Source organism: Dipodomys merriami, unplaced genomic scaffold (genome assembly GCF_024711535.1).
Source record: "Dipodomys merriami isolate MVZ:Mamm:240054 unplaced genomic scaffold, mDipMer1.0.p SCAF_3, whole genome shotgun sequence".
NCBI classification, from domain to species: domain Eukaryota; kingdom Metazoa; phylum Chordata; class Mammalia; order Rodentia; family Heteromyidae; genus Dipodomys; species Dipodomys merriami.
In genome coordinates, this window is record NW_027204492.1 from 15,446,699 (window position 1) to 15,590,877 (window position 144,179).

General features: G+C 42.0%; 2 protein-coding genes across 4 annotated transcripts in view; both read right to left on the reverse strand.

The window, feature by feature from the left end:
- Positions 1 to 16,783: 16,783 nt before the first annotated feature.
- On the reverse strand, positions 16,784 to 80,971 carry Phf6 (PHD finger protein 6). Of its 3 annotated transcripts, none has more exons than XM_070039706.1 (11): positions 80,743 to 80,971; positions 76,150 to 76,333; positions 75,795 to 75,896; positions 47,981 to 48,114; positions 47,680 to 47,723; positions 35,792 to 35,958; positions 35,498 to 35,641; positions 32,578 to 32,682; positions 27,658 to 27,791; positions 20,312 to 20,441; positions 16,784 to 19,967 (listed from the first exon to the last, which is right to left on the reverse strand). In XM_070039706.1, the coding sequence occupies exons 2-10, from the start codon at positions 76,285 to 76,287 to the stop codon at positions 20,312 to 20,314; spliced, it is 1,098 nt and encodes a 365-aa protein (XP_069895807.1). In that variant the 5' UTR covers positions 76,288 to 76,333; positions 80,743 to 80,971; the 3' UTR covers positions 16,784 to 19,967. The 3 variants fall into 3 exon arrangements, with proteins under 3 accessions (XP_069895807.1, XP_069895809.1, XP_069895808.1); XM_070039708.1 differs by having other exon boundaries at positions 16,784 to 19,457; positions 80,743 to 80,904; XM_070039707.1 differs by lacking the exon at positions 80,743 to 80,971 and adding an exon at positions 80,587 to 80,732.
- A 51,433-nt stretch (positions 80,972 to 132,404) lies between these two features.
- Positions 132,405 to 144,179, reverse strand: part of Ccdc160 (coiled-coil domain containing 160) — a 14,227-nt gene continuing 2,452 nt past the window's right edge. Inside the window, exon 3 of the mRNA XM_070038928.1 lies at positions 132,405 to 133,831. Within this exon, the coding sequence (XP_069895029.1) occupies positions 132,836 to 133,831 (996 nt within the window). The 3' untranslated portion in view covers positions 132,405 to 132,835. The remainder of the gene's footprint in view (positions 133,832 to 144,179) is intronic.

The following is a 144,179-nucleotide window of genomic DNA, read 5'->3' on the forward strand; positions in this document are numbered from 1 at the left end:
TGAAGGCTAGGGATAATGGGTGGAGGGTGTCCATACATTATTTCAAAAGGAGTAAAGCCAAGTCGATAGGGTGAATTTCTTACTCTAAACAGGGCAAAAGGAAGGAGCGATACCCAGTCTGCGCCAGTCTCCAAGGCCAATTTAGTTAAGGTCTCTTTTAGAGTCCGATTCATTCTTTCTACCTGCCCTGAACTCTGGGGTCTATAAGCACAGTGCAATTTCCAATCTGTCCCCAGTGCTGTGGCTATTCCCTGACTTAATTTGAGACGAAGGCTGGTCCATTGTCCGACCCGATGGTGGATGGGAAGCCACACCTGGGTAGGATTTCTTCCAGGATCTTCTTTTTTTTTTTTTGGGGGGGGGGGGGGTTCCGGTAGTGGGGCCTGAACTCTGGGCCTGGGCGCTGTCCCTCAGCATTTCAGCTCAAGGCTAGCGCTCTACCATTTGAGCCACAGCGCCACTTCTGGCTTTTTTCTTCTTGTTTATGTGGTGCTGAGGAATCGAACCCAGGGCCTCAGGCATGCAAGGCAAGTGCTCTACCACTGAGCCACCTTCCCAGCCCTCTTCCAGGATCTTCTTAGCCAGGACATTGGCAGTCTCATGCTTTGTTGGGTAGGCTTCAACCCATCCTGAAAAGGTGTCTACAAACTAGCAAATATTTATATCCAAATTTTCCAGTTTTAATTTCTGTGAAGTCTACTTCCCAATACACACCTGGCCTATCTCCACGGAGGTGAGCTCCTTTTGTAACCAGTTGATTGGGGGCATATTGGTGAGCTGACAGGCTTTACAATTTTTTTTTTGGGTCTGGTCGTGGGGCCTGAACTCTGGGGCCTGGATGCTGTCCCTCAGTTCTTCAGCTCAAGGCTAGTGCTCTACCACTTGAGCCACAGCACCACTTCCGGCTTTTTTCTTTTTGCTGATGTGGTACTGAGGAATCGAACCCAGGGCCTCAGGCATGCAAGGCAAGCGCTCTACCACTGAGCCACCTTCCCAGCCCAGGCTTTACAATTTTTAACAATGTCCTCAATGAGTTTATTTCCTTGCCTAATTTTTACTTCTGAGTGTCAGAGCAAGTCTTGCATTCTTCGGGTTCCCATGTGAGAGACCCAATGGATTCTCTTAAGAATCCCCTTGCCCAATCTTTGTGGCAAGATAAGTTTCCCCTCACCAGTTTTCCACCAGTCTTTGTTTCCTTCTCTGTCCGGGGGTTTATAGGCCATGGGAATTTTCTTTATCCACTCTATGTCTTCTTGGGAGTACTGAGGCTCAGGAGGCAAAGCTCGTGGCCCTGGGTCTACTAGAGTCAGTACTTCTGCTCTGGGCTGGAGGGCCGCCTCCTTAGCTGCCTGATCAGCCAAGTTATTTCCTTTGGTTATTGAATCAGTTCCCTTTTGATGGCCAGGGCAGTGCATAATGGCAATATTTGCTGGTTCCCATATGGCCCGGATGAGGCTTAAAATTTCTTGTTTGTTTTTAATACCCTTTCCCTCAACTGTCAGCAGCCCCCTCTCTTGGTAAATGGCTCCACGGACATGCATAGTGGCAAAAGCATACTGACTTTCCGTGTACATGTTTAGTCTCTTCCCTTTCCCCATCCATAGGGATTTTGTTAGTGCCACTAGTTCTGCTCTTTGTGCAGATGTTCCCTGGGGGAGTGCTTCTGCCCACACTATCTCAGTGTCCGTGGTGACTGCTGTGCCCCCGTACCTTTTTCCATCTCGAATGAAACTGCTGCCATCTGTGAACCAGGTATGCTTGGCATGCGATAGTGGCAAGTCCAAGTCTGGCCTCTTTTCCTTGGACTGGTCTCTCTTTTCACGCTCAATTTCATGTTCTCTGTCCTTCCTTTTCTGTCTTTGCTCCTCTCTCTCTCTCTTATTGTAAACCTTTTCCGCCGTGGCTACTAGATCCCTAATAGACTTTTCAGCAAGTCTGTCTAGAGCCTGCAACTTTCACTTTATGTCTGGTGCAGCTTGATTTCTATAGGCAAACATAATCATCTGAGCCGACTCCTGGGTTTCAAGATCATACGGGGTATATTGACTAAAAGCTTCCATGAGCCGCTCAAGATATGCTGCCGGACTTTTACTTCCTCCCTGTCTAACATCACAAACTTTGGCCATATTAGTAGGTTGGCCAGCCTCCACCTTGAGACCTGCCAACAGAGCCTGGCGGTAGACGAGGAGTCGCTCCCTACCTTCAACTGTATTGTAGTCCCATGTTGGTCGGATCTCAGGAACATAGGCAGCGATCAGGGTAGGATCCGTGATGGGTGCTCCTGTGGGGCCAGGGATATGTTTCTGGGCCGCCTCTTGGATATGGTCTCTCTCTTCGGTGGTAAAAAAGGACCTGCAAAAGCTGACTACAATCATCCCAAGTGGGCTGCTGAGTAAAGAGAATAGTTTCAAGCAAACGAATTAAATCCTGGGGTTTCTCAGAAAAGGGAGCATTTTGGGTGCGCCAATTGTATAGATCACTGGTAGAAAATGGCCAATATTGGAGTTGCTGTTGACCATCCGCATCCACAGGACCTACAGCGCATAAGGGAAAAACAGCTGCATTACAAGGGGGGTTGATCCAACGGCGGCGTCCAGTGACTGGCCCCTCAGAAACTTTAAGGGCAGGTGCCGAGGTTTCTATAGCTCCCTCCTCCTCTTGATCATTCTCAGGCTCTGCAGTAGGAACCTGGGCAGGGGAGTATGGGGGAGGAAACATTTCTTCTTCCAAGTTATCTCCCTGAAAAACCGGGGGGTACCTTTTCTTTTATTCTTTCTTAGTTTCTTTTTGTAAGTCTAGGGGGCTAGATGGAGTGGTGCCCATGGTTTCCAGTCCTGTCAGTCGTACAGTCCAAAAAACAATAAACAAACAGTACAAACAAAACACACAGGGCTGACAGTTACGAAATGGAGATCTCCCGGATTGGTCCGCTGACTCCTGTCATGGTGGGGTTCCACACCGACCCCCGCCCCACAGCAGAAGGAGCAGACCCACAGTGGGCGAGTTGGGCCTCGGTTAGGAGGCCCTCTTGGTCAGTTCCGGCCCAACACCGAACCGACCCCCGCCCAACAATTCACTCGGCGGGGTTTCAAGGGCCCCAGCCCCACATGGCAGGGTTACCCCCGCCGTGCAAGCACATCCGCTTCAACAACCCTTTACGAATCGGAGTGGCCGTCCTCACAAAGGAAAACGAAAGTAAAACAGACAAATGGCAGGATAAGACAAACTAACAAAGACAGCACTGTTTTACCTTTGGAGTCTGAGGTCTCGGGGGTCTTTGGGGAGATCCCGGATGAGCCCCCACTAATATGTTAAGCCTAGGTCGCAGGACCCCCACCAAGAAGACCACCAAGAGTCAGACTTTACAGCTGTTTTAAGGTTTTATTTAAATGGGCTGCAGCTCGGGCCTTGTCCTATACTCCGACACAGTGGAGCCCAGGAGGAGAGCCCCGAGCTAAGGATTTGCAGGTCTTATAAAGGCACACAACCAGGTGGTTTAGCACCACGTGTTGCTCTGCTCTGAAACAAGCAACAAATGGTCACTGCCTCAAGTACTTTAACCTTTCACAATGTGTTTGCTGGTCTTGCATTCCATCCCTAGCACTGCTAAAGAAAAAAATAAATAGGTACGATAGATATGCTATATATTTTATTTAATTTTATTCTTTTGTCTGTCATGGAGCTTGAACTCTGGGCCTGAATGCTGCCCCTCAGCTCTTCAGCTTTAGCACTCTACCAATTGAGCCACTGCGCCACTTCAGATTTTCTGAGTGACTTATTGGAAATAAGCGTCTCACGGACTTTTCTGACTGGGCTGGCTTTGAACCATGATCCTCAGATCTCAGCCTCCTGAGTAACTAGGATTAAAGGCGTGAGCCACTGGTGCTGGCTTTGTTTTATTTTTGTGTTGTTTGTGGGGCTTGAACTCTGGGCCTGGGCACTGTCCCTGAGCTTTTCTTTTCTTTTCTTTTCTTTTCTTTGGGGGGTCCGGTCGTGGGGCCTGAACTCTGGGCCTGGGCACTGCCCCTCAGCTCTTCAGCTCAAGGCTAGCACTCTACCACTTGAGCCACAGTGCCACTTCCAGCTTTTTTCTTTTTGCTTATGTGGTGCTGAGGAATCAAACCCAGGGCCTCAGGCATGCAAGGCAAGCAGTCTACCACTGAGCCACCTTCCCAGCCCCATGTCCCTGAGCTTTTCAGCTCAAGGCTAGTGCTCTATCACTGTAGCCACAGTGCCACTTCCAGGTTTCTGTGGTTTATTCTAGATCAGAGTCTCTCTCGGACTTTCCTGTCCGGGCTGGCTTTTAACTGTGATCCTCAGATCTCAGCCTCCTGAGTAGCTAAGGATTACAAGCGTGAGCCACCGGTGCCTGGCTGCTACATATATTTTTAATGAAATAAAGAGTACACTTTATTATTTTAGGCACATAATATAGGGAAATCTGTCAAGTCAAAGAAAGAAAGTCAAAGAAAGGTAGTTTTAAAGTGTTACTGTAATGAAATTGGATCTTTTCAAGTAGAGCAGTGACCAATTTATGTTCATATAAAAGGGCAATAAAGCAACTATTAACAAATCAATTAAAAAAAATTTTGTTTGGTACCGGTACTGGGGATTAACACTCAGGGTCTCACACTCTTGCTCAGCATCGAACTTTTTGTTTGGGCTAGTCATGAGTTGAGATCCTCTGAATCTCTCAGCCTTTTGAGTAGCTAGGATTACAGGGGTGAGCCACCAGAGCCTAGCCAAAGATGTTGTTACTCTGTATAAAATCCCTATGTGGTTTGACAGGGACTTATAGTACACAGTGTGAAGGACAGATTTGAACACCTAAGAATTTATCTGGGCCTTCTCTGTTTATAACAAGGTTTACCGCCCCCCCCCAGATTATCACAGACTAGATAGCTACAGGTAAGTCCATTCAGTCACACTATTCACAAATAGGGTATTCCTTTCCCTTTCATTCAGATACTTTCAGTTATCTTCTTTGTTTGTTTTTTGTGGTGGCACCAGGACTCAGACTTGGGGCCTCAGCCTTACCTAGCTTTCTTGCTCATGGCTGGCATTCCACTGAGCCATACCTCATCTAGCTTTATTGCTGGTTAATTGGAGATAGTCTCTTGGATTTGTCTGCCTGGGCTAGCTTTGAACCTCAGTCCTCAGATTTCAGCCTCCTGAGGAGCTAGGATTACAACGGTGAGCTTCCACCTGCACCCAGCACTTTCAGTTATTATAATAAATGAGCCATAAACACTCAGCCATTCAGTGGGTGGCTCTACTTTCCTTTCATAATTGCCTATTGGTCTTTGCTATAAATTAGATAGAGCTTCTGCTGTCCAGTATAGTAGGCACTAAGCATGGATGACTATTTAAATCTAAGTTTAAATTGATTTAAGTTCAATTTTAAACTCTGGCTCTTCAATTCACCTTGCCACATTTCAGAGGTTCAACAGCTACTTGGAGCTTAGTGGTTCTTCATTGGATGGTGCAAACAGAGAAGATCTCCATTGCTATATAAAGTTCTGGCACTTCTGGAAGGAATGGCAGGACGGTCTCAGAACAGCAGTAGAGGACTGTACTAGAAACCAGCTTCTCAGTGTAAACTGCTATTGGTGCCAAGTAAATGGACAGTCTATTTCAGTGCACCTGTCCAGAGCTAGGATTTCCAGGAATATCTTAGTACAGAAGCAGATGGCTTCAAGAAAGTAGACTCCTGGAAGGCACTTGTGGTGCACTCCTGTAATCCTAGCTACTCAGGAGGCTAAGATCTGAGGATCACGGTTCAAAGCCAGCCCAGGCAGGAAAGTCTGCAAGACTCTTATCTCCAATAAACCACCAGAAAACCAGAAGTGGCGCTGTGGCTCCAGTGGTAGAGTGCTTGCCTTGAGCTGAAGAGCTCAGGGACAGCGCCCAGGTCCAGGGTTCAAGTCCCACAACTCACACACAAAAAAAGTAGACTCCTGCTATAAGTGGGAAATACAATAGAATGGAGTAAAATTGACAGAAGGAATCCAATTATGGTGAGAATTTTATGGAAATTTGTGTGTGTGTGTGTGCTAGTCCTGGGGCTTGAACTCAGGGCTTGGGCATTGTCCCTGAGTTTCATTTGCTCAAGGCTTGCTCTATCACTTGAGCCATAGCACCACTTCTGGCTTTTTCTGTGTATGTGGTACTGAGGAATTGAACCCAGGGCTTCAAGCGTGCCAGGCAAGCACTCTACCACTAAGCCACATTCCCAGACCAGGAAGTTGTTTTTTTGGGGGGGTGGGGGGTCCAGTTGTGGGGCCTGAACTCTGGGCCTGGGAGCTGTCTGTCCCTCAGCTCTTCAGCTCAAGGCTAGCACTCTACCACTTGAGCCACAGCGACACTTCCGGCTTTTTTCTTTTTGCTTATGTGGTGCTGAGGAATCGAACCCAGGGCCTCAGGCATGCAAGGCAAGCGCTCTACCACTGAGCCACTTTCCCAGACCCTGGAAGTTGTTTTTTAAGTTCTGTTTTCTGACAAGCACAGACAGACAGGCTCCTTACTTTCTTTTCTTTTTTTTATTTTTGGTCTACTTCCAACCTTCAGTTTACCCATATTTGTGTATGTGTGATGCTGGGGATGAATCCAGGACCTCACACATGCTACACAAATGCTCTACCACTGAGCTACAACCTCCAGTCCCTCAAAAATCATTGTTTTGACTACATTGTCTCCAAAAATAACCATGACCAATGGACCTTTAACCTAAACTTTGAAACAAAAACCATGTTATTTCAGTCGTCTGATTTGTGGACTGGTTACTCTTAAAGAAAACTTCTAAGAGAGGAATCAGAGGAGGATAGGGAAGGGAAGATAGCTGAACAGTAATATGGCCTCAAGGAAAATTTTGTCTGGGCCTAATCCATCAGGAGAAAAAAAAACTGAGTAGCTGTGCCAGGGGTTTTTTATGGTACAATCTCTGCCTACCCATCAATAGAGGGAGCATAGTTTCCTGGTTACATCAGGGAAGGGTGAATGACCAGAGAAAGTCACAGGGACAAGCTGTACTTGAAGCAAATGTGGAACATAACACTAGCTGGTTAATTACAGACCTGAGCAGGGTGCCAGCAGCATCTACTACACCCAGGTCCATAGGCTGCATGATAGAGCTCCCACTGTACATGTGTTATGTGATTATACTTGGAGGTGCCTTCCTAATATAAGAAGCTAGGTTAAAGGAATACTACCAACAAGAATGGAGGGATAGGAATGTGGCTTAGTGGTAGAGTGCTCGCCTAGCACACATGAAACCATGGGTTTGATTCCTCTGTACTACATACACAGAAAAAGCCAGAAGTGGTGCTGTGGCTCAAATGATAGAGCTCAAGCCTTGAGCAAATGAAACTCAGGGACAGTGCCCAGGCCCTGAGTTCAAGCCCCAGGACTGGCAAAAAAAAAAAAAAAAAGGAATGGATACAACGCTAATAATAACTGTGCTATATACTTAAGATTATGCTTCATTCCCACCATTTGTTAGACATTTTACAAGCCATGAATTAGAGACAGTTATGTAGCTCAGTGCAGAGCACATGCTTGGTTTACTCTAGACACTGGGTTCAGTCTCCAGCATCTCCCCCAAAAAGCAGTTGATTAGTCAACGTATGACTTTGTTGACTAATCAATTTGTGTGTGTGTGTGTGTCTGTGTGTGTGTATGTGCTGGTCCTAGGGCTTGAACTCAGGGCCTTACACCCACACTTGACTTTTCTACTCGAGGCTGGAACTCTACTACTCTAGCCACAGATGCACTTCTGACTTTTTGGTGGTTAATGGGAGGTAAAATTCTTTTTTTTTTTCCTGGCTGGTCTGGCTTCGAACCAGGATCCTAAGATCTCAGCTCTCAGCATTTTGAGTACTCAGGATTACAGGTGTGAACCACCAGTACCCATCTTCAATTTACTTATGTTTTATGCTGGTCCTGGGGTTTAAACTCAGGGCCTGGGATCTGTACCTAAGCTTTTTTGCTCAAGGTTAGTGCTCTACCACTTGGGCCATAGTTCCACTTTTGGATTTTTGGTGATTAATTGGAGATAAGAATCTCACAGACTTTCCTGCCAGGGCTGGCTATGAACCACAATCCTCATATCTCAGCCTCCTGAGTAGCTAGGATACAGGTATGAGCCACTGGTGCCCAGCTTCAATTTACTTAAGTAACTAAATTTCCTAATTATTTGTTTAGCTGAACACACATACATTTTTTTACAACTACATGATGAAGAAATATTTTTGCTTGCCCTCTGTGTGTGAACTTATTTTGTTTGGTGCTCAGGATCAAACTCAGCACTTTATACATGCTAAGCATTCTGCCAGAGTTACATCCCCAGCTGTGTGTGGGCTTTTAAAAATGAAAGAATCTGGGTGGGAAGGTGGCTCAGTGGTAGAGCGCTTGCCTTGCATGCATGAGGCTCTGGGTTTGATTCCTCAGCACCACATAAACAAAAGGGAAAAAAAAGCCAGAAGTGGCGCTGTGGCTCAAGTGGTAGAGTGCTAGCCTTGAGCTGAAGAGCTGAGGGACAGCGCCCAGGCCCAGAGTTCAGGTCCCATGACTGGACCCCCCCCCAAAAAAAAAATTCTGGAGACGTGGGCTCTGATGGCTCACACCTGTAATCCTAGCTACTCAGGAGGCTGAGATCTGAGGATCTCAGTTCAAAGCCTGCCTGGGCAGGAAAGTCTGTGAGACCCTTATCTCCAATTAACCACTAGAAAACTGGAAGTGGCACTGTGGCTCAAGTGATAAAGCACTCGCCTTGAACTGAAGAGCTGAGGGACAGCGCCCAGGCCCAGAGTTCAAGCCCCATGAAGTCAACAAAAACAAACAAAAAACAACTTTCTGGGGCTGGGAAGGTGGCTCAGTGGTAGAGCGCTTGCCTTGCATGCATGAGACCCTGGGTTCGATTCCTCAGCACCACATAAGCAAAAAGAAAAAAGCCGGAAGTGGCGCTGTGGCTCAAGTGGTAGAATGCTAGCCTTGAGCTGAAGAGCTGAAGGACAGCGCCCAGGCCCAGAGTTCAGGTTCCATGACTGGACCCAAAAAAACCCAAAAAACAACTTTCTGCAGCAATAAAACAATAGGCTTTATGAAATATGCACAAAGCTCTTTGGCTTAAAAATTTCTTGTGGACAGAAAGGAACCTTACTTCATTGTTGGTGGGAATGTAAACTTGTTCAACCACTTTGGAAAGCAGTATGGAGGTTCCTCAAAAGACTTCACATAGAACTCCCCTATGACCCAGCAATCCCACTTTTGGGCATTTACCCAAATGCTTACAAACAAGACCACACTAAACCTATCAGCACAACTATGTTTATTGCAGCATTATTTACCATAGCTAAGATATGGAACCAACCCAGATGCCCCTCAGTAGATGAATGGATCAAGAAAATGTGGTATATATACACAATGGAATTCTATGCCTCCATCAGAAAGAATGACATTGCCCCATTTGTTAGGAAATGGAAAAACTTGGAAAAAATTATATTAAGTGAAGTAAGCCAGGCCCAAAGAAACATAGGTCCCATGGTTTCCCTTATTTGTAATATCTAGTAGATGTATGAGTCAAGTGGAAAAGGTCAGATAATGTGATGTCAGGAAAATGAACCCTTAGATATGTATTTTAATGTTTTTTTTTCTTTTATGCGTGTGTTTCTAACGCATTTATAAGATTATCTCTTTGTTGCTTTGTATGTCCCTCCCCCACAGTATAAGCCCTGCTTTCACTATATTTGATGTCAGTATAACTTGTGGAGGAGATGGGGAAAAACCAGTTGTTTAAGGATACAGGTGGACCTGTTGCAACAATGAGAAGTACAAGTTGTCATGTCCAAAATGAGCTTTACAACGTCGGTGCGGGGGTGGGGGGGAGAAGGGGGGGAAGGAGAAGGATTGGGATTGGGATTGGGGGGGGGGAGGCTGGGAAGGGATGTGAAGGGTAAACAAAGGAGGAGGCTGCAATGCTTGGTAAGAAATGTACACATTATCCTGCCCATGTAATTGTAACTCCTCTGTACAGTATGTTCACAAATAAAATTAAATTAAAAAAATTTTCTGTTCTAGAATATGATGAATGGGATGATTTTTAAAAGACCTCATTAATAAACCGCAGCTATTTGTGAAATAATAAATATTAGCAGATTAAATGGGTCAAGAAATTTCTGTTCTACAAATTTATCTTAAGGAAATAATCAGACAGGAGAACGCTATATAGAGAAGAATAGTCACTTCACCATTAATTTTTAGACATTATGCATGCAACTCATGAGGAAAAAAGTGCTGAACTAGGAGATTGTTTAAGGAAGTACAGTAGATTGAGGAACAAACAATAAAAATCAAAGAATGTAGAGATGTAAAGTGTGAACTGAGCTTCCTCGACAATTAGATGAGGAGAAAAATGGGGTAAACACTAGTGTTAGGAACACAGACAGGTACAGGGACAATATTGGTCTAGGAGTGAAGAATTTTTTTTTTTTTTGGTCATGGGGCCTGAATTCTGGGCCTGGGCGCTGTCCCTCAGCTTTTCAGCTCTAGGCTGGTGCTCTTCCACTGGAGCCACGGCGCCACTTCCAGCTTTTTGTACTTATGTGGTGATAAGGAATCAAACCCATGGCCTCATGCAGCAAGGCAAGCACTCTACCACTGAGCCACCTTCCCAATCCTGGGACTCATGTTTGAGGGGCTAGTAGGTTGAGGTAGGATTGTCCCAAAGAAAAGTTAACCATCCAGGGTTTCAGTGACTAAAGGATATCCACGTGGAATACAAATGATAGCTTGCAACATGGTGACTGGTGAGAAAACAGTACGGCAAGGACCAGAACACCAATATTATGGTGTGATTCAGTGTTCTCCAGTGGTCCACATGAGAAGCTTGGTCCCAAGGTAGCACTTTGGGAGGTGTTGATTTTTTTTTTTTGCAGTCCTGGGGCTTGAACTCAGGGCCTGAACTTCTTTTTGCTGGAAGCTACCACTCTACCCCTTGAGCCACAGCGCCACTCCCAGCTTTTTCTGTTTATGTGGTGCTGAGGAATCGAACCCAGGGCCTCATGCATGCTAGGCAGGCACTCTACCACTAAGCCACCTTCCCAGCCCCAGTTTAGGATTTAATGGAACCTTTAAGAGGTAAATTTTGCAAGGGTGCCCCTGTAGAAGATTGTCAGACCTGGTCTCTGCTTTGCTTCTTGGCCAATGAGGAGAGTGGTTTTCATCTGCCATGCACCCTTGTCATCATCATTATGTGCTATCTCATTAGAGGCCCAAAATAATGCACCACTTGAGCTTGGGGTGGAACCCACAACTGTTACTCAACACTTTTCCCTTAGCTTTTTACTCCCCAGTCATGGGGATTGAGCTCAGGGCCTGGACACTGTCCCTATGCTCTTTGTGCTCAAGGCTAATGCTCTATCACTTGATCCACAACACCACTTCCAGCCTTTTCTGAGTAGTTTATTGGAGTTGAAGAGTCTCACCACAGCCTTTCTTGCTTGTGTTAGCTTTGAACTGTGACCCTCAGATCTCAGACTCCTGAGTAGCTAGGATTATAAGTGTGAGCCACTAGTGTCCAGCTTCCCTTAGTTTATAAGCTAAGTACCTTCTTTTTGTTTTACAGTGACAAAAGCCTGACTGATAGAGCAGGAAACCATTTGGCTAAGGGTACAGACAACAGTCCGAAGAGGAATGGTCTTGATGGGATAAAAATTAAGAGTTTCCAGAAGGGCTCCAAAGAAAAAAAAATAGATGTGACTGTTTCAAGCACTGTGTTGATCTTTCTAGGAAGTGGCCCATATACTGTTGGCTGCTTTTCCACGTTTCAGGGAATGGAGTGAGCCCAGTAATTAAAGCATTCCAGAGACTACAGAAAAGGCTGCTCAAACCTCTCTCTTTCTCTTACCCTGTCTCCTTCAAGGTAGAAAGAACAGCTGTTGAAGCCTTCTTCATAAGCAACATGTTTTCATAAATGCACTCTCCCAGCATCCTAAGCGGGCTGGCAAGCTGCCCAAAGCCATTGGGGCACATGGGCTAGGTTGAAATGCTTAAGAACAATTCTGAGATGTCCAAAAAGGATATTGTATTTGAGGATAATGCCAAAATTCCAGCTCTTTGATCTGTATACTTTCTGAAGCTGCTTATCTTTTGTGCTTGCTCTCTAATCAGGAACACATGAGGCAAGGGTCCAAAGAATCATTGCTTCCTGGTAACACTAAATCAATACTAAATATAGAATGTAAGCCTATTGGGCTTAAGGATCAGGGATGTTGGAAAATAAGCCTTTGTGTTAAATTGTCTAGCTAACCTCAGAGAGGAAAATGACAGCAGCTGTCCTGTTCATTGCAGTTCCAAGTAAGAAAAACACTGTCTAACGAATTCATTCCATTTTGTTGCCCTTTCATAAGAAACTTATTTACCAAACCTAGGAAGAAAGAGTGGAAAGAACTGCGACCAAAGGCTTGGTTTACGGTAAAACATTACAAGCTTAGTTTTGTAATGCTATAATCTGACTTAACTCTTTTCTTCAAATAGTTGCCCTAGTACTATAAATACTAATTGGCAAGATGTGATTTTGAGTATTAGGGGAAAAACACTTTTCATGTGACACATTTCATCCTAGACTACATTCATTTTATTGTTTATTTAGAAACTTTCACAGTGACTGACCAGCATAATTGGGTATGTGTTATTTTTATCAATAATTTATTTTCAGATGTTCAAACAACTGTTGTTTTAAATTGTTAAATGAAAAAAAATCATTTTCAAAGCAATGAGCCAAAAACATCAAGTCAATTTTTCTGGCTAGATTTAGACTTCATTCATGCAAAGCAAAAACAAGTAGTTGACATGCAAAGAAAGTAATTGGATGCTGGTGGCTCATGCTTGTAATCTTAGCTACTCGGGAGGCTGAGAGTTGAGGATCACAGTTCAAAGCCAGCCTGGGCAAGAAAATTTATGAGACTCATCTCCAATTTTCAAAAACTGGAAGTGGAGCTGTCGTTCAAAGTAGTAGAGTACTAGCCTTGAGCAAAAGAGCTTAGGGATAGCACCCAGGTCCTGAGTTCAAGCCCCAGGACCGATTAAAACAAATAAAGACACCATACCTCCTCTTTTTACTAAAAAACAATCTTTTGAAAAGTGGAGAAGTAGGCAAACTTAATCCTACAAATGCACTGTTAAATTGATACAAGGTCACTCAGAACATGAGAATATATGTGTGACTACATGGAATACTATTAATTTTTAAAAATTTAGGCTAAACTTCACTCTATGAACATATATAACTCATAATTCTTGGTCTACTCATAAAGTCACACAACCATCAACCACTAATTCCTGACATTTCATCACCCTCCCAGAAAAAAACTCTAGGCCAGGCAGAGTAGCTAACACCTGTAATCCCAGAAGAGATCTGGAGGATTGCAGTTTGAGGCCAACCCAGGCAAAAGTTAACAAGACCTCATGTCAATAAAACAAGTTAGAGCCGGGCGCTGGTGGCTCACGCCTGTAATCCTAGCTACTCAGGAGGCTGAGATCTGAGGATCGCGGTTCAAAGCCAGCCCGGGCAGGAGAGACCGTGAGACTCCTATCTCCAATAAACCACCAGAAAACCGGAAGTGGCGCTGTAGCTCAAGTGGTAGAGCGCTCGCCTTGAGCTGAAGAGCTGAGGGACAGAGCTCAGGCCCAGAGTTCAAGCCCCACGACCGACAAAAAAAATAAAATAAAATAAAATAAAATAAAACAAGTTAGGTGTGGTGAGGCAGGCTTGTCATCTTAGCTGTGTGGGAGTGAGAGGAAGTTCCCAATGGCAAACACACCTGAGACCCTATCTGAAAAAAATAAAGCAAAAAGGGCCAGAAGTATGGTATACACTGTATAGTAGTCCCCAGCAGTACAGCCAAAACAAAGATCCTCTATACCTGTTCATAGTCATTCATTGCCCCATTCCTGTAGCCCCTGGCAACCTCTAATTGGCTTTCCATCTCTCTGGCTGTGTCATTGGAAACTCCATATAATTGGAAACATATAATTTGTGGCCTTGTGTCTGGTTACTTAGCGTAGTATTTTCAAGGTTCATCCACACTGTAGCATGTTATCAGGAATTCGTTCTTTTTTTAAAATGTTTTTTATTGTAAAAATAGTGTACGGAGGGATTACAGTTACATGAGTAAGGTAATGAATACTTTTCCTATGGAGCGTTGTTACCTCCTCCTTTAGCCCCTACCATCCCTTCCCTCCCCACCTCCCCAACTATGAGTACAACTCACTCATATTTAAAATCACTTAACCCTCTGTACAAATCATTTTACCGAAAAACTCAAAGCCCACAGCTGTACATCCAACATCCATATTTTCAGCTCCAGGTATTTCTATCTCAACACTCTTGATACTCACTTCGCTATCTAGTCTTTCTTTTCACTTCAAAAATTACCTCCTGAAACACTATTTGCTTTTATGTGTGCCTCTTGATTATTCATAGTAGACCTACTTAACTTAGCTGCCTTGAGTTTTCCTATCTCCCCCAGCAGCATCATAAAAGACACATTTACACACAGACACAGAGGTACAAATGCATGATTTGCAAGTTTGGGAATCTACTGTCTTTGTTATGTATATTTTCGTGTCAATCCTCGGGCTTGAACTCAGGGCCTGGGCACTGTCTCTAAGCTTTTTTTTTTCCCCCTCAAGATAAGTGCTCTACCTTGCTCCACTTCTGGGTTTTTGGTAGTTAATTGGAGATAAGAGTCTCATAGAGGGGGTGGGAAGGTGGCTCAGTGGTAGAGCGCTTGCCTTGCATGCATGTAGCCCTGAGTTCAATTCCTCAGCACCACATAAGCAGAAAAAGCTGGAAGTGGCGCTGTGGCTCAAAGTGGTAGAGCGCTAGCCTTGAGCTGAAGAGCTGAAGGACAGTGACCAGGCCCAAAGTCCAGGCCCCACGACCTGACCCCCCCCCCAAAAAAAAAGAGTCTCATAGAATTTTCTGCCAGGGCTGGTTTGAACTGAAGTCCTCATATCTCAGTGTTCTGAGTAGCTAGGATTATAGGTATATGCCACCAGCACCTGGCTTCCATCTGCTGTCTTTTGAAAGGGACCCAAGACTGACCACATGTCAGTAACCTTAACAGCAATTGGTACTTCATTATACTTTTTACATTCCAATTAAAAATTAATACAAAATTATGCCTTATATCCTTAATGTCTGGCCACCTTATTATCTAAACAAAGGCAAGATTATATAATATTTGCCAACAATTGAGGACTGTAACATAGGTGGTTTTATTATTTTCTTGTAAAAATATGGACTGACCATTTGCTGGCCATAGAATTTTCTTTTGAAATTATGCAATTTTTGGTTTGTAATGACCTCAACAATTGCTAGGAAATGCAGTCAGAACCAATAAATAAGTGGTCCATAGTTTTGATTAGCTAAAGAAAAGCATATAACTTCCAATCATTGTATTTTCCCATTACAGCAATTAAAAATGAGACTTAAGGGTCTGGGAAGGTGGCTCAGTGGTAGAGTGCTTGCCTTGCATGCATGAGGCCCTGGGTTCGATTCCTCAGCACCTCATAAGCAGGGAAAAAAAGCCGGAAGTGGCGTTGTGGCTCAAGTGGTAGAGTGCTAGCCTTGAGCTGAAGAGCTGAGGGACAGCGCCCAGGCCCAGAGTTCAGGCCCATGACCGGACCCCAAAAAAAAAAAGAAACTTAATAGTGAATGTTAAATACATATACATTTTCAGTAAAACACACTATTCTATGATTCAGCAATAATCTGAATCTGATACTTGGGGGGAATGCAGTAAGAATGCAGACTAGGAATTGTATGTGGAATGGCAGATTTCCACTAATTAAAACATCGATTTCTGCCCTAGATATGAGCAACCTCATATAGGAGCATAGTACCAGCAGGAAGCTGTTCATGAACTGAGAGAAAACTTAAATGGCAAGGGTACAATCCTTTATAAGATAAATTGTATTAGGAGTTTGGGGGTATTTATTTTCAAAATCACATTCTAATAATCTGAACCATGGTATAATACCAATTATTTTATTTTTATGATTATTATAAAGGTGATATGTAGAGGGGTTCCAATTACATAAGTCAGGTAATGAGTTCATTTCTTTTTGAACAATGTTGCCCCTTTCCTCGCTTTTTCCCAGGCCATAATGTCTTAAAAAGACTGTCTTAAAGACTGTCTTAAAAAGACTGTCCCCGGGTGCCGGTCGCTCACGCATGCAATCCTACCTACTCAGGAGGCTGAGATCTGAGGATCGTTGTTCAAAGCTAGCCAGGGCAGGAAAGTCCATGAGACTTTTATCTCCAATAAACCACTCAGAAAATTGGAAGTGGCGCTGTGGCTCAAATGGTAGAGCACTAGCTTTGAGCTGAAGGGCTCAGGGACAGAGCCCAGGCCCAGAGTTCAAACCCCACAACTGACCAAAAAAAAGAAAAGAAAAGAGATTGTCACTTCTCCCCATAAAAATACCTTGTATTATGAAACTTTGAATGAAATTCAAAACCAAGTATTTTTTCCCTCCCATATTCACCTTCCCACACTGGTTTTTGAGATAGGTGAATTTTGTTGTTATTGTTTTGGTGATGCTAGGCCAGCAGCTACCACTGAAGTATATCCCCAGCTCTTTCCCCAGATTTGTTGAATGACAAGTTATCAAACAATTTAGGCATTTTACCTTGATGTACAGCAAGACTAAACATAACACAATGTTGTTGTGGTTTTCAAAACTTCATCATAAGCTTTCACACAAAAAAGACATACAAATATGAAATTCATAACTGATTTATTGAATGAATAGTATATGCAAGAATACCAATAAAAGGAACTAATACTACAAACTACAATTTGAAAATAAAGCCAATATAACAGGAACAAAATATACATAACATGAGAGGAATGTTTGATTTTTGACCCATGACGCATTCCACATCTTTACAATTAAATGTCTGTTCAAACAAAACTATACCTTGGTCTAACCTTAGTGCTTTTTAAAAAAGCAACAACATGCCAGAACACTTTTACTTTTGCTTTGAGATATTTGAGATTCACACATTTGTTCAAGTACATAGATTCGGATTCAATAGTAGATCTACAGCACTGTTATTCTGTTCATATCTCGAGTAGCATGTACCTCTGAGCAAGTACAATTTGAAATTTCTAAAACTGCTGATCCTTGCAAGAGAATTTAAGTTGTGGGTTTTAATAAATTGAGATGAAAGTAAAATTCACCCCCCTCCCGTCTTCCCCCCAGGAACAAAGAGCTCTTATTAAAGTATAGAAACTTAAGTCTATCCTTCTGCTCTAAAGAACATTTATTACTAACATTTTCTGGTAAGGCAATAAATGCTCCAGAATCATCTTCAATATACGCTTGCAAAGGTTACACTGTTTAATACTCGTAACAACAACAACAACAAAAGTGAAAACAAAAAAAGGGGAGAAAGAAAGAAAAGGAAATAAAGAAGAAAAGACACTTCGAAATTTCAGGCTAAAATATGCATAAAAGACAGTAATGGCAGTATTTTTGGAAAACAATGTAAATGTCATATACTTATCAAATAATGTCATGCTTATTAAAACTACAGTTAAGGACTTAAGAGATGTACAGTAAATACACTGCTGAGGTCCATTTATCTAAATATTAATACCACAATGTAATTACTACCCAGAAGATGATGATGCTACTTGGGAACACAAGTACTGTACAATTTTTACATTGTAAGGCACTTTTACTCAGCATGTGATGAAAACATAGGTAGAGAATCAAAATATTGGAGGCTTACAGCCCAAGGTGATATTTCATGTGACTTCAATTTACATTTCAATTTTGAATGGAGGATTTCGCCTATCACACCACAGTGAGAAAAAACAGGTAGTCAGCCACCTATCTAGCCAACCAAAAGGTAAAGTGCTATTCTGGTTGGTAGTAGCAGAGAAAGGGCTGAAGAAACCCATACCAAGTTCTATATCTTACTACGCAACAAACCCATCAACTGACAGCTACAATAGTTGAAGTCCTTTACATAATTATTGACTGGCCACAATTACCCCTGGCACCTTCCTTTATTTTTCCTAAAAAAATTCATTACAGTAGTTGTCTAAAAATGAAGGATACCTATTTCTCCATGGGTAAGTTGTATGGCACACAATGTAAAAAATTGATCTAGACACAGTGATTTCAAGATCTTTAAAAATAATAGTTTTCAAGCTGTTATAAGGAAATAAAGTACAGATCCTTTGGGAAAAGTCACATAGCTTGGTAAACAAACATTTAGATCTGTCCTTGTACTTCAAGTCATGACAAATTTTGAAAATGAATCACACACAAATGGTGGCATATTAAAAGCAAAGGGAGAAACATACATAGCAGTCCACTACTAAAGCTAGTTTCCTTCTAAAAATAACAATAAAAGAGTTAAAAGAGAGCAAGCATTGAGTCCCTTGATTGAAGTAAATGTGTGAACACACACTTGACAAATTGGATGCTAAGGGACAAGCAGTTACAAAATTCATTCAGCACAGTGTAATTTCCCACCTGTATACAGTTTAAAAAATGCTGTTCTGTCCGCTCATTGTACAGTCACTTCAATATGTTATTCCTTACTTGCAAATTTGCTCTATTGTGGTAGGTGAACTAATAACTCCGTAATCAGAATCCCTACCCTTCGCCTTGAGGTGCTATGGTACTATCAGGCAGACCACAAATAAAGTTGTTTTTGTTTTCGTTTTTTTTGGTTTTTCCATAAAGAAACATATAAATGTGCTTCAGCAGATAAGTGGAAGAAAATATCACTAGCTAAAAAATGCCAGTGTCCAAAATCCTTTTGAAAAAAGCTGGGTTCTTAGGCTTTTATAAACAATCCTGATCATTAGTTAATGACAAAATACCAAACCCCACTAAGAAGAAGAGTGGGGCCCCAGAAGCCTAGAAAACATACAACCAAAGCAATGACTGAAAAACATGGAAAACATGAAATCAAGTTTCTAAAATAGTGGTCACAACATTCAAAATAATTCCTGTTTTATGCAAGACTGTTTTTCACTCCTACAGCCCCCGAGCCCTCCTTACATACTCTGGGTCAAGACGTGAAGTGTTCCACGGACAGGGCACTTGGGAGGAACCCGTTTCAAACGTGGGGTCTTTAAAAGTCCTTAGCAAGTGGTAACCCCTTAAATCTCAAAGAGGTTTTAGTTTGCGGTTGGTTTGCCAAATGTTACTTTGAACCTGGAAAAGGATTCGATCATTTTGCCAGAAGCTCTTGGTGTGAGTTGGAAAGAGAAGAGGTGGTACTGTCAAAGAGAATTTTGGCATAAGCACTGGAGAGCATCAGAGCTTTAAATCACCAGTTGCTTGCATCCACGGTGGTCAGTGAGCCCAACTTTAACAGGAGCCAAAGAAAAGCTGGAGCACACTTCTTGGAAGTGACTTGAGAGCATGTGCTGTCAAAGCCAAGAGAAAAGAAGGTTCTCTTCATTTCTAGCCTCCATTACTGGAGTGTGAAAAAAAAATCTCCACAAAGAATCATGGGTTACCACCAGTGGCATGGCTGCATTGTAAAGTAAAATTTGCTTACGTTTTCCCTTGAGCATGAATCCACTAAACCAACTTAAACACTCTAAACAGTAGAACTTCGTTCAGTCCAGAAATAGAGCTTAGTTCATTTCAATGTCTGCTTTAACTGATGACACTCTACACAGGGTTAATAGTGTTTTCAACTGCTTCCCAGAAACTGCAAGCTACAGCTACGTAACATCAACATGTCAAACTCAGCCATCTAGTGAAGGCTTATATAGAACAAACAAGATGCTTTCAGGCAGTTCAATGAAGGATCTAAGAGTTGGGCAGTAAAAAGTTACAAACCCTTTTGGATTTTAGAAAACAGTGGAAAAAAAGAATAGTAGTTATGGATGTCTTATTCATTCCCAGTTTTCTAACTCTGTCCCATGAACCTGTTTAAAAGATGATAAAAACATGTAAAATAGGATGTTTGATGGGAACACAATCAACATAATGTTATTGAGGAGAATATCTTACTGATTTGGCATTAGAACTACATTTACTGATAAAGTGGATAGCTTTATTTTTTTATGGTTACAAAATTGGCTAGTAAAGAAAGAAAAAAAAAACAACAAAGAACTAGGCAAGTCTAAACAATCCTCAGCATTCCAGTAACATGCTCTTAGCTAAACAGAATAGATTTTTTAAAAAATGTACTGCATTTCATTACTTTGCTATGTATTTATCAGTGTGTTTTGTATCCTGATAACAGATGTGGTATAATGAACTTTCATACCTAGTTTCCATTAAGTTGCTGCTGCATTAGTTGTTGCTGCTCAATTTCTACTTTTCCCCGGCTTTTACTCTCTCGTTCCTCATCTTCTTCATCTCTCTCATCATTTCCACTATGATTTTTACAATATAGTCTACAATGATGAAAGACAAAAATCTCAAAATCCTTTGTCACTGTTGATGAGAATACATTTATGCAATCATTAGTGGAAGAGCTTGGTGCCCATGTAAAACAGGAGTTTTTCATTCACAATTTTAAACACCCCCAATTCACTACCAGGCCATTTGTATCTAAAAGATAATAGAAGTTGATTTGAAACAAAACCTCCTGTTTATTTAGGGCAACAGTTATAAAGCAATCCCTTCTTTTTCCCAGAGATTAAAAGCAATTTTTTGTCAGTCATGAGGCTTGAACTTGGGGCCTGGGCACCGTCCCTGACCTCTTTTGCTCAAGGCTAGTGCTCTACCACTTTAAGCCACAGTGCCACTTCCGGTTTTCTGGTGTTTAATTAGAGATACAAGTCCCCTGGACTTTTCTGCCCAGGCTGGCTTTGAACTGCGATTCTCAGATCTCAGCCTCCTGAGTAGCAAGGATTACAAATGTGAGCCACAGGCACTTGGCTTAAAACAAATTTTGAGCCAATGAAAAAACAGTAAGTTTCAGATATATAGATGTAATATATAAATTTCTAGAAATCCATATACAAAATTTACAATTATATTTCAACAAATATATTCTATGTACATTGCTATTTTCTGCTCATATTGCAGGAAACAAGGTCTCCTCAAACGTTTCAAATTACTTTTGGTCATGAGTGCCTTAACCTTTGCTAGAATATCTCCATAAATCATACAAAAATTCCCCACATTATATATTTGGCTGTCTCTTAAACTAGTATGGTCCTTTCAGCTGTGTGTGTGCTTGCGTGCGTGCGTGCGTGCGTGCGTGCGTGCGTGCGTGCGTGCGTGTGTGTGTGTGTGTGTGTGTGTGGTGTGGTTGTGCTGATCCTGGGGCTTAAACATAGTTGATAGGCACCATCCTTGAGCTTTTTTGCTCAAGGCTAGCCCCCTTATCACAGCTCCACTTCCAGCTATTTGGTAGTTAATTGGACATTGAGTCTCATGGGCTTTCTTGCCTGGGCTAGCTTTGAACCGTAATCTTCAGATCTCAGCCTCCTGAGTAGCTAGAATTACAGATGTGAACATCTGCATCCTGATTGGTTGAGATGGGATCAGCTGGTTTGTCACCTGCACCACCCTGTGGATGTGTCTAGAACTGCTTCATTTGGGTCTCTTCTATCCCATAGTTCATACAAGCTGGGAATAATAAAGCCTAAAGGTGTGGTTAGCTTCAACTTCAATTTTGGCTGTTCAGTCCAGACACTGTAGATGATCCTGCATACTTTAAGAGGCATGCCATTTCACTGTTCCACTATCAGTGATGCTATGCTTGCTAGCAGTCCTACTTCACAATTGTAATGGTAGATGTGCCCCACTTTAAAACCAACAAGTCATCTCCAGAATGAGTCTTCAACATCATGTTGTTCCCATCACCTTTTCAGTATATATATACTCTGTATATTTGAAACTAAGTTTTTTTTTTTTGTGGCACGGGTTTTTTTGTGGTTTATGTTAATATTTGTTTGGGGTACAGTACTGGAGCTTGAACTCAGGGCCTCATGCTCTCATTTGGCTTTTTCACTCATGGTTGGTGCTCTACCACTTGAGCCACACCTCTAACTGCAGCTTTTTGCTGGTTAACTGGAAATAAGAAATTCCCAGATTTGTTTTCCTGGGCTTGCTCTGAACCATAATCCTCAGAGCTCAGACTCCTCAGTAGCCAGGATTATGAGCATAAGCCACCCACACAGAAGGGACTTTTATGCTGCCATAAAGGTTATGGTAGTCAGCACATCTCAGTGTCCTGAATAGCTAGGATTATAGAGTACTTGCTTTGAACTCAGGGCCTCAACTTGTTAAATACATTCTATGAAATTTGAGCCATGCCTTCAGCCCTTTATTATAGTTTTTAATAAAAATGATATGTGATTTTGCATAATCAGCAATAGGCAGGCTGATCTGAGCCCAATTTTAGGTCAATTACAGACTATATGACAGGAAAAGTGCTTTAAAAAATCTCCAAGTATGTACTCTTGTGGTCACTAATGGATAAATGATTATATAGGAATATATGTGTCACTGATCATCTAAGCTACATCTAACATTTTAATAAACTAAAAGGGCAAGTGTGGTGTGAAGTATAGTAACAACTGACTTCTATCTGTGCTCATGAGTTTTCTTTCCACTCTTAAACTATTTTCAATAACTGTCAAAGAGTTATGGAGGACTTGTGCCTTCACATGCTATCCACTGAAAACTTCCTTTCTTTTTAGTTTTTTTTCCCACTGCCTCCTCCTCCTCCTCCCCCCCTCCCCGTGTGTGTGTGTGTGTGTGTATGTGTGTGTGTCTGTGTGTGTGTATGTGTGTGTGTGTGTGTGTGTGTGTGTGCTGTCCCTGAGCTTTTGTGCTCAAGGCTTGCACTCTACCACTTGAGCCACAGCTCCATTTCTGGCTTGTTTGTTTTGGGTAATTAATGGGAGATTAGAGGCTCACAGAATTTCCTGCTCTGCTGTGAGGAGCCAAGATAATAGGTGAGAACCAACAGTGACCGGCTGTTTCTTTTCCAATTATCAAATGAGATTCCTATACTACCTATGAAGCATATTCCCTAAAACATAACGTGAATATAAACTAAACCTTTGAATCAATTTATAGAAAGTATAGGAGAAAGGGTAAAGACAAGTGGAATACCATCATAAAGTAGTAAACAGACACATCTACAGTTTGGGACTTCCAGAGGACAATTCATCAGGGTTTTTCACATTGAGAGAAAAGGTGAGATTGAGGAAGAGATGACTTCATATTAAAACAGAATTAAATAAAAAAATGCAGTGCATGGACTTTGTATATATACAAATTGGAACAAATTAAGTCTAAAAAGACACTTGTGACTGGGTGTACTGGTACATACCTGTAATCCCAGGTGCTTGGGAGGTAGAGATAAGAGGATTTCAGTTTGAGGCCAGCCCAAACAATAAATTAGTGAGGTACCATCCCAACCAATAATGCATACTTATCATTGCAACTATGAAGGAAATGTAAATAGGACTGTAGTCCAGGCTAGTGTAGGCATAAATAAAACCATATTTGAAAAATAACGGGGGGGGGGGGGGCTGGGAAGGTGGCTCAGTGGTAGAGCGCTTGCCTTGCATGCCAGAGGCCCTGGGTTCAATTCCTCAGCACCACATAAGAAAAAAACCGGAAGTGGCGCTGTGGCTCAAGTGGTAGAGCACTAGCCTTGAGCTGAAGAGCTGAGGGACAGTGCCCAGGCCCAGAGTTCAAGACCCACGTCCAAAAAAAAAAAAAAAAAGAAAAATAACGGGGGCTAGGAAGGTGGCTCAGTGGTAGAGCGTTTGCCTTGCATGCATGAGGCCCTGGGTTCGATTCCTCAGCACCACATAAGCAAATAAAAAAAAAGCCGGAAGTGGAGTTGTGGCTCAAAGTGGTAGAGCGCTAGCCTTGAGCTGAAGAGCTGAGGGACAGTGCCCAGGCCCAGAGATCAGGCCGCATGACTGGAACCCCCCCAAAAAAAAAGAAAAAGAAAAAGAATGGAAGCAAAAACAATGGCTCAAGTGATAGATCACCTATCTAGCAAGTGTGAAGCCCTGAGTTCAAACCACAGTATGGCCAAAAAAAGACAATTGTGGAAATGTGAAAATATGGATTATATGTGATGGTTCTGAAAAACAATTGTTAATTAATTAATTTTCTAGGTCATGGGCTTGAACTCTGGGCCTGTGCACTGTCTCTCAGCTCTTGAGCTCAAGGCTAGCGCTCTACCACTTGCGCCATAGCGCCACTTCCAGTTTTCTGCTGGTTTATTGGGGATTAGAGTCTCAGACTTTCCTGCCCAGGTTGGCTTTGAACTGTGATCTCCAGATCTCAGCCTCCTGAGCAGCTAAGATTAGAGGCATGAGCCATTGGCACCCAGCACAGTTATTTTATAACATATGATTATGAGGTAGTAATTACATTAGAAATTCCAGTGTTTTGAGATACATACTGAAGTATGTAGGGAATCTAAAGGCAAGAGATTTGAGCTAGATCTTGGGGAAAATACCAATAAATGAAACAACTGTGGCAATAATTTGGTAACTGCTAATGGGCAAATTTGTCATACTATTATATTTTTATATAAATTTTACAATCTTTTTGATAGAAAGTCTCCTCTAAAAGGACAAGATTTTTTTTCTTGTCAAGACAGATTTTTATCATTTTGTGTGCTAGTATACAGAGGCTTGAACTCAGGGCCTCATGTTCTTGCTTAGCTTTTTTTTTTCTTTTTCTTTTTTGTTGGTGGTGGGGCTTGTACTCTGGACCTGGGAGCTGTCCCTTAGCTCTTGAGCACCACTTCCAGTTTTCTAGTGGTTAATTGGAGAAAAGAGTCTCACAGACTTACCTCACTGGGCTGGCTTTGAACTGCAATCCTCAGATCTCAGCCTCCTGAGTAGCTAGGATTACAGGTGTAAGCCACCAGCACATGGCTAGCTTTTGTATTTATTTTTCAGGGGTTTTGTGTATGTGTGTGTAGTTCTGAGGCTTTAACTCAAGGCCCTGAGCTTTCACTTGGCTTTTTCACTGAAGGATGGGGCTCAATCACTTGAACCTACCTCCACTTCCAGATTTATTTTGTGGGGGTCCTGGGACTTGGACTCCCAGAGTTTTTATGCTCTACCACTTGGGCCACAGCTCCACTTCCTGCTTTTTATTGGCTAACCAGAGATAAGAGTCTCACAGACTTTTCTGCTGAGGCTGGCTGGACTCAAATCACCATCTTATCTCAGCTTCCTGAGTGTCTAAGGATTACAGGTATGACTCACTGGTGATTGGCCAAATTTTCATCTTTTATGGGATTATTATTCATTTGTGGATTATTTTCCATAGTCCTTTATGAGTTTTTCATGAGTCTAGGCACAAAATCATAGCCGTCAACTGGTTAAATTATACCTCCACTGTCACCGAGCATCTTTATGATGGGAGGCTGTTTTTTTGAACATTCATATTAAATAATTTAAAATATAATACACAAGACAGAATAAACATAAATAAAAATCATTATATCTTCCCTCACCTCTTTTTTTTTTTTTTTTGCCAGTCCTGGGGCTTGACCTCAGGGCCTGGGCACTGTCCATGAGCTTCTTTTGCTCAAGGCTAGTACTCTACCACTTGAGCCACAATGCCACTTCTGGCCTTTTCAATGTATATAGTATTGAGGAATTGAACCCAGGGCTTCATGCATACTAGGCAAGCAATCTACCACTAAAGCCATATTCCCAGCCCTTTGATTATTTTTTTTGTGACAGGGCCTTCTTATATAGCCCCAGAAGGATTCAAACTCAAAATCCTCCTGTTTCCACTTCCTGAATGTTTGGATTACAAGTATGGGCACCAGGCCCAGCTACCCTTGCCTTTTACATTATATATATGGTCAAGACCCAGAAAGGGGTGCTAAGGAATGAAAACCATATTGGGGAGATAGGGACGCCATTTAATTCAGCTCTATCCCAAACTACTTGCATGTAGATGCTCATTTGAATTCAGTATTCCAAAATCCACATTACAAATTTAACAAACAAATTTCAGCCATGTGCCAGTACCTCCCACCTATATTCCTAGCTATTAAGGAGGCTGAGATCTGAGAAGTGAGGTTGAAAGCTGGCCCAGGCAGGAAAGTCCATGAGACTATCTCCAATTAACCTGCAAAACGCCAGACTGAGGTTATGACTCAAGTGGTAGAATGCCGGCTGTAAGCAAGCAAAGCATAAGGCCATCAATTCAATCAAGTGCCAGTACACACACACACACACACACACACACACACACACACACACACACACACACACACACACACACACACACACACACACACACACACACACACACACACACACACACACACACACACACACACACACACACTTCAATGCAAAAAATAAAAACGATTCAACTTAATCCAACTCATCATAGATCCTAGTAAAAATGTTTTTGCTTAGAGATAACCACTAAAACATGGTTTTCTAACAGCTAAAAAGTAAAAATAACCTAAATAAGGAACCAATAAAATGACTATATATAACTCTGTGTGTGTGTGTGTGTGTGTGTGTGTGTATTACAGAACACTGTGCAATCATCAAAACAAATGTAAACTATTTAATGTCACAAAAAAAATGTTTCATGCTGGGCGCTGGTGGCTCATGTTTATAATCCTAGCTACTCAGAAGGCTGAGATTTGAGCCAGAAGTGGAGTTGTGGCTAAAGTAGTACAGCACTACCCTTGAGCAAAAGAGCTCTGAGACAATGCCCAGGCCCTAAATTCAAGCCCCAGGACCAGCCCAAAAAGAAAGAAAGAAGATAAATAAATATACAAAAGTTCAGGGATTCTTACCAAATTAATTTTCATGAACTTAAAGAAATGGAACCATTACACTACTAGCTCATTAAAAGCACAGTACCTAGAAATCCTAATCTCTGGTCCTTTTTCTTTCCCTCCCTCTCCTTGTCTATCCATCCCTTTGGTTGTGCTGATAATTGAACTCAGGGCCTACTAGCTATAATCCTAGCTACTCAGGAAGTTCAGTACCACTGAGTTTCACCCCAAACTCTTGTCATTCTATGCAGACAATCTTTTCGCTTCTATCTTTATAACTAAATACTATTCTAACACAGAGTGAGCAGTAATGTTGGAGGAATGAATGGTAACCCAGAGGTACATAGTCAGGAGAAAATCCTTATAGAATACCTTCAGAAATGAATTATACTACTTGTGGGTAGATGGGAGGGAAAAATTAGGAGAGAACAAGGGAAGGGTTGACATGCAAAAAGAAATGTATTCTTTATCTGACTTATGTTGCTGCAACCCCTCTATACATCCCTTTTATAACATTATTTTTTTTTTGGTCAGACATGCGGCCTGAACTCTGGGCCTGGGTGCTGTCCCTCAGCTCTTCAGCTCAAGACTAACGCTCTACCACTGGAGCCACAGCACCACTTCTGGCTTTTTCTGCTTATGTGGTGCTAAGGAATCGAACCCAGGGTCTCATGCACGCAAGACAAGCGCTCTACCCCTGTGCCACCTTCTCAGCCCACAATAAAAAATATTAAAAAGAGAATACCTTCAGTATTCATGACTATATACCAACTAATAGAGATTGAGCAAAGTCATGATATATATTTAAGGGAAGTTATTTACTGGTATGTTCAGCCAAATGGATAATTCTTGGGTTTTCTTACTTGTAAATGCCTCGTGACATATTTTCAATGTATTTAGCTTTGTCTTGTACTCCACAGTGGTAATGGTAGGTTTTAACACAGGCTTTTATTTCGCATCCAATAGTAGCACCAGGCTGACTGCAAAGTGTACATTTCTGTTTAAAAGAAAGAGAAAACAATCATAAGCAGTATTTACAAGTTTAGGCAATTTTATGTACTTCAGTAATAAACTCAGTCAAACATCCCAGTTTAAAAACAGCAGCCATTTTCTTTTGAAAAAGTATGGCAATGAACCTACTATTATATATCACCTAATTAAAACTGTACTAACCATGAAAGACCTGATATCTCAATATATAGATAAGATACTCCTTGTTAATGCCAACCACAAAAACTACATTGCATTTCAGAGATTTTATTTTTATTTTTTTGGCAGCCATGGGGCTTGAACTCAGAGCCTGGGTGCTGTCCCTAAGCTCTTTCACTCAAGGCTAGCACCCTACCACTTTGAGCCACAGCACCACTCTTGTTTTTCTGGTGGTTAATTGGAGGTTAAGAGTCTCACAGACTTTCCTGCCAGGCTGGCTTTGAACTGTGACCCTCAGATCTCAGCTTCCTGTGTAACTAGGATTACAGGCATGAGCCCTCAACCACCAGCCCCCAGCTGATTTGATGTCATTTCCTCCCAGAGCTCATTTCCTCTGATTGAGGAAAAGAATGAGAAAATAGGAAAGCAATCTTCTCAGAAGAGGGAAAATTAGGCAAAAGGGCAGAGCCAAACCTGTTCCACAATTTTCAGTTTGGCCTAAATCATCCTCACCTAAAGAATGTTCTGAGAGGGTTGGGAAGGTGGTAGAGTGGTTGCCTAGCATGCATGAAGCCCTGGGTTTGATTCCTCAGTGCACATAAACAGAAAAAGCTGAAAGTGGTGCTGTGACTCAAGTGGTAGAGTGCCAGCTTGAACAAGAAAGCTCAGGAACAGTTCCCAGGCCCTGAGTTCAAGCCCCAGGACTGGCCAAAAAAAAAAAGAAAGAAAGAATGTTCTGAGAAGCTAGGTATCAGCAGCTTAGGCCTGTAATCCTAGCCATTCAGGAGACTAAGATCTGAGGATCAAGGTTCAAAGCCAGCCAGGGCAAGGAAGTCTGTAAGACTCTTATCACCAATTAACCACCAAAAAAGACAGAAGTGGAGCTGTGGCTCAAGGGGTAGAGTGTTAGCTTTGAGCAAAAAAGAAAAAAACCCTCAGGGATAACAATCAAACCGTAAGTTCAAGCCCCAGGACAGACACCAAAAAAATATTCTGAGATAAAAAGTGACTGCTGCCAGGCGCTGGTGGCTCACGCCTGTAATCCTAGCTACTCAGGAGGCTAAGATCTGAGGATCGTGGTTCAAAGCCAGCCTGGACAGGAAAGACCATGAGACTCCTATCTCCAATAAACCACCAGAAAATTGGAAGTGGTGCTGTGGCTCAAGTGGTAGAGCGCTCGCCTTGAGCTGAAGAGCTGAGGGACAGAGCCCAGGCCCAAAGTTCAAGCCCCATGACCGACAAAAAAAATGTGACTGCTCAAAATGTAAGATTTTAATGCCCAGTAAGTTCACAAAACAATGAGTTAAGCAGATTTTTTTTTATTATAGAATCTCTTATAGCCTTTCCTCTAGGAAGGGGTGCATAATAAAGAATTTTCAATTTTATTGAGCTCTAGATGTTCTTTTATTTTGGAGTGGTGTGCAGTCTATTGGTGGGCCACTTTTTTTTTGTAGGTTGTGGGGGCTGAACTCTGGGCCTGGGCACTGTCCCTCAGCTCTTCAGCTCAAGGCTAGCACCCTACCACTTGAGCCACAGCGCTACTTCCAGCTTTTTTTTCCTTATGTGGTGCTAAAGAATTGAATCCAGGGCCTCATGTATGTTGAGGCAAGCACTCTACCACTGAGTCAACTTCCCAGCCCTGGTGGACTACTTTTAACATACAGAGAGGGACATGTTAAGTTAGCAGTTACCTAACTTTCAACGAAGAGGAACAGTAAGTTGACCAAGAGAACTGTTTTCCCTCTCACTATTTGAATTTTTTTAAAAATATGATATGACATTGTTACATGATGAGATAAAATGATTTCCCTGTTTTAGTCTAGAAGTTCTGTTCTTGAATGTATATGCTAATATTGGGGCTTGAACTCTGAGCCTTGTACTCTCCCTTAGCCTTTTTTTGCTGAAGGCTAGCATGCAATCATTTGAGCCACAGCTCTAGTTCCTGCTTGTGGATGATTAATTGGAGTTTCATGGATTCTTCTGTTTGGGGTAGCTTTGAACCTCAATCCTCAGATCTCAGTGTCCTGAGCAGCTAGGATTACAGGTCTGAGTCATCAGTATCAGGCTAGGTTCTCTTTTTTTTTTTTTTTTTTTTAGCACTTTCATTTTCAAAGTAAGTAAAGTATCAAACTAAATTAGATCTAAATGGAACCAATGACAATTTTAACATCTTCAAATAGGAAGTTTCACAAACAAAGGGTCAGTCATTGCTGGTACAGTCAGACAATAATCCTAAGTGTCTGAAATCATGACATGAAAGATGGAAGGGAACTTTAGAGTGGGAGGATCAGACTCACAGTCTGAATGCAAACATCAGACTTAGGGACCTCTCTAATAAGACTAAGTACAAGTACAGTCCTTCCAGTGAGCTATTCTTATCTCCCCCAAAATTAAAACTGAAACAAATCAAACTTTTGCTTGTAATTCCCACTTTAAATGGAAATAGGGAGGATAGAGAAGTGAAGTGGTATTACCAAAAATGCAAAAAAAAGTAGAGCCTTCAAAAAACATCCACACACATACAAAAACACAAAACAAAGACACAGAGGAGGGCACTGTTGGCTCAGGCCTGTAATCCTAGCTAATCAAGAGGCTGAGTTCTGAGGATCAGGGTTCAAAGCCAGGCCAGACTCATATCTACAATTAATCACTAAAAAGGTGGAAGGAAAGGCTCTAGCTCAAGTTGTAGAATACTACCATTGAGCAAAAGAAACTCAGGGACAGCACCCAGGCCCTGAGTTCAAGAGTCAGGACTGGTATACACACACACGTACACACAGACAAGGAAGAGGGGCTGCCCTATACTACTTAAAGGATATAGAACCAAATGTAACATGAGATTCTCTTTTGGAATCCAATTCACATAAATCTACTTTATAGAGCAGTTTTGAGATAATTGGGGAAATGAATATGAACTGGAGGTGGGAGCTATATGGTACTAAGAAATTAACTGTTATAGCTAAATTGTAATGACATTACTATTGGGTAAGAAATTATTCAATTAAGAAATGCATACTGGCCAGGTGCTGGTGGCTCATGCCTGTAATCCTAGCTATTCAGGAGGCTGAGAGCTGAGCATCTCGGTTCAATGTCAGCCAGAGCTTAAAGTCCTTGAGACTCTTACCCACAATTGGCTAGTTGGAGATTAACCACAAGAAAACTGGAAGTGGAGTTGTGGCTCAAAGTGGTATAGTGGTAGCCTTGAGCAGAAGAGCTCAGGGACAGTGAGCGCCCAGGCCCTTAGTTAAACCTCACCATCAGAAAAAAAGCAAAAACAAAAACAAAAAACTTCGAGCAACAAGAATCCAAGGCATAAGTGAAGTGAGCCAAAACTTCTTGATATCTGATGAATCAAAGTGATAGATACACATGTTACTGATCTTTTTAATTTTGATATGTCCGAACATTTTCATAATAAAAATTGTAAATTCTTCCTAGAGATAAGTGCTGTCTTAAAGACTGCAATCCATTTTCATAAAGCTTAAAGGAGTAACTGATCAATATTGATGCCAATATTTCTCAAAACTACTTATTAATAATTCAGCAAATTTAAAAACATGAGACTAAAGTCTAGGCACAGTGGCTCACATCATACGTAGGCAAAAAGCCAGCCCAGGAAAAAATGTTACTGAGATTCTATATCAACAAACAAGTTTGGCCTGTGGTACATACCTGTAATTCCAGCATGGTAAGGAGGAGTATAGTTAGGAAGGTGTAGTTAGGAGAATCAAGGTCCCAGGCTGAACCCAGACAAAAAAGTAAAACTCTGTCCAGACAATTAATAAAGCAAACTAGGCTGGGGGCCTTGCTCAAGTTCTAGAACACTAGCAAGCACAAGGCTCTTAACTTTAATACTGCCAAATAAATAAGCATAAATAATTTAAAACCTGAAAATGAAGTAAATTTTATAAGGGAAAATTTAAGGATATGATAAAAAAAACATTATAACAGACATAAACATTTATATTGACTTCAAATAGAAGACCTTAAAAATTTACAGAGCACTGGTGGCTCATGCCTGTAATCCTAGCTACTCAGAAAGCTGACATCTGAGGATTGCAATTGAAAGCCAGCTCAGAGAAAAAGTTCATGAGACTTTGATATCCAATTAAGTACCAAAAAAGCTGGAAGTGGGGCTGTGGCTCAAGTGCTAGCCTTGAGCAAATAAAGCTCAGAGATAGCACCTGGGCCCTGAGTTCAAGTGCCACAGCCAGCACACGCATGAAAAGTTTTCCTTTTATTGAAAAAGAATTAACAACATTGGAGAGGTTCTCAAGTGTAATTAGGTTCATGAAATTTTTTACTAAACAAGCTTATGTATTTAAACTTAATAAGGTTTGTCACAGTTGTAATCTCATTTATTTCATTAAAGTGCTCACAAATATCCTGAACTATAAACCTTCCCCATATAATTCTCTTAAGAAATGAAGTTACAGAGAATGAGGAGTGAGCTTTAGTATCACCAGCAGCCTTTATTACATTATAAATAAGTAATATAATAGTAGTAATAACATATGGACTACTTCATATTAAATTTCTTGATGGCTGGACAAATTTGACATACGTTCTAGATTTAAAACAGAGACTCAAGAAGAGTAATGTGCTACAACACAAATATTAAAAAAATCACAGACCATTCTTTTTCCTCGCTTTATCTCCTGGAGTACTGTTTTAATATCAAAGTCTCCAAATTCTGCTCTTGAGGTGGTGGTCAGCTGCACAGTGCCAGAGGAGAACAACTAGAAGAAAAATACAGGAACATTATCATTCATAGTCCTTAGGAGAGAGAGATGAAATCATATATCAAATGTGTTATATTACTTTAATTTCCACAGGAAAGGCTGACCTTTTTTCCCTCAATAATCAAGTACCAACACAAATATTTTAATATATGTATCTGATTACAATATGATTCATAATAAGGACATTGAAAAAACTCTAAGATCGACAGTAGTATCTGTTAAAATATCCTGTTTTATACAATGAAGGTTTCAACACCATCATACTGAGTGACTCAACTGTTTTACATTCCCACAAATTTATTAAATCTACTACTTTTTTGTCAGTCCTGGATAGCATTCTACCACTTAAGCTACAGTGCCACTCCCAACTTTTTCTGAGTAGTTTTTTTGGAAATAAGAGTCTCATGGGCTTTCCTGCCCAGGCTGGCTTTGAACCACAATCCTCAGATCTTAGCCTCCGGTGTAGCTAGGCCTCTAATCTTAGCATCCCGCTAAAATCACTTTTTTTTGTCCATCCTAGGAACTTGAACTCAGGGCCTGTGCACCGTCCTTCCGTGAGCTCTTTTGCTCAAGGCTAGCACTCTACTACTTTGAGCTACAGCACCACTTCCAGTTTTCTGATGGTTAATTACAGATAAGTCTCAAAGCCTTTCCTTTTCTCAGAAGGCTGAGATCTGAGGATCACGGTTCAAAACCAGCCCAGGCAGGAAAGACCATGAGACTCCTACCTCCAATAAACCACCAGAAAACTGGAAGTGGTGCTGTAGCTCAAGTGGTAGAGTGCTCGCCTTGAGCTGAAGAGATGAGGGGCAGCATCCAAGCCCAGAGTTCAGGCCCCATGGCTGACAAAAAAAAAAAGGGCTGGGAAGGCGGCTCAGTGGTAGAGTGCTTGCCTTGCATGCATGAGGCCCTGGGTTCGATTCCTCAGCACCACATAAGAAAAAAGAAAAAATCCCAAAGTGGTGCTGTGGCTCAAGTGGTAGAGCACTAGTCTTGAGCTGAAGAGCTGAGGGACAGTGCCCAGGCCCAGAGTTCAGGCCCCACAACCGGACCCCCCCAAAAAAAAAGAAAAAGAAAAAATCCCAGGTAAATTTGTTATGTAATCTAGTCAAGGCCTTTTTATAGGGCTGGGCGCTGGTGGCTCACACCTATAATACTAGTTACTCAGGAATCTGAGATCTGGGTTCAAAGCCAGTCCAAAGAAGAAAGTTCACTTATCTCCAATTAGCCTACCAAAAAGACAAAAGTGGGAGCTGTGGCTCAAATAGCAGACAGCCTTGAGCAAAAAAAGGTAAGGGACATGCCTAAGCCCTGAGTTCAAGCCCCAGGCCACACACACACACACACACACACACACACACACACACACACACACACACACACACACACACACACACACACACACACACACACACACACACACACACTCTCTCTCTCTCTCTCTCTCTCTCTCTCTCTCTCTCTCTCATAAAAATATAAAAATACTATAATTTTGAAAACCTAGCACAAATGGGATGATTAATTTAATATAATTTAAATTTAAGTTAAAAAACATTTGTGCATTCTGAAAATCAGGCCTGGATCTACAGAAACAAAAATAAAAAACATATCTATATCTTATTTTTTTTTTTTTTTTGGGTCTGGTCATAGGGCCTGAACTCTGGGCCTGGGTGCTGTCCCTCAGCTCTTCAGCTCAAGGCTAGCACTCTACCACTTGAGCCACAGCACCACTTCCGGCTTTTTTCTTTTTGCTTATGTGGTGCTGAGGAATCGAACCCAGGGCCTCATGCATGCAAGGCAAGCACTCTACCACTGAGCCACCTTCCCAGCCCTATATCTTATTTTTGTATTACAGGAATTTAGGAGGATATTAGGGAAGCTAGGCTCATAAATAAATAACTGTAATACAGTGCTCTAATTACAGCAATAGTAATTGATTTATTAGGGTATAAGTATACTAGAGGTCTTAAAATATCTTCTTTGTATGTGCAGGTCCTAGGGCTTGAACTCAGGGCCTGGGTGCTATTCTTCAGGTAGTACTGTGGCTCAAGTAGTAGAGTGCTAGCCTTGAGCTGAAGAGCTCAGGGACAGCGCCCAGGCCCAGAGTTCAAGCCCCACAACTATCCAAAATTTTAAAAAAAAACAACTATATTTTTTGTGTGTGCATGTCATAGGGTTTTAATTCAGGGCCTGGGTGCTATTCTTCAGCTTTTTTTTCTCTCTACCACTTTCACCACATCTCTCCTTCTAACTTTTTTTGGTGCTTAATTAGAGATAAAGTCTCTTGAACTTCCTGCCTAGGGTGGCTTGGAACCACCATCCTCAGATCTCAGCCTCCTGAGTAGCTAGGATTACAGGCGTGAGCCACCAGTGCCTGGCTCTTAAAACATCTTTATAGACACTTATGAAGATAAAATTTTTGTAGTTGTAAATTAACTAGAATTACAGTTATACTATCCAATACAAACTATATGATGTGGAATGTATCATAATGTTAATTATTATAATATAGTACTTATATCAATATACTGTATATTGTGTTATAATAAATTATGGTCCTATTATAATAATTATTATTATAAGCTAATTAAAGATCCTTTGCAATATGGTAACTGTAATTAGTATTACTTGAAAACCTACAAAACTATAAATGCTGTCCTTTGAACGTCTCTAGTTTATTAAGATTTGAGACTCTAGAATATTGCTATTCATGAGTAAAGCATTAATGCTGAAGGAGAGCTACTGTACTTGATTACTAGCTGAATGGTTTTCAGAAACAGGCTTAAAAGCACATGAAAAGAACCATACTTACCATGCACTTATAATGTGCAGCTGCCTTCTTGGCATTAAATATATGCAATTTTCCTCTGGCTTCATTTTCTTCCTCCCCTACATGACAAAAGCCACATTTAGGCCTAGTGTCACTAGGACTGCTTCTGTGGGGAGACCTGTCTCTCTGTAAATGCCAAAGAGAAAAAAAATGCTTAAATTGTTGAGTACTTCAAACTTTTTAACATCTCAAACGGTAAGCCTTACCTATAGACACAGTTTAAATGAAATATTCACATTTCAACAAAAAGTAAAAATCCACCCGCCTTCTACTTACATAGGAGCTACTTTCCATTTCGTCTGTTCCATGGGAAGATGTGGACCTGGTATCTTCTGACACGCCTTTAAAATTAGTTTTTCTTGGTCTTCCTTTACGACTTTTCTTTTTACTTTTTGGGGATGAAGGCTCCAGTTCATGTTCATTAAAACTTTCATCTAAATCAGCTGTTTAAAAAAATGAATAAAAGCTTTATAGAGACCAATCTTAAAATAAGATCATGGTTCCTTAGGACAGAGGTTTTCCTTAGAACAAAATTGTCCATACAAGGGAGGAGGCAAACCAGGTGCTGGTGGCTCACACCTGTAACCCTAGCTGTTCCTGTTCAGAAGGCTGAGATCTAAGGATCACAGTTCAAAGTCAGCCCATGCAGGAAAGTCTGTGAGACTCTTATCTCCAATAAACTACCAGAAAACCGAAGTGGCACTGTGGCTCAAGTGGTAGAGCGCTCACCTTGAGCTGAAGAGCTGAGGGACAGCGCCCAGGCCCAGAGTTCAAGCCCCAGGACTGGCATGCAGGCATGCTGCACACACACACACATACATACATACATACACACACACACACACACATATTTCAATATCATTAGGAAAAGAAAATGTTTATACCCTTTGGGTAACAGAGGGAGTCAAAACGATCAAAGTATATTATGTGCATTTGTCACAATGAAAGCCACTACTTTGTACAATTAATCTCTGCTAAGAAAAAAATAAAATTAATATCCTAGTGAAAATGAATATTCTAGGTAGTGATTTCAGTTATAAGACTTGATTCCTAAGTAGCTGAAAATGCCCATGAAAACATAAATATAAAGCTAATCACAAGGACTTGTGCTTACATTTTCCATGGCTGCAACCTATTACTTTTATCTCCCCAAGTCAAAATTATAAAAATGTTGTAACACTTAAAAATTGCCTTTTCTAATTATAAAAGATCTAGCTGCATAAAAGCAAAAATCCTCCTTCTGCCTCCTACTTGCACCTGCTGTGCAGTCCCAGCTGGCCTGCGGCCAGCCTCATCTTCATCACACCGCCTCAGCTGCCCTCCCTATGAAGTAACCACTGCTAACTGCTTCTTGTCAGCATCACAGATTCAATGCTGTAGTTTGAGTCTTGGATTTGCCACATACACAACAGCCTTAGATCTGAGACCTACCTCAGGAGGTCCTTGAGTAAATGACTTGAGTTAGAGCAGATCAAGTACTTAGAACAGTATTTGCTTATAAAACATTCACGGGGGCTGGGGGTTGAGGGGTGGGGGGATAAATATGGAGGTGGGAGGGAAGGGATGGTAGGGGAAAAACAAAGAAGGAGACAATAATGCTTGATAGGAAATGTACTCATTACCTTGCACTCTTACTCAATATAATGCTTGAAAAAAAAGAAAGAACAATAAACAAGGGAAAAATAATGTGAGTGCAAATACAAAAAAAAACATTCTCCACAAACATCAACAATTGCTTTCTCTAGGCAAGTTTGTGTGTGTGCGTGCGTGCATGCGTGTGCATGCATGCATGTGTGTGTGTGTGTGTGTGTGTGTGTGTGTATCCATCCTGGGTCTTGAACTCAAGGCCTACAAACTGTCCCTTAGCATTTTTGTTCAAGGCTAGTGCTTACCACTTGAGTCACAGCTCCACTTTTGGGTTTTCCTAGGTGCCATCACTGCACTTTTTCTTTTTTATTATTATTAATTTATGAGGGATTACAATTATGTGAGTCAGGTAATGAGTACATTTCCTTTTGTACAGTGTCTTCTGTTCCCTCATTCTCTCCCACTCCCTCCCTCCCATCTCCACCCACGAGTTGTATAGTTCATGCTCGTCAGTGTCCAGTGAGCTCCAGTACTACACCTTTTCACCCTTTCTCCCTCCACCCACCTGAAGATATACATGTGAATACACCCTATATACAGTAAAGAAGACAGAATCATCAAAAACTAAAAACTAAAGAGGTCTCTTATTTTCATATCTTGGAGTTTATTTCAGTATGCGTATTATTTTATATAACTATGAAGAGACACTTAGGCATTGTGCCTTTGTGTTTCTCTCCTAAGAGTATCCTCTTTTGGTCTCACTGTGTGTGAGTATGTAGAATCCTGTATAATTTATCATATCCCAGTGTATTTTATGTCTAAATCAGACAAAACATGTGCCATTTGTCTCTCTGAGCTTGGCTTACCTTACCCAGATTTATTTTAGTTCCATCCATTTCCCTGCAAATGACATTATTTTATTCTTTCTAATTGTCCCCACACTTTTTCAAGGTTAGCACTCTACCACTTGAGCCATAGCTCCACTTCTAGGGTTTTCGTGACTAATCAGAGGTAAGTATCTCCTGCTCAGGCTGGCTTTGAACTAAGATCCTTGGATCTCAGCCTCCTCCTTCTGGTATTTTGCTGGTCAACTGGAGAAAATAATTTCATTAAGGTCCTTCTCATGTGGCTTCAAACCACAATGCTTAGATCTCAGCCTTCTGGGATGCTAGGATTACAAGCATAAGCCACCAGTGCCCAGCATAAAGATATTTAAGGATTTGGTGTGTATATAACAAATGGGATTCTAAGCATACAGTTCATCATGATGCCTTTTCTAATGCATGAAACCTTCCAAGTCCATTTTTACAAATACTTTCTTCTGTGTGAGAGTTCATCCTAATCCACTACATCTAACTAGGCCCTTTAATACAAATGTAAGTTTTTCTCATTGTTTTTAATGTTACAAATGTTGTAATGAACTTTCTCCATTTAGCTTTGCTAACTAATACGTTATTTTAACAGCTTTCCTGTTTAAATGTCTGTGTGTGTGCACGCGCGCGCACACGCACATACACGCGTGCATACAACAGGTGTGTTTTAGAAATACAGGAAGAGCCAACATTTGAGCTTTTGGGGTTTACTATACCAGATTGCTATGCAGTTTTTGTTGATGTTTTGTTTTTTGTCAGTCATGGTGCCTGGCGCTGGGGCTGGACGCTGTCCCTGAGCTCTTCAGCTGAAGGTTAGTGCTCTACCACCTGAGCCACAGAGCCACTTCCAGCCTTTTCTGCTTATGTGGTGTGCTAAGGAATCGAACCCAGGGCCTCATGCATGCAAGGCAAGCACTGTACCACTGAGCCACCTTCCCAGCCACTGCTATGCAGTTTTTATGCAGTATTTGAGACTTATCTGACTCTCAGAACAACCTCATAAAGTGGTATTAATCATCTTCCCAATCCCCAGCCCTATTTTAAAGATAAGGAAATTCAGGAAAATTAAGTAATTTGGGCCAAGGACAGGAAGCTACAGAGTAGGGCAAATTTTTATCAATGAGTAACTACAAGTATGCTTTTAAAATGGGAATACTCACTGTCACAGAATTGCATATGCCCTTGGAAGTTAGAGAATACAGTTATACATATGTTTACATTTACACTGAACTGCTCTGGACCTATACATAAGAAATTGATAGCAATGTTCGCTTTCAGTAAAGGAATTTGGAAATTGAGATACAACGGTGAGAGTGGAAGAAAAGCCTACTTAAGGTGAATGTAGGTTTTACTGGTGGTCTTTACTGTTTCAGTACAGTTGCAATTTCTAAAAATATAAGTAGGGGACAAAACAAGGTCCCATTCCTGGTCTTTTAAAAACACAACACTCACCAGGCACTGGTGGCTCACGCCTGCAATCCTAGAGACTCTGGAGGCTAAGATCTGAAGATCACTGCTCAAAGCCAGCCCGGGCAGGAAAGTTCACAAGATTCTCATCTCTAATAAATTACTAAAAACACCAGAAATGAAGCTGTGGCTCAAGTGGTAAAGCACTAGCCTTGAGTAAAAGAAACTCAGGGACAGTATCCGGCCCTTGAGTTCAAGCTCCAGGACTGGCAAAAAAAAAAAAAAAAAAGGAAAAACCTCTCAGATGTTTTTTTCAGTTTCACTTTGTCTCTGATTTGGTCACAATGGGGCAAGAAGAGCCACTAACTCACCTCCAAGTACTACAAAGTCGTTTCTGTTCCTTAAATGACTATTTTTTTTGTCTGTTATGGGGCTTGAACTCTGGGCCTGGGCACTGTCACTGAGTTCTTCAGCTAAAGGATAATGCTCTACCAGTTGAGCCATAGTGCTACTTCTGTCCTTTTATGTTTATGTGGTGCTGAGGAATCGAACCCAGGGCCTCATGCATGCAAGGCAAGCACTCTACCGCTGAGCCACCTTCCCAGCCCCTTAAATAACTTCTTAACCAATGTTCCCCTCTGCTTTCATTGTCCTGGCATACTCTCTTTTTCTGCCCTCCTCAGAAGGTGTCACAACATTAACAGTGTAAAACAGAAAGGACCACCAAGATAAAACATGTAACTGCCATTTAACTGGACAAAAAACAAAATTTCCTCATCTATCAAATGGAACTGAAAGCAATTCCTTCCTTGTAAGTCTGCTTTAACCAATGGCTGGGGAGGCAGGTATGACAGCTTATACCTGTAATGAGAGTACTTAAGAGGCAGCGAGACAGGAAGATCACAACTTTGAGGCCAGCCTAAGCTACACAGGGAGTTCAAATGTCATCCTGGGCAACACAGCGAGAATCTTTCTCAATAAAACCAAATCAAAATGAATTAAACAAAAAACACAAACACTGGGGCACCGGTGCCTCCTGCCAAAATCCTAGCTACTCAGGATGCTAAGATCCTGGTTTGAAGCCAGCCAGGGAAGGAAAGACTATGAGACTCTTATTTCCAATTAACCACCAAAAAGCCAGAAGTGGAACTGCAGCTTAATTGGTAGAAGACCAGACTTGAACAAGAAAGCTAAGAAACAGAGCCCAGGTCCTGAGTTTGAACCCCAGGAGCAGCACGCATGTGTGTGCACGCGCGCACGCACGCGCACACACACACACACACACACACACACACACACACACACACACACACACACACACACACACACACACACACACACACACACACACACACACACACACACACACACACACACCACAAATGACTTTGGAAAAAGGATTTGTAGACTATAGAGTTCTATTCATTTGTTTGTTATTACTCACACACACACACACACACACACACACACACACACACACACACACACACACACACACACACCACAAATGACTTTGGAAAAAGGATTTGTAGACTATAGAGTTCTATTCATTTGTTTGTTATTACTCATCATGTAACAGGTAGAATGTAACCTCTTGCCAAATAGGATTCTTTTATAAATTCTCACAGGTGCCCACACCAAGCAGGTACTCAATATATGTTTGCTGGAATTAGAACAAAAGAGGTAAGGCTTTAAAAGCTGGGGCAAGCATCAACTGTGCATTTTTATAATGGATGCCAAAGGAAAAGAAGCAATTATTTGACCTGCCCTCTGTCATGCAACAATCATGTGCACTTGTTCTGTATGTTCTTTGTGGCTAGTGAATTCAGCTATCTGATTCTTCAGGAAAAGTATCAAGTAAAGGATGTATTTTATGCATATGCATTAGACATCTACATATGCAAATGTGTGGCAGGCATCCAAAATTCATTATTCTTAATTAAGTGTGCTAAAATATGTCTGAGAAATATGCACTTCAAAATAATTCAGATGGGGGATGATGAAATAAGATTGGCTATGAGCAAAAGATTGCTGTCTGGCTGATGGGTACATGGGGACTCATTATGTTGTTCTTCGTTGTGTACATTTGAATTTTCTTATAATGAAACTTTATCAAGCACTCTAAATTAAAGATGAGCATATAGAGTATCCAAATAGTATTGTATACATAGATGGTCAATAAATCTGGTGAATTTTAAAAGTTTTTTTAAGCCACATAGTGGTGGCTCATGCCTGTAATCCTAGCTACTAGGCAAGCTGAGACTTGGGGAAGATCATGATTTAAGGGCACCATGGGCAAACACTCCAGAGAGCTTCACAACCAATAGCTGAGCTTAGTGGTGTCATATATGCTTGTCATCCCAGGTATATGGGAGGATTGTAGTTTTAGGCTGACCTGATTGAAAAACTGGGTATGAAAGAACACTCTGGGGGCTGGGAAGGTGGCTCAGTGGTAGAGTGCTTGCCTTGCATGCATGAAGCCCTGGGTTCAATTCCTCAGCACCACACAAGCAGAAAAAGCTGGAAGTAGCTCTGTGGCTCAAGTGGTAGAGCGCTCGCCTTGAGCTGAAGAGCTGAGGGACAGCGCCCAGGCCCAGAGTTCAGGCCCCACAACCGACCAAAAAAAAAAAAAAAAGAGAAAGAACACACTGGTCATACCCATTATCGCAGGAAGCAAAAATATAGATTAGATAGATAGATAGATAGATAGATAGATAGAGAGAGAGAGAGAGAGAGAGAGAGAGAGAGAGAGGATTTCAGTCCAGGAAGGAAGTAAAAACTTATTTCAACAATAATTGGCTAGAAGAGCAGCTCAAGTGATACAGTGGTTCCCAAGCAAGTGCAAAGGCCTGAGTTCAAATCCCAGTTGCCAAAAAAAAAGAACAACCAGTAAAAGGTGGCTGGAGGTAGGGCTTAATGATACAGGGCCTGTCTAGCAAGCCTAAGGTCTTGAGTTCAAATCCTGCCAAAATAGAGTATGAAATCAGTTCTATATGAAACAAATATGAATGTTACCAAAATGTTTCAATTGTATTTTGAGAAATATAACTTGAATTACATTGTCTTCCAAGGAAGAACACATGAAAAGATGAGTAATAAAAAGAAGGTAGAGGAGCTGGGAATGTGGCTCAGTGGTAGAGTGCTTGCCTAGCATGCATGAAAGCCCAGGTTCAATTCCTCAGTACTATATAAACAGAAAAGGCTGGAAGTGGTGCTGTGGCTCAAGTGGTAGAGTGGTAGCCTTGAACAAAAAGAAGCTCAGGGACAGTGCCCAGGCCCTGAGTTCAGGCCCCAGAACTGGCCAAAAAAGAAGGAAGGTAGAATTTTAAAAGAATAACAATGGGGGCTGGGAAGGTGGCTCAGTGGTAGAGCACTTGCCTTGCATGCCAGAGGCCCTTGGTTCGATTCCTCAGCACCACATAAGCAAAAAAGAAAAAAGCCAGAGGTGGCACTGTGGCTCAAGTGGTAGAACGCTAGCCTTGAGCTGAAGAGCTGAGGGACAATGCACGGGCCCAGAGTTCAGGCCCACGACCGTACCCAAAAAAAAAATAAATAAATAAAATAATTAAAAAAAAAAGAATAACAATGGTATGCAATATCATGTTGATTGAACACTTACTATAATGCCAGGAATATTACTAAGAGCTACTCAAGTATTATTTAATCTTTGCAATAATCTAAAGTCCCCACACCCTGGTTATGGGGATGTGTGCAGGTTCTGAGGCTTGAATTCAGGGGCCAGGCATTATCCATGAGATTCTTTTGCTCAAAGCTAGAACTCTACCACTTAAGCCACAGCACCACTTCTGGCTTTTTCTGAGTAGTTTATTGGAGATGAGAGTCTCACAGACTTTCCTGCCCAGGCTAGCTTTGAACCACAATCCTTAGATCTCAGCCTCCTTACTAGCTAGGATTACAGGCATAAGCCACTGGTGTCTCACTCCAGCCATATTTTCTTTAATCGCCACTTCACAGATGTAATATCTAAGGTTATTATCTGGGAGCCTTAGATGACATAAATCAGATGAAATAGAGCTGAGATTCAAATTAAGATCTGATTTCATAGCCCATATTCTTAACCTGTACAGCCAATAAGCCCATTTAACACTACTAAGCTTAAAGGTTTATAAATAAATAAACACATGTATACACATACATCTATTTCTGTTTGTTTGTTGTTGTTGTTTGGAGGTAGGGTCTTGCTATGTAGCCCAGACTGGCTTAAATTCATGATCCTCCTGCCTTCACCTCGTCCATGCTGGAATTACAGCTATGTACCACAGAACTTAGCAACACTTTTTACTTGTTTTTGTTGCCAGTCCTGGAGCTTGAACTCAGGGCCTGGGCACTGTTCCTGAGCTTCTTTTGCTCAAGGCTAGCACTCTACCACCTGGGCCACAGTGCTACTTCTGGCTTTTTCTGTATATCTGGTACTGAGGAATCAAACCCAGGGCTTGATGCATGCTAGGCAAGCACTCTACCACTAAGACATATTCTCAACTCTCCGTTTTTTGTTTTTTTTTTTACTTTCAATTAACACATAGGAATTGAACACATTTATGGTATACATTGTGAAATTACTGTATATGCATATACTATATAGTATTCAGATCAGGCTAAACTTAAGACTTTAACATCACACTAAATTTTTCTAAATTTCCATTTAATAAAAGCACTTAAGAGCTAGGCACTGGTGGCTCATATCTACAAACCTAGCTACTGAAGAGGCTGAAATCTGAGGATGTTGGTTTGTATCTAGCCTGGAAGAAAATTCTGCAAGACTCATCTCAAATTAACTTGCAAAAAAGGACTGGTAGAGTACTATCCATGAGTGAAAAAGCCAAGTGAGAGCTCAAGGCCCCAAGTTCAGGCCCCAGTACTGTCAGATGTGTTTGTGTGTGCACACACGCACAAGCACACGCACACACACGCACACAAAACCCAAACAATTACTCAATATGGAAAAGCTACGCACCGTATAATTCCAACTATTCTGGAAAAGACAACTGCACGAAGACAGCAAAACATGTCAGTGGTTTCTGGGGATTGGGGCCAGAAGGGGTGAGTAGGTGGAGCAAAGGGAACTTTCTTTCTTGCCAGTCTCAGGGCTTGAACTCAGGGCCTGAATGTTGTCCCTGAGCTCTATCAACTCAAGGCTATGGCTCTAACACTAGAGCTATATATATCTCTACGTTCAGCTTTTTTGGTGATTAATTGGAGATAACCGTGTCAAGGTCTTTCCAGCCTGAGTGGCTTCAAACTGTGATCCTCAGATCTCAGCCTTCTGAGTAGCTAGGATTATAGGTGTGAACAAACAGTACCAGCATAATACAATGATTCTTTTAATACTTCAAAATAGTTCACATTATATAAGGCTAACATGACAGACTGGACTGAATTATAGAGCACTTATCGTATATATTAAGTAAAGAAGTGTTAGGGCACAGATGGTAAGCGATTGTGAAATTACTGCAGGCATTATTTTCTTTGCTCTAGAAACTAATGAAGTACAATGCTCAAAGACAGTCCCTGGAATTCAATTCTATAACCACCATCACAAATCATGATCATAAAGGGAACACGTTTTCCATCAGAACAATTGCAAGTTGTTTCTGACAAAGTACTCAATATAAGTTTAAGCAAGGTCAATATGATAAAAGGCAAAATCCAATAAATATAAATTCTGATAGCCAGGCATCGGTGGCTCACACCTGTAATCCTAGGTACTCAGGAGGCTGAGATCTGAGGATCGGAGTTCAAAGCCAGCCTGGGCAGGAAACTCCAAGAGATTCTTATCTCCAATAAACCACTCAGAAAACTGGAAGTGGAGCTGTGGCTCCAGTGGTAGAGCGCTAGCGGTGAGCTGAAAAGCTGCGGGATAGCGCCCAGGCCCAGAGTTCAAGCTCCATGAATACCACCACCACCAACAAAAATCCATATACTTTTTTTTGCTTTGTCAGTCATAGGGCTTGAACTCAGGGCTGGGCAATGTCCCTGAACTCTTTTTGCTCTACCACTTTGAGCCACAGCACCACTACTGGTTTTTTGAGTGGTTAATTGGAGATAATCCTGAGCCTCCTGTGCCTGGTCCTGATTTTCTTTCTTTCTTTCTTTCTTTCTTTCTTTCTTTCTTTCTTTCTTTCTTTCTTTCTCTCTCTCTCTCTCTCTCTCTCTCTCTCTCTCTCTCTCTCTCTCTCTCTCTCTCTCTCTTTCTTTCTTTCTTTCTTTCTTTCGGTCGGTTGTGGGGCTTGAACTCTGGGCTTGGGCGCTGTCCTCGTGCCCTTCAGCTCAAGGTGAGTACTCTACTGCTTGAGCCACAGTACCACTTCCGGTTTTGTAGTGGTTTACTGGAGATAAGAGTCTCATGGACTTTCCTGCCTGGGCTGGCTTTGAACCTCGATCCTCAGATCTCAGCCTCCTGAGTAGCTAGGATTACAGGCATGAGCCACTGGCACCCAGCTCCTGATTTTCTTTTAACATATAAACTTAATACTTCAAATTTTAGAATATGACATAAAAAACATTCTATACCAACGAAACAAGAGGCCCCAACACTCTACACAAATATAAACTGAAGGAGAAACATTTGGTGACAATGTAGGGAGAAGAGAACCATGATACAATATATGCAAGTCATTGTACACATGTATGACAATTTCAGAATGAAACCTATTACTTTGAAAAATAAAGCAGAAATACAAGAATGTGCTGAACTCTAAACTCAAATTAATTTGAATCTCAAAGTTAAAGTTGTAGCAATACCACCAATTACATTCAAATTTGTCTCGAAAAGCATGTAAACAGGCCTATTATGTTTCACAAAGCAAAAATGTTATCAAAATGACTCTGTATACTTTATATAGTCTGCAATGACTTTTGTCTGCCACTAGATGGTACTATCATCATCAGAAATATAAAAGATAAAATGGGAGCCAGCTATATCAATATGTACTAATCACCCTTAAACATTTCAAATATCTTATTTCAGTATGTTAATAATACACCTCGAGTCTTTCTTTCTTTGCCAGTCCTGGGATTTAAAATCAGGGCCTGAGCAACTCTCCTTGAGCTTCTTTTGCTCAAGGCTAGTACTTTACCACTAGAGCCACAGTGCCACTTCTGGCTTTTTCTGTTCATGTGGTACATTTGAACCCAGGGCTTCATGCATGCTAGGCAAGCACTCTACCACTAACCCACATTCCCAGCCCCAGTTCACAAGTCTTGATCCTTAGTTACTAACATATGTGGCCACTATATTATCTTAAGAATGATTGGGGGGGGGGAGGCTGGGAAGGGATGGGAAGGGGAAACAAAGGAGGAGGCTACAATGCTTGATAAGAAATGCACTCATTATCTTGCCCATGTAATTGTAACCCCTCTGTACAGTATTTTCACAATAAAAAAAAATTAAAAAAAGAATGTTTTGTAGCCAGATGCCGGTGGCTCACGCTTATATCCTAGCTACTCAGAGGCTGAGATCTAAGGATCCGAGTTCAAAGCCAGCCAGGACAGAAAAGTACATGAGACGCTTATCTCCAATTAACTAAACTCCAATTGAGAAAAAGAAGCTCAGGGACAGCACCCAGGCCCTGAGTCCAAGCCCCAGGACTACCCCCCCCCCCCCCCCCGCAAACAAAGGAAAAGAAAACTATGAAGATTTTTCAGTGTACTTTATCACCTCAAAAGTTCTAATTATTGAGCTGGGCATCAGTGGCTCATGCCTGTAATCCTAGCTACTCAAGAGTCTGAGGTCTAAGTATCTCATTTCAAAGCCAGTCTAGGCAGAAAATTCCATGAGACTCTTACCTAATTAACCAGAAAAAAGCCTGAGGTGGACGTATGAAAATACTAAGTGAAACTGAGTGATCTTAAGTTCAAATTCCAGAATTGGGACACCCCCCCCCCACAAAACCAATAGATAAGGGTACTAAAATGTGACTAAAAATTTCAAAGAAAGTTGGATGATCACAAAATCCACTAGTATTCCTAAGTTCATACTGTCTGTAATATTTTTGGAATCAAGGATTCAAATTATCACCCTCACAGAAAGATGTGGTCCCTAGCGTCATTTCTTTCGAAAGTGAAATAAATTTTCAACTATATAATTTATTAAGATCTTGGGGATTATTCTTCTTTCAAAATTTAGATCTTTACTACAGACCTTAGTTTATACCAAGACTTTTCCTAATTCTTCTAAATATATTTGATATTGAGATCTTAAGGTAAAAATTCACATAGAATTATTACTCATTTTATTTAAATTCCTTTTTGAAAGTGGGGAGTGGCTGAATGACGTACCTTCAGAGTTATGTGCGGTTTTCTTGTGTTTTCGACAATAAACCCTTAAAAAATGAAGACAGAAATTATCAATATGTAAATAAATTCAATTTTCAAAGTAACAAATGAGTATTACACTTTATCCCATTTACAAGGGAGTACTTTAAAAAAAAAAAAAAGCTTATCATGGACCTCCCTATAGCCTTTCTGTGAGCATTAAATTCCTTATCCAAAACCCCCTTTATGATGCGACCATGGAATGCTTTGAAACTTGTAAAAGTAATGATTGCTCAAATGTTGTAAAGACATGTTCAATAATTACATGTAAATTCCTTGTGAAGGTTTCTCTCGGATCTGAGCTTTGTCATGCAATGCGCAGTGGTAGTGGTACGTCCTATGACAAGTTTTCACATCACAACCAATTGTCGCTCCAGGACAGTGGCACAAAGAACACATCTACAGAAAAATGACAAAATGATGTTAGTTTGTGGGTTTTCTAAGGCTGTGATTAACAAGTTTAGAGGCATATCTATCAATTTGTCCAGAAAAAAAACAACAAACTGATTATTGAAAAACTTTGTAATTACCAGTTATTTTTCTTGCTTTCTCTCCCAGGAATTATTTCAATAAATATTTGGGTAAAAATTTTTATGACCAGGTTATACAGTGACAAAATAAATGGAACATTATAAATAATATTTCTATTTTTCTTTTGTCTGTTATTATGGCTAAGAGAAAGTTTGAAATACAGCAAATCAGACATGTGAGCTAACATTATAAAAGAGACAAAACCTTCACTTTTTTTGCAATCCAGATCTACATGGATATGTGTAACTGGGGAATATACCTCACATAAGTGTGGGGGGGGCTGGGAAGGTGGCTCAGTGGTAGAGCGCTTGCCTTGCATGCATGAGGCCTTGGGTTCAATTCCTCAGCACTACATAAGCAGAAAGAAAAAAGCCGGAAGTGGCACTGTGGCTCAAGTGGTAGAGCGCTAGCCTTGAGCTGAAGAGCTGAGGGACAGCGCCCAGGCCCAAAGTTCAGGCCCCATGACCAGATCCCCCCCCCCCAAAAAAAGTGTGTGTGTGTATGTGCGCGCACACACACACACACACACATGCGCACCCACATGTGCATGCAGACGTATAGGTCCCGAGGCTTGAACTCAGGGCCTGGATGCTGCCCCTGAGCTCTTTTGCTCAAGGCTAGCACTTTAACACTTGAACCACAACTCTACTTCTGGCTTTTTTGGTGGTTAATTGGAGAGATAAGAGTCTCAAAGACTGCCAGGGCTTGGGTCTGGGAATATGGCCTAGTGGTAGAGTGCTTGCTTAGCATGCATGAAACCTTGGGTTCAATTCCCCAGTACCATATAAACAAAAAGAGCTAGAAGTGGCCCTGTGAATCAAGTGGTAGAGTGCTAGCCTTGAGCAAAAGAAGGTCAGGGACAGTGCCCAGGCCCTGAGTTCAAGCCCCAGGACTGACAAAACAAAAACAAAAACACGACTGACTGGGCTGGCTTTGAACCATAGTTTTCAGATCTTAACCTCCTGAAATAGCTAGAACTATAGGCATGAGCCACCAATGCCCGGCTAAGTGATTTGTTTTCTTACAATTTCCAGGTGTTGGTGGCTCATAACTATAGTCCTAGCTACTCAGGAGTCTTGAGATCTGAAGATGGCAAATTGAAGCCAGCCTGGGCAAGAAAGACCATGAGACGCTTATCTCCAATGACCCAACAGAATTAAAACTGTGGCCAAGTGGCAGAATACTAGTCTTGAGCAAAAATATTAAGGGACAGTGCCCAGACCCTGAATTAAAGCCCCAGGATCAGCACAAGAAAAAAAAATCAATGAGAATCTTTAGGGAAAACCTTCATACACTATAAGAGAAGCTGAGAAAAATCAATTCAAAGTGAAAGAAGTAAGGAGGATAAAAGAATTAACTAGTTTTTAAATGTCTCGAGCTCTGAGAATATTTTGTGATTTCCAGTTGATTATACTGAGAAAATATGCTCATCTATTTCAATTTAATGTTACTTAACTCTTAACATTATGAATTTAGGAAAACAGATAAAAGAACAGATTTTTTTCAGCAGCTTTTAATAAACTTTACCATCTGAATTTATCAGACAATTCCTACTGATGAACTAATGTTCTATATTTAGAAAAAAATTCTTTTAAAAAAAGTTCGTAACAATAATTGTTAATGGTTTTGCTTCAAACAGCACATTGTACCTATCTCTGAAGCTATACATGTCATACCAGAATGAATGCATAGTAAAGTAAAACTTAAAAATTGTTCATTTGGGGGCTGGGAAGGTGGCTCAGTGTTAGAGTGCTTGCCTTGCATGCATGAGGCCCTGGGTTCGATTCCTCAGCATCACATAAGCAGACAAAAGCCAGAAGTGGTGCTGTGGCTCAAGTGGTAGAGTGTTAGCCTTGAGCTGAAGAGCTAAGGGACAGCACCCAGGCCCAGAGTTCAAGCCCCATGACTAGCAAAAAAAAAATTGTTTGTGTGTTTCCTGGTTGCTAGATACCTCTTCTAAACTCTAGTGCATGCCTATAATCCCAGTAGTCAAGAGACTAAATTTTCTATGTAATTTTATAAACACAGAGCAGCCTGGTGTGGGCTAAACAGTGAGATGCTATCTCAAAGACAACACAAACCAAAACAAAAACTAACCAAACCAAAACCCTCAACACTTACCCATCTAATTTTAGTGTACCAACAGGCTAACATAAATTGCCTTGGTATACCAACAGACTAGTTAAAATTTCTTACTTTAAGCAAAGCAGTCTAACTCATGCCAGCTATCATTAACAAATACACATACATCAAAAACAAATAAATAGAACAGATGCCAGTGGCGCTAGCCTATAATCTTAGCTTCTCAAGAGGCTGAGAGAGGATCAATGTTTAAAGCCAGTTGAGACAAAAAAGTCAGTGAGAATCTTCTCTCCAAATAACTATCAAAAAATCCTTGGCCAGATACCGGTGGCTCACGCCTGTAATCCTAGCTACAAAGGAGGCCGAGATCTGAGGATTGTGGTTCAAAGACAGCCCTAGCAGGAAAGTCTGTGAGACTCTTGTCTCCCATAAAACCATCAGAAAAACAGAAGTGTTACTGTGGCTCAAGTGGTAGAGTGCTAGCCTTCAGCTGAAGACCTGAGGGACAGCGCCCAGACCCAGAGTCAAGCTCCAGGACTGACAACAAACAAACAAACAACAAACTCCTGAGGGCTATGACATAGCTCAGTGGCAAATCACTTGTCTAGCAAGTGCAATGTCCTGGGATAGACTCCCACTACCAACAAAGAAAAGACAAAAATAAAGCCTGAAGTGAAGCTGTGGCTCAAGTGGTAGAGTGCTAGCCTTGAGCAAAAAAGTTCAGAGACAGGCCTGAGGTTAAGTCTGAGACCCATCACACAAAAAAAATACTCTCAATACAGGTATTTCCCAGAAAACAAGAGGGCCAGGACCCATTATTAATCATTGAGAAATATCCTGCTTCCTCAAATAAATATAAAAAATTCAAAGTATTGCTGTAAAAGAGAAACATTGTGCCAAATTATCAAGCATAGGGAGCTTTCAGATGGCTTGTAACTTCTAGAGGAAGTAGAGCAATTAGCCTGTAGCTCAATTATGAACTTGTATAGTTTTACTTCAGTCACATTTAGTCTTAGGAAATGTACTTACTGTAAAAATTTTGCAAAACACAAAAGAGCACAAAGAAAAAATTAAAATCATTCATATTCCCAAGCAGACACCTTGAAGTGTTGCAATGATTATATGAAAGCATTTTTCTCTTTTTTGTATTCTTTTTTTCTATTTTGTAGTACTAAGGATGGAACCCAAGACCTCAAATGTGCCAGTGCCAAGCAAGTTTTCTACCCTAGACCCATGAAAATATTTTTCTATGTAATAGAAAATACTGTTTTGCAACCTAGGGTATTTTCGGGGTTGGGGACAGAACTGGATGGAGTTTTCTGGACTTTTAGGCCTGGACTGTGATCCGCTAATCTCTGACTCTCAAGTAGCTGGGATTAGCTGGGTGCAGGTGGTTCACACCTGTAAACCTAGCTACTCAAGGGTCTGGGATCTGAGGATCATGGTTCAAAAAACCCAAAGTGGTGCTGTGGCTCAAGTGGTAGAGTGCTAGCCTTGAGCACAAAGAGGCTCAGGAACATCGCCCAGGCCCTGAGTAAAAAAGTAGCTAGGATTATAGGCTTGAACACTTCTCCCAGATTACCTTTTTGTTTTTTCAGCTGTGGGGCATTACCTATTTCATTAACAATTTTGTTAATGAAACTTTATCTAAAATAGGATTGGATCGATAGGTTCAGTGAGATAGGCACTCTCAGATACTATTAGAAACTGGTACACACTGGAAAGCAATTAGCATATGTGTGTACTTATGTACATACATATTTTTTCACTGTCCCTTAGCTTTTGCACTCAAGGCTGGCACTCTACTGCTTAAACCACAGCTCCAATTCTGGCTTTTTGCTGAATAATTGGACATAAGTCTCATGGACTGCCTGGGCTAGCTTGTACCACAATTCTCAGATCTCAGCCTCCTGAGTAGCTAAGGATTACAGGCATGAATCACCAATCCTGGAAACTTGCTTTTTTTTTTTTTTTTTTTGAATCAGAGAGCTTTTTCAAAGTTCATATCCTCTGGTCCAGTAATTTTACTTCCATAATAAATGTAGTCTAAATATAAGCCCTACCGGGCGCCAGTAGCTCACGCCTGAAATCTTAGCTACTCAGGAGGCTGATATCAGAGGATCATGGTTCAAAGCCAGGCCAGGCAGGAAAGTCCATGAGACCCTTATCTCCAATTAACCACCAGAAAACCAGAAGTGGCGCGGTGGCTCAAGTGGTAAAGAGCTAGCCTTGAGCTGAAGAGCTGAGGGACAGTGCCCAGCCCAGAGTTCAAGACCCACAATGGACCAAAAAAAAAGAAAGAAAAAAAAATATATAACCAGGCTGTGCCTAATTATTGCCAATTAACTACCAAAAAACCTGGAAGTAGAGATGTGTCTAAAGTGGTAGAGTGCTAGCCTTGAGCACAAAGAAGCTCAGGGAAGCTGGGTGCCCATTGCTCAACCTGTAATCCTAGCTACTCAGTAGGGTGAGATCTGAGAATCGAGGTTTGAAGCCAGCCTGGGCAGAAAAGTCCCTGTGAGACTCTTTTTTAATTTAATTTTGTTGTAAAGGTGCTGTACAGAGGAGTTACAGTTACATAAGTAAGGTAATGAGTATATTTCTTGTTGAACATTGGTACCCACTCATTCATTTTCCTCGCACTATCCTTCCACCCCTCACTACTCCCCACCACCCAAATTTGTAAAGTTCATTTCCAACATAGTGTCTTTTGGGTATCACTGTTGTATTGGTTCACTCTTTGTCCTTGTTTCACCATTTTGTTATGCCCCTTCCCTTCCCCATTTGTGGTTAACCTTGTTATCGTCAATATACTGTATCAAGTTCTTTCTTATTATTTATTTTTTCTTTTTTCCCTTTAGTTTATCCAGGGTAGTCACTGTTTTTGATTCTGGTACCCTGCATCCTGTGAGACTCTTACCTCCAATTAACCACTAAAAACCAGAAATGGTGCTGTAGCTCAAAGTGGTAGAGCACTAGCCTTGAGCAAAAAGCTCAGAGAGAGTGCCCAGACCCTGAATTCAAGACCCACAACTGACAAAAAAAATAGTTCAGGGACAGTGCCTAGGCCCTGAGAACAGTCCCCAGGACAGGCAAACACACACACACACACACACACACACACACACACACACACACACACACACGCACACACACACACACACGCGCGCACACACACACACACACTATAATGAGGCTCAAACAACTGATTTACATTTATTGCAGGTTTAGAGAAGCCTAGAATGTAAAATAACACATGGAAAACAGTAGAAAAATATTTCATGGGGCTGGGATGGTGGCTCAGTGGTAGAGCGCTTGCCTTGCATGCCTGAGGCCCTGGGTTCGATTCCCCAGCACCACATAAGCAAAAAGAAAAAAAGCCAGAATTGGCGCCGTGGCTCAAGTGGTAGAGCGCTAGCCTTGAGCTGAAAAGCTGAGGGACAGTGCCCAGGCCCAGAGTTCGGGTCCCATGACCGGACCCAAAAAAAAATATATTTCATTATAGTATGGTCATATGAAACAGTATTCTATAGCCACTCTTGTCAAAGAAAAAAAATACTCTGCTTTTTTTTGATAAGAGGATCTTCCTTTGGAATCTTTCTGCCTCAGCCTCCTTAGTGCTGTTATAGGCATGTATAACCATGCCAGGCTGTTAAGAAAATTTAATGGCATAGAACAAGTTTTTATTTATAATGTTAAGTGGAAAAATAGGATAGGATACAAAACTATGTAGACTAAGCTCCTAAATTTTGTGTATTACATATATTTTTTGAAAAAAAGGTGGGAGTGATAGAGCAAAATGCTGATGGCTATCTCTGGATGATTGGTTTTCCTAATTTCCTGCATTTTCTGATTTTTCTACAACAGGCAAAAGTATTTTGTTATGCAAACAGTTATTTTTAAATGTATCAGGAATACTCTAGCAAACGCATTCAGTACCTGCCTTACAGTCTGGTGAGAAGGAGATGGAAACTGAAAGTTCCAAATATGTCAAAATGGTTTTGGGCCTAGTTATAAATGTAGATGCACCCGAGGTAAGTAAATGGTTCAAGCTACTATGGTACAACAAATTCATTTTATAAATAACCAGTTAAGTACTGTAGCTATGATGATTCTTTAACATGAACAAAAGCTGGCTTTACTTAATGTCAGCTTTATTCAAGGAAGAAAGAGGAAGATCTACCAATAAAAAATATTTTCATTTTTGGAAAATTATTCCCAAGATTAATATATTATTTGTGGTGGTGATTTTATGAAACAGGGTGTTACTATGTAGTCCTGACTGATGTAAACCTCACAATCCTCCTGACTCAACCTTCTGAATGCTGGGATTATAGGCATATACCACCATGACAGGCAGGAGAAAGAATTTTGCTGAATTAGAATTTATAGGACCTATCTTATGCAGCATTCATATATAAGCAAGTTTCTGGCAATGTGTTAACAAAATAGCAACAATTAACCACAAGATTAAGCTAGCTACTCAGGAGGCTGAGATCTAGGATTGAGGTTCAAACCCAGCCAGGGCAGCACAGTCCATAAGACTTTTTTTTTGGGGGGGGGTCCGGTCATGGGGCCTGAACTCTGGGCCTGGGCGCTGTCCCTCAGCTCTTCAGCTCAAGGCTAGCGCTCTACCACTTGAGCTACAGAGCCACTTCCGGCTTCCTTCCCAGCCCTGTACATAAGACTTTTATCTCCAAAAAAACTACAAAAAAAATGGACAGAAGTAGAGCTGTTGGCTCAAGTGTTAGAGCACTACCTTTGGACAAAGGAAACTCAGGAACAGCACCACCCTTACTTTAAGCCCCAGGAGTAGCAATACATATATACACACATACATATATACATAAATATATATAATATATAATACACTAAAATAAAAATTACATTTGCTTGCTTACCATAAATACAAAAGAGGGAAACAACTGTTATGTTCAACTCTTCTATGTTATATTCCAACATCTGAAATAATCTTTCTCTGAACTAATTTTACGTCCTAACATGGCTAATCATTTTTATAAAAAATGACTTATTTTTATTGCAAATCCTTCCAGATTGAATCATTTTTTTGTGATGCTGGATGTTGAATTTAGGACATTTTGCACATTAGGCAAATGCTCACCAGTGAGAACTAAATTACTTTGTTTTTTGGGGCTTTGTGCTTTTTTTTTTAACTAAATGCTTTGAAGACTAACATTGTGCATTACAAAGAAATGCTGAATAAATCTGCTGACTAAAAGCTTATTCTGTTATTGAAAATTTGAATATCTTACAGCTTATTTTTCTCATTTATGTTTATAAAAATTGCAGGGTTTACATAATTATCTCCAGGTACTTCTAAAAATATTTCTAAGTCAGGCACAGTGTACATCCTTATAATTGCAACACTGGGGAGGCTGAAGCAGAAAGATCACATATTTGAGGCCAGCTTGGGCTACATAGTAAGACCTTGTGTGAAAGAAACAAGTAAGCAAACAAAAAATGAAAAAATCTCCTTATGAAATGTCTGATATAGTACAAAAGTGGGCAGAACAATCCAGTTGAATAAGTGCTGGCAAGAATGTTTGGATGGAAAAAATGAACTTGCTTTAAAACAAGCTTGAAAATTAAAAAAAAGAAAAAGTAAGCCAAGTGCTGGTAGCTCATACATATAATCCTAGCTACTCAGGAGGCTGAGGTCTGAGGTTTGTGGTTTGAAGCCAGCCCAGGTATGAAAGTCTCTGAGATTTATAGCCGCAATTAACTACCAAAAAAGCTAGAAGTAGAACATTAGCCTTGAGCAAAAAAGCTTAGGGGAGGGGCTGGGAAGGTGGCTCAGTGGTAGAGTGCTTGCCTTGCATGCTCGAGGCCCTGGGTTCGATTCCTCAGCACCACATAAGCAAAAAGAAAAAAAAAGCTGGAAGTGGCACTGTGGCTCAAGTGGTAGAGCGCTAGCCTTGAGCTGAAGAGCTGAGGGACAGAGCCCAGGCCCAGAGTTCAGGCCGCACAACTGGACCCAAAAAAAAAAAAGCTTAGGGGACAGCACCCTAGCCCTGAATACAAGCCCTAGGACCAGCGTGTGCGCGCACACACACACACACACACACACACACACACACACACACACACACACACACACACACAAGTTCAGAAACCAGACAAGTGGCTATTATAGCTTTTCAAACTGTTATGGAAAATAGAAATAAAACAGAGATCATCTCTTGAAAACAGAATGAGAAATGAGATCCTTGCAAGCACGACCATCATTACAACCATCACCACAGCAAGGTATCAGTTGACAAGACCCAAATAAAGATATAAAAATTTGATCTTCAACTGAATAGTGCCTACTCATACTAAAATGACTAAGTTGCCATTTATCATCATGCTAACATTGTACCCCTGGCTACTTCAAATATGGGAAAACGAAAGTTAACCTGACAGGTTTTAGGGGTGTGTGTGTGTGTGACAGATTTTAGGGGTGTGTGTGTGTGTGACAGGTTTTAGGAGTGTGTGTGTGTGTGTGTGTGTGTGTGTGTGTGTGTGTGTGTGTGTGTGTGTGTGTGTGTGTGTGTGTGTGTGTGTGTGTGTGTGTGTGTGTGTGTGTGTCCTCAGGGCCTGGGGAACTGTCCTTCAGCTTCTTTTGTTCAAGGATAGCACTCTAGCACTTGAGCCACAGCACCACTTCCGGCTTTTTTTTTTTTCAGTTTATTGGAGATAAGAGTCTCATGAACTTTCCAGCCTGGGCTGGCTTCCAGTAGCTAGGATTACAGGCAAGAGCCACAGGCGCCCAGCTAACCTGACAGTTTTTAAAGACCAATGGTGTATCGCTTTCCCTGCCCCCAAGGCCTGCCCCACCTATAAATATGCTGTTCAAAGCTAATTTCCTTCCCTCAACATAGGTAAAAATGTTAACTCTCAGCTTATTCCACTTATAACCTAATTTCCTATTCTTTTTTTTAATGAGACTGATTTAATTAAGGTATACTCACAGGGTTGGATATTGCACAACTTTTAAAATAGACCTCTTTTAATAAACTGACTTGTTGAAAGCCCTTTGTACAATTACTTAAATACAAAACAATTTTAATACATTAAAAATAGACCTTTGGGGAAAAAAATGACATTTTTGAGTAATGACAATAGTAAAATGCTGAAGGTAATAAAGTAAAATGCAGGGCTTCAATTTATGGACAGTCTTAATTTTATATTGCTGTTTTAAAGACAAAAAATGCTAATGATTTTTCTTTTAGCTCTCCTATTCAGTTTGCTTCTAGTAGACGGGTGAACTTCAGTCAGCAATCATAGCTCCAAAGTGGGGAGACTGGAAAAAAGAGGTCCTGTCCTATTGCATGACAACTCTTCGATACTATTCTAACTTAGGTTACCTAGTCCCTCCCTATAATCAGTCTCAAGCTGACCCAAGGAACTAAGTCACACATGAGAGAAGACATGAGGGACTCAAAGACTAAGACTTACCGAAAATACATTAAAAACAAATAGACAGGGCTGGGAAGGTGGCTCAGTGGTAGAGTGCTTGCCTTGCATGCATGAGGCCCTGGGTTCCATTCCTCAGCACCACATAAGCAAAAAGAAAAAAGCCGGAAGTGGTGCTGTGGCTCAAGTGGTGGAGCGCTAGCTTTGAGCTGAAGAGCTGAGGGACAGCGCCCAGGCCCAGAGTTCAGGCCCCACAACTGGACCCCCTCCCCCCCAAAAAAAAGAAAAAAAAGCCGGAAGTGGTACTGTGGCTCAAGCGGTAGAGTGCTAGCCTTGAGCTGAAGAGCTGAGGGACAGTGCCCAGGCCCAGAGTTCAGGCCCCTCAACCGGACCCAAAAGAAAAAACAAAAACAAATAGACATTAGGGCTGGGAATGTGACTTAGTGGTAGAGTACTTGCCTAGCATGCATGAAGCCCTGAGTACCACATAAACAGAAAAGGCTGGAAGTAGTGCTGTGCCTCAAGTGGTAGAGTGCTAGCTTTGAGCAAAAAGAAGGTCAGGGACAGTGCCCAGGCCCTGAGTTCAAGCCCCAGGACTGGCAAAAAAAAAAGAGGGCTGGGAAGGTGGCTCAGTGGTAGAGTGCTTGCTTTGCATGGATGAGGCCCTGGGTTCAATTCCTCAGCACCACATAAGCAGAAAAAGCTGGAAGTGGCATTGTGGCTCAAGTGGTAGAGCACTAGCCTTGAGCTGAAGAGCTGAGGGACAGCGCCCAGGCCCAGAGTTCAGACCTCACAACTAACAAAAAAAAAAGAAAAGAAAAGAAAGAAAGAGACATTGGATCACTTCTTAGCCTCTTGGTTATTAATATTGACAAGTATGAAGAAACAGACATTGGGACATAACTACTTTTCAATCAACTGACTCAAACCAAGATTGAAATTCAGTCTACAAAAAGTCTTAAAGCAGCCGGGCGCTGGTGGCTCACACCTGTAATCCTAGCTACTCAGGAGGTTAAGATCTGAGGATCGCCGTTCAAAGCCAGCCCAGGTAGGAAAGACTGTGAGACTCCTATCTCCAATAAACCATCAGAAAACCGGAAGTGGTGCTGTAGCTCAAGTGGTAGAGCGCTGGCCTTGAGCTGAAGAGCTGAGGGACAGCACTCTGGCCCAGAGTTCAAGCCCCACGACCGACAAAAAAAAAAAGTCTTAAAGCACTGGTGATGTGCCTATAACCCTAGCTACACAGGATGTTTAGATCCAGAGGCTCCTGTTTTGAAGGCAGTCCAGGTAGAAAACTCAATGAGACTCTCTCTCAAATAACCTTCAAAAAGCAGGGCTGTAGTCTTGGCACAAATAGTAGAATGCCAGCTAAACAAGGAAGTTGAGCAATAAAGGACCTGAGTTCAAATCTTGGTAGTACTAAAGTGGGGGGGGGGAGGTCTAAGGAGGTTGGTGGCTCAGGCCTGTAATGCTAACTACTCAGGAGGCTGAGATCTGAGGATCTCGGTTCAAAGCCAGCCCAGGCAGGAAAGTCCATGAGACCCTTGTCTCCAATGAACCACCAGAAAGCCGGAAGTGGTGTTGTAGCTCAAAGTGGTAGAGCACTAGCCTTAAGCACAAAAGCTCAGCCTGAGTTCAAGCCCCATGACCACCACCAACAACAAAAAATCTTAAGGAATAAAAGGAAAAATATCACTTTAGTAGGTGTATGTAAAACAAAAATTATGTTAGGCAGTAAGAGAAAGCTTTGGGAGGAAAGCTGGAATATGGCGGCTACATAGAATGGTTCCTCCTGAAAACCAAGGAGAAAGAGCTATCACTTAGTTCTGTCTACCCTAACTATAATACATGTACAGGTACTGCAAACAGCAATAACTAGCAGGGTACAGGGAGAAATTCTCTCAGCCAAGTATTGCAGTTAGCTACTCTGGAGGTACCTGCTGCAAGAAAAAAAAAATCTATGTGTCAGGCGGAAAGTCTATGAGATACTTATCTCCAATTAACCACCAAAAAGCCAGAAATGGAGCTATGGCTTAAGTAGCAAAGCACTAGCCTAGAGTGCAAATACTCAAGGGCAGCACCCAGGCCCTGAGTTCAAGCCTTATGACTGACCAAAAAAAATTCAGGTGGACCTGTTGCAACAATGAGAAGTACAAAATGTCATGTCAAAACCAGCTTTACAATGTCGGTGTGGGAGGGAGGGGGGTATGTTTGGGTGGGGGGGAGGGGGATGGCTGGGAAGGGAGATGAAGGGTAAACAAAGGAGGAGGCTGCAATGCTTGGTAAGAAATGTATGCATTATCCTGCCCATGTAATTGTAACCCCTCTGTACAGTATGTTCTCAAATAAAATAAAATAAAATTTTAAATTTAAAAATTAAAAAAAAAATTCACCTGCATGCCCTAATTGGAGTTTTTTTTTTAAATTTCCATTTATATGAATACCTCCACAATATATGGACATTTAGTTACACAGATGATAATAAACAAACCTAATTTGGTTTGGTTTGGTTTTTGAGATAGTATCTCACTATGTAATCCAGTGTGGCCTCCAACTAAAGATCCTCCTGCATCACCATTCCAAGGAACATTTAACTCTTTTATTCCCCACACACCCTGAGACAGCTGTCCTGTAGATCCAGCTACCCTAGCACTTGTTTAGTAAATACAATATAATTGGAATCCAGCCATGCTTCATTTCTCTGATTACAACTGAAATCACATGGCTGGCAAAGCCTTCAAATTTGTTATCATGTCATTTATAAAAATAGTTTCTATGGTGGAAGATATCTGTAATCACAACACAAGAGGTGAAGGCAGGAAGAGCACAAGTTCAAGAATTGCTGGAGCGGGGAAGTGGTGCTGTAGCTCAAGTGGTAGAGCGCTAGCCTTGAGCTGAAGAGCTGAGGGACAGCTCCCAGGCCCAGAGTTCAAGCTCCATGACCGACCAAAAAAAAAAAAAGAATTGCTGGGGCGGGCTGGAAAGGTGGCTCAGTGGTAGAGTTCTTGCCTTGCATTCATGAGGCCCTAGGTTCGATTCCTCAGCACCACATAAGCAGAAAAACCACAAGTGGCATTGTGGCTCAAGTGGTAGAGTGCTAGCCTTGAGCTGAAGAGCTGAGGGACAGCGCCCAGGCAAAAAGTTCAGGCCCCACAACTGAACCAAAAAAAAAAAAGTGCTGGGGCTACATAGCAAGATCCTGTTTCATAAAAAAAAAAAAGTTTGCCTCCAATAAAAACTACACTGAGTTACCACCTTACCCCAGTCAGAATGGCCCACATCCAAAGTCAGTCAACAAAAAATGCTGGAGGGAATGCAGAGAAAGAGGAACTCTGCTTCCTTGCTGGTGGGAATGTATACTAATTCAACCACTTTGGAAACAGTCTGGAGGTACCTCAGAAAGCTCAATATAGACCTCCCCTATGACTTGACTCAGCGATACCACTCCTAGGCATCTACCCTGAGCAACAGGAACCACTATACAAAGACACATGCACCTCTATGTTTATTGCAACATTGTTCACAATAGCCAAGATTTGGAAACAACCCAGATGCCCCACTACTGATGAGTGGATCCAAAAATTGTGGTATCTATATACAATGGAATATTATGCAGCCATAGAAAGGACAAAATAATGGCATTTGCAGGAAAATGGATGAAACTAGAGCAGATTATTTTGAGCGAAGTAAGGCATGAACAAAGAGACAAATGGCACATGGTCTCCCTGATATGTGGATGCTAAAGCCAAAATGCAAGAAGATATGGCAAAGTAATAGGACTCAAGAAACAAAGGACAGTCACCCATTTTGTCATATCATTGCTAAATGACTCCATGTTCTTAACCATATATATGGTAGATACATGCACACAACAGAGGGAAGCCAGGAGGAGGAACAGAATAAGTGGGAACAGCCCACACTAAGCAAAAGGAAAGAAATGTAAACATCACCTGATGTGGAAAAAATGACTTGTATTGTCAAAGCTCATAGAATTCACAAACTGTATAGACCAGCATGGTGACCAGGTTTGCCTTGTGAGGGTTGGAATGTGTTTGTGACTTTAACTAAGAATCACTATTCCACAATACTGTGAAATATGTGAAATTTATGTAACCACCTAATCTCAGTTAAAGAAAAAAAGTGAGAAGAAACAAAAAAGTTTGCCTCCCAGTGTCCTAAGGCTATGGTCTATAGTCAAAGGCATTTGTCAAGTCACTAAGGAATCTTTTCTCAAGATACCTGTCTGCAAATTACCACCTTTTAGGTACTACTGCTCTGAGGACTTAGAAGCACCAATAGCCACCTGGCATCTGCCCCTGGGTCTGCAGAGGCAGTGTGGCACTGTGGCTATTCACTCAGCCTTTAGTCAAGCACTTGATTTTCCTTAAAACTTTTCCTTCCTCCTTGACTTTCATACCATCATTCTTCTGGTGGAACACATTTCAAATGTCACCTTTTTTGTACTTAGACTAGAGCCTGAATTTAGGGCTTTGGCTCTATCCCTGACTAGTTGTTTTTTGTTGTTGTTGTTTGTTTGTTTGAAACTGAAGGCTAGCTCTACTACTCAAGCCACAGTTCCACCTCTGGCTCTTTGGTGGTTAACAGGAGATAAGAGTCTCATGAAATTTCCTGCCTAGGCTGACTTTGAAGCACTATACCCAGATCTCAGCCTCCTGAGTAGCTAGGATTACAGGTGGCGGCCACCAGTGCCCAACTCAAATACGACTTTCTATGGAGCCTTCTGTCTTCTCAGGTGAATCAGCTGCAGGCTTCTTTCCCGGCTCTCCTATGCCATTCTTTACTTCTAACTCTAAGCTGTATTACTCATGTTCATATCCAAAGTATCTAACACTGTGCCTTGCAAAAAGTAAGACAGATTTAGGTAGATGAATTTACGAATACAATGTATAAAGAAACAAAAACACAGGGCTGGGAAGGTGGCTCAGTGGTAGAGTGCTTGCCTTGCATGCATGAGGCCCTGGGTTCCATTCCTCAGCACCACATAAGCAAAAAGAAAAAAGCCAGAAGTGGCGCTGTGGCTCAAGTAGTAGAGCGCTAGCCTTGAGCTGAAGAGCTGAGGGACAGCGCCCAGGCCCAGAGTTCAGGCCCCACGACCGGATTCAAAAAAAAAAAAAGAAACAAAAACATAAACTGGGCGCTGGTGGCTCATACCTATAATCTTAGCTACTCAGGAGACTAAGATCTGAGGATCATGGTTCAAAGGCAGCATGGGCAAGAAAGTCTGTGAGATTCTTTTTTATTTTTTTATTTTATTGTAAAGATACTGTATAGAGGTGTTACAGTTACATGAGTAAGGTAATGAGTACATTTCCTATCGAGCATTGTTACCCCCTCCTTTGTTTTTCCCAGTACTCTCTCTTCCCTCTCCTACATCCCAACTCCTCCATCCCCCCCCAAGTTGTAAAGTTTGCTTTTTACATAGTGTCTTACACGTCTCTTTGTTACAATGAGTCAAATTATATCCTTATTTCAGCATTTTGTTATTTCCCTTCCCCTCCCCAAACTAAAAAAATGTATATACAAGATACAGTACACCAGAATCAAATACAGTGACAACAGTGGCTATACCATAGTGGGAAGAACATACAAAAGAAACAAAAAAAATCACATAGTAGATTAAAAACAACAGCAAGAAAGAAAAAACCTCTTGTGTCCCTATCTTGGGGTTCTTTTCGCTTAGCATCATCTTATACTCATATGTACATAGCTTTTGACCTTTTCTGCTTGTCTGATAAGATTATCCTAGACATATACTAGTTATTGCAAATAAGGGGAACCATGGGACCTCTACTTCTTTAGGTCTGGGTTACTCTTATCTCCAATAATCTACTCAGAAAACCGGAAGTAGCATTGTGGCTCAAAGAGGTAGAGTGATAGCTTGGGAAAGATCTTAGGACAGTGCCCAAAACAACAACAACAATAACAACAACAAAAAAGAAACAAAACACTACAGTATTGGAGGAGTGAAGGGTGAAAACATGAAAACTCTCATTTCTCAGGCATACAAAGCCTTTCACCATCAGATTTTTCTATCTATATTTCTCTCCTCCCTTCTCAAACTGCTAAAGGTGCTAGCAATACTGAAACAATGATCAATCAAAACAGGAATTGTTTTTGTGTTGGACCTGGGCACTGTCCCTGAGCTTTTTTGCTCAAGGCTAGTGCTCTACCACTTGAGCCACAGTTCCAGTTCTGGCTTTTAGGTGGTTAATTGGAGATTAAAATTTCATGGACGTTCCCGCTTGAGCTGACTTTGAATTGCAATCATCAGATCTCAGTCTTCTGAGAGCTAGGAATAAAGGTGTGAGCCACCAGTGCTTGGCTAAAACAAGGATTTTATGCTATCCCATGACTTCTCTGGTCAGCCTATACCTAGCCTATTATTAAGGGTTCACACATAATCTAATGGAAGCTCTTTCCTTCTTAAACTTCAACCAGCAATAAGAGCCCACTTAGTGGATAGTGCCCACTAAGTGTTTTCCACATATTACCCCCCTCATACTCCTATGCTGGGCAAAGAGACTTCACTATCTCAAAGTCAATAGTACAGTATGGAAGGAAAGCTTGCACATATGCACCAAATGCATTAAATTCTGGTTGTACAGTATGACAGAGGCAAAGCTTGACTTTTGACCTCCAAAACAAAAAGAACTGACTGAGCTAGGATGATGGTTGGTGCCTGTAATCCTAGCTACTTAGGAGGTAGAGATCAGGAGGATTGTATTTCAAGGCAAGCTCAGGCAAGAAGCTCATAAGACTCTATCCAATAAATTAAAAAAACTGGGTACAAGGGTGTGCCTCTGTTCAAGCTGACCTAGTCAAAAAGCAAAAGTCTATTTAAAAATAACAAAAGTAAAAAATGCAAGGAAGGAGGACATGGCTCAAATGGTGCTTGCCTAGCAAGCACAAGGTCCTGAGTTCAAATCCCAGAACTGCCAATAGTAACAGAAAGAAAATCCAGATGGAACTTTTGTGAAACAGCTAAGAAAGGGTACCACAAACAGGTGAGCATCAGCACATGCACAGTAGTGGGACAAGAACAGATAGTATGCCTGGAGCTGCTGGCTCACACCTCTAATTCTTGCTACTCAAGGAGGTAGCACTGTGGCTCAAGCGATGGAGTGCTCAACCTTCAGCTGAAGAGCACAGGGACAACGCCCAGGCCCAGAGTTCAAGCCCCAGGACTGCCAAAAAAACATTGCTGGTACTCAAGAGGCTGAGATCTAAGGATCAAGTGGTTCAAAGCCAGCCTGGACAGGAAAGTCCATGAGACTCATCTCCAATTAACCACCAGAAAACCAGAAGTGAAGCTGTGGTTCAAAGTGATAGAATTCTAGTCTTGAGCAAAAGAACTCAGGAATAGTGCCCTGAGTTCAAGCCCCAAGACCAACAATAACAACAACAGAAATAAAAAATACAGTGTCTATAAGAAATTTCGTTTAATTATTAGAGAAAAATAGGTTAGAATGAAGAAGGAAAGACAAGTGATGGGGGATAATATGGAAATGGAGGTAACACAATGAAATGTGACATTTATGTAAAATGTGTATGAAATTTTCACAACAGAAATACTCTGCAGAATACTAATAAAAACAAATTCTCTGTAAATACAAAGCCAGAGAGAGATCAGTCTGATTTTTATCCAGATCACCTCTTTTTCCTGTAAATGACATAATTTTATTCTCTCTGATGGCTAGATACATTTTCATTGTTAAGATTTCATCTTACAACTACAAGTTGTATAAGCTTTATTATTACTGGTTTTTGACCTTAATAAAATGGAATTATGTGTTACCACCAGGGTGTTTTTAACTGTGACTATCGTATTAAAAAAAAAATCTCAACATCAAGAAGCACACGAAGTCCTCAAATTTCCATCCTGCCCATTTTTGTAAAACTACAGTCATCTTGGACCTTTTAAAACACACACACACACATACACATACACATACACACACACACACACACACATTTTAAACTTAAAGAAGCTGTGATAGTAGAATGGTTAGTGTTTAGTTTATACTGTGCTATGTTTTTTATTACAACAGTCTTTCTTTTCCACTTACCTTTGAGAATAAAGGGAAACAAATCTTCAAATGCAATGTGTTTGTGTAGCATGTTGTCTACCATGTTTTGTAAATACTGGAGAAACTTTAAGCAATTTGACAGAGATTGAATGTAACTTTGCTTACAAAAATTGCTATTAAGCTCCTGCCTAAGGTGTTCTAATTTTCTGTGAGCACACTAAAAGTGAAAAATAAATGTAAGTAAAATGTAAAAAAAAAAAAAATGATTACAGGGCTCGGAAGGTGGCTCAGAGGTGCTTGCCTTGCATGCATGAGGCCCTGGGTTCGATTCCTCAGCACCATGTAAGCAGAAAAAGCCAGAAGTGGTGCTGTGGCTCAAATGGTAGAGTGCTAGCCTTAAGCTGAATAGCTAAGGGACAGCGCCCAGGCCCAGAGTTCAGGCCCCATGACCAACAAAAAAGAAAAAAAAAGATTCCATCTTATTTTAGTCAGAATGTCCAGCATCACTAGTACAAACAATAACAAATGCTGGCAACGGCATGGGGAAGAAGTAATCCTAATATACTACTGGTGGGAATGTAAATTATAGTACAACCATTATGGGAAAAAGGTATGGAGATTCCTCAGAAAACTAGAAATAGCCAGGTGCCAGTGGTTCATGCCTGTAATCCTAGCTACTCAGGAGGCTGAGCTGTGAGGATTGCGGTTCAAAACCAGCCCAGGCAGGAAAGTCTGTGAGACTCTTATCTCCAATTAACCACTAGAAAATCAAAAGTGGTGTTGTAGCTCAACTGATAAAGCACTAGTCTTGAGCTGAAGAGCTGAGGGACAGTGCCCAGGCCCAGAGTTCAAGCCCCACAACCGAAAAAAAAAAAAAAGAAAAAGAAAAAGAAAAGAAAACTAGAAATAGAACTTTCTTATGATTCAGGATACCACTCCTGGGCATTTATCCAAAAGACTGCAAGACAGGATATAATAAAACCACCTATATTCCCAGGTTTATTGCAGTTATATTCACAAGTTATAGAAATAGCCTAGATGCCCCACAAAGTACAAATGGATCTACAAAATTATCTTTTTAACAAATGGTGTGGGAACAACCTGAAATCTCCATTAAAAATGACAAGCCAGGCACTGGTGGCTCAAGCCTGCAATCCTAGCTACCCAGGAGGCTGAGATCTAAGGATTATGGTTCAAAGCCAGCCCAGGAAGGAAAGTCCTTGTGAGACTCTTATCTCCAATTAACTACTCAATGGCTCAAGTGATAGAGAACTAGCCTTGAGCACACAGAGGCTCAGGGACAGTGCCCAGGCCCTGAGTTCAAGCCCCACAACTGACAAAAAAGACAAAAATGTATTCTTGATGAATTGTCTTATATGTAGGTTGATGGCACACTCAAAATCTGTATTATAAAATCTCAAAGTGAGATATACTATTCCTTTTTTTTAATTTTTTGTAGTACTGGGGTTTGAACTCTAACACCTTACAATTGTTAGACTGTGATTCTACCACTTGAGCCATGCTTCCAACTTGGCTTTTTGTGAGTTATTGTTCCTTTCTTTTTTTAACCACTGCTGGTACTAGGGTTTAAACTCAGGGCAGTGTCTCTTAGCTTTTTCTCATGGCTGTGCTTTACCACTTGGGCCACACCTACAATTCCAGTTTCTTGGTGGTTAATTGGTTTCTTTTTCTTTTTTAATTTTTTATTGTAAAGATACTATACAGAGGGTTACAGTTACATGAGCAAGGTAATGAGTACCCTTCCTATTGAGCAGTTACCCCCTCCATTGTTTTCCCCCTACCATCCCTTGGAGATACCATTCTTATGGACTTTCCTGCCTAGGCTGGCTTCAAACAACAATTCAGCCTTCTCAATAGCTAGCATTTTAGGCAGGATCCACTGGTACTCAGTCAGATACAATTGTTTCTCTGGCATTCCAAACACTCTTTTGGTACTGAACAAGAAAATTATACACAGAATCAGTATCTTATTTTCAGAGGCTACGAAGTATCTTAGGGGTGGAAACAATCAGAACAATGTTACACACAGGATATGCACAGGGTTTTTGCCCTAAAATATAAGATAATGGCATTTAAAATTTTTTTTGTTATTATAAATGCGATGTACAGAGGGGGCTTTAAGATAATGCTATTAATAGAACAGGTTAACTAATAGGAGTTTGAATATGTCCTAAACTTAGCACTATTTCTAAGTTTATTAGAATATTACTAAGCTCTAATCATTGTATTTCTTTTCAATATGATTCCTAATTGGTAGCTTACAAAACAGTCTAATACAATCCTGTGATAGGAGTTCTGGCCTTGGATACAAATCCCAGCTCAATCACTTATTACAGGACCACAGTCACTAGAGCACCACAGTTAGGTTACTTAACTTCTGTGAGCCTCAGTTTCCTTAGAATGAGCCTGGTGCCAGTGGTTCATGCCTGTAATTCTAGCTATTCAAGAGTGTGAGATCTGAGAATCTCTGCTCAAAACCAGTGAGTGCAAGAAAGTCTGTGAGACTCTTACCTCCAATAAACCACCAGAAAACCAGATATGGAGCTATAGCACAAGTGGTAGAGTGCTAGCCTTGAACAAAAGGAGCTCAGGCACAGTGCCCCAGGGGGCCTTGAGTTCAAGCCCCAGGACAGACACACACACACACACACACACACACACACACACACACACACACACACATGCTTTCCTATCTCATAAGATTGTGAGGATTAAATATGATCACATATTTAAAATACACTGCTGTATCCTTAAGTACATATTGTGTTCAATAAATGTTAGCTATTTTTATTCTAGAAAAAGAAGGAAATATTCAAAGAATTTCATGACATGTTTGAAAAAGGGAAAGAGTCATGTAAGTCATCAAGTATATGAAGGATTTATTTTCTTTTTTATTGGTAGGGGTTTGAATTCAGGGCCTGGAGCAGTCCCTGCACTTTTTTGCTCAAGCCTAGCACTCTACCACTTTGGGCCATAGTGCCACTCTCAGTTTTCTGGTGGCTAATTAATGATGAGTCTCATAACTTTCCTGCCCAGGCTGGCTTTGAACTGTGTTCCTCAGATCTCAGCCTCCTGAGCAGCTAGGATTACAGGCATGAGCTGCCAGTGCTTGGCTTGATGTTTTTTTTGCCAGTCCTGGGCTTGAAATCAGGGTATGGGCACTGTCCCTGAGCTTCTTCTTTTTTTTTGGCGGGGGGGGGGGTGTCTGGTCATGGGGCTTGAACTCTGGGCCTGGGCGCTGTCCCTCAGCTCTTCAGCTCAAGGCTAGCGCACAGCGCCACAGCGCCAAACTGGCTTTTTTCTTTTTGCTTATGTGGTGCTGAGGAATCGAACCCAGGGCCTCATGCATGCAAGGCAAGTGCCCTACCACTGAGCCACCTTCCCAGCCCCCCTGGGCTTCTTTTGCTCAAGGCTAGCACTCTATCATTTGAGCCACAGCTCAGAAAAGCCACTTCCAGCTTTTTCTGTTTATGTGGTACTGAAGAATCAAACCCAGGGCTTCATGTGTGGTAGGCAAGGACTCTACCACTAACCCACGTTCCCAGTCCAGATTTTTTTTTTAATTCTTCCTTTGTGGAAGAAAACAGACATAGAATAAATAGTTTAAATTGAAATATGCTGGAGTTATTCAGAAATATGAATTTCTCAATTCTGAAGGTTATATATCACTGTCTTGTTTCCTGGCATATTTAAGAACACACCCAAGTGTTGATGGCACACTCATGAGACTGAGATGTGAAGTTTGAAGCCAGCTCTGATAAACAGAATTTTTTTTTTGTCAGTCGTGGGGCTTGAACTTTGGGCCTGGGCGCTGTCCCTCAGCTCTTCAGCTCAAGGCTAGCGCTCTACCACTTGAGCCACAGCGCCACTTCCGGTTTTCTGGTGGTTTATTGGAGATAGGAGTCTCATAGTCTTTCCTGCCCGGGCTGGCTTTGAACCTTGATCCTCAGATCTCAGCCTCTTGAGTAGCTAGGATTGCAGGCGTGAGCCACCAGTGCCAGCCAAACAGAAATTCTTATCTCCAATTAACCAGTAAAAAGCCAAAAGTAGAGGTGTGGCTCAAGCAGTAGAGTCTCAGCCATTAGTGGAAAAAAAAAAGGCCCATGAAGAGTGCATGGCTGAGTTCAAGCACCAGTACCTTCACAAAAAAAGAAAAAAAAGCAAACAAAAATATTGCCTTGAATGACTTGGAAGTAGTCTTGCCTAGGGCTAAGTAAGGTGAACTAAATGACCCCCTGAATTCTTTCTGTTCTTGCAATCAGGGACATAATCTAACATAGGTACCAATTAGCTAGCCAATGCAATCTTTTCAGTGATCTCACCACATAGCTTCATAAAATGCTGAAACAAGGACACAGGATGACCCATTGCAACGAAGATACCTACTGGAAAGTATATTGGAAATGAACATTACAACTTTGGGTGGCGAGGGGGGAAGGGGGAATAGGAGTGTGGGACTTGGGGGATGGAAGGGATAGTGGGACAGCAACAAGGAAGGGAAGGGGTAACAATGATCGACAAGTAACAAACTCATTGCCTTACTCATGTAACTGTAACCATTCCGTACATCATCTTAACAATAAAAGAAAAAAAAGGTAACTGTCTTGGAAAATACTGCTCAAATGTCTTAGACAAATTCACAAAAGCAATGGTAATTGATAAAGTTGCTTGGGAATCTAGTATCTAAGCATCTGGAGAATTCTTATTCAAGAATAGGCAGTACAGATGTGTTATTTCTATATGGCTCCAATAGGAACTGGAAATCATTGTGAGTAAAGGGTATTATCTAAACTTAAAAAAACAGGGCATCGGGGCTGGGAAGGTGGCTCAGTGGTAGAGCACTTGCCTTGCATGCCAGAGGCCCTGGGTTCGATTCCTCAGCACCACATAAGCAAAAAGAAAAAAGCCTGAAGTGGCGCTGTGGCTCAAGTGGTAGAGCGCTAGCCTTGAGCTGAAGAGCTGAGGGACAGCGCCCAGGCCCAGAGTTCAGGCCCCATGACTGGACCCAAAAAAAACCAAACAAACAAAAAACAGGGCATCAAAGGACAAAATGTGTTATATTTTGTCAAATTTCTCCTAGTCTATCTTGGTGGTTATACAGTCTTCTTTTGATTCTTGAAGCTCACATGGGAACCTTGGGAAACTTGTATATGGCTAAAAGAACATAGGAACCTCACATCTGCATCTCCTGCCCTAATTACTGCTCCCATCCTCTGGAGACTCTGACCGAATAGGTCACCTATATATGTTTTCATCTCAAGCCTCAGCCTCTTTTCTGTGGGGCAAAAGTGAGCACCTTTGGAGCCAATAGCAAGACAGTGCTGAAATTACTCAGGAGCCAGTGCTCCCACTTGTGATTATTTTCAATGGGTATTTATGACCTACTTTTCACCTAGAAATGCAGATGAACAGAAGCCAGGGCAAACAGGCTCACAGGATAAAATGCATTCAAAAGGCAATTACAACTGGGCACTGGTGGCTTATGCCTGTAATCCTACTGAGTCAGGAGTCTGAGATGTGAGGATCACGGTTCAAAGCCAGCCCAGACAGGAAAGTCTGTGAGACTACTATCTCCAACTAACCACCAGAAAAACAGAAGTGGCGCTGTGGCTCAAAGTGGTAGAGCAATAGCCTTGAACAAAAGAATCTCAGGACAGTGCCCAGGCCCTGAGTTCAAGTTGCATGGTTGACAAAAACGAAAAACAAAACAGAACACAAAAGGGGGGGGACAATTACAGCAGGGTCCTAATGGCTCACACCTATAATCCTAGCTACTCAGGGCGCTGGGATCTGAGGATTGTGGTTCAGAGCCAGCCTAGGCCCAAAAAGTGTATAAGTCTCTTATCTCTAGCAAAAAGCAGGAAATGGGGCTGGGGTAGAGTGGTAAAGTGCTAGTCTTGAGCATAAAAATAAAGCTCAGGGCCTTGCGTTCAATCCCCAGGACAAGCACAAAAAAAAGAGGCAATTCATCAAGCTACATAAAACTTTGAATTTTTTTCTCCCTTCCATTTGATTTATGGCCCTTTTATTGCTTAGACAAATCTATATCAGGACAAGTAAATGAAAATCTAGAATTTTGGTTACCTGGAAACATACTTCTTTTAAAAACCAATATAATAAGAAGAACCAAAGTGAAAAGTAAAAGGACTCCAAAAAGGTTATTTCAAAGTAGAACATATAAATGTCGCTCTCTTATTCCTGATAGAAGTTATTTAAATTCTGACATTTGAAGATAGAGCAAAGGAAGCAAAATTATATGCCCTGGCTTAATAACACTCTTATGATTGCTCTTCCTCAATTCTGGATGGCCACAGTAGCAAATGGCTCCTGAAATAAGCAATGACTATTTTTTTAAGTGATGCTAGGGATGGAACACACTGAGCCACACCACGCCCCAAAGAAATTCTTTACATCTTTTACAGTACTTTTTAATAGTGCAGCATCACTGTTAGGTAAGTAGTATTATAGCATTATCTATTGACAGTTGGTGAAAAGACAAGTAAGTTCATGATTTCTCTAAGGTTATATAATGTGTCTATAGCAGTTATAAAAAGATAGGCCTGAAGCTGGGTGCTGGTGGTTCACAACTGTAATCCTAGTTACTCAGAAGGTTGAGATCTGAGGACTAAGGTTCAAAGCTAGCCTAGGCAGGAAAGTCCATGAGACTCTTATCTCCACTAAACTACCAAAAAAGCCAAAAATTGCCAATAAGAGTGGCCACCACTGTGAATTCAAACAACAAAAGTTGGCAGAGATGAGAGAAAAAAGGAACCCTACTGCCGGAATGAAAACTAGTACAACCACTCTGGAAAGTAGTCTGGAGGTTCCTCAAAAAACTAAATGTAGACCTTCCTTACAACCCAGCCATAGCACTCCTAAGCATCTGCCCTGAACATCATGAGCCAGGATATGATAAAGACATCCATGTTCATTGCTGTGCTATTCACAATAGCCAAGACATGGAAACAGTCCAGATCCCCTACAATAGATAAGTGGATCCAAAAAATGTAGTACCTATACCCAATGGAATTTTACACAGCAATTAGAAAGAATAAAATAATGTCATTTGCAGGGAACAAATCATGTTAAATGAGGTAAGTCAAGCCCAGAGAGAAAAACAGGACATGTTCTTTCTGATATACAGAAGTTAGATTGAAAAGGCATTAGGATATGGTAAATTATACAGGATTCTAGATACTTACACACAGTGAGACCAAAAGAAGATACTCAGGAGAGAAACATAAAGGCACAATGCCTCTTTGTTTTTATATAAAATAATATACGGGCTGAGAATGTGGCTTAGTGGTAGCGTGCTTGCCTAGCATGCATGAAGCTCTGGGTTCAATTCCTCAGTACTAAATAAAAGAAAAAGCCAGAAGTGGCACTGTGGTTCAAGTGGTAGAGTGCTAGCCTGGAGAAAAAGAAGCTCAGGGACAGTGCCCAGGCCCTAAGTTCAAGGCCCATGATTAGCAAAAAATAAAAAATAAAATAAATAATATAATATACAGGCTGTGGATGTGGCTTAGTGGTAGAGTGCTTGCCTAGCATGCATGAAGCCCTGGGTTCCATTCCTCAGTACCACATAAACAGAAAAGGCTGGAAATGGTGCTGTGGCTCAAGTGATAGGGTGCTAGCCTTGAGCAAAAATAAGGTCAGGGATAGTGTCCAGACCCTGAGTTCAAAAAATTAAAAAATAACAAAAATAATACACATACTGAAACAAACTCCAAGATATGGAAACAAAAGACTTTTTCTTTCTTTTTTTAAAGTTTTTAGCTTTTTGATGATTCTGGTATATTCACACGTATATCTTCAGCAGGGTTGCAGGGAGGACTCAGAACTCGAGGGAAAAAGGGTGAAAAACTGCAGCAGTGGAACTCACTGGACATTGATAAGAGTAAAGTATACAACTTGTGGGTGGAGATGGTAGGGAGGGACTGGGAGAAAGTGAGGGAACAGACAACATCGTATGAAAGGAAATGTACTTATTGCCTGACTCACATAATTGTAATCCTCTGTACATCCTCTATAACAATAAAGTAAATTAATTTTTTTTAATCCAGAAGTGGAGCTGTAACTCAAGGGTTGAGGGCCAGCCTTGGGCATAAGAAGCTCAGAACAGCACCTAGGCCCTGAGTTCAAGCTTCAAAACTGGACCAAAAAAGAAAAAGGTAAAGTGCCACGCCTAGCATTTGTGCAGTCTTGGGTTCAATTCCTAGCACCAAAAATAAATTAATACTACCGTAGTATGCTTTGCATTAGTGTTCAGTGATATGCATATTTTTTTAACTATACACAATCACTACAGTGGAAACTACCCTTTTTCAAATGCTAACCATGTAGACTACCATGTTCACTCCTATATATTCTCTATTTTAATTCTGGCAACAATTTTTTAAGGTAAGTTATAATATCCCTTTTACAGAAAAGGGAAACAGGGCTAGAGAAGTAAATACGTTGTTCAGGGTCAGCTAAGAAGTGACAGAACTGGGAATTTGTGTTTTTTTAAAAGAGTTTTCTAGGTGAGTGTAGTAGCTCATACATGTAATCTAGGCACTTGGAAGGCAGAGACTGGGAGACATAATGGTGAAGGCCAGTCAAGGCAAAAAGTTAGCAAAATACTCCTCTCAACAAAAAAAGCTTGGTGTGAGCTAGCACTAGTGGCTCATGCATGTAATCCTAGGTACTCAGGGAAGCTGATGATTATGGTTTGAAGCTAGCTGGGCAGGAAAGTCTATGAGCCTCTCATCTCCAATTAACTACCAAAAGCTGGAAGTTGTGGATCAAGTTGTAGAGTGCTATCCTGGAGCAAAGAAAAAGCTCAGAGACAAGGTCCAGGCAGGGAATTAAAGCCCTAGGCCTGGTGCATGCGCACACGCACGCATGCGTGTGCACACACACATGCACACATGCACACACATGTGCACACACACAGAGTTTAGTATGGTGGTTCATATGTGTAAACCCAGCTTTCCCATAAGTATGAGGAGGACCCATTGTCTGAGGCTAGCTCCAGGCAAAAATTCAAGAACCCCATCCCAAAATTAAAGGGTATGGATTAAGTGGTAGAGCACCTTCTAAGCAAGTATGAGACCCTTGAGTTCAAACTTTACTACCAGCAAAAAAAAAAAAATCTTACTGTTACTATCTAAAGGATGGGAATAGGATGATAAAATATTTTCACAGTTAAGGTGTAATTAGAACCAAAATGGTTATATGAAAGAGTCATATAAAGCTGTTCATAAAACTATTTCAAATAATGAAACACCTGATACTGAAGTTACTGTAGGTAGCTTTATGGATATTATTTAAATAAAGGGCTCAGACAAGAAAAATAACTACATGAAAATGAACCTTTCAATTAATTCAATGATATTCCAAAACAAACATCACAAATAATAATTGAGATGACACTCCATTTCCAATTTAGGAATATAATATCCTGCCAATGTGGTCACTGGTCATGAAGGTAACAAGTTACATGATCACCACAGGTTGTCCAAAGTCCTGCGTGCTATACTATATAGCTGAACCACAGAAAATACTTTGCTCAGAAATTATGACCATTTTCCTGTTGACATGATCCTGTTACCTTCCTTTGTAATAACCATAATAACTTTAGTAAAGGTGGAAGAGAAAAACATGCCACAATTATTTTTAAAAACACATGTGAAGAATAAATGGTATATGCAAATTAAACAAACAGCTTGTTTTGTAAGTAATCATGGCCTCTATAAAGATTTTCATTCCTTTTCAAAAGAAAAATATTTGAATAATATAAATATTGATTTATTCCTTTTTGTTGAGTGGTAAATAAATTAAACCCAGCTTTGCATTTAACAGGCTAGGGAACATTTTTCTAAAAACTTCCCATTTAAAATTCTACTCAGTGAATAATGCAATACAGTCTAAAATAAGCAATTTCCTCTTTAATGAGTTTAAAATAATTTTTATACTCAAGAGGCAGAAATACCAACTTACCAGCTTTGTGCCTCTTTTAATTTCCTTTTGGACATCTTCAATAGAAAATCCACCAAGACTTTCATTATCAGAATGTGATGATACCAAAGCAGATGAAAAGAGCTATAAATTACATGGAAAAAAATAAGGTTCATACACATATAGATAAATAGATATAAAGTAGTTCTAGTAAAACCACAAGTAAGATGTTAAATTTAACAAGAAATGTTCTACTAAATGCAGCACAGCATTAGTGACAAATCACTTCTTCAAACCTTCACTGAGTGGCTTTGTTGTATTGAGAAATACTCATGCGCTAGGAAGTTGCTCTCTTGGGAATGGCTTGACGGTTTGGAGTGGCTGCCCATCTACTTACCATGCACTTGTGGTGTGCTGCCACCTTCTGGTTTTCAGATATTAGTAACTGTCCACATTCCTTGTCTCTATTTGACTTACAAAAGCCACATTTGCGCTGTCTCGTAGGCCCCTTTTTCTGTTCAATTGAGCTTGACATGATTTTTAAATTGCTGTTAGAATGCCACTTTAAGCCTCAAGAAATGCTACAGAGAAGAAGAATGGCGACAAACAGTTAATTACGTTTTAAAATCAATTTGTACAGAGTACCATAAGTAGTTGGATGTTTGACCTAGGATTTAATATGTACACTTAAAAATGGCTACTACGTAAATTAATATTAAAACCCAACATTATTTCAATTATACACACATACAGAGACAGACAGACAGAAAGACAGACAGACACCAAAGGAGAAAAAGAACACTAAATGAAGTGTACAGTAATTGAGAAAAATCAAACTGCTTTCAAACTGGGGAACATGTGAAATAATTGTTTTTTGTTGATTAAAAAAATGTACAATGAGCTGGGCACTGATGGCTTATGTCTGTAGTCCTAGCTATTCAGGAGGCTGAGATCTCACAACTGTGATTCAAAGCTAGCCCAGGTAAGAAAAATCCATGAGATATAAAAATGCTAGAAGTGGAGTTGTGGTTCCAGTGGCAAAGCACTAGTCTTAAGCAAAAGAAAAAATAAACTCAACAACAGGGTGCAGGCCCTGAGTTCAAGCCCCAAGAGTGGCACCAAAATAAATAAGTAAATAAATTGTAAAACATAGCCAAGCACTGCTGTGCACTCTATTATCATAGTACTTATGAGGCTGACGCAGGAGGAATGAGAGTTTGAGAACAGCCTAGGAAAAACAAAGAAAAGTACGATGTATAATACTAAGTCATCATCTGCTGGTATAAGTTATGAAAAACATTTTAAGTACAGTGAGGTACATATCAAGGAGATGCAGAATTTTATGTCTAAGAATAGAGCAAACACTACTACGAAAGCTACAAAATATCCAGAGGTAACAGAATTCTGTAACTGCTCAATTTCTTTAAGTTCACATATTGCTGAAAATATTTTTTTAATTAATAGAAATAAAATGAATATAATAAACCATGGCTTTGGAGAACTTACTTTTAACATCTGAATTATTTTCAAATTTTAAAAAATTGATGTAAATGATTCCAAATAAACTGATTTTTTTCTATTCTATTCCTGAAAAAAATTAGCTTCTGACAAATGCAAGCTTAGGACCCAATTACATAAAAGGTATATACTATATGATTGAGATTTATTTCATGCCTACTTATTAATTAAAGCCAGGGATAGTCTAACTGCAGTTGACTTCCATATGTCAATTAGTGACACTGCTTAGTGGAAGGAATTTTTTTCTGAACGAGCTTACATTTGATCAAATGATCATTATAGGTAGCACAGACAAAAGAAAAGGGAAAGAAAAGGAATAACACAGAAGTTTTCAGATTTAAGCATTTTTACAATAAAAATGTAGTTTAAAAAATGAAGCTTTCAGATTTAGATAATTTTCAACATAGATTCTCAAGAAAGAGACTGTGAACTCATTCCAGGTCTAAGTAATTCAGCACACAGTATGCTATAAGCCACATTACAATCAATAAAATCTCAAACTTCTATGGTAAAATAAATTTATTAAATTATTTCATTTTTCTGCATATTTAAACATTTGTATAACCCTGCTGAAAAACCATTGACTCTTTTGACAGTACACTGTGGCTTTCTGAGATGTATCCGTTCACCTATAAGAATAGGAACAGCAAAGTAAGCTCGTGTCTACAAACCATTCAGTGCTATTCGACATAAAAATTTAGATAACTCATGAAAATTTAACATGAAGTCATCAAGAAAATGTCTTCTCATTAATTTATGTCATCTAGTATTTTCTTTTTTTCAACAGAAGGCCAAAGGCCCTGACAAGTAAGTGTGCCTTGATGAATTTAACGAAGTCTTAAGGCTATTCACAATTTTAAATACCTCAGTCCTCCAAGTGGTATCAGATACTGGATTCACAGCACTAACTATAAACTATGAAACTGATTGAAAACAGACAGCAAATACTTTTAGGATTAAAGAGAAAAAGATATAACAGAGAAACAAAAGAAACAAAAGGGGAAGTGTGTTTGCATTTGCCCAGGCAAATATGTGTTCAGTTGCTTTATCCAGAATAGAACTGCCCAAATTTTTAGAACTATGCAAAACAGCAAGATTCACAAATAGCATCAAAATCTGCTATTTGACTGTTATATTAGTGTTCATTACTATCATGAATGAAGAACAGACACTCTGAAGTCACCATAATGTATTCAGCATTTCTCCCGGCCATTCTGGCCAGCAAAAAGGAAGGCACCCATTGTAAATCTAATCTGCATAGATATCTTTAATATGCAATTTCTATGCAATCCTAGCACTGACTATAATACTGCCCTAAGGCAAGTAAAATTTTAAGAGTACAAATTTAGGTTTTACTGTAAAATTTAATCCTGAAATGAAATTCCCCCCAAATTCTATCCCTGTTGAATTCTGCCTCATTCAATTAGTAAACAGGTAAATTTCATCCTAAATTTGAGAATCTGCTTTTCTAGATATGAAAAACACCAAAATTTAAAAGAGAAAAAAAATCTTCCCCTTATACTGTATTCAGAAATAGTCTCATGGATTCCCCTGTAATGAGTTTAAATATAATTTGTAAAGTGAACAGAGCCACACAAAAAAAAGTACAAGAAACCAATTTAAAAAGTTTCCCCAATATGTAATGACTAAATGGATTTTTCCACTAAAATTCAAATAATGCATCTGTGCATATCTTAATAATTTTCTACAGCCTCCTTCCTTATAAAACATGAAGTGGAGAACATCATGGAAACAATGACTCTTAGCAAAAATGTCTATCACAGAAATTCAGATTTTTATCTCATGCTGTCACATTTGTGGTCTGTATTAAGTAAAATCAGGGCATTCCGAAGAACATTACTAAGGGGCTGGTAAATGATTCTGAGCTATATGGTATTTTAATTTCAGTGTACAAAGGCTTTTTAGGGCAAGTGAAGATCAAAGTTTGATGTTCTCACCCAACAATGAAACCTTTCCCTTAAAAGAATCCTAACGTTATGGACACAGTTATAAAGCAGAAATAAAGAGGCAGCAATAATGGCATGGAAAGCCTAATGGAAACGTCTGACAGAATACAAAAAAAGGCAGATTAGGCAGGTTGAAGCAATCAATACGTTTTTGATTTTTCCAAGATGCTTGGGAGGCACCAAGGTAGAAATGGCTTGAAACATCCAGGAGAGCATTCACGACCCAAGTTGAGGGCTTATTCAATGGCTGCTATCTGAAAGAACATTTTCACAGAAAACAAAACAAAACAAAAACAAAAACTGCAGTTCCGGAAGATTAAAACATTCCCTACGCCAGCCAGAGTGTAATCTGCACATCCTGATCCATCAACGCGATCGCTCAGAAGGAAAAGTTACAGGAGAAAGAAACGAGTAAGAGGTGTACCGGAAGGGCACCTGAATTTGGTTGCACGATATTGTTACATGTTTCGTACTGCTTTTCTTTCTTCTTTTTTTTTTTTTTTGCGGTTATTCAAAAGGAAACTAAAGGAATTTTCCAGTTCTTTCAAACCCAAGGGTAGAGAAAGAATTTGAGCTGTATGAATATGATCTGGTATTACGTAGGGATCAGATGAAAAGGGGGAAAAAAAAGGTTCTCGGGAACCCAAGAGATTGTTTAACTTCCACTTGGAATATTGAAACGAGTGCAAATTGCAGAATACCGTGAATGCTCGCCTATATAATAAAGGATGGTTACACCTAGCATAGCCGATCTTCTCCGTTATTTTAGCCCCCCCCCCCCCCCCCGCTCGGGGCACAATTCGATCCCCAAATCTCTGTCTAATTCAGGCGCTAGATAAAACTCGAGAGAAACTCTCTTCCTCTAAAACACTTCAGCAGCTCCCTTTCCGTGTTCAAGTCGGGGTCCCCTCATCGTCCTTTAACCACGCTCTCCCCAAGGTGGGCAAACCTCATCCTAACACTTTCCCTGCACCCCCCCTCCCCCAGGAGATCGTCCTCGCCTTTATCCAAGAGTTTCATCCCTCATTTCCCCACCCCGGGAGTTTTTTTTCTTTTTTTTCTTTCTTTTTTTTTTTTTTCTTTTTCCCCCCTCATTCCGTCAAGGCTAAAACCCTCATTGCCATGCTAACAATTCTTCTTCTCCCACTTTCCAAAGCGGGAGTTACCGTCCTTCCCAAAATGTGTTCGAAGCCAACAGTCAAAAGACTTGAAAAAAAAAAATCCCAGCTTTTTTTTTTTCCCCCTCCTCAAAGGTTGGACCCTCCACCCCTGAAGTCCAGGCATAAGCCTAGCCTCTCCTCGGGTACCCCCAAAACACTTTCTCAGCAGCCTCGGTGCCAAGTGCCTACCATGAGCGGCGCTTCTGGGGTTCCTGACAATAAAGCAAGACCACCAACAGTCGCCCCTTAACAACAGGCAGGGGCGGCGGCCTGGCCACCGCCATCCTCCTTGTCTTCTCCCGCCTGGCAGAGAATGGGGGGCCTCTGGGCTCCCTGAGTACTCACCACTAGGGCCCCGAGGCGGATGGCAAGAGAGAAGCGCCAATGAGGGGAAAGAGAAAGAAGTCGGTCTCTGTTCTCCAGCACTGCCTGAGAGCGGGGCTCTGTCGCCGGAGGTTGTTTCCTTTCATTCGAGGAGAGACAGGCTCGCCGAGCGCCCTTACGTCGCCTCCCCCTCCCCTGTGCACGCACACGACCCACATAGCGTTGATACGTCCTGAGCGTGCTGCGGACTTTGGTTGGCTGCAGAGACGGGGAGGTTGAAGCGGCGAGGACACGGCGCATGTGCATAGGCCATTCCCTGTACGGATCGGGTAACAGACCCCGCCTCCTGCTCGCGCGCCTACCTTCTATTCTCCGCTCCGCCGCTCCGCCGAATGTTTGGGGCAGCATCTAAGGGACGCCAGAGAAAGACATCGCAAATTGCCCTATGGGTTGGAAGGAGAAGGAGCAGAGCTAGCGACTAGAAACCGTTGGATGCGGGTTCTGGGTAGCCCCTTTTCAACAGTTTTTCAAATAAATAGGCCGGAGATCCCTTGCACTTGCTCACCCAGGCCCTTTCACATCCATTATTTCATTGTAGTCTCGTGGTATCCCTTTGAGGTCCTCTATTCGCCTTGTTTTACTGTCCGCAAAGACAGAAGCTCACAGTGCCCTGAGCATACCTGAATTTCAGTCCTTGGTTAAATCATTTTAACCTCTTTACTTTAACCCTTTTTTGTCATTAAAATAGGAATATAATCATATATCCCGGGTTTATCGTGAAGAATGAGAGACTGCAAAGAAAGCGTGTACTACTACCGTCCCTGACGTACAACACACACTTTATAAATCCTGGGATTGGCATAATCAGAAAATATAAGTGATTTTCTTTACAACACACAGGTAAACCAAAAGCCTAAATCTGAGCTTTTCTCTTGCATATAGCTGAGCCTGGCTGCTTGAATTTGTATCTCTGCTTCCTCACTACTAGCTGAATGACCTTGATCACATTACATTACCTTTCTGTCCCTTAGATTCATCTTGTCCAAAATGGAGAACATAATGGTATACAAGTCAAAAGGTTGTTGTGAAAAATTGGTTGATATATAAATTTCAGACAATGATGTCTGGGCACATACAATGCCCTATTGTAAGGAACAACTTTTGTTATTTATTTCTGGCCCCCACAAACTACAAGCCAGTCATTTTTAAAAAAAGAAGAAGAAAAGGCTTTTGAACCTTTAAATATATTCTTTAAAGGGGGGGAGGATCTTCTTGTCATTTCTTTTGTAGTGGAGGTGTATTTCTACTTTTAATTTCTCCATTCTTGTGTGAATCGTGTACATTTTCTCTATAATGTCCACCTTAAATTGTAATCTACAAGAAAACACTGATTGTAGTATAGTGTCAACCCCATTCAAATAGGTATCCCCTAAAAGCAGACAAATCAGTCACTAGTTAGTTGAAAGAAACCCTTAGCTCTTGTACCAAGGCTATATACTTTAAAAGGGAGTGGCTACAGATTTTTGGTAGAAGATCCAGAATATGGGTTCCAAACATTCATGGTATATGTAAAAAAAGAAAAAAAAAGCAGGTCCACCAACATCATGTTTTATCAGCTTTACAAGCTTATAGGATGAAAAAGATGACTAAATAAGTGAAAAATGTAATGTACACTATCTTGTCAGGTTACCTACATCTGTCTCTCTCTTATTCAGCCTTTCTTGAATTCATTTAAAAATGTTGATTCAATGGGACTGGGAAGGTGGCTCAGTGGTAGAGCGCTTGGCTTGCATGCATGAGGCCCTGGGTTCGATTCCTCAGCACCACATAAGCAAAAAGAAAAAAGCCGGAAGTGGCACTGTGGCTCAAGTGGTAGAGCGCTAGCCTTGAGCTGAAGAGCTGAGGGACAGCGCCCAGGCTCAGAGTTCAGGCCCCACAACCGGACCCAAAAAACAAAAACAAAAAAAAAATGTTGATTCAAGGCTACAATGCTTGATAAGAAATGTACTCATTATTTTGCCCATGTAATTGTAACCCCTCTGTACAGGATTTTCACAATAAAAAAATGTTGATTCAATAGTCATTTGCAAAACTATTGTTTCATACACAAAGGAGACACAGATCAATACAATTCATACTCTACTCTTATGTTCAAGGTTTAAAACAACAGACAAACAAGCAAACAAATGCAGTATGTTGTGATAAATACAATATGTTGTGATAAGTGCGACATGTTGTGATAAAGGTGGGTTTGCTGGGCACAGTGGTTATCACCTTTAATCCTAGCTACTCAAGAGGCTGAAATCTGACAATTGTGGTTTGAAGCCAGCCTAGGCAAGAAAGTCCATGAGACTTTTTTTTTCCCAATTAACCAGCAAAAATCTGGAAGTAGAACTGTGTCTCAAGCAGTAGAACAAACTTGAACAAAAAAAAAAACTAAAAAATGTGAGCACCTACGCCCCTAGTTCAAGCCCCAGTACTACTAGCACAGACACACATACACTTTGTGTGTGTGATACAAAGATTTTCTGCCTATTATGGACAAAGCACTAGGCTAAAGCACAGCACTGTAATGAATAAGATACAACTGTTGCCTTCAACTATTTCCAGTGTAGCAAGAAAATGGCAAATAGAATACAAATTGATACAATGTCTTAATTGGTAAAAAGAAACTACAGAGAAAGTTCAAGCTAGCAAGAGATAGGTGACTTCAGTTTCTTTCAAGCCCAGATCTCTGGGAGCCAGTTTCAATTAGCATGACTGACAGATACAGACTGTTATTTCAAAGGCTACAGAAAAGAGTCAGATGGTGATAGCTTGCTCTTAATGCCCGTGAGTATAACTTGGGATCTATTAATCCCTTATTGATTCTCAAGTGCACTCCCCCCAATAAGCTTCTAGTCTTTTTCCTTAGGCTCTAGATCTTGCTTTTTGTACTTATTCTCAGGAAAGGTCTTAACTTCATATTTATTTAGAAAAACACCAGTGGTTCATGTCTGTAATCTTAGCTACCCATGAAGCTGAGATCTGAGGGTCACAGTTTTTTGGGGTTTTTTTGTTTATTTTGGGTCCGGTCATGGGGCCTGAACTCTGGGCCTGGGCACTGTCCATCAGCTCTTCAGCTCAAGGCTAGCACTCTACCACTTGAGCCACAGCACTACTTCCGGCTTTTTTCTTTTTGCTTATGTGGTGCTGAGGAGTTGAACCCAGGGCCTCAGGCATGCAAGGCAAGAGCTCTACCACTGAGCCACCTTCCCAGCCCCCAGAGGGTCACAGTTTGAAGCCAACCCATGCAGGAAAGTTTGTGGCACTCTTATCTCCAATTAACTACCAAAAATGCCAGAAAGTGGCGCTGTAGTTCAAGTGGTTGAGTGCCTTGAGCACAAAAGCTTAGGGAAAGTACCTAGGCCCTGAGTTCAAGCTCCAGGCCAGGCATGAGAAAAGAAGAGAAAAGAAAAGGGCAGTCTGAGTTAAGTTGGATCTTGGACACCTAACCTCTGCTTCCTTCAAAACTTGGAGACCTAGCCATCTCTCTTTTCATCTACTTTCTAAAACTAAAATTGTTCATTCAATCACATCTCTTGGGCTAGGAAGGTGGCTCAGTGGTAGAGTGCTTGCCTTGCATGCATGAGACCCTGAATTCAATTCCTCAATACCACATTAAGCAGAAAAAGCTGGAAGTAGTGCTGTGGCTCAAGTGGTAGAGTTCTAGCTTTGAGCTGAAGAGCTCAGGGGCAGTGTCCAGGCCCAGAGTTCAGGCCCCATAGCTGACAAAAATAAATATCACATTTCTTTGCTTGCACTCTGGAAGAACTGACTACCTACTTAATCTCCATTATAGCAGCATCAATTGCCCTACTCTCATTTGCCTTCACACATGTAAGACTCATCTAGTTTCAGTGCCAGACAGTACCCTTTGCCTAAAATTGGTCTCCAGTCATTCATTCAGCAGTAATTTACAGACATCTTTTCTTTTTTATTTTTTCTTTTTTATTTCAGGCCCCAATGTGGGGCCTGAACTCTGGGTCTGGGCGCTGTCCTTCAGCACTTCAGCTCAAGGCTACCACTCTACCACTTAAGCCACAGTGCCACTTCCAGCTTTTTTTCTTTTTGCTTATGTGGTGCTGAGGAATCGAACCCAGGGCCTCATGCATGCAAGGCAAGCACTCTACCACTGAGCCACCTTCCCAGCCCTTTTTTTTTCTGGTTTTGTTTTTGGGTCTGGTCGTGGTGCCTGAACTCTGGGCCTGGACGGTGTCCCTCAGCTCTTCAGCTCAAGGCTAGCACTCTACCACTTGAACCACAGTGCCACTTCCGGCTTTTTTCTTTTTGCTTATGTGGTGCTGAGGAATCGAACCTAAGGCTTCATGCACGCAAGGCAAGTGCTCTACCACTGAGCCACCTTCCCAGCCCCTACAAACATCTTTTCTACTCCTCTGTACAGTATGTTCACAAATAAAATTAAATTAAATAAAAAAAAACATCTTTTCTATGCCAAAATACACCAGACACTGGAGACTGGCAAACAAACATAACACATTTCCTTTTCAGTGCATCAAGTGGAAGCATAATATGGTTGATCACACCTGTAATTCTAGTACTTGGGAGGCAAGAAGGAGGAGGATCAAGATTTCAAGGCCAGAGCTGGGAAGGTGGCTCAGTGGTAGAGTGCTTCTTAGCATGCATGAGGCCCTGAGTTCAATTCCGCAGCACTACATAAGTAGAAAAAGCCAGAAGTGGTGCTGTGGCTCAAGTGGTAGAGTGCTAGCCTTGAGCTCAAGGGACAGCACCCAGGCCCAGAGTTCAGGCCCCATGACAGAAGAAGAAGAAGGAGGAGGAGGAGGAGGAGGAGGAGGAGGAGGAGGAGGAGGAGGAGGAGGAGGAGGAGGAGGAGGAGGAGGAGGAGGAGGAGGAGGAGGAAGAGGAGGAGGAGGAGGAGGAGGAGGAGGAGGAGGAGGAGGAGGAGGAAGAGGAGGAGGAGGAGGAGAAGAAGAAGAAGAAGAAGAAGAAGAAGAAGAAGAAGAAGAAGAAGAAGAAGAAGAAGAAGAAGAAGAAGAAGAAGAAGAAGAAGAAGAAGAAGAAGAAGACAACAATGACTTCAAGGCCAGCCTAAACTAGAGCATGAGATCTGATCCCAAAAAAGAAAAGTTATATACCTTAAATATATCCTTTTTTCTTTCTTTTTAAGATTTGATTTATTTATGTATTTATTTTGTTATGGGGCTTGAACTCAGAACCTAGATACTGATCCTGAGCTTTTTTACTCAAGGCTGGTGCTCTAGCACTTTGAGCCACAGCCCCACTTCTGGGTTTTTTCAGATAGCTAATTGGAGATAAGAGTCACCGACTGGGGCTGGGAAAGTGGCCTAGTGGTAGAGTGCCTGCCCCTAGCATGCATGAAGCCCTGGGTTCAATTCCTCAGTACCACATAAACAGAAAAAGCCAGAAATGGTGCTGTGGCTCAAGTGGTAGAGTGCTAGCCTTGAGCAAATGAAACTCAGGGACAGTGCACAGGCCCTGAGTTCAAGCCCTAGCACTGGCAAAAAAAAAAATGTCACAGGCTTTCCTGCTTGGGCCACTTTGAATCACAATCTTTAGATCTCAGCCTCCTTAGTAGCTTGGATTACAGGCTTGAGCCTCCAATACCCAGCTAAATATATACATTTTTCACTTGCAATTAAATCTAAATATTGCTGGAGGACAATAATCAAAAACAGAGAAAAGGGCTTATTTCTTGCCTCCAAGGAATCTTTTTTAACTGAATGAGGAAGAAAATCATATAAAGAAATTTTCACTGCAATAGATCACCTATTACATACCTGCTATTACATAGCAGCTATATCACCTGAATTACATACCTGCTAGGATCATTGCATTCTGTGCAGCACAGTCACAAAATACATTACAAAAAGGCACTTTTTGGTTTGGACCTTAAAAGACAGCTGAGAGTACAGAAAATCTGTATTGTTTTTTTAATGACATTAGTAACAATGTGATCAAAATCCTCTTGTGTTTTTTTAAATTATATTCAGTGACTTCTCTCCATCTTTATTCTACATTTACATTTTTATTTATTTATTTTTATTTATTTATTTAGTCAGTCATGGAGTTTGAACTCTGGTCCTGGATGCTGTCCCTTAGCTCTTCAGCTCAAGGCTAGTGCCACTTCTGGTTTTCTGGGAGTTAATTGGAGATAAGAGTCTCATGGACTTTCCTGCCCAGACTGGCTTTGAATGGCAATACTCAGATCTCAGCCTCCAGAGTAGCTAGGATTACAGGTGTGAGCCACTAGTGCCTGGCTTAAGATCCATCTTCCTAAACTTCCCAGATATTGTGCTGTAGGTTTGTTGAGGTTTGTTGAGTTTTGTTGGGGAATTAGTATGATCTCTTGACTTTTAAAAAATTGAAATATTTTTAATTTTTAAAAAAATATTGTTATTATAAAAATGATATACAGAGGGGTTTTAATTATAAAGTCAGGTAAAGAGCACATTTCTTCTTTTTTTTGTCGGTCATGGAGCTTGAACTCTGGGCTTGGGTGCTGTCCTTGTGCTCTTCAGCTCAAGATGAGTGCTCTACAGCTTGAACCACAGCACCACTTCTGGTTTTCTAGTGGTTTATTGGAGATGAGTCTCATGGACTTTCCTACCCGGGCTGGCTTTCAACTGCGATCCTCAGATCTCAGCCTCCTGAGTAGCTAGGATTACAAGCTTGAGCCACTGGCACCCAGCAAGGGCACATTTCTTTTTGGACACTGTCACCCCTTCCCCCATTCTAATCACTTGAATTTTACTACCCTGAAAAGAAATAGTTACTACAACTGCTCTGTCTACATCCAGTCTATCCTTGACCATAAATTACCAAGTCCTGTACAAGCAAATTCAACTTCTTTGTCAACTAAGAAAAACTCCTTTGCCTATTTTCAGTGTCTTCCACTAGGATACCAGCAGCATTTCTTCTCCTGTGTAAATCAATGGCTGATTTCACCTATGAGCCTGTTGTTTGTAATCAACACTAAGGTATTGCTTATTCATTCTCCAGATACATATTGATCACTAACCAAAGGTTAGATAAGAATAGACATGGATGGGCTGCGAAGGTGGCTCAGTCGTAGAGCGCTTGCTTTGCATGCATGAGGCCCTGGGTTCAATTCCTCAGCACCACATAAGCAAAAAGAAAAAGAAAAAAAAAAGAATAGACATGGTTTACATTGGTGGGGGAGACAGACTTAAGTAATCACTTAAACAAATGTAAAATTACAACTCTGGCAAGTACAAAAAGAAGTGACAATTAAGTAGTACTTTAAAGCAGAATTTTTCTTTTTTCTTTTTTTTTTGGGGGGGGGGGTCCAGTCGTGGGGCCTGAACTCTGGGCCTGGGCGCTGTCCCTCAGCTCTTCAGTTCAAGGCTAGCGCTCTACCACTTGAGCCACAGCGCCACTTCTGGCTTTTTTTCTTTTTGCTTATGTGGGCTGGGGAATCGAACCCAGGGTCTTAGGCATGCAAGGCAAGCGCTCTACCACTGAGCCACCTTCCCAGCCCAGAGCAGAATTTTTAAGTAGAACTCAAATCTATTTTTTCTGTCTCTGTGTGTGTGTGTGTGTGTGTGTGTGTGTGTGTGTGTGTGTGTTACTGCAGATGGAACCCAAGACCTTGCACATGGTAAACAAGCCGTTACCTTTTTTTTTTTTTGACTGCTGTGTGGCTTGCACTTAGGGGCTTGGAGCTGTCCCTCAGCTGTTTTGTTCAAGGCTAGCATTATACCTCTTTGAGCCACAGCGCCACTTCTGGTTTTTAGGTGGTTAATTGGAGATTAGAGTCTTGTGGCCTTTCTGCCTGGGCTGGCTTTGAACTGTGATCCTCAGATCTCAGCCTCCTGAGTAGGTAGGATTACAGGCATGAGCCACCCATGGCCAGCCAGTTTTTGTCATTTTCAAACTTTTGCTAAATGTACTGGTAAGGCTTTGTAACATTCTTAACTCTGCTCACTTGTGCAGTTAGTTACCTAATGAGCAGTTGGTTTATAGTGGATCTGGTGGCTGATTATCTCACTTATTTGGCAACTTGAGGATTGTAGAGTATGGACACTCCTCAGGAAATTAGCAACTGTCTATAGAGAATGGTTTGGAGATGTATGGATATCCTTAAAATAGGATTTCTTGGCCAGGCACTAGTGGCTTATATTCATAATCCTAGCCACTCAAGAGGCTGAGATCTGAAAATAAAAGTTCAAAGCCAGCTTGGGCAAGAAAGTTTGTGAGGGGCTGGGAAGGTGGCTCAGTGGTAGAGTGCTTGCCTTGCATGCATGAGGCCCTGGGTTCGATTCCTCAGCACCACATAAGCAAAAAGAAAAAAGCCGGAAGTGGCACTGTGGCTCAAGTGGTAGAGCGCTAGCCTTGAGCTGAAGAGCTGAGGGACAGCGCCCAGGCCCAGGGTTCAGGCCCCACGACTGGACCCAACAAAAAAAAAAAAAAGAAAGTTTGTGAGACTCTTATCTCCAATTAACCACCAAAAAAGCCATCAATAGCACTTTGGCTCAGGTGGTAGAGCACTATCCCTGAACAAAAATGGTTAAGGACAGTGTTCAAGCTCTGAGTTCAAGCCCAAGGATGGTGTGTTGAATGTGGGATAAAAGCACAGAAGGTGGGTTAAGGATGTATCTTAGTGGTAAACTGCTTGCCCAGCATGCATGAAGGCATGGGTTCGATTCTGAAGTACCACATAAACAACAACAACAAAAAAAGCCAGAAGTGGTGCTTTGGCTCAAGTGGTAGAGTGCTAGCCTTGAGCAAAAGAATCTCAGTGACAGTGCCCACATCCTGAGTTCAAGGCCCAGGACTGGCAAGAAATAATCCACATTAAAATCCACCATGTCTTGCTTGTCAAATGGTAAGAGTTAACTCTGGACACAATTTAACTGGCTTCCACTAAATACTTCGTGTATGTTATCTTGTTAGATCCTGACCACAGCCCTGAGGGAGAGCTCTGGAATGTGGCTAGGCCCATTTTACAGAGGAAGAAATTGTTGAGCAATTCAATCATTTCCCGAAGTTTACACCACTGAGAAAAGGAAAAACCATGTTACAAGCCTACAAAATTAGTCATTCCCAAATGCTGGAGGGGATGTGGAAAAAGAGGAACCCTATTACACTGCTGGTGGGAATGTACACTTATACAAACACTTTGGAAAGCAGTCTTGGGGGGTCCTCAGAAAGCTAAACATTGACCTCCTTTATGATCCAGTCATACCACTTCTAGGCATCTATCCTGAACAACAGGAACCAAGATACAAGGACACATGCACCTCCATGTTTATTGCAGCACTGTTCACAATAGCCAGAATATGGAAACAACCCAGATGCCCCACTATAGATGAATGGATCCAAAAATTAGAAAGGGCAAAATAATGGCATTTGCAGGGAGGTCTCCCTAATAAGTGGATGTTAAATCTGATATGACAAAATTAACAAGACTTAAGAAACAAAGGACTTCCACTCATCTGGTCAAATCAGTATTAAATAACCCCATGCTGCTGATCACATATATGGTATATATGTGTACACCAGAGGGAAACCAGGAGGATGACACAGAACTAGAGGGAATCAGGGAAAAACATACAACAGCAGGACCCATCAGCTGCACTGGACATTGATCAAAATGAACGAAGCAACTCAATGGCAGCGATGGGAGGGAGGGAACAAGTGGGAGAGAGGGAAGAGCTGATGCTATGCAATACAAAAGAAATGTACATATCACCCAATGTGGAAGAAATAACTGTATTGTCAAAGCTCATAGAACTCATAAACTTTATAGACCATGATAGACAATTTGCCCCATGAAAGTTAGAATGTCTGTGACTTTAACTAAGCATCACTATCCCACAATACTGTGAAATTTGGGGAATTATGTAACCACTTAATCACAATAAAGAATTTGCAAAAAAAAAAAAATTAGTCATTCCCCCCTATGGAATCCCTAGCTCGAACCCAGTGTTGTACTGCCTCTTATTTATGTGTTTAATATCTATCATCAGAGATTGGCAGACCATAATGCTCAGCAGCTTGCCCATAGTAGGCACTCAATAAATATTTGATGAAGTAAGATAATAGGAGATGAATTAAGATCACAGGGAATGAGGAAAAGAATGGAATGAATTTGGGGAAAAGTGGAAGTTGAATGGTATGAGGTCATCTCAGGAATTTGTGAATAATAGAGCAGCCCAAGTCCACTTCACAGAACCAATCTAACAACAACAACAACAATAATACAATTTTGTATTTAAGGTGCTCCTCAGTTAAGACTGTGACGTACAGGACAGAAAAGTTGTAAACCACTGTTCTGCAAGAATAAACATGGAAAAAAGTGGGGAGAGTGTAGTTGTGGAGGTGGGAGGGGAAAAACAAAGGAGGTAACAATGCTTGATAGGAAATGTACTCATTACCTTGCTCATGTAACTGTAACCCCTCTGTACAGTATTTTTACAATAAAAATATATTTTAAAAAGGGAAAAAATATATTATAACTTGGACAAGGTGCCAGTAGCTCACATTTGTAATCCTACCTATTCAAGAGGCTGAAATCTGAAAGTAGAGCTGTGGCTCAAATGGTAGCATAACAACCTGGAGTGAAAAAGCTAAGGGACATGAATTTAAGAGGCTGAGATGTGAAGTTCCTGACTTGAAGTCAACCTGGATAGGAACATCTGTAAGACGGTTATCTCCAATTAACTACCCAAAAATCTGGAAGGATAGCTATGGCTCAAGTGGTAGAGCACCAGCCTTGAGTGAAAAAGCCAAGAGAGCCAGGCACAATTGGCTCACGCCTGTAATCCTAGCTACTCAGGAGGCTGAGATCTGAGCATTTTGGTTAGAAGCCAGTCCAGGCAAGAAAATTTGTGAGACTCTTACCTCCAATTAACCACCCAAAAAATCTAGCAAGGGAGCTGTGTCAAGTAGTAAAGTGCTAGCCTTGAGCAAAAAGCAGCTCCGGGACAGTGCCCACGCCTTGAGTTCAAGCCCCAAGACCAGCACAGAAAGAAAAGAAAAGAAAAAATTCAAGTGACAGTGGGAGGCCCTGATTTAAACCCCACTATCAACAAATAATAATCATAATCATACTTTGAGCATTTTTTTAATTATATTGGAGTGCTCAAGAGACTATTCAAGGGGCTGGGAAGGTGGCTCAGTGGTAAAGTGCCTGCCTTGCATGCATGATGCCCTGGGTTCGATTCCTCAGCACCACATAAGCAGAAAAGAAAAAAGCCAGAAGTGGAGCTGTGGCTCAAGTGGTAGAGCACTAGCCTTGAGCTGAAGAGCTGAGGGACAGAGCCCAGGCCCAGAGTTCAGGCCCCACGACTGGACCCCCCCCCCAAAAAAAAAATATATATATCTGTCAGCTGGGCACCAGTAGCTCATACCTGTAATCCTAGCTACTTAGGAGGCTGAGATCTGAGGATCGCGGTTCAGAGCCAGCCTGGGCAGGAAAGTCTGTGAGACTCTTATCCCCAATAAACCACTAGAAAACCAGAAGTGGTGTTGTGGCTCAAGCGGTAGAGCGCTCACTCACCTTGAGCTGAAGAGCACAGGGAAAGCACCCAAGCCCAGAGTTCAAGCCCCACGACCAACCAAAAAAAAAAAAAATCTCTGCCATTCACTTTCAGTTTTTGGCCCTATTTTTGTTATTGGTTAAATGGCATGATCAAGTGGAGATATACTTGATTATTATAATAAGAAGAACAGCATGCTTGGATAAGATCTGTAGGGAACTAATAGTCATAATGAGATATAATCTAGGCTGTGAGGCAAAGAACTCAATGACCTGGACACAAATGCAGGTTTCAAGTTAATGTCTCATTTGTAAATTGAAAATGATGGGGCTAACTTTTCAAGGATTTTTATGAGGATTTTGTGAGATGATCCAGATAAACCCTAGACATCAGTTTTGACCCACAGAACTCAATAAATATTAGTTCCAAGACTAAGGGTGGGCACTAGTGGCTCACGCCTATAATCCTAGCTACTCAGGAGGCTGAGATCTAAGGATCATGGTTCAAAGCCAGCCCAGGCAGGGAAGTCTGTGAAGACTCTTATGTCCAATAAACCACCAGAAAACCAGAAGTGGTGCTGTGGCTCAAGTGGTAGAGCACTAACCTTGAGCTGAAGAGCTGAGGGACAGCACACAGGCTCAGAGTTCAAGCCCCACGACTGACCCCCAAAAAATTACAAAAGTCAACAGTTTTTTCAGCGATATGGACTTGTATGTTATCAGTATCTAAGGATCTCCACTTTTTTTTTTTCTGAGAAGCCAACTACAATGAGAACGGTCCTATGCTTTCCTCTTTGTGTGCTAGTCCCGCAGCTTGAACTCAGAGTCTGGGCGCTGACCCTGAGCTCTTTTTTTTATTATTATTATTTATTTTATTTTATTTTTTATTGTGAAAATACTGTACAGAAGGGTTACAATTACATGGGCAAGATAATGAGTACATTTCTTATCAAACATTGTAGCTTCCTCCTTTGTTTCCCCTTCCCATCCCTTCCCATCTCCCCCCATCCCCCTTCCCCCCCTGCTCTTGCTTTTTTAAAAATATTTTTATTGTTATTATAAAAGTGATTTACAGAGGAATTGCAGTTATTTATTGCTTTTTCTTAACCCTCTCCCCGTACCATATTATGATGAAGTTCTATGTCTACACCAATTCTCTTCCACAAGACTGAACTTTTAAAAAAAAGACCACATCTTAATCTTTTAAATATCTATAGCACCTAGTACAGAGTTGCCCAATAAATGTTTGATGAATATTTTCAAATGTATGTTTGATGCTCAATACTTTTGGAAGACTTTTTCCTGTCTAGGATTCCTGCCTGTTCTCTAGGCCCTAGATACTGTATTTCCTTGTTGCACTTATAATCGTGATTTGCAACTTAGCACTTAATTATATACTGCATGCTATATATTATTCTCTAATTGCTTTGTATGTTAATTCACCACTTATTTCCCTTTTCTTCAGGCACTAAGAGAAGAAATGACTATACATCCAAAGTGGATAATCCAGCTGGAAGCCATACCCAGCTCTCAGTTCATTCTGTACAGCATTCTCTGGGCATTGGGAATGCAACTCTTAATCACCTGAAATGAAGACCAGTGAAAAGCAGCATGATTTCTCATGAGGGACTTCAACAGTACAATCATACAACAAGCTTTCAAAAGGTATTTGTTGGCCTGGGAATGTGGCTTAGTGATAGACTGCTTGCATGGCATACATGAAGCCCTAGGTTCCATTCCTCAGTACCACATAAACAGGAAAAGCTGGACGTCATGCTGTGGCTCAACTGGTAGAGTGGCTAGTCTTGAGCAAAAAAACTCAGGACAATGCCCAGGCCCTGAGTTCAAGGACCAGGACTGGCAAAAATAAAAAAGAGAAGTATTTGTTGAGGAAACAGAAACAAGAGGGCTTTTTTTTCCTTTGTTGCTGTTTTTTTCTTTTCTTTTTGTCTTCTATATGTCTTTGGTAGGGTAAAGGGAGCACAAAAATGGAGGGACAAAGGATCACCAAATGCAGCAGTGGTACTCACTAGTCACTATGTTGAAAGGAACTATATAACTTGTGTGTAGAGGTGGGAGGGGAAAACAGAGAGAGTAAGGGAATGAGTGACATTGTTCAAAAGAAATGTATTCATTACCTGACTCATGTGACAGTAACCCCTCTGTACATCACCTTTATAATAATACAAAGAAAATTGTATTTATTTATTTTGTATTTATTTATTTTTTGTTGGCTATGGGCCTGAACTCTGGGCCTGGACACTGTCCCTCAGTTCTTCAGCTTAAAGCTTGCACACTACCACTTGAGCCATAGCACCACTTCGGAGTTTTTCTGCTTATGTGGTACTGAGAAATTGAACCCAGGGCCTCATGCACACAAGGCAAGCACTCTACCACTGAGCCACCTTCCCAGACCCCCCAAAAAAATGTTTAAAGAAGCAACTAAAAAACCTCTCAATAAAAAAGCATGATATTATATATTATATTCTTCAGAAGACCTAGCAGAGAGTTTTGGAATTAAAAAAAAAAAAAACACGAATGTTCAATAGAAAATGTTGGCCACTAATTTAGCCTAGGCATTCCACATTAAAAACAAACTAGCCAGGGTTGGGAAGGTGGCTCAGTGGCAGAGCGCTTGCCTTGCATGCATGAGGTCCTGGGTTCAATTCCTCAGCACCACATAAGCAAAAAGACAGAAGTGGCGCTGTAGCTCAAGTAGTAGAGCGCTACCCTTGAGCTGAAGAGCTGAGGGACAGTGTCCAGGCCCAGAGTTCAGGCCCCACTACCAGACCCCCCCCAAAAAAAAGCCAGCATGAAAATCTGAGAGATTCTTATCTCCAATTAATCACCAGAAAACTGGAAGTGGTGCTGTGGCTCTAGTGGTAGAGTGCTAGCCTTGAGCTGAAGAGCTAAAGGACAGTGTTCCAGCCCAGAGTTCAAGATCCAGGACCAACAAAAAACAAACAAACAAACCTGTGGTGTGTATCATTCCCTCAAAGCACTGTGAAACTGAATGATGTTACATTTCTTGATTCACACTTTGTCACTAGAATTTCTCATGAGTAAACAAAAGGGAAATTGTGATAGGAGATATGTTATTCTCTAACAGTGTAGACCTGGTGTCCAAGAACCCATTCCCTATAGTATGTAAAATGATGTATCACATCACTCTTGGCCAGGCACTTGTGGCTCATGTCTGCAATCCTAGCTACTCAAGAGGCAGAGATCTGAGCCAGGAAAGACTGTAAGACTCTTACTTCCAATAAACTACCCCCCACACACAAAAAAAGTGGGAATGGAGCTGTGGCTAAAGTAGTAGAGTGCTAGCCTTAAGCAAAAGAAGCTCAGGACAGGGCCCAGGCCCCTGAGTTCGAGCCCCAGGACCAGCACACAAAAAAATCATTCTCCCACCCTTTCCCATACTTTAATTTGAAAAGTTTCAAATCATCTTGATTTCTATGAAGATCATAATAAATCTACAGAAAACATAAAACCAAAAAGACTGTTGATACATTGCCTAAATCAAAACTAAAGTTTGCTCATCTGTTTTCATGTTTAGCAGACAGTGAAAATGCAAATTTTGGAAGTAAGACAGCATGAGAACTCAAAATGTCATCAAAAGGGGGCAGTTTGATTAAACAATTTATTTACCAAAACTAACCTAACTGAAATGCAGTCGGGTTTTTGTTTGTTTGTTTATGTTTTGTTTTTTTTGTCAGTTGTGGGGCTTGAACTCTGGGCCTGGGCAATGTCCCTCAGCATTTCAGCTCAAGGTAAGCACTCTACCACTTGAGCCACAGCACCACTTCCAGTTTTTCTGGTGGTTTGTTGGAGATAAGAGTCTCATGGACTTTCCTGCCTGGGCTGGCTTTGAACTGCGATCCTCAGATCTCAGCCTCCTGAGTAGCTAGGATTACAGGCATAAGCCATCAGAGCCTGGCTTGAAATGCAGTTTGATTTCACAATTTCAAGTTACTTCTGTAACTTCTGTAACTTCTGTTACTTCTATTGACTTAAGATGACACTCAACATGCTTTATAATCTTTAACAGTGATGGACATTCCAGATATAGGTAAAACTATTTGATGAATTTATCAGTACAAAGGGTTTGATTGATTGGCAAATAACTGATTTACCAAAACTAGCCTAAAGATATCAGGTATCATTTCTGGAACTATTATAGTCCTACTTAGAAAATCATTGCCTATAGCTACATCTTGATATATCTCCCCTTTGTTTGCCTTTAGCAGTTTCAGTATTAGGTTTTACCTTAAGGTCTTTAATCCACTTTCAGTAAACTTTTATTTTTTTGAGACATCTGCCTTTGTGCCAGAATCATGATGCTTTGATTACTGTGGGTCTGTAGTATAATTTGAAATCAGGAATGGTAATACTTCCAGCATTGCTCTTTATGTTCATGATTGCTTTGGCTCATTAGGGTCTTTTGTGCTTCCATATGAAATTTATAATTTTTTTTTCTAATTCTATGAAGCATGTCATTAGAATTTTAATTGGAAGCCTGGCATCGGTGGCTCACACCTGTAATCCTAGCTACTCAGAAGGCTGATCTGAGGATCCTGTTTCAAAACCAGCCTAGGAAGGAAAGTCTGTGAGACTCATCTCCAATTAACCACCAAAAAAAACAGAAGTGGTGCTGTGGCTCAAGTGACAGAGTATTAGCCTTGAGCTGAAATGCTCAAGGACAGAACCCAGGCCCAGAGCTCAAGCCCTACAAGTGATAAAAATAAAAAGAATTTTGGCCGGGTGTTGGTGGCTCTCGCTTATAATCTGAGCTACTCAGGAGGCTGAGATCTGAGGATCACCGTTCAAAGCCAGCTTGGGCAGGAAAGTATGTGAGACTATTATATCAAAAAACCAATCGAAAATGGGAAGTGGTGCTATGGCTCAAGTGGAAGAGTGCTCACCTTGAGCTGAAGAGTGCAGGGATAGTGTCCAAGCCCAAAGTTCAAGCCCCATGATCAACAACAACAGCAACAACAAAAAGAATTTTGATTGAGGGGCTGGGAAGGTGGCTCAGTGGTAGAGCACTTGCCTTGCATGCATGAGGCCCTGGGTTCAATTCCTCAGCACCACATAAGCAAAAAAGAAAAAAGCCAGAAGTGGCGCTGTGGCTCAAGTGGTAGAGCACTAGCCTTGAGCTGAAGAGCTGAGGGACAGTGTCCAGGCCCAGAATTCAGGCCCCACGACCGGACCCTCCCCCCCCAAAAAAGAATTTTGATTGAGATTACTGTTTATCTCTAGATTTTGTATATTTAGCAATATTAATTTATTATTATTTATTAATTTGTATTAGTTACTATATTTATTTTATTCCAACCCATGAACATGACAGGTGTTTTTGCTTTTTCATGTTTTCTTTCATTTTTTTCAGTATTTTATAGTTTTCAGTGTAGAAGTATTTCTTTCACCCCCTTAGTTAGGTTTATACATGTGATTTTATTCTGATTTTTTTTTGGGGGGGGGGAGGTTTATCAGTCGTGGGGCCTGAACTCTAGGTCTGGGCGCTGTCCCTCAGCTCTTCAGCTCAATGCTAGCGCTCTACCACTTGAGCCACAGTGCTACTTCTGGCTTTTTCTGCTTATGTGATGCTGAGGAATCAAACTCAGGGCCTCATGTATGCAAGGCAAGCACTTTACCACTGAGCCACCTTCCCAGACAAAAGCAGTAGGAACAAGTGGCTTGCGAATTAATGAGATGCTTGTTTTATTTATTTGTTTATTTATTTTGCTTTTTTTTTTTTTTTTGGTCGGTCGTGGTTCTTGAACTCTGGGAATGGGCACTGTCAAACTCTTCAGCTCAAGGCTAGCACTCTACCACTTGAGCCACAGTGCCATTTCTGGCTTTTTCTTTTTATGTGGTGCTGAGGAATGGAACCCAGGGCCTCATGCATGCGAGGCAAGCACTCTTCCACTGAGCAACCTTCCCAGCCCCTCTGTTTTGTTTTGTGTATGTGTGTGTCTGTGTCTGTGTCTGTGTGCTGTTAGGACTCAAACTCTTGCTTAGTTTTTTTTTTCTTAAGGCTGGTGCACTACTATTTGAACCATGTCTCTGCTTTGGATTTTAGCTGGCTAATTGGAGATAAAAATCTCTTGGATTTGTTTGCCTGGCCTTTATACAAACCATAATCCTCAGATCTCAGCCTCCACAGTAGCTAATTTTACAGGCATGAGCCACTAGGTACCTGGCTTCAGTAGTTTCTTAAGAACCTTGTTTAAGTACACTATGTGATGCAATTTCTCAGAGTTATATAGTTATATTTTCCTTATGGATTTCTGCTTACTTTTATTATAATGATATGACTACTATAAATGATCTGAATATTTTGAATTTTTTTTTTGTCAGTCATGGGGCTTGAACTCAAGGCAGGGCACTTTCCCTAATCTTTTCTGCTTAAGGCTAGCACTGTACCACTTTGTGTCACAGCTCTACTTTTGGTTTTCTGGACTTTCCTGCCTGGGCTGGCTTTGAACCATGATCCTCATGTCTCAGCCTCCTGAATAGCTAGGATTACCAGTGTGAGTTACCAGTGCTCAGCAACTCTAAAAAAATTTTTTTTTGTCAGTCATGGGGCTTGAACTCTGGGCCTGGGTGCTGTCCCTGTACTCTTCAGCTCAAGGCGAGCGCTCTACCACTTGAGCCATAGTGCCACTTCCAGTTTTTGAGTGGTTTATTGGAGATAAGAATCTCACGGATTTTTCTGCTTGGGCTGGCTTTGAACTGTGATCCTCAGATCTCAGCCTCCTGAGTAGCAAGGATTACAGGTGTGAGCCACCAGCAACAGTCCACTCTAAAATTTTTAAAGGATTTATTCATCAAGTGGTAGAGTACTATTTGCACTGTACTTTCAAATTTGTCTATTTCCTCTTTAATTACATAAATGTTTGCTTCATATTGGTAATAGCTATCCATATCCTTAGATTTTTGTTGTATTTCCTTAATTGATTTCTTTATTATCATGAAATATCCTCTATCTTAGTCTATTTTTTGCCAGTCCTGGGGCTTGAACTCAGGGCCTGGGAACTGTCCCTGAGTTTCTTTTGCTCAAGGGTAGCACTTTACCACTTGAGCCACAATACCACTTATGTTTTTTTCTGTTTATGTGATACTAAGGAATCAAACCCAGGGTTTCATCCATGGTAGGCAAGCAGTCTACCACTAAGCCATATTCTCAGCCCCTTTAGTCATATTTTTATCTGATATTACTACAGCTTAATTGCCTTTCTTGAGGTATTAGCAGGATATATGTTTCTTCATTCTTTTCTTTTGACCTTATATTTGAGAAAGAGCTTTTCTAAGCTGTATGTAGTTGCGTTTTAATTTTATGGTGACATTTTTTTATTGTGAAGTTGGTATATTTACTCAATACTCTTTTCAAAACAGCTTTATTGAGATCTAATTCATATACCTCACAGTTTGCTTGCTGAAAGTGTACAACCCAATGGCTTTTATGATTCACAACTATGAATACACATCTATCATCTCTGCTTCCTTCAGTCTTAGATTCATTTCAGATAAGCCTTCCCACTGTTTTGTAAAGATGGCCAAAGGAATCTCAAGGTTTATATCCTGCTGCTTAACAACTCCAATGTAAAAGCCCTGCCTGCATCACATGCATTTTGCCAACATTTCATAGCTAGTGCTTGGGGCAGGAAAGTCAGTGAGACAGACTTTCTTTCCTTCTTTCTTTCTTTCTTTCTTTCTTTCTTTCTTTCTTTCTTTCTTTCTTTCTTTCTTTCTTTCTTTCTTTCTTTCTTCCTTTCTTTCTTTCTTTCTTTCTTTCTTTCTTTCTTTCTTTCTTTCTTTCTTTCTTTCTTTCTTTCTTTCTTTCTTTCTTTCTTTCTGTCTGTCTGTCTTTCTGTCTGTCTGTCTTTCTGTCTTTCTTTCCTTTTTTGTCAGTCGTGAGGCTTGAACTCTGGGGCCTGAGCGCTGTCCCTCAGCTCTTCAGCTCAAGGCAAGTGCTCTACCTCTTGAGCCACAGTGACACTTCTGTTTTCGGACTGGTTTATTGGACATAAGAGTCTCATGAACTTTCCTGCCTGGGCTGGCTTTGAACTGTGATCCTCAGATCTCAGCCTCCTGAGTAGCTAGGATTACAGGCATGACCCACCAGCACCCGGCTTCACCCTTCTTATTGCCTTCTCTTCCCCTTTTGTTTTCGCTTAATATTTTTTATTGTTATTCAAAAATTCTCTTTTATTTTTGGCAGTACTAGGGTTTCAATTCAGGGCTTGTATCACTCAAGCTATTTCTACTTTTTTCGTTGTTCAGAAATTGTTTCATCATGAACTTTGGAAGAGACACAGTCCTTCAAACCAAAGCACCTTCCACTGTAAAATTACAAAACTAAAAGTCAAGGAGTATGAGAAAATACTACTAGCCTGCCATTTGCTTTGTAGAAGGCTCCTCCTTTTTTTTTTGCCAATCCTGGAGTTGAACTCAGGGTCTGGGCACTGTCCCTGAGCGTCTTTGTGCTCAAGGTTACCAATCTACCACGTGAGCCTCAGCTCCACTTCCAGCTTTTTCTGTTTAGGTGGTAGTGAGGAATCATACCCAGGGATTCATATGTGCTAGGCAAGCACTCTACCACTAAGCCACATTCCCAGCCTAGAATGCTCCTCTTTTTGAACAATCTTCCAGGCCTTGATGTGTGACCCTCCAAAATAGAATTCCAAAGAAGATTCTAATATCAATTTTTAGGTTGAAAATTAGTACAGCTGACCCTGAAAGCTTCCCTTGGATTAAAAAAACTAATGAGGCTCTGACCCATGCTTGTATCCTAGCTACTCAGGAGTCTGAGATCTAAGGAATGGGGTTTGAAGCTAGCCTCAGCAAGAAAGTCTGTGAGACTTTTATTTCCAATGAACCACCAGGGAACCAGAAGTGGAGCTGTCTCTTAAAGTGGTAGAGCATTCACAAGCTTAGGGACAACAGATAGGCCCTGAGTTCAAACCTTCCAACTGACACAAACATAAAATCAAATAGGGATGAAGTGCTAATATTGCATCTCCCCTGAGTGCATACAACCCTTTTGGGGTTGCTGATTACTATCCATTCTGTTACCATGATGATCTATAAGTAGGGGAGTCGGAGAAAATGGCAGTCTGATTTCCTGTTCCTTCTTCCCAGCCCCAGCCTAAAAAGCCTCAGCACAGAGAACACAGAAAGAAGCTCTCAATCTTTTGGCTCATGCTGGAAAGTCTTTTGTGTTCTGACCCTGAGCATTTGGAGGAAAAGCAGCAAATCTTAACTGGCAGATTGAAACAATGTTACTCACTGAAAGAGACTGGAAACTTGTGGGAATGACCAGTGCAAAGGAAGCTCCGGGGAGTATGATGGGAATCTTATTAAAAACAAGATCACAGGGTCAGGCACTGGTGGCTCCCACCTGTAATTCTAGCTACTCCAGAGGCTGAGATCTAAGGATCACAGTTCAAAGTCAGCCGGGGCAGGAAAATCCATGAGACTCTTATCTCCACTAAGACTACCAAAAAAAAAAAAAAAAAAAAAGCCAGAAGTGGAGTTTTGGCTCAAGCAGTAGAACTCTGGCCTTGAGCAGAAAAGCAGGAACAGCACCCAGGCCCTGAGTTCAAGTCCCAGGACAGGCACACACACACACACACACACACACACACACACACACACACACACACACACACACACACACACACACACACACACAATGGGTCCAGCTAATGAGAGGAGCACAGAAGGGCTGTGACTCAGTGTAAGACAGATCTTGCACACAAACTATATGGACAGGCTCACCAAAGCTATGGGGAACGTGGCATAGATGAGTGCTTAGGGTCATCTAAAGCCAAAGTTTCAAAAGGCCGTACATGGTTTGTATGTGGCTCTGCCACTTCAATCATACTTCAGTTCCTTAAGCCTCAGCTTCGACAACTGTAAAATGGATATGATATTAGGACTTGTATTCCAGGGTGGAAATTAGAGGGGAATAAGGAGAAAAAAGGCACATAATGAGTGCTCCAATCAAGATAGCTAGCATCCTCATCATCTGCACCATCAGCATTGTCATCAGATGATGAGACTTTCTTCCCTTTGTGCCAAAAGTGAAACATCTAGTAAACGCTGTGTTTGCTCTTTTGAAGATATAACTTCTTTTTTTTCTCTTCTTTTTTTCTTTATATATATATATATACTTTTATTGTAAAAGTACTGTACAGAGGGGTTACAGTTACATCAGTAAGGTAATGAGTACATTTCTTATCCAGGCTTGGTACTCCCTCCTTTGTTTTTCCCCTACCATCCCTTCTCTCCCACTTCCCCAACTCCTCCCTCCCCCCCCCCCCCGCTCGCCCCCCCACCCCCGACCCAAGTTGCAAAGTTTGTTTTCAACATAGTGTCCTGTACATCTCATTGTTACAATGGGTCAACCTGTATCTTTATTTCAGCATGGTAAATAACAAAATAAAGACACAACTGGCTCAGTGGTAGAGCACTTGCCTTGCATGCACGAGGCCCTGGGTTCAATTCCTCAGCACCACATAAGCAAAAAAGAAAAAAGCCGGAAGTGGTGCGGTGGCTCAAGTAGTAGAGCTGAACAGCTGAGGGACAGTGCCCAGGCCCAGAGGTCAGGCCCCATGACCGGACCCCCCCCCCAAAAAAAAAGACACCTCTCTCTCTCTCTCTCTCTTCCTAGAGTTCAGGCCCCCATGCATGACCGGACCCCCCCAAAAAAGACACCCTCTCTCTCTCTCTCTCTCTCTCTCTCTCTCGTCTCTCTCTCTCTCTCTCTCTCTCTCTCTCCTCTCTCTCTCTCTCTCTCTCCTCTCTCTCTCTCTCCTCTCTCTCTCTCTCTCTCTCTCTCTCTCTCTCATTGGGCTTAAAGTCTGGGCCTGGGTGTTGTCCTTGAGCTCTACAGTCAAGGCTACTGCTCTACCACCTCAGCCACAGGACCACTTCCAATTTTCTGAGTGGTTTTATTGGAGATAAGTCTCATGGACTTTCCTTCCTGAGCTGGCTTTGAATCCTCAGCTCTCAGCTTCCAGAGTAAGATTACAGGCTTGAACCACCAGCACCGGGCCTCAAGATACAACTTTTTAAAAGATTTTTGAGTTCAGCACTGGTAGCCTATAATCCTATAATCTTAGCTCCTTAAGAGGCTGAGATCAGATGATCTGGGTTCAAAGCTAGGTCAGGCAGACTGATCTTAGAAATTCTTATCTCCAATTCAGCAGCAAAATGCCAAATTGGAGGTGTGGTTCAAGGAGTAGAATAGCAGCCTTGAGTGAGAAAGCAGAGCTAGAGCATGAGGCCCTGAGTTCAATCTAGTACTGTCACAAGCATACAAAAAAAAAGATGGGGCTGGGAAGGTGGCTCAGTGGTAGAGTGCTTGCCTTGCATGCATGAGGCCCTGGGTTTGATTCCTCAGCCCCACATAAGCAAAAAGGAAAAAAAAAAAACCAGAAGTAGCCCACGACCGGACCAAAAAATAAAAATTAAAATTAAAAAAAAGATATTAGAAGGCTGTGTATGGGACTGGAAAGCAAGTGGGGTATGATAGCTTTCTACTTCCCTCTCAATTTTGCTATGAAACCTAAAACTGCTCTTTAAAAGAACAAACACAAAGAAGATAGTGACTGCTTTTTACAGAACTCCTGTGGACACTAGTAAAAGCAATTTTCACATAACTGCCATATTAATCCCACAAAGTGGATACCGGCTACATTTTACAGATGAGAAACATCACCAAGGTTGAGAGAGGGGCACTAATTTGCTGGAGTACATCCAACCTCTTGCTGAGCCATGGACCTCATTCTGAATAACCTGTTGATAATATGGAAGGGCTGACAGCCCCGAAGGTCATTGTATTGACAATGCATTGGAATTGTACTGAAAAGAACTGAAGATATCATCATACATGTATCCGTATCCTTGATTTCAGGTTTAAACCTAAAGGTGGAATGGACATGTCAGTTTGCTTTTTTGAAAGAAATTTATCTTTTTTTTCCCCTTCTGGATGCTTTAAAGCTTTTTTGTCTTTATTATCTACTGAAGCAGCTGAGTTCTGAGGATCTCATGAAGCCAGCCTGGGCAGAAAAGTCTGGGAAATTCTTTAATTACAATTAACCATAAAAAAGACAGACATGGAAGAATGACTCAAGTGAAAAAGCTAAGGGACAGTACCCAGGCCCAGAGATCAAGCTGCAGTATCGTCTCTCCGTCTCTCTCTCTCTCTCTCTCTCTCTCTCTCTCTCTCTCTCCTCTCTCTCTCTCTCTCTCTCTCTCTCTCTCTCTGTCTCTCTGTCTCTCTGTCTCTCTGTCTCTCTGTCTGTCTGTCTGTCTCTCTCTCTCTCTCTCTCTCTCTCTCTCTCTCTCTCTCTCACACACACACACACACACACACACACACACACACACACACACACACACACACACACACACAACACACACACACACACACATACACACACATTGTCTTTAACTAGGTGTGGGTGGCTCACACCTATAATCCTAGCTACCGAGGAGGCTGAGATCTGAGGATTGTGGTTTCATGTAGACTTGAGACTCTTATCTCCAATTAACCACCAGAAAACCAGAAGTAGCACTGTGGCTTAAAGAGCTAGAATGCTAAGCTTGAGCACAAAGAGGCTCAGAGACAGTGCCCAAGCCCTGAGTTCAAGTCCCAGGACCAGCAATCAATGAATCACAATAAAATTTGTCTCTAAATCAAGTGTGTCGCCACACTACCATAATCCCAACACTCAGGAGGTAGACACAAGACAATGTAAAGTTTTAGGCCAGTCTGAAATACATAGTATCCCCTGTCACAAAAAAAAAATGTCACTGGGCTAGAAATGTGGCTTAGTGGTAGAGTGCTTGCCCTGGGTTTGATTATCAGTGCCACATAAACAGAAAAAGCCAGAAGTGGCTCTGTGGCTCTAGTGGTAGATTGCTAGTTGAGCAAAAAGAAGCTCAGGGACAGTGCCCAGGCCCTAATTTCAATCCCCAGTACTGGCAAAAAAAAAGAAAAAGTCATTGATCCCTGGATATGCATGTTTATCATGAATGCAGTTGATAGAAATTCTAAATCATCATTACTTGGCTTAAGAAAATGGGGGAGCCTTTCCTGCCCGGGCTGGCTTTGAACTGAGATCCTCAGATCTCAGCCTCCTGAATAGCTAGGATTACAGGCCCTCAGCTTCTGTAAGACTCTTATCTCCAATTAACCACACAAAAATGGGAAGTGGTGCTGTGGCTCAAAGTGGTAGAGGGACTAACCTTGAGCAAAAGAGCTCAGGGACAGCTCTCAGGCCCTACATTCAGGCTGCACAATCAACAAAAAGAAATTATAAGGGAAGAGGTAACATACTCTATAACAAAATGTACTTTTTACCCTGGCTTATGTAACTGTAATGCCTCTGTACATCAGCATTATAATAATACTTTAAAAAATAAATTTAGTCAGGTACCTGTGGCTCATGCCTGTAATCCTAGCTACTCAGGAGGCTGAGCTCTGAGGATCATGAATCAAAGCCAGCCCGGGTCAGAAAGTCTGTGAGACTCTTATCTCCAATAAACCTCTAGAAAACCAGAAGTGACACTTGTGGCTCAAGTGGTAGAGCACTAGCCTGAGCTGAAAATCTCAGGGATAGCACCCAGGCTCAGAGTTCAAGTCCCATGACCGACGAAAAGAAAGAAAGAAAGAAAGAAGAAAGAAGAAGAAAGAAAGAAAGAAAGAAAGAAAGAAAGAAGAAAGAAAAGAAAGAAAGAAAGAAAGAAAGAAAGAAAGAAAGAAAAGAAAGAAGAAAGATTTAAAAATTGATTCTTGGGTCTGGGAATGTGGCTTAGTGGTAGAGTAGAGTGCTTGCCTAGCATGCGTGAAGCCCTGGGTTGGGTTCCTCAGTACCACATAGATAGAAAACAGAAGTGGTGCTGTGGCTCAAGTGGTAGAGTACTAGCCTTGAGCACAAAGGGTCTCAGAGACAGCATTTAAGGCCCTGATTTCAAGCCCCAGGACTGGTAATAAATAAATAAAACAAAATAAAAATTAAAAATCTATTCTTTTTTTTTTTTTTTTTTTGCCAGTCGTGGTACTTGAACTCAGGGCCTAGATACTGCCCCTGAGCTTCTTTTTTGCTCAATGCTAGCACTCTACCACTTGAACCACAGGGCCACTTCTGGCTTTTTCTGTGTATGTGGTACTGAGGAATCAAACCCAAGGCTTCATACATGCTAGGCAAGCACTCTACCACTAAACTACATTCCCAGCTCAAAACTGATTCTTGCTAATATTGCTGACATTTTCCCCCTCAAGTCCTTCCCCCCTCACCACCACCTCTTCTTGGGTTGGCAGATTGAATGAGTCAGGTCAGATAGTTTTCTCAACACAAAGTATGAGTTGATAGAGGTTGGTTGCAGTGGGGAATGCTTGGGCTGGTTTGGTTCTCCTGGGCTCCAGTGTTGAGCCCTCCAGAGCCCTCAGTGTTTACCAAGGCCTACCCCCTGGGAGCCCTTAATGGTGCTCTTTGACTCATCAGCACTAGGAGACTCCAGAAAACTCTGCTTTGCTTCACCAGTTTTTCAGATTAGGTTTTCAACCTGTCACCCCAGGAAATTCCTTTTTCATTGGCCTTCACACCTCCTCTTCCCCTTCCTCTTCCTCTTCTTCCCCTTCTTCTCCTCTTCCTTTTCCACTTCTTCTTCTTCTTCCTCCTCATCTTTTTTTTTTGTCAGTCATGGAGCTTGAACTCTGGGCCTGGGCACTGTCCCTGCACTCTTCAGCTCAAGGAGAGTGTTCTACCACTTAAGCCACAGCGCCACTTGTGGTTTTCGAGTGGTTTATTGGAGATAAGAGTCTCATGGACTTTCCTGCCAGGGCTGGCTTTGAACTGTGATCCTCAGATCTCAGCCTCCTGAGTAGCTAGGATTACAGGCATGAGCTACCATCGCCCAGCCTCCTCCTCCTCCTCTTCTTCTTCTTCTACTTCTTCTTCTTCTTCTTCTTCTTCTTCTTCTTCTTCTTCTTCTTCTTCTTCTTCTTCTTCTTCTTCTTCTTCTTCTTCTTCTTCTTCTTCTTCTTCTTCTTCTTCTTCTTCTTCTTCTTCTTCTTCTTCTTCTTCTTCTTCTTCTTCTTCTTCTTCTTCTTCTTCTTCTTCTTCTTCTTCTTTTTCTTCTTCTTCTTCTTCTTCTTCTTCTTCTTCTTCTCTTAAATATTTTCTTTTTTTGGGGGGGGGTTTCCGGTCATGGGGCCTGAACTCTGGGCCTGGGCGCTGTCCCTCAGCTCTTCAGCTCAAGGCTACCACTCTACCACTTGAGCCACAGCAGCACTTCCAGCTTTTTTCTTTTTGCTTATGTGGTGCCCAGGACCTCAAGCATGCAAGGCAAACGTTCTACCACTGAGCCACCTTCTCAGCCCCTCTTAAATATTTTCATACAACTTATTCTCCATTCTGCTCCCAGAAGGACTAGCAAATAGAAGATTATCTTATCCTACTGTTGTCATGTTTAAAATTAGTCAAACACTTCCTGTGGCCTTTAGGATAAAGTGAAGTCATTTAAACATAATTTACAAGTCCCTGCAAGTTTACTACTCAGATCACTTCTCCACTGCAATAAGTGTAGTCCTGTGCACTTACAGTCTAGCCCTAATATATTCCTATCCAGCTCTCTTTTCCTTGTGTGTGTGTGTGTGTGTGTGTGTGTGTGTATGTGTGTGTGTGCACGTGCGCGTGCATCCTCAGGGTCTGGGCACTGTCCCTCAGCTTTTGTGCTCAAGATTAGCACTCTACCACTTTGAGTCACAGATCCACATCTAGCTTTTTGATGATTAATTGGAGGTGAGTCTCTTGGACTTTCCTGCCCAGGCTGTCTTTGAACCCCAATCCTCACATCTCAGCCTCCTTAATAGCTAGGGTTACAGGCATGAGCCACAAGTGTGTGACTCACTTGTCATATCTTAATACCCTCCCTCCTCTGAGCTTTTACAGAATTCATTGTTGTACCTTTACTGTAGTATACAGTCTTCTCAGCTGTATCTCTCACTAGACTATAAACTCCACAAGGACATGCTCACCACGATGCTCCACTGGGAGCCTGAACAGTAAATATGGTTTTCAATTAGCACTTGCTGATTGTTTGAATAAATGAATGATTGAAACCTGGAAGGAAAGATGATTGAATGAATGAGTGATTGAAAGCAAAAAAGGAGAAGACATATAAGCAAAGACAAATACATAGAGGGGTAAAACTGATTATTTATAGTGACAAGAAAGGGCTGGGAATGTGGCTTAGTGGTAGATTGCATGCATAGTATGCATGAAGCCTTGGGTTTGACTCCTCAGTACCACATACACAGAAAAAGCTGCAAGTGGTACTACAGTTCAAGTGGCAGAGTTGAACAAAAGAAGCCCAGGCCCTGAATTCAAACACCAGGAATGGCAAAAAAAAAATCTTCCCAAAAATAAAGACGAAGAAAGACTTTCAAACTAATTTTTCAAAGCCATCCTTCCCAAAGCAAAATAGAGAAAAATTAAAAGGCAATATTCCTGATGGAAAGAAATGCAAGAATTCTCAATAGAATCTAATAAATCAAATTCAACAGTACTTTCAAGGATCAAACACCATGATCAAGTGAGATTTATCCCTAGGATGTAAAGATTATTTGATACATGAAATCTTTAAAAATGTGATATACCATATTAACAGAATGAAAGACATAAATCACCTCAATAGACACAGAAAAAAAATATTTGATAAACATTGACATACTTTTAAGATGAAAGTTCTCCACAAATTCGGTACAGAATATACTTCAACAGGGCTGGGAAGGTGGCTCAGTGGTAGAGTGCTTGCCTTGCATGCATGAGGCCCTGGGTTCGATTCCTCAGCACCACATAAGCAAAAAGAAAAAAAGGAAGTGGCACTGTGGCTCAAGTGGTAGAGCACTAGCCTTGAGCTGAAGAGCTGAGGGACAGCGCCCAGGCCCAGATTTCAGGCCCCATGACTGGACCAAAAAAACAAAACAAAACAAAAAACCAAAAAACAGCGTATACCTCAACAGAGTGATGGCCAAGTACAACTAATTCACATGTAATAACATAGTAAATGGGAAAAAATGGAAAACTTTTCTTCTAAGACCAGGAATAAAACAAGGATGCCCACACACACCACTGTGCTTTCTGTGGTACTGTGTGAACTCCTAGTCTAAGCAACTGAACTCGACAAAAAAGTCATCCAAATTGGAGGATATATTAAGTTGTCTCTGCTTATACAACATAGAGAAAATCATAAAGAATCTGCCCCAAAGCAGGTATAACTCATAAACTAATTCAACAGTCTCATGACGCAAAATTCAAGCTACATATTCAGTAGCAAATGTTGGAATGGGTGGCATTGATCAAGGCACAGTGTATTCATAAGCCACTTTGTTAAATGGCAACTCCTGCTGGGCACCAGTAGCACATGCCTGTAATCCTACCTGCTCAAGAGACTGAGATCTTGAGGATCCTGAATTGAAATTAGCCCAGGCAAGAAAGTCTCTGAGACTCATCTCCAATTAATCACCAAAAAGCTGGATGTTGACCTATGACTCAAATGGTAGAGTGCTAGCCTTGAGCAAAAAAGCTCAAGGAGCCAGGTGCTGGTGGCTCACATCTGTAACCCTAGCAACTCAGGAGGCTGAGATCTGAGGATCACAGTTGAAAACCAGCCTGGGCAAGAAAGTCTGTGAGATTCTTTTTTTTTTTTTTTTTTTGTCGGTCATGGGGCTTGAACTCTGGGCCTGGGTGCTGTCCTTCAGCTCTTCAGCTCAAGGCAAGTGCTCTACCACTTGAGCCACTTCTGGTTTTCTGATTAATTGGAGATAATTGGAGATAAGAGTGGTTAATTGGAGATAAGAGTCTCACAAATTTTCCTGCCCAGGCTGGCCTTGATCTGTGATCCTCAGATCTCAGCCTCCTGAGTAGCTAGGATTATAGGCGTAAGCCACCAGCGCCCAGCTAAACAATTTTTTTTTGTTGTTGTTGGTCCTGGGCCTTGAACTCTGGGCCTGAGCGCTGTCCCTCAGCTCTTCAGCTCAAGGCGAGTACTCTATCACTTGATCTACAGCACCATTTCTGAGATTCTTTTTTTTTTTTAATTTAATTTAATTTTATTTGTGAACATACTGTACAGAGGAGTTACAATTACATGGGCAGGATAATGCGTACATTTCTTACCAAGCATTGCAGCCTCCTCCTTTGTTTACCCTTCACATCCCTTCCCAGCCCCCTCCCCCCCCATCCCAATCCTATTCCTTCCCCCCCCCCCCCCCCACCGACGTTGTAAAGCTCATTTTGGACATGACAACTTGTACTTCTCATTGTTGCAACAGGTCCACCTGTATCCTTATAGAACTGGTTTTTCCCCATCTCCTCCACAAGTTATACTGACATCAAATATAGTGAAAGCAGGGGTTATACTGTGGGGGAGGCCATTTCCGAGATTCTTATCTTCAATTAACCACCAGAAAAATGGAAGTGGTGCTGTGGCTCAAGTGGTAGAGTGCTCTCCTTGAGCTGAATTGCTGAGGGACAGCACCCAGGCCAAGAGTTCAAGCCCCGTGACCAACAAACTAATAAAATAAACTTTAAAAATCACTCATATCTCTATACATAAATAAAGATATAGGGCTGGGAAGGTGGCTCAGTGGTAGAGTGCTTGCCTTGCATGCATGAGGTCCTGGGTTCCATTCCTCAGCACCACATAAGCAGAAAAAGCCAGAAGTGGCACTGTGGCTCAAGTGGTAGTGGGCCAGCTTTGAACTGAAGATTTGAGGAACAGCACACAGGCCCAGAGTTCAGGCCCCACGACTAATAAATAAATAAATAAACAAATAAAGATCTAACATAAAAAAACTACCAAAAATTCCTTAGGTGTAAATTTAACCAAGGATGTGAAAGACTAGTGATGAGACCTATAAAACATTAATAAAATAAATTGAAGTAGATGAAGATGCCTCGTGCTTCTGGAATAGAAGAATTAATATTGCTAATGTATCCACACTATTCAAAGTGATACACTGATTCAATGTAAGCCCTATCAAAATGGACTTGGGATGTGACTCAGAGGATAGAGCACCTACCTAGCAAATGTATAAACCTCAGTTCAAGTCCCACTAACACATTAAAAACAAATCTGCCTGGGTGCCAGCAGCTCATACCTGTAATACTGTCTATGCAGGAGAGTGAAACCTGGAGCATCATGGTTTTGAAGTTAGCCTGGGCAGAAAAGTCTGTGAGATGCCAGCTCCAAAATAACCAACCAAAAGCAGGGCTGGATGCATGAATCAAGTGATAGAATGCCGGACTGGTGAGTATGGTACTCCTGAGTTCAAACTCCAGAACCACCGAAAAAAGTCCTAATGACATTTTTCCTGGAAATAGACAAAAATTCTGGGGCTAGGAATATGGCTTAGTGGTAGAGTGCATGAAGCCCTGCATGAAGCCCTGGACTCAATTCCTCAGTACAACCATGGCACCATGGCTCAAGTAGTAGAGCACTGAGCCTTGAGCAAAAGAAGCTCAGGGACGGAGCCCAGGCCCTGAGTTCAAGTCCCAGGACTGGCATTTTTTTTAAAGAAATAGACAAAAATTCTAAAATTTGTGTGGAAAATTCTCAAATTTTGTGTTCAAAAACTTGAAAAGCAAAAGCAACTTTGCTCCAAAAGAACATATTCTCTGTCTTTACAAATATATTACAAAGGACATAAATCAACACAGTATGATACTGGGGAAATTATGAAGAAAGATTGCTAACAACTAAAGATAGGGATGTAAATAATATAGAACAACATGCTAATTTCTCAAAATAAAAACTAATAGTAGAACTACCAAATGATCCATCAAATCCATTTCTTACCCTATCATTTGTTTTCTTTTTCTTTTTTTTGGGGGGGGGTCCGGTCGTGGGGCCTGAACTCTGGGCCTGGGCACTGTCCCTCAGCTCTTCAGCTCAAGGTTAGTGCTCTACCACTTGAGCCACAGCACCACTTCCGGCTTTTTTCTTTTTGCTTATGTGGTGCTGAGGAATCAAACCCAGGGCCTCATGCATGCAAGGCAAGCGCTCTACCACTGAGCCACCTTCCCAACCCATTACCTTATCATTTGTGACAACATCATTGGAACTGGAGATCCTTATGTTAAGTGAAATAAGGCAGGTGAAGAAAGACAAGTATCACATCATCTCATTCATATGTACAAAATGAAGACATTGACGAGTTGGAGGCATGACTCAGTTGGTAGAGCACCTGCCAATGAGCAAAAGTGTCACCTATCAAGTTTGAGTCTTGGGATCAGACCACAAAAAAAAAAAAAGAAAAGTTGATATAGAAGTTGAGAGTAGATGGAAGTGGCACTGTAGCTCAAGTGGAAGAGCGCTCGCCTTGAGCTGAAGAGCTGAGGGACAGCCCCAGGCCCAGAGTTCAAGCCCCACCAATGACAAAAAAAAGTTGAGAGTAGAATGTTTAATACCTGAGACTTGGGGAAAATAGGGGGATCAAGGAATGACAGATTAATCAATGGATGCTGAATCACAGATTGGAATGAAAAGTTCTAGTGCTCTATTACACAGTGGGATGACTATAAATAATTACAATGTACACTAATGACATACAATTATTATACTGGACGCTGAAAGGGGTGGGAAATGTGATTTTCATTACAGGCATGCATTTTAGTTAGACAAAAGGAAAAAATGTTAAGGTCTATTGGGCAGCATGGTGATCATCATGTGTATCACACATATCCAAAGCAATTTAAAACTAGATTCTAAATGCTTTTACTTCAAAAAAGGCTTCTGTGAGATGATGAATTGATTAATTCAATGTTTACAAACATTCCACAATGTCATAACTACGTAGAATTATTTGTCAGTTAAAATTTTAAAAAGCAATTAAGTTCGTGTGTGTGTGTGTGTGTGTGTGTGTGTGTGTGTGTGTGTGTGTGTGTGTGTGTGTGAGTCGTGGGGCTTGAACTCTGGACTTGGGAGCTGTCCCTGCACTCTTCAGCTCAAGGCAAACACTCTACCACTTGAGCCACAGTGCCACTTCTGGTTTTCTGGCGGTTTATTGGCGATAAGAGTCTCTCGGACTTTCCTGCCTGGGCTGGCTTTGAACCGCAATCCTCAGATCTCAGCCTCCTGAGTAGCTAGGATTACAGGTGTGAGCCACCGGCACCCGGCACAATTACGTTCTTGACTGGAAAGCAAGCCTGATGTTGCAACACAGGGCCAGTGACTAGATGGCAATAGAAAATGGTTGTGCAATGTTATAGGATTCAATAAAATGGGTTAATGTGGGTTAGGGATGTAGTTCACAGTGCTAAGTGCTTGAATAATATGTACGAGGCCCTTAGACCCTCTGCGCACAGAGGACGAAAGAAAAAGAGCCAGGTAAAGGAAGCTAGGAGGAAGGAAGGAAGAAAGGAAGGAAGGAAGGAAAGAAGGAAGGAAGGAACGAATGAACAAAGGAAAGAAGGAACGAAGGAACGAAGGAAGGAACGAAGGAAGGAAGGAAGGCAGGCAGGCAGGAAGGAAGGAAGGAAGGAAGGGGGACAGAGGAGAGAGACAGGTTGTTATAACAGGGTTAATGTTACATAATACATTCATAAGTATTAACATGTAAAAGAAGTTACAAAAGCCATTAAGAGGGCTGGGAAGGTGGCTCAGTGGTAGAGTGCTTGTCTTGCATGCATGAGGCCCTGGGTTCAATTCCTCAGTAACTCATAAGCAGAAAAAGCTAGAAGTGGTGCTGTGGCTCAAGTGGTAGGGTGCTAGCCTTGACCTCAAGAGCTGATTGACAGAGGAGGAGAAGGAGAAGGAGAAGAAGGAGAAGAAGGAGAAGGAGAAGGAGAAGGAGAAGAAGAAGAAGCCATTAAGAAGGTTATCTGAAATTCAGGGATGGTGATATCTACTTATCACCCCAGCACTGTGGAGGTTGAGGTAGATGGATTATGAGTTAAAGGCTAGTTTGGATTAAACCAATATTCCATCTCAAAAGAAACACATACACAATGCCAACCCAAGGATTCCTGAGATACTTTACACTTATAGAATGTGTCAACTTAAGGGGGGGTGGGGGGGAGGATGGGAAGGGATGGGAAGGGGAAATAAAGGAGGAGGCTACAGTGCTTGATAAGAAATGTACTCATTATCTTGCCCATGTAATTGTAACCCCTCTGTACAGTATTTTCACAATTAAAAAATTTTTTAAAAATTTAAAAAATAAAATAAAAAAGAATGTATCAACTTAAAAGAGCATTGAATCTCATTATGAGGGCAAAAGATAAGGGAGATGAATTCTATTCTGCGTTTATCTGAAAGAAGTTATTTGGGAGAAAAGAGGAAAATATACAAAGAAATAATCAGGCATTTGATATCTGTGGATTCATCTATTCTTAAAGTAGTTTTTTTCTTTTTTTTTCTTTTGTTGGTGGTGGGGCTTGAACTCTGGGCCTAGGCAAGGTCCCTATGTTCTTCAGCTCAAGGTGAGTGCTCTACCGCTTGAGCCACAGCGCCACTTCTGGTTTTTAGTGGTTCATTGGAGATAAGAGTCTCATGAACTTTACTGCCCAGGCTGGCTTTGAACCATGATCCTCAGTCTCAGCCTCCTGAGTAGCTAGGATTACAGGCATGAGCCACTGGCACCCAGCTTGGTGTTTTGTTTTTATTTCAAAATATCTTGCAGTTAAATGAATTACTATTCAGAAGTCTCCAACTTTTCTTTTTCTTTTTTGTTTTTTTTTGGGGGGGTCCGGTCGTGGGGCCTGAACTCTGGGCCTGGGCGCTGTCCCTCAGCTCTTCAGCTCAAGGCTAGCGCTCTACCACTTGAGCCACAGTGCCACTTCCAGCTTTTTTCTTTTTGCTTATGTGGTGCTGAGGAATCGAACCCAGGGCCTCATGCATGCAAGGCAAGCGCTCTACCACTGAGCCACCTTCCCAGCCTCATAGTCTCCCACTTTTCATACAAAATACTGCGCTACTGATACAATTGAGAAAGTTCAATTTCTCCTGTAGGAGAAATTCACAGCATCTCCAGGATCAACTTGGCTCCCTTAAACCTGCATACCCATTACCTAGGGCAGGTTTGCTAGGCACTGACCTCACCCCATCAAGGTTCTACACAAGGACCAACAGCAGGCATCTGCCCCTTCCTGCTCCATTCACACACACACACACACACACACACACACACACACACACACACACACACACACACACACACACACGGCAGGCGGGGAGTCATTAGCTGACAGTTTTTTGGGGTTTTTGGGTCACACACACACACACACACACACACACTGCAGGCGGGGAGTCATTAGCTGACAGTTTTTTGGGGTTTTTGGGTCAGTTGTGGGTCTTGAACTCTGGGCCTGGGTGCTGTCCCTGACCTCTTCAGCTCAAGGCTAGCGCTCAATCACTTGAGCCACAGTGCCACTTCCTCAGCCTGGCTTTGAACCGAGATTCTCAGATCTCAGATATTGAGAAGCTAGGATTATGGGCAAGAGTCATCAGGACTTGTGGCGATAGAAGTTATAACCACAAAGTAAAGTGAAAGGTAGAGAAACTCCATCCTGCCCCACCCCATCCTAAAAATGTTAAATTACAAAGTTAGGAGATTTAGGAGGGGTTCTCTGAATCTACCTCCTCTTTTGAAATGAAAAAAAAAAAACAAAACTTCTGAAATGAGTAAAGGCTGAAAGAACAAAAGGTTCCTGAGGCAAAAGGAAGTCCTGGGTTTAGACAGGCCTCACCCATCTGAACTCACACAAAAGCACAGCATATAGATTAGAAGTTGCTAGACCTTTTTCCTAGCTCAGGAAATATGGAAGTTGGGGTTGGGAATGTGGCTTAGTGGTAGGGTGCTTTCCTAGCAAGCATGGAGCCCTGGGTTGTATTCCACAGTACTACAAAAAAGGGTGGCAAGTAGTACAGTGCTAACTTTGAGCAAAAGAAGCTCAGGGACAGTTCCTAGCCCAAGACTTTCAGAAGAAGAAGAAAAAGTATGGAATTTACAAATTGGAATTGCTGTGAGTCTTCTGTTTTTGTTTTTGTTTGCTTTGTCGTTCTTGGGGCTTGAACTCTGGGCCTGGGCGCTGTCCCTCAGCTCTTCAGCTCAAGGCTAGCGCTCTACTGCTTGAGCCACAAGACCACTTCTGGCTTTTTTTCTTTTTGCTTATGTGGTGCTGAGGAATCGAACCCAGGTCCTCATGCACCACTGAGCCACCTTCCCACCCCACTATTGAGTCTTTTAACACTCTATTTTCATGCATGGGGAGCAAGAATGTTTCTCTTCTCTTTTTCTCCCTATTTTAACTTTTTTGTTTTGTTTTGTTTTGGTCAGTCGTGGAGCTTGAACTCTTGGCTTGGGCACTATCCCTGCTCTCTTCTGCTCAAGACGAGTGTTCTACCTCTTGAGCTACAACACCATTTCCAGTTTTCTAGTGGTTTATTGGAGATAAGAGTCTCACAGACTTCCCTGCCCAGGCTGGCTTTGAACCATAATCCTCAGATCTCAGCCTCCTCAGTAGCTAGGATTAAAGGCGTGACCCACTGGCGCCTGGCTATTTTAACTGTTTTACTAAAATAAACCTTCACTAAATCCTTCCAAAAAGCAAATAAAATTTAACTATCAGCACATTCTAGTGTATAAGAAATGGTGTTCTATTGTGATTTTTATTTGTATTTTTCTAATGGCTTAATGAGGTTGAGTATCTTTTCCTGTGCTTAATGGCTATTGAAGTCCTTCTTTGGAGAAATAACTATTCAGGTTCTTTCCTATTTCAAAATTGAGCACTTAAAATACTATTGAATTGTAAGATATTCTCTGTATGTTCTGGATAGAGAACCCTTATCACATAAGTGGTTTGCAAATATTTTCTCTGATTTCATGCATTGTATTTTTGTGTGTGTGCCAGTCCTGAAGCTTGAACTCAGGGTTTGGACTTTGTAGCTAAGCTTTTTCTTTTTATTTTTTTACTTTTTTGCTCAAGGCTAGTGCTAAACCACTTGATCCACAATGACACTTCTGGTTTTATGGTGGTTTATTGGAGATAAGAGTCTTACAGACTTTCCTGCCTGGGCTGGCTCTGAACTGTGATCCTTGGATCACAGCCTCCAGAGTAGTTAGGATTATAGGCATGAGCCACTGGTGCCCAGCTGTTTTGTTTTGTTTTGTTTTGTTTCCTCTCTAACAGCAGGTAGGATGCTTTTTGCTCATTTACTGCATTGAAAAAAATATTGACTGTCAACTCCTATTCTAGAGCCCACTGAATCTCCAAATGTAACACATGAATCTTCAGATAAATGCATATTTAAACCCACAGAGAAAAATGCACAGATTATATACAGCATACCACTTGTTTTAATTTAGATGACAGAAAGAAGCAGAAATGGAAAAGTAAATTCTCTTTTTTTGGGTCCTGTCGTGGGGCCTGAACTCTAAGCCTGAGTGCTGTCCCTCAGCTCTTCAGCTCAAGGCTAGCGCTCTACCACTTGAGCCACAGCGCCACTTCTAGCTTTTTTCTTTTTGCTTATGTGGTGCTGAGGAATCGAACCCAGGGCCTCATGCATGCAAGGAAAGTGCTCTACCACTAAGCTACCTTCCCAACCCTGAATAGTAAAATCTCTAAGTGTAAGGTCTGAACAGGGATACCTCCCTCCTTCTTGGCTAAGTTTCCACCCAGTATCTGTTACCTAGGTAACTGGCAGACCTGGAAGCTGTCATCTTCCTCTCCTGCTAGGCCACATCCTGGGCCCACCTCAGGTCACAAACGTCCTATCTAACCTTAGGAGGGTCGAAGACCCTGAGGTCACATCCAGATCCAGTGTGGCCACACCTTTTCCCCACCTGGCCACACCTCTGCCTATCCCTGGCCTAGATAAATCCTGGCCCAGTGGAGGGTCACACACACTCTTTTCCTTTTCTTTCTGTTCTTTTTTTTTTTTTTTTTTTTTAGGTTGTGGGCCTTGAACTCTAGGCCTGGACACTGTCCCTCAGCTCTTCAGCTCAAGGCGAGCGCTCTACCACTTGCACCACAGCACCACTTCCAGTTTTCTAGTAGTTTATTGGAGTTAGGAGTACTCAAGGTCTTTCCTGCCTGGGCTGGCTTTGAACTGCGATCCTCAGATCTCAGCCTCCTGAGTAGCTAGGATTACAGGCGTGAGCCACCAGCGCCCAGCTACTCCTTTCCTTTTCAGCCATGCTTCTCCAGCATGCATGGCAGGGGCAGCAGTTCAGTAAATAAACTTCTCCTGCCTGAATAGCGCGTGGTGTTCTCTTCATTGGTTACCTAATGAAACCTACCTATTTAATATACCTTACACATGGTGCCGAGACTCATATGGGGTTTTTGAGATGGAAATGTTAGAATTTCCTAACCACTCCTTTTGTGCATACCAAAATGCCTGGAGACACCACGCGAGACTTTTCACCAATACCATGCTGGCCTTCACATCCACGTCCACACCACTTCTCTACCCTGGTGAGTGAAACTACTCTCTAGGGCTCTCTGTTACTCAGTCTCTGTCCAGACATGGCGCCCCGCCAGAGAGCTTTAGCTGAAAGGCCGGTCACCTCCGGAGCCGAGGATGCTTGGTTTTGGGGGCTTGGCCATTTCTCTCTAGAGGGCTCTGGGGGAAGTTGGGACGTCACTTCTGCTTGGTCAGCTCTCCTTCACTCACCAGAATAACTGTCCTAACATTTATTGGGGTGCTGCAAGTCACACCTGAGCTGTGAAACCCCTTTGAAATTCCTCCTGCGCTCACTGGAAGAGCGCAGGGACAGCGCCCAAGCCCAGAGATCAAGCCCCACGACCAACCAAAAAAGAAAACAAAACCAGGTAAACTCTACTTATTCTACATGATCTCCTTGTTGCTTTAATTGGAAATAATAAAGGGCTTTTGTGGCAAAGATTGCAGTTCAAAGCCAGCTCGGGCTGAAAAATCCTGACTCCATCTCCCAACTAACCTGCAAAGAGCCAGGCTGGAAGCATGCTGAAGAGGCTCTTATCTCTAATTAACCAGCAAACACTGCAAGTAGTACTATAACTCAAAGTGGTAGAGCGCTAACCTTGAGCAGAAGTACTCAGGGACTGCCCAGGCCTTGAGTTCAAACCTCCATGAATACCAATTGGGAAAAGCCATCCCAGCAACGAGCACCTAGACTCAGCCAGTCTGGGGAACAAGGGAAAATGGAGAGGAGTAAGAGGAGATGATGTCACATCAGCCACTTTGTGCCTGCCCTTTCAAAATTAACCAGAGCCGGGAGGTCAATAGAAGTAAGAAGCCTGCCCATCTAGTGTCCATACCTATCTACCTATTAACTGGACAAGAATTTATATTCTTGCCTTTGTTACCTGACTTCTCCTTTACCTAGTCACCAGATGTCAGAAGTAGCTAGGGACATTTCTACCAACATTTTCAGCCCCAAGTCCTTCCTCTTGCCATTTACTTGCTCTCCAGTATTTTTTTTTCAGTCTGTCAATGCCTCAGGAGACTTCTCCAGACTTCTTTTAAGAGACTTGCCTCCTCCAGACTTCTTGTAAGGACTCAATGCCCCAGGGACAGCTGCTGCCTTCTCCCAGAGGAGACCACATCTCAGCCTTTTACCTCTACTGTCGACGCCCCTTGCAAGCAGGAAGTAGCCAGAGAGAATCTTCGCCTTTTTTCTTAAGTATAGAAAGGCTGGAATGTAAGGTCTGAATAGGGACACCTCCCTCCCTCTTGGCTAAGTTTCCACCCAGTATCTGTTACCTAGGTAACTGGCAGACCTGGAAGCAGTCACCTTCCACTCCTGCTAGGTCACATCCTGGGCCACCTCTGGTCACATGCCTCCCATCTGACCTTTGGAGAGTCCCAGCCCTGAGATCACATCAGGATCCTGTGTGGCCACACCTTTCCCCCACCTGGCCACACTTCTTCCTGTCCCTGGCCTAGATAAGTTTTGGCCCGGAGATGCCCACCCCCCCTTTCCTTTTCAGCCATGCTTCTCTCCCATGTATGCCGGGGGCAGCAGTTAGGTAAATAAACTTCTCCTGCTTGTATAGCGCTTGGTGTTCTCTTCATCGGCTACCTAATAAAACCTACCTATTTAATGTACCTTACACTAAGTATGTCAGAAAACAAAATACTTTCCCAACAATAAAAACTTTCATTTTGCTGGGCACCAGTGGCTCAGGCTTGTAATCCTAACTACACAAGAGGCTGAGATCTGAGGATTGCAGTTCAAACCCAGCCCAGGCAGGAAAGTTCATGAGACTCATTTCCAATTAACCAAAAAGTTGGAAAGGAGGTATGGCTCAAACAGTAGTACACTAGCCTTGAGTGAAAAAGGTAAGTGATAGCATCCACGCCCTCAGTTCAAGTCCCAGTACCAACACACACACCCTAAGTTGAGTAAATAATGATCAAAATACATTACATACCTATATGGAAATATCATCATAAACCCTCATTTTCTAACTCTGTGGTAGACTCAGCAATGTATTACCTAAAAACGCCTCCTCAAAGAAGGACATGCTGTCCAGCTCTGTGCCATAATGAAGTAGGGAGGCTGAGTCTCAGTAACTTCTTACAGCCATCCTTGTGCCTCAGCTGGGTAGAAGGAAATTTCTACCCAGTGCTGAAAAGCCTAGCAGTAAAAGAGGCCATTCATTGAATGCAGATAAGCTCAAGGTGAGCTAGGAGGGCTCTGCTTCAGAGAAATGCATGTGTCATATCATAGCCTTAGGAAATCTTTGCATATAGAAGATGCTCTGGTCTCCCGCCATACCACCGTGAACGCGCCCAATGTCATCTGATCTCTGAAGCTAAGCAGGGTCGGGCCTGGTTAGTACTTGGATGGGAGAAGATGCTCTGATTCTGCCTTAACTCCATAAATGGCTTGAATCACCAGCCTCTGAGTAGCCTCTAAGTATACCCTAGATGGAAAAGTTCTGCTGGTGCCTGAGTATGTCCACTTAAGGTCTATCTTAATGGTGGAAGAAGGTGAAGACCCCCCCACATCAGGTGATGGGCGTACCTGAGTCCCTGGACACTAGGGTGGGCACTTGGCCTATAGGTTACTGAACCTTTCCATCCAGTGCCTGTGACCCTGTCCCCAACCTGATCTTATTTAGGCCTGGATCACCTGTGGGGTGAGGATGTCATGCCACCTGGCTCTGGTTCCTGTCTTGCCTCCTGTCTCCTGGCTCATCTCGGGTCATCATGGCGTCCCAGTTCAGCAATCCATTGGAGCTGAATTGGCTAGTTGGTATTGTTTTTGTTCTTTCCTCTCTGGCCTGTTTCCCAACAATGTTAAGTGCATTTGCTGGCTGCTGGTCTTTGACATAGGAGTCTACCATGCTGTTGCCAGCTTTTTAAGAAAGACTCCACAAGATTTAACCTCTCAAAATGTGGCTTCTCCATTTTTTCTCACCTTGTAAGAGTATGAGCAGCAGATAGCGTCCAGCTGTCAGCTCTTTGTAATTACAAGGCTCACCTTGCCCTCAGGTGGTCCCCATTCCTGAGACTAGCCACCATCTGAGGACAGGGAGGCCAGGCTATGGAGATGTGGTCATTTGTGCTTTATAGAGAGGGCCTCCTTGAGCACTGTTTGCTGCAGAGTTCCCTATTGAGTTGGACAAGGCATTTTTTCCCATCTGCCTAGCTTCTCCCTCTGTTTAACATGGTTTCTTCCTCCTTCCTTTCACATGTATGCATGTTCCTAACATACATCTTGCATGTGAAGTTTCAATTCTACCTCTTTATGCTGAGGACCCAAGTTGCAAGGGTGCTCTCTGCCATCTGAAAAATCAAGGTGTGCTTTTGGAGCTGGACCACTTCTCAGATGGAAATGGGGAAATCCCTCCCTAGCGGGTAAATGAATCATTAATGGTCTCTGGCAATAAGTAGTAGTACAGTACTGAAACTTTCTTTTTTTTTTTTTTTGTCAGTTGTGGGGCTTGAAATCTGGGCCTGGGTGCTGGCCCTCAGCTCTTCAACTCAAGGCGAACACTCTACCACTTAAGCTACAGCGCCACTTCCGGTTTTCTGGTGGTTTATTGGAGATGAGTTTCACGGACTTTCCTGCCCAGGCTGGCTTTGAACTGCTATCCTCAGATCTCAGTCTCCTGAGTAGCTAGGATTACAGGCGTGAGCCACCGGTGCCTGGCTCAGTACTGAAACTTTTACCAAAAGTACATTGCAAATGCAAATGCACTGGTGATTGCAGTATATAAGGCAGTTAAAATGTAGGAAAGGATATGAATTACATGGTTTACAAGATCCCATGACTACAGATTTGATGAACTGCTAAGAATCACAGGCAATTGAAAGCCTAGAAAATCTCTTTGCTTATAAATACAAAAGAGCTTTCTCTTGCCAGGCACTGGTTTGCTCATGCCTATAATTCCAGCCATTCAGGAGGCTGAGATCTGAAGATTGCAGTTCGAAGCCAACCTGGGCAGAAAACTCCATAAGACTCTAGTCTTCAATTAACCACCAGAAAACCGGAAGTAGAACTGTGGTTCAAAATGGTAGAGCACTAGCCTCCAACACAAAGCTCAGGGACAGTGCCCAGGCCCTGAGTTCAAGCCCCGTAAGTGAGGAAGGGAAAAGAGTTTTCTCATCTCCCATAGGAGAAGAGCAAAGAACTCTGAAAACCAAACCTAGGACTTAATAGAGTGGTTGGACTCTAAGGAAGCAATGATCCTAGCTCCTCAGGAGGTTGAGATCTGAGGATCATTGAAGCTCGCCCAGACAAGATAGCCCTGAGCTCTAGCCTTATACAAAAGAGCTCAGGGATAGCACCCAGGCCCAGAGTTAAAGTCCTACAACTGACAAAAAAAGGAGCCCCATTATAATCTATGTTCCTTCCTAGGGGACTTGAGATCTTTGTGTCAGGGATGAGAAGGCCAGAAAGGGAATGATTGAGTGAGCAGTAGCAAGTCACTTTAATTGTCCAGAGGATATGTGGCTGTGCTCCCCAAGGAGAACAGGAAGAAATACCACTTGGGCACATGTTGGTATGCTCAGGCCTAGTTGTTATAGTAAGGAAACCAGTAAAAGCAGGCCTAACCAGAGAAAGGCAATCCCCTCAAAAATGAGGGTCTAGATGAGGCCCAGAAACTCAACACCACCAGAGGGCAGCAACTGTGGGAGAGAATGAGTACATAGAGGAGGGGACAGGGACAGCATCTCCATTACAGTTGCCAGACTTGTGCAGCAGCCAAGGCTGAGGTCATCTCTCTGATTTCATTCTTCTAAGTATTCCCTCTTCAAGAAGGAATCCAAGGGCTGGGAAGGTGGCTCAGTGGTAGAGCACTTGCCTTGCATGCATGAGGCCCTGGGTGCGATTCCTCAGCACCACATAAGCAAAAAGAAAAAATCTGGAAGTGGCGCTGTGGCTCAAGTAGTAGAGCACTTGCCTTGAGCTGAAGAGCTGAGGGACAGCGCCCAGGCCCAGAGTTCAGGCCCCAGGACCAGACCGGAAAAAAAAAAAAAAAAGAAGAAGGAGGCTGAGTGCCAGTAGCTCACACCTGTCATCCTAGCTACTCAAAAGGCTGAGATCTGAGGATTGTGGTTCAAAGCCAGCGCAGGCAAGAAAGTCCATGAAACTCTTCTCTCTAAGAAACTTCCAAAAAGCCAGAAGTGAAACTATGGTTCAAGTGGTAGAGCACTAGCCTTAAGCAAGAAAAGCTGAGGAACAGCACTCAGACCCTGAGTTCAAGTTCCAAGGCACACACACACACACACACACACACACACACACACACACACACACACACACACACACACACACACACACACACACACACACACACACACACACACACACACACACACACACACACACACACACACACACACACACACACACACACACACACAGAATCCAGAAGGAAAGGTACAAAGGGTAGCCTGGGGGCGAGGGTGAGCCAAACATGCTCCACTGAGGTCTGTTTCAAGGAAGGACTTGCAGCTTGTGGGGAGTGAAGTTGACACTTGTCTCCAGACCTCAGATCCCTCAGTCTGTCTTATCTACAGTCACTTGATTACAAGTTTAGATCCTTTCGGAGGCACCCTGTATCTGGTGACTGAGCAAGACAGGCACATAAAGGCTTAGCTTGTTCCACCCATCTTGGAGTACTTTGACGGCCTGGTATGGTCACTCACCTTCCATTTCTGCCGAACTTTGCTCTGCCGATCCCTGCTTTCTCTCCCTTCAACTCACAGTTAATTTTTTTTTTTTTTGGTCCAGTCATGGGGCCTGAACTCTGGGCCTGGGCACTGTCCCTCAGCTCTTCAGCTCAAGGCTAGCACTCTACCACTTGAGCCACAGCGCCATTTCCGGCTTTTTTCTTTTTGCTTATGTGGTGCTGAGGAATCGAACCCAGGGCAAGACAATCGCTCTACCACTGAGCCACCTTCCCAGCCCTCACAGTTAATTCCTATAAATACCTGGTACCAAAATTCCATTCCTCCTCCTCCTCCTCCTCCTCCTCCTCCTCCTCCTCCTCCTCCTCCTCCTCCTCCTCCTCCTCCTCCTCCTCCAGCACCACCATCTTCACCTTCTCTTCCTCCCTCTTCTCCCTTCCCTGATCAACCTTCTCTTTCTTTAGTCGCACTGGAGATTGAACTCAGAGCTTGCTAAGCAAGCAGTTTACACTATAAGACACACTCCAGTCTTTTGCTTTTAGTTTTTTGTTGGTGGTAGGGCTTGAACTCAGGGCATGGATGCTGTCCCTGAGCACGTTTGCTCAAGGCTAGGCACTCTACCACTTTGAGCCACAGTGTCACTTCTGATTTTCTGGTGGTTCATTGGACATAAGAGTCTCACAGATTTTCCTTCCTGGGCTGGCTTTGAACTGTGATCCTCAGATCTTAGCCTCGTGACTAGTTGGAATTACAGGAGTAAGCCACCAGCGTCCAGCATTTTTCTTTTTTCTTTTTTTGATAAGACTTTGTGCTGCCTTGAGACCATGATCATCCTACCTCTACCTCCTAAGATTATAAGTATGTGCCATTACACTTGTCTTATATCTCAGTAAATTCTATCCATGAACCCAACTGGGCAAAGTCACACCTCATACTTTTGCTAGGATGCCAGTTCTCTTTGGCTCAAATAGAGGAACTAGAGCCCCTTTGCTCCCAGCAGTTTATTTATTTTTTTATTTTTTTGTTCAATCATGGGGCTTGAACTCTGGGCTTGGGCACTATCCCTCAGCTCTTCAGCTTAAGGTGAGCACTCTACCGCTTGAGCCCAATGCCACTTCCACTTTTCTAGTGGTTTATTGGAGATAAGAGTCTCACAGAGTTTCCTGCCTGGGCTGGCTTTGAACCTCAATCCTCAGATCTCAGCCTCCTGAGTAGCTAGGATTACAGGCATGAGCCACTAGCGTCTGGCTCCAGCAGTTTATTTATAAGCATGTTTTAATATATCCCCAAAGGAAAAGGTTGGAGATTGCGGCGAACGCCTTCTCGGCCAGCGAGGAAGAACGACCACCACACCAGGAGTCTTCTCAGATCACACTTTATTGGAGAGCCTTCTTGTTTGTAGGAGAGCTTGAGCGCGAGAGAGCGAGCACAAAAAACATGGCCGCTTATATAGGGAATAGGGACACGTGTCGTTCTCTCATTGGTCGTCTGCCTTTCACCGTCACCAGGTGCCACGGGATTGGCTGGGGACTCTACGTGGCTCGCTCATGCGCAAAGCCCAGGACCCACAGTCCCGCCAAGCACTGCCTAATATGGAGTTGTTTACCTCAAAACTGCAAGGAAGTGGGCGGCGCCTTGTAATGGCGTTAGCCCCGGCTCCCTGCAGGAGATAACGCTTGTTTTATGGGGGGAAAGTCCTTATGTTACATGTAAATATATTTTTGTTCTCATTAAAGCCACATAAAAGTCTATTATGCATTTAAAAGGTGGATCACCTCAAAGGCAGATTTGCCTTCATGGTTTCTGCTGCTCTAGCTAATATATGAATGCCAAAAGCAGCTCTCTAAATCTCCTTAGGTTTTATTTTTTGAAGGGGAGACATTGCTTTGTACAATCTTGAACAAAGTTATAACTTTTAAAGAAAACGTTTGATCTTGTTATGGAAGATACTTTCATACAAAGATCCTAAAATATTTTTTTCAAGAATGGTTACAGTTATGAGTGAGCAAAACATGGGTTTGTTTTGTTTTGTTTTTTGTAATTTAGGGAACCTTACTAGAGAGTAAAAGGAAGAAGAAAATATATAAATCGTTAGGTGTGATTAACATTTTTGAAGTAGTGAGGGCACTTCACAGGGTTTCTTCTTCTTATTATTTTTTTTTGGGGGGGGGGGTCTGGTCGTGGGGCCTGAACTCTGGGTCTGGGTGCTGTCCCGCAGTTCTTCAGCTCAAGGCTAGCACTCTACCACTTGACCCACAGCACCACCTCCAGCTTTTTTCTTTTTGCTTATATGGTGCTGAGGAATCAAACCCAGGGCCTCAGGCATGCAAGGCAAGCGCTCTACCACTGAGCTACCTTCCCAGCCCCCTCACAGGGTTTCTTTTTTACAAAAACTAGGGAGCTTGCCAGGCCCCAGTGGCTCACACCTGTAATACTAGCTACACTGGAGGCTGAGTGCTGAGGGTCACAGGTCAAAGCCAGCTCAAGCAGGAAAGTCTGTGAGACCCTTATCTCCAATTAACCATCAAAAAACCTGAAGTGGAGCTGTGGCTCCAAGTGGTAGACCACTAGCCTTGAGCAAAATAGCTCAGGGACAGTGCCCAGACCCTGAGTTCAAGACCTGGGACCTGTACAAAACAATAAGAAGACACAGAAAAAAAAAATCTAGTTAGCTTTTTTTTTTTTTTTTTTTTTTTGGCAGTGGTGGGGCTTGAACACTGGGCCTGAGTGCTGTCCCTCAGCTCTTCAGCTCAAGGTGAGCACTCTACCACTTGAGCTACAGCGCCACTTCCCGTTTTCTGGTGGTTTATTGGAGATAAGAGTTACACGGAGTTTCTTGCCCGGGCTGGCTTTGAACTGCTATACTCAGATCTCAGCCTCCTGAGTAGCTAAGATTACAGGCGTGAGCCACCTGCACCCGGCTAGTTAGCTTTCTATGACAACATTTTTGGAAGTAAAGACCACAAAAGAATAAGAAATATTGAATAAAAAGTGATTCATACTTCAAAATGAATTTTTTTTAAATTTTGAGCCCAAAAGTACAATGTGTTTTTTTTCCAGTTCACTCTATTGCCACGGGAAGAAAATGCTATGTCCTTCCCATTGACCTTCTAATCCACCATCAGAAGATAGATATGTTACAGCCTTCCCAGGGATAGGATTCATCTTCACTGCACATGTCAGCCAGCCACTCAGGAACTCAACTTGGGTTCAGGTTGCAGGAACCTCTCTGGTGAGTGAACTTTGGCTCCTTAATCTCACTACAAAATGTTGTCTGGTGTAATGGCTGTAGCATGGTAATGGAGCTGTTGCAGATTGGCTTTGGATTCCAGATCTACCACTTACTAGCTAGGTGATACTGACTAAAAGTCATTTGATAGCTCTGAACTTCATGTTGTTTGCCTATAAAATGAGTGGTAATCAAGGGCTTTGCTGCATTCCACACAATACAATGTGCATAGAAGTATAAAGTTTCCAGCTAGGCTCTACCTAATAATCCAAATGCAGGCAAAAATATAAGGATATATAGAATATAAGGGAGTTCCTGAGGTACCTCTGCCATAGTCTATAAAACAGGTGACTGAACCTGTTTATTATGTGTGTATGACCACCCCCCCCCCACTCCAAATGCTTTACCACTTTGAGCACAGTATCACTTTCAGTTTTCTGGTGGCTAATTGAACATAAGAGTCTCATAATAGCTGGGCGTCGGTGGCTCCCGCCTGTAATCCTAGCTATGCAGGAGGCTGAGATCTAAGGATTGCAAATTTGAAGCCAGCCCAGGCAGGAAAGTCTTTTTTCTTTTTTTGTAGGTTGTGGGGCTTGACCTCTGGGCCTGGGCGCTGTCCTTCTGCTCTTCAGCTCAAGGTGAGCATTCGCCACAGTGCCACTTCGGTTTTCTGAGTGGTTTATTAGAGATATGAGTCTCACAGCCTTTCTTGCACATGCTGGCTTTGAACCTCGATCTTCAGATCTCAGCCTCCTGAGTAGCTAGGATTTCAGGCGTGAGCCACCAGCGCCTGGCTGGAATGGCAGTCTTTATGTGGTAAGAACAGGGTATGATTTGTTTTTTCGGGTTTTTTTTTTGGGGGGGTGGTACCAGGAATTTAGCTCAGGCCCTTAAACTTGCTAAGCAAAAAGTCTTCTACTTGAGCCACAGTTCCGGCCTTTTTGCTTTAGGTTATTATGATATCTATCTGAAGATAGGTATCTGCTGATATGGATGGTAACTTTTTCTGCAAGTGCTAGCCTCAAACCACATTCCTTCTATTTATGCCTCCTGGGTAACTGACATTACAGGAAACTTGTTTTGTTAAGATGAAATCTGACTGTCCCCTCTCATCTTCCCCTGCACTTCATACCAAGATCCTTGCCCATCTCTGCCTCCAGAGCAATTGGGATTACAAATCATTGAGCCTAGGGTACAACAGGATAATTTTTTTCTGCTAGTCCTGGGGCTTGAACTCAGGGCCTAGGCACTTTGTCTGAACTTATTTGCTCATGGCTAGTGCTCTTGAACCACACCTCTATTTTCCAGCTTTTTGATGGTTAATTGGAGATAAGAGTCTTATAGAATTTCATGTCCAGGTTGGCTCTGAACTGTGATCCTTTGATTTTAGCCTCCTCAGGAGCTAGAATTACAGGCTTGAGCCACCAGTGCCCAGCTCCAATATGATATATATATATATATATATATATATATATATATATATATATATATATATATATTGCCAGTCCTGTGGCTTGAACTCTGGGCCTGGGCACTGTCTCTGACCTTATTTTGCTCAAGGTGTAAGTATTATAAGTATTATGCAATCACCTTTGGTCCTCAGCTCCACCCAGCCCTGAGCCCTCTCAGCCCTGGAGTTCCTGCCATATAACTAGTCCCACCTGAGCTCCCATCTACCTCACTTGCTATCCCCAGACCCTGCTGTTACCTAGATAGTGGAGGCTGCCATGTGCTCCCTCATGGAGGAAATATGACTCCTCTAATAAACCTTGTAATAATCTTTCTCCTGTGCCTGCCTGCCTCTGCGTGGTCCCCTGACACAGATGTGACAGATCCTTTCACAAGGCTAGCACTCTACCAAATGAGCCACAGTTTCACTTCTGGCTTTTTTGAGTAGTTTATTGGAGATAAGAGTCTCATGGAGTTTCCTGCCTGGGCTGGCTTTGAGCTGCAATCTTCAGATCTCAGCCTCCTTAGTAGCTAGCATTACCGGTGTGAGCCACCAGCACTCAGCTTAATAGGATAATTTTTAAAGGGATCATAAGAAGAGCTTGAAATAGAGCAAACAATTCCTACTTGTTTTGGTGCTTAGAATCTTGGTTGGAATTCAGTGATCATCAAAAACCTGAAAATCATCTCTCCCCTCAAGGCAGGTTGTTGTCAGTACCTGCATTAAGTTTATCAGGAATGATTTAGAGAGCTGGAGATTATCATCTTTGTGTGTGTGTGCTGGCGTGAGGGCCTCATGCTCTTGCTTAGCTTTTTCACTCAAAGTTAGCTCCCGACCAGGAGAGCCACCCCTTCCTTTTTGTTGTTTGCCAGTTAGTTGGAGATCAGAAATGAGTCTGATTTTTCTGTTCAGGCTTAGAATCAGATCTCAGCTTCCTGAGAAGCTAGGATTACAGGCATGAGCACTCATGCCCATCAATTATCACCTTCTAATCAAGTGCAAGCTCCTCTTCTGCACAACTTCAGGTCATTTGAGTTAGTCTCCATTCAACATAGAAAGGAAGCAATCTCACTTACTCACTACACTGACTTTCTACTGCCATAGTATTTGGAGATATTAGTCTAAAAAGAGCCTGCTTATCTTTCCTTTGAAAGGTTTGCAAATAGTTCCTCAAGACCATTGGAGCTGAGTGCCTAGGAATTCCATGGCACAGGAATTTACACAGGTGCAGTTATACTAGCAAATAAAATCATTGAGGTGAAATAACAGCAAATGAAAATTAAACAGAATTTTTTTTTGGTTGGTTGTGGGGTTGGAGCTCTTCAGCTCAAGGTGAGCACTCTACCGGTAAATTGGGCCACAGCACCACTTCCAGTTTTCAGGTGGTTCATTGGAGAAAAGGGTCTCATGGACTTTCCTACCTGGACTGGCTTTGAACTGCTGCGTTCAGATTTCAGCCTCTTGGGTGGCTACAATTACAGTTATGAGTCAAGACTCCCAGCTCAGAATCTTTTTTTTGGGGGGGGGGGGGTTGGGAGGCTTGAACTCTGGGCCTGGGCGCTCTCCCTTAGTTCTTCAGCTCAAGGCTAGTGTTCTACCACTTGAGCCACAGTGCCACTTCTGGTTTTCTGGTGGTTTATTGGAGATAAGAGTCTCATGGATTTTCCTGCCCTGGCTGGCATTGAACTGTGATCCTCAGTTCTCAGCATCCTGAGTAGCTAGGATTTCAGGCATGAACCACCAGTGCCTGGATTTTCTTTTTTTTTGTCGGTCATGGGGGCTGAACTCTGGGCCTGCGTGCTGTCCCCCAGCTCTTCAGCTCAAGGCTAGAGCTCTACCACTTGAGCCACAGTGCCACTTCTGGCTTTTTCTGCTTTTGTGGTGCTGAGGAATGGAACCCAGGGCCTCATGCATGCAAGGCAAGCGCTCTACTACTGAGCCACCTTCCCAGCCAGAATCTTTTTTTTTTGTCGGTCACGGGGGCTAAACTCTGGGCCTGGGTGTTGTCCCTCAGCTCTTCAGCTGTACACTAGCACTCTACCACTTGCGCCTCAGCCCCACTTCCGGCCTTTTCTGCTTATTTGGTGCTGAGGAATCGAACCGAGGGCCTCATGCATGCAAGACAAGCGCTCTACCACTGAGCCACCTTCCCAGCCCCCAGAATCTTTTTTTTAAGAGACAAGGATCTCATTCTCCTGGGCTCAAGCAATCTACTCAGTAGGCCCAGTGCTGAGACTACAGTTGTGCACCATCATGCCCAGCTGTGAAGGCAGAATTTTATTTTTCTTTTATAACAACTCTCAGGCCTAAAAAAGCTTAACTATTGCTCAGAAAGCTGGTAATAGAACCTAAGTTTTGTGGCTCCCGGTTTGGAGACTTTCCCATCAGGAAAGATACCTAAACCTTTACAATTGTATTCCATCTCTGCAGTGTGTACTTACATTTGCTTCATTGACTTTAAAGGTACCGTGCAAATACAGCTCCAATTACAAGAAGTCTTGATGATTGATATGATCAAATAAAAGCATCAACTAGCTCACCACTTCCACTGAAGGAGAGACTCAGTGCAGTCTACTCACCATACATATAAAACAAATTGTCTTTGCCCAGGCCCCTTTATCGGACTGGATGTCTACATAAATCAAGCTGCCTTACTCTAAGCTTACCTACCTGATACCCAACACTCTTCACTATACTTCTCGCCTGGTAACAGAAACCAGCAAGGAACTTAGAATTTTTTCCTTGAATTTTGGAAGAAATGGGTAAACAACGCCCCTTGCTGGTCAACGTAAGAAAATACAAAAGCCACTGCTGACAAAAGCAGGGCCCTCACAAGGGTCACAGCAATGCCTCTAAGTCTTATAGTCTATGTGACTGGGAAGACAGCAGTAGTGGGGGGAGGGGAAACACTGAATTTTCCCCAAAATGCTTCCATGTGCTTAATTAAGGTTAAACCCCAAAGACAAGAGATAGGACATATATAGATCGTATTTTGTGTGTGTGTGTCAACCCTGGGGCTTGAACGCAGGGCCTTGGCACTGTAACTAAGCATGTTTGCTCAAAGCTAGCACTTTACTACTTGAGTTACCACTCCACTTCTGGCTTTCTTTCAGGTAGTTAATTGGAGCTAAGAGTCTCACCAATGTTTTTGCCCATGCTGGCTTTGAACTATGATCCTCAGATCTCAGCCTCCTGAGTAATAAGGATTACAGTTGTGAGCCACCAGTGCCTGGCCATAAGATATATTTTTGATACCCCATTAAGTCAGAATAAGCCTATAAGATCACAAGTGTTTGCTATGTTTATACACACAATCGATTTTTATTATGCACATCAATGAATACAGATGGAAGACTATTCATACATTAAGGACAGGTTGCTCATGAAACGCTAAAATGTGGTTGATTTGTCTTTGACAGCGATCTGGTGAATCCCTAAGGTCTTGAGTGAAATATAGATAGAGAAGATTTAAAGGTATTTACGGATATATATATTTGTATATATATATATAAAAGAGATTTCCAAAGATGGTTCCCATTTGGATTCTCATAGTAACTTCATTAAAAAGAAAAAAGCAGAAGCTTTGGCATTGATATCTATATGTTTTTGCAGATAGTTGGATTCACCCAAAGTAGAAATTCCATTCTGTCTCGTGTTTTAAGTAGCATACCGAGATTGTACAAGAATCATTGATTTGACTTGATGACTTGCCTGGTGGGAAAAGCTTTTTCTTTTACCTTTAAAAAAAGTCCCCTGAAAATTGGCCGATGGTAGATGAGGACAAGCTCACTGAAGCCAAGTGTTTTCTAAGCATCTCCAGTGCTTTGTTATTTTTTTCTTGCAGGTTTTTCTCAGCTCTCAGTTCATTCTTAATGGCTTGGAGCTCCTCACGAATCTTTGCCATTTCTGTTTCATAATACAATTTGATTTCCTCTTTAATGGATTCATGTCCTACTTCAGTTTGATGTTTTAACTCCCTCACGGCTTCTTTTAAATTTCTGTTCTCTAGGTTCAACTTGTGAATGACTTCTTTGGCTTTCTGTAGCTCTTCGGTTAAGCTCTGCACATCTGTTGTCTTTGGTGGTAGGTTACTTTTTAAAGCTTGGAGTTCCCAGTCATTCTTGAAGAATTTGGTTTCCTTTTCTTTAAAATTGATGGCTTTTGTGGAGAGGTCGTTCTTAGAAGTCAGAAGTTCTTTTTCAGCATGTTCAAATTCCTTTTCGATTTTTCTGCACTTCATATTAAGTTCTTCCAGCTCTCGATTCAGAATATTCAGGCGAACTTGTGGAGACATTTCTTCAACAGTTTTCTTCCTGGCACCTGTTGGAGATGTAGTGGGCAAATCCCTTTTACTCCAGATAGAAGACTCTTCTGTGGTTAAACAGCTTTCTTTGCCTGAAACGTCCAAAGTTGATGATTGACAGGATGCAGAATTGGTGTCTACTTCATTGTTGGCTATGTTTAGCGCTCTTGGTCTTAAGCTTGAGGCTTGCTGCCTTTCATCGAATTGAGATATATATTCTTGCCTCTTCAGTTGATTTCCTTCTTGAAACTTGCTGGAAAAATTATATGTTCTTCCCATGTTCTTGGTCTTCTCAATAGCTATTTGTTCTGAAGATGATTGAGACAAATACGTATTTTCTAGGACATCATGTGCGCTAAAAAATGGAGTGAATATATTCTCTTTCCAGTGTTTTCTTCGAGCATCCATTTCTTTAGGCAGGCCTTCCAGCTCCTGAAAAAGAAAATAAAAAATAAGGTCACTGGCAAATGATGTAGTAGGAAAAAAGAGCTAATCATGTTGGCTCATACACAAAGAAACCTAAGGGCTCTTCTTCAATCACAGTGACTTGGGCCTCAGTTTCCTCCTTTGTACATTGAGAGATCTGCAAACACTAAGTCCTACACTTGCATGTAGCTTTAAAATTCTTCCATCATCTGAAATACATTGACATATTTGGCTATTTACAGTAGATAAAACATGATTTTTTTTTCTATGAGAAAAACACAGGAAAACAGACTGCTTGCAAATGATCTTGTTTGGCCTTGGTGTAATGTGAGGCTTATGATTGGTCCTTATGCATCTTTCATTCATGTAAGGCTTGTGATTGGTGGAAATGGGAACTATGTGCGTACAAGCCTATGATTGGTAGAATTAATAAGCACAAGCATAATATGTTCCTCTTTTGGCCATTTAAGCAAGCTATTTGCTACTCTTTTGGGGCAGTCTAGAAGGCTCCTTTCCTGTTTACTGTCTCTCTGGCATTGCAATATTTAGGCCTCAAATAAAGCCTTGTCTGGAAACAAATGATAGTGGTTTGAAATTAATAGGTTAATGTTCTTCACACCTGTTCTTTCAAGGTGTCTGCTTTTTATTTCTGGTTCTTTTGGATAGGACTCTGTTTGTGCATTCTTTAAAGTGACTAAAACATCAGAGCTTAGTGCAATGGGAGCTGCTTTTAGTAAAATATACCATGCGCACTTCCTTCTGAGTTACTGCCAAATGCCCTTCTGTATTGACCTGTAAATTCCTGCTATTCCAGTCTTAGGCAACACCGCCAAGTATACAGAATTCTATCCATTTCAACAGCAATGTTATGATGACAAGCTAATGTCAACAACTGAAAATATGGATATAATCAAATGTGTTTTACACCAGGTACTGGTGGCTCATGCCTGTAATCCTAGCTTCTCAGGAAGCTGAGATCTGAGGACTGCAGTTTGAAGCCAGCCTGGGCAGGAAAGTCCATGACACGCTTATCTCCAATGAATCACCAGAAAACAGGAGGTGGAGATATGTCTCAAAGTGGTAGAGCGCTAGTCATGAGCAAAAGAGCTTAGGGACAGCATCCAGGCCCTGAGTTCAAACCCTATGACTCCCACAAAACATTTGTTTTTCCTATGACATTTACATCAACTCTAGATTTCAGGTGACTTCTTAGCAGCCTAACTCACAACTAGCACCCACATTTATAAAATTGGGAGAACGAGCTCAGTGCCAGTGGCTCACGCCTGTAATCCTAGCTACTCAGGAGGCTGAGATCTGAGGATCACGGTTCAAAGCCAGCCTGGGCAAGAAAGTCTGTGAGACTCATCTCCAATAAACCACCAGAAAACCGGAAGTGGCGCTGTGGCTGAAGCAGTAGAGCACTTGCCTTGAGCTGAAGAGCACAGGGACAGCGCCCAAGCCCAGAGTTCAAGCCCCACGACTGACAAAAAAAAAAAAAAGGAAGAACAATTTTTTTCCCCAAAAAACTTCTCAAAGGGATTTTTTCTGTTTAATTTTATGATTTTTGTTGGTAGACATCAGTTATACATGGAGGATTTTCATTGTAACATTTTCATTTATACATGTCTACAATGTATCTTGATCCATGACACCCTGCCTCTCACTTTCCCTTGCATTTTTTCCCCTTTGTAAAACAATTTCACAATTTCATGAGTTTTTTGGGGTTTTTTTTGGTCATGAACCTTGACCTCAGGGCCTGGGTGCTGTCCCTGAACCTCTTTGTGCTCAAGGATAATGCTCTACCACTTAATCCACAGCACCATTTCCGGCTTTTTCTTGGATCACTTAAGGGTCTCATTACCTTTCCTGCCCAAGCTGGCTTGGAACTGTGATCCTCAGGTCTCAGCCTCTTGAATAGCTACAGTTAGAGGCGTGAGCCACCAACACCTGGCTCCTTTTCCCTCTTTGAAAAACAATTTCACATTTTTACAAATGTTCTATTTTATTTTATTTTAATTATTATTATTATTTTTGTCAGTCGTAGGGCCTGAACTCTGGGCCTGGACACTGTCCTTTAGCTCTTAGCTCAAGGCTAGCACTCTACCACTTGAGCCACAGTGCCACTTCCAGCTTTTTCTGCATATGTGTGCTAAGGAATCGAACCCAGGGCCTCATGCATGCAAGGCAAGCAATCTACCACTGAGCCACCTTCCCAGCTCCAAGTGTTCTATTTTATAAATGTAAATAAACTATGTAGACCTTACTCATCCATTAGCCCTCCACATGGAATTTGTAATATAAAGTTTTCCTAAAGCACCAAAATATTTGAAACAGTCTCATGAAGTACCCTAAACTGGTTTCAAACTCTTTTTTTTTTCTTTTGTTTTCTGTCAGCTATAGAGATTGAACTTGGGGTCTGGGTACTGTCTAGAGCTCTATTCCTCAAGGCTAGCACCCCTACTACTTTGTGCCACAGCTCCAATTCTGGTTTTCTGGTGGTTCACTGGAGATAAGAATCTCATGACCTTTCCTGCCTTGGCTGGCTTTGAACCGGAATCCTCAGATCTCAGCCTCCTGAGTAGCTATGATTGTAGGCATGAGCCGGGGCATCTGGGTTATAACACATATTCTCTGCTGCAGGCAAGGAAAGAATAAGTTTGATGTCTACCAGTACTGAACACCCCCATCAAAAGCAAAAAGAAAAGAAAAAAACCAGAAGGGACTCACTTGGCTTTTTTTTTTTTTGCCAATCCTGGGGCTTGAACTCAGGGCCAGGGCACTGTCCCTGAGCTTCTTTTGCTTAAGGCTAGCAGTCTATCACTTGAGCCACAGCACCACTTCTGGCTTTTTCTGTGTATGTGGTACTGAGGAATCGAACCCAGGGCTTTGTGCTTGTTAGTCAAGCACTCTACCACTAAGCCACAGTCCACTAAGACACATTTCCAGCCCTTCCCTTGGCTTTGAGGCAAGGGAAAGATGTGTTCTTAAAATGAAGCCTTTGGAAATGAGGGCAAGTAAAACTATTAAAATGGAAAGTTCAGCTGGGTGCCACTGTCACATTTAGAGTGATATGTGAGGATCTAGCTACAGTTTTCTGCTTGTTGATAGACTATTTTGCCATCACTGGGGGTTTGAACTCAAGGATGCTGCCTCTGAGCTCTTTTTGCTCAAGGTTAGCACACTACAACTTTGACCCACAGCCTCACTTCCAGAAAAGAAGGTTGACTTCTGTGTCCAACTTTCCCATCCATCTTTTTCAACAAATGCACACACACATGCATTTTTAGTTCTTTTCCTTGTACCTTTGTAGAATAACCTAGGTATCCAAAAGGAAATGTCTTTCCCCCTACAGCCCAGGCTTATCACAGAACTGAAAAGACTCCATTTATTATATAACTGGCTTCAGACACATGAAATGACTTCACTTTTGCCCCAAAGCCTGTAGTGGCAAATGTGAACTTGTGTTTCCCAGGTCAGTACTTGTTCTGAAATTCTCCTTTATCCATCTGCTAGGTTTCATTTTACACATTGGAGGTTCACTCTTTTCAAAGGTTAGATGTCTTTTGAAGGGTCATAGAAGGAGAGAGAAGAGATGAAGGGAGGGAAGGTAAGAAGGATTGCCCATCGCAAATCAAAAGACAGAAAGGAAAAGATTTGCAAAGCCTTTTGGAATTTCCCTCCCTAGGCTTACATAGGGCAGGGTCAAGGGGTCTCTTGGCTGTTCCTTTTTTTCTCTTTCACTGGCCAGATATCTTTTATAGCTTGATCCCAAATTTAGTCACAGAATGTGGCAGAACTCAGATTGGGGGTACAATTGGCCAGTCATATGTTTCTGTTCACCAGTTGCACGGTTTGCTTTCAGTGCAGAGCAAGTATGCCCAGAGTTCAGACCCCAGGACCGGACCCCCCCCCCAAAAAAAACTATTCTGTACATCACCTTGACAATAAAATATTAAAAAAAAAAAACCTCAGGTAAGTGTACAACCATTCTTAAGTAGCTCTAGAAAAAAAACATACTACTATTAATTGTGAAAAGACACATCCACAAACACACTTCATTTCAAGGTGGAACCCTGAGGGATATGCTACTCTGAAGATGGATATAAGTTAATAATTTGTTTTCTCAGATGTTCAATACATTTTCTGTGCTAGTATTGGGCCTTGAACTCAAGGCCTTAGCACTGTCCCTGAGATTTTTACTAAAGGCTAGCACTCTACCACCTGGTACCAGAGTGGGTATCACTTTTGGCTTTTGGGTGGTTAATTGGAGATGAGTGTCACAGACTTTCCTATCTGGGCCTTGAACATCAATTCTCAGATCTCAGCTTCCTGAGTCACTAGAATTACAGGTATAAGGTACCAGTACCTGGCATAAAATGTTCATTTTTTAAAAATCACATGTTTTACAGAAATTCGATGACAGGTCAGGCTTTTCTTTGTTGCCTAATACTATTTTTTTGTCAGTCATGCTCAAGGATAGGGCTCTACTTGAGCCACAACACCTCTTCCAGTTTTCTGGTTGTTCATTGGAGATAAGAGTCTCTTGGAACTGAGCCAGTGGCTCACGCCTGTAATCCTAGCTACTGACTAGGCTGAGATCTAAGAATCACGGTTCAAAGCCAGCCCGGGCAGAAAAGTCTGTGAGACTCTTATCTCCAATGAACCACTAGAAAACCGGAAGTAGCTCAAGCAGTAGAGAGGTCCTCTTGAGCTGAAGAGTGCAGGGATAGCACCCAGGCCCGGAGTTCAAGCCCCATGACCGCCCCCCCCCCAAAAAAAAAAGTCTCTTGGCCTTTCCTGCCTAGGCTGGCTTTAAACTATGATCTTCATATCTCAGCCTCCTGAGTAGCTAGGATTACAGGTGTGAGCTACCAGTGACTGGCTTGCCTAATACAATTTAATTCAAATTTGGTTTCAAATTTTCATGAATATCCCTTTGCATGCATTTCAATCTGCCTGTAAAATGTAGTTTTTCTTTTTTCTTTTTGGGTCCGGTCATGGGGCCTGAACTCTGGGCCTGGGCGCTGTCCCTCAGCTCTTCAGCTCAAGGCTAGCGCTGTACCACTTTACCACTTGAGCCACAGCACCACTTCCGGCTTTTTTCTTTTTGCTTATGTGGTGCTAAGCGCTCTACCACTGAGGCAACTTCCCAGCCCCTATTACAGCCATGTTTAAGTAGGAACTGGTAAATAGTTCCAGAAGAATGTACGTGTGCGCGCGCGCGTGTGTGTGTGTGTGTGTGCTCGCGCACGCGCATTTACCAGCATTGTGGCTTAAACTCAGGGCCTGGGTGCTATTATATACTTTTCTAGTTTTTATTTATTTTTTGGTTGGTCGTGGGGCCTGAACTCTGGGTCTGGGCGCTGTCCCTCAGCTCTTCAGCTCAAGACTAGCACTCTACCACTTGAGCCAAAGCGCTACAGAGGACTCGAACCCAGGGCCTCATGCATGCAAGGCAAGCACTCTACCACTGAGCCATCTTCCCAGCTCCTATTATATAGTTTTTTTTTAACTAAAGGCTGATGCTCTGCCACTTGAGCCATACCTCCACTTTTGACTTTTTGTTGGTTAAAAGGTGATAAAGAATATCATGGACTTTTCTACCTCAGTTGGCTTTGAACCCTGACCCTCAGATCTCTGCCTCCTAAGTAGCTAGGAGGGCAGTTGTGAAGCACCGGGGACTCGCCACAAGCCTTTTACACCTCACCAAGTGTCCAAAAGGTCTAGAATCCATTATGAGCAACCTCCAGCCATTAGCTTCCCTCTGCTCAATGCCAAGCTTTCAGTCACCACCCAGGGGCAGTAAAGACAAAGGGTCCTCTTAGTGCATGACATTTTCTCTCTTTATTCTTACAGTTTCATTTTTCGCCATCCCCAGATCTGTTCAGCCAAAATGGGAGGAAGTGGGGTGGGGGGAAGAGATCTCCTAAAAAGGAAGTCCCTAGCTTTTGCTTCTTTGCTCAATCCAAGTTTTTTTCTTACTTCTTGGTAGGAGTCTGAACCTTTCTTCTGTATCCAATATTTCCAGGCAAAACAAAGCCAAACCAAACCAAACAAAAACAGAACCAAACCAAACAAAAACAGTATTATCCTCTGCCTACCAGAAGATCTGGTTTGTTTTATCTAAGGAAGCCCCCTATGTTCTAACATAAAACAATCAGATTTGAAACTAAGGATCTAAATGAACTATCTAAAGTCAAAGTAGATCACTTTTTTTTCTTTGTTGGTACTGGGGCTTGAACTCAGCACTTTGAGCTTACTCTTGGCTGGAACTTTATGACCTGATCCAAACCCCCAACCCTGCCTTTTCCAGGTGGGGGAAATGGATTTTTTTTGTTGTTGTAGGTCGTGGGGCCTGAACTCTGGGCCTGGGCGCTGTCCCTCAGCTCTTCAGCTCAAGGCTAGCACTCTACCACTTGAGCCACAGTGCCACTTCCAGCTTTTTTTTTTTTTTTGCTTTATGTGGTGCTGAGGAATTGAACCCAGGGCTTCATGCATGCAAGGCAAGCGCTCTACCACTAAGCCACCTTCCCTGCCCTGGGAGATGGATTGTAATAGATTTGTCTGCCCAGGGCTGACACTGACCTTTACTTCCTCAGATCTCAGCCTCATGAATAGCTAGGATTACAAACATAAGACCCCTGTGCCCAGCTAGAGTAGATTAGTATATTTTATAAGCCAAAATTACGGAGAAAGAAAAAGAAATCCTTGAGAAACAATTGAATGTGGATTATAGGAGAAAAAAGAGAGAGATTAGATAAGCTGATTTTCACCTTTGGTAGTTTCTTGAAGAGTCTCATGGACTTTTATGTTTTTATTTTTTTTGTCAGTCATGGGCCTTGGTGCTGTTCCTCAGCTCTTTAGCTCAAGGCTAGCGCTCTACCACTTGAGCCATACTGCCACTTCTGGTTTTCTGAGTGGTTTATTGGAGACAAGAGTCTCACAGATTGCAACAGCTGGCTTTAAACAGTGATGCTCAGATCTCAGCCTCCTGGGTAGCTAGGATTACAGGAGTGAGCCACCAGCACCTGGCTGTTTACTCTTTTCTAAGTTTACCTAACTTTCATGTCTAACATAAATCAGCCATTTAAGCAACATACCCTTCTCCAGAGAGTTCTGCTACTGAGTAGCAGACTCAGAAAAATCAGGTTTTTATTTTATTTTATTGACAGTATTGAGGTTTGAACTCAAAGCTTCATGCGTGCTAAAGAGACACCATACTATTTGAGTTATACCCCTAGCAAAAGTCAGTTTTTTTTGTTGTTTTTAAATTTTAGTGCCAGTCCTGGGGCTTGAACTCAGGGCCTAGGCACAGTCCCTAAGTTTCTTTTTGTTCTTTTTTTGGGGGTCCAGTTGTGGGACCTGAGCTCTGGGCTTGGCGCTGTCCCTCAGCTCTTCAGCTCAAGACTAGCACTCTACCACTTGAGTCACAGCGCCACTTCTGGCTTTTTTCTTTTTGCTTATGTGGTGCTGAGGAATCGAACCCAGGGCCTCAGGCATGCAAGACAAACACTCTACCACTGAGCCACTTCCCAGCCCCCTAAGTTTCTTTTGCTCAAGGCTAACACTCAAGAATTTGAACCACAGCTCTACTTCAGGCTTTTTTGGTAGTTTAGTAGAGATAAGAGTCTCACAGACTTTCCTGCCCACGCTGATTTTGAACAGTGATCCTCAGATCTCAGCCTCCTGAGTAGCTAGGATTACAGAAGAGAGCCATTGGTATCTGGCCACCTTTTTTTAACCCAAGTTTGTGGTAGGGGTGTAGTTCAGGGGTAGGGTACAGATTTGGCATATGCATGGCCCTGGGTTCTACCCCTAGGACCTCAAAAACACGTACAGTACAGCTAGCTGGGGGCTGGGGGCTCACACCTGTAATTGTAGCTACTCAGGAGGCTGAGATCTGAGGTTCACAGTTCAAAGCCAGCTTGAGCAGGAAAGTCTGTGAGACTTATTTCCAATTAACCACCAGAAAACCGGAAGTGGAGCTGTCACTCAAGTGGTAGAGCCTTAGGCTTGAGCAAAAAATCTCAGACAGTGCCAAGCTCTGAGTTCAAGCTCCAGGATGAGCACAAAAAATAATGTAGGGTACAATTAAAAAGAGAAGAACACGAACTCCAAATTTAAGTGAATTTACTCAGCATCCTCAGGGAAGACGCAGTCTTAATTTCTGTAAGTTGGTGCTTGTTATCCCCGTATTTCTGAAGTCAATTTGCTTCAATCTAAGCAGAAAAGTCATAGTCTTCTCTGAAGGGCATTTTTAACTGATCGCTTTACCAGAAACCTTCCAAATTCCCTCACTGTGTTGCTGAGGCACCAATAATTTCTTTTAAATATTACAACTAGAGTATTAGCATGAACATCAGTTAACAAGGAAGACTTTTTTTTGGGGGGGTCCAGTCGTGGGGCCTGAACTCTGGGCCTGGGTGCTGTCCCTCAGCTCTTCAGCTCAAGGCTAGTGCTCTACCACTTGAGCCACAGCACCACTTCTGGCTTTTTTTTTCTTTTTGCTTATGTGTTGCTGAGGAATGGAACCCAGGGCCTCATGCATGCAAGTCAAGCACTCTACCACTGAGCCACCTTCCAGCCCCACAAGGAAGACTTTGTATTGAGATTTTCCTCCATTTTCTTAAAATTTTTTTTTAAATTTTATTATTTATTTTTATTATTTTATTAATTTTACTATTTATTTTTAATTTTCTCTCTGCTTTCAAAGCATTTCCCACAGTCTGTTATTATATAATATACCAATTGTAAGGTCTGCCCAGGGCCATACAGGCCCTGGCCTCTCCACTTCTTGGCTGTTTCCGCCTAGTATCTATGTCACCTAGGTAACTGGCACACCTGGAGGCAGTCACTTCCCCCTCCCGAGGTCACATCCTGCCGCCCTTACTTCCTCCAGGTGTGCCAGTTACATAGGTGACACAGGTACTAGGCAGAGACAGCCAAGATGGGGGGGGGAGGGGGAAGAGGGGGGAGGAAGGACAGACCTTATACCAATATGCTGTGATTGCCTGGCATCTTCTTTCATCTGGTCCTGGGGCTTGAACTCAGGGTCTGGGGCTGACCCTGAGCCTTTTTTTGTTCCTCAAAGATAGCTCTCTACCACTTGAGCCACAGCTCTAATTCTGGCTTCTTTTTGCTGGTTAATTGGAAATAAGAGTGTCAGGGACTTTCCTGCCCAGGCTGGCTTCTAACCATGATCCTCAAATCTCAGCCTTCTGGATAGTGAGGATTATAGATGGGAGCCACTGGGTCCTGGGCTTCCTAGCATCTTTTGTTGTGCATCCCTACCTATTATCTGCTATATAGCACTCCAGAAATGTTAGTTAAATCAACGATCCTTAATATTTTACCTAATGCTTTTGTAACGGGGACCTAGGAATTAGGACCCTATAGTAAATACTCATGCCAGGAGTGAAAATGTGTAACTTCCACAGCCTTGGCCCAGGATACCAGGAGAAAGACAGCTCTTAATGCCAGAAAGGGGCCCACAGCTATATCTACATATGCAGATTTCTGTCTTTGGTTTTACTTTGCGGTAAACTGTAACAGTGCTATGGGCAAGATCAAGAGTGGATCCCCAATTTTGTCCCAAACTGTAAGTTTGTTTTTCCCTTTAAAAATATAATTTAGATCCGGGCACCGGTGGCTCATGCCTGTAATCCTAGCTACTCAGGGGTCTGAGATCTAAGGATCACGGTTCAAAACCAGCCTGGGCAGGAAAGTTCATGAGACTCTTATCTCCAATAAACAACTCAGAAAACCGGAAGTGGTGCTGTGGCTCAAGTGGTAGAGCTTGCCTTGAGCTGAAGAGCTAAGGGATAGCACCCAGGCCCAGAGTTCAAGCCCCATGACTGACAGAAAAAATAAATAAATAAATAAATAAATAAATATATATATATATATATATATATATATATATGGCATGGCACACATGTACAGGCAGCCAAAACTATTATATATAGAGAAAACAATGTATATATGTGTATATAAAAATTATTTCTATGTAACTAGAGTCAAGCCTTATGGCTACGGAGCTCTGTTAGCATTTTGATTCCAATTGAGATTTAAATGTAGGCTTCAGATGTCTCCACTAGCTTATGAAGTGTTTGGGGGTGACATTTTAGAGCTTAAAATCTTCCCTTGACATTTATTTGGCTTACCTGAAGTCCTGAGACACTTTTCTTTGGATATATATATATATATATTTTTTTTTTTTTTTGCCAATCCTGGGGGCTGGAACTCAGGGCCTGGGCACAGTCCCTAAGTTTCTTTTACTTAAGGCTAGCAATCTACCACTTGAGCCACAGTGCTACTTTTGGCTTTTTCTGTTTACGTGTGTTTACATGGTACT

Excerpts from the sequence above, each read along its gene's own strand:
- Phf6 (XM_070039706.1), bottom strand. The coding sequence starts at position 76,287 with ATGTCAAGCTCAATTGAACAGAAAAAGGGGCCTACGAGACAGCGCAAA. Across the intron at positions 47,724-47,980 it reads CCTTCACAAGGAATTTACAT|GGTTTATTGTCGAAAACACA; the intron begins GTAATTATTGAA and ends TCATTTTTTAAG. Across the intron at positions 35,642-35,791 it reads AAATGGAAAGTAGCTCCTAT|AGAGACAGGTCTCCCCACAG; the intron begins GTAAGTAGAAGG and ends TGGCATTTACAG.